We start from the raw sequence: 135,436 nt of genomic DNA on the forward strand, positions 1-135,436 counted from the left end.
AATTTAAATTATTTTTATTGCTTTAAATGACTTTAAATCTCATTTGAGTGTTACTGAAAAGTGTTACTTTTTAAAAAATTAAAAATAGTCTAAAAAAAACCTTAAAATGTCTAAAAATAGTAACTTTATAATAAGAATGAGACTAAATGAGATCAAATGAAATGACTTTCTCATTTTTTTCAAGTCATGGTTTCATTTTAAGATCTGGTATATAGTCACTTTACATGTTTTTTTGATAGCTAGTTCCAGCGGGATTCACGCCAAGAAATGTATGAGACCAGATTAAATGAGATTAAATGTGAAATTCATGATTTCAGCGGCCAGTCTATAAGTGAGTATAAAGTATATTATTTTAATAAAGTAATCTATTATCACTATTACACTATTAAAACAGGTATTATATATATTCTTACTTTTAAAGAGACTTATAAAAGTATTTATTTCTAGCTATTCTTAAAGTTTCTATAAAATGAGTAGAAAAGTAAGTTCTTTATATAGTCTGAACTATACTATCTATAAATTCTAGTAATTAGTATAAGAATTCACTATTTTCTTTATAGTTCTTAAATCTTTGATTAGAAGTATTTTTTTATAACTAACTTATAAATTCTAGTATTTATAAAATAATCTGTTAGAGAAGAGTTATAATATCTTTTAATAAGTTTTATATATAGAAACTTATTCATAGATATATAAATTCAGCTCTCTTTTTATAAGACATTATTTAAGTCTTTTTAACTCTTTATTTCTGCAGAATTGATCTCTGCTATAAGCAGTTTTTAAATATACTGAGTATATTCATTTTTCAGTTACAGTTCTGATAATCTGAATAGAAAATCTTATAAAGACTTACACTCTGTTTTCTCTTATATTAGATCTTTTACAGTACTTCTTAAAGTCTGTAAATTCTTCAGATTATAGATACTCTCTTTAAGAATTCTTACAGAGATTCTCAGAGTGTTAACTCTTAGTATTATAGAGAGAAATTATATAGACTTCTTCTCTCTCTTCTCTCTCTTCTCTTACAGAGAATTGAGAGACTCTTCAGTGAATCTCTTTATAATACTCAGTCTAAGTATTCTGTAAAGTTTTTCTGTTTTCTCTAATCTCTCTGTATTTATCACTCTAATTTTCTTGATATAGTCAGATCTGTGAGAGAGTCTATCTACTAAGTTCTTAATTCTCTTAATATACTCTATTTTGAATCAGATCTTACTTAGTTTCTAAGCTCAGTGAATCTGCTACTGTAAGAGTTTCTTAATTAAAGTAAATTATTATAAGCTATTATAATCAGTTCTAATAGTAATTATTATTATAAAACTCTTAATATAGTAATATCAGTGATAAAAGAATTTTACTATTATAAGAAGCTTTTAATTATAAATATTATAATTAATCTCTACAGATTGCATCTTTTATAAGTAAAAAATTACTAAAACTCAGTTCTTATTTAACTATAGTTATAATACTATTTCTGAAATTATAAAGAAGAAGATATTTATCTTTAATCTAATTAAAAGTAAGAGATTAAAGTAAAATAGTATTACTATATTTATAAATATTTATTTCAATCTTATAAAGATCTTATAAGCTTTTAAAATAAGAAAGTTTTCACAGCTCTCTCTTCTTAATAATCTTTTTATTCTTTATTTATAGAATAACTTTTTCTTATTTTCACTCTTTAATATATCTGTAAGAGTTAAGAAGATTCTTATAAATATAAAGATAAATTATCTGTAGAAATTTATAACACTCAGAAAGATTTGAATTTTATAAATATTAATTAACTTCAGTTATAATAGAATAGTCTTAATCTATGAAGATTTTATCTGAATATTATTCACAGTGATTATATATTCTAGAAAATTAATTCAGTAGATATTAAAGTTATACTTTATAAACTTAATATACAGTTCTGTTTCATTCAAGACTTTTAATATAGTTTATATATACTTAGTATATTCTTTCTTCTTTACAGAGTATATTATTACATTATTCAGATATATTATTATAAAGATATTCAGATATATATAAAGTATTTTATTAATAAAAGACTGAAATACTGCAGAGATATTAATTAAATTAAAAGATATTACTAGATATTTAAATAATCTCAGCACAGTTCTAAAGATAGTTTTTTATTCATTTTCAGACTGTATTCACAGCTGTGTATATATATTAATTGTATTTAGTTATGTAAATATAATAGCTTCTATAAGATGATTGATTATATTCTTAATCAGAGATAGAAAGTAGTGACTCTTTATAGTTTTAAAGTTCAGATTATAGTAGTTTATATATAATCTAAGATCTTTATTCTTCTTTTTTATAAATATTATAGAAGCTCTTACAGAGATCTGTAATAATTAGATAAAGTTATTCTTTAAATTCTTCTTTATATAAGTCTGCAGAACTTCTGTCTTATAATAAAAGAGCTTATAAATTAAGTTTTAAAAGTGTTTCTACTCTTCTATTAAATCTATTATCAGATTCTTCTTATAGTAAGATAAAAGCTTAGCTCTTTTAACTGAACTGAATATCTTTATAAAATTTTAGTATTTCTCTGATATCTGAAACTCAGTTTTCATAATTATAAAGTTTTTAAATATTTATAAAGTTATTATATAAATAAGCTTATCTTCTTTAATTAACTCTACAGTATTAACTGATTCTATCTCTATAAATAAGTCTGTCAATACTGATTAGAAGTATAAACCTGACTTATAAATAGTTATATACAGATTGTATCTTTGAAGTTATATAAGTTTTTTTAAGTATATATTATCTATAATATCTGTAATAATTACAGTTTCTGTAAATCTTCTTTAAGTTTTAAAGAGATCTTATAATTTAAAGATAACTTTTATAAGTCTCTTAATTCTCAGATCTGAGTTCTCATACTCTGCTTATTATAAGAGTAGATTCTCAGTTTTTATTACTTAGTTTATTTACTCTATAAGCTTTAAAAACACTATAGTAATCTAAGATCTTAAGTTTATTAATACTTTTTATACTTATGAGATAGTAGTACTGCAGTGCAGTCTCTTCTTATAGATATATATTTTTATTAAGAAAGTAACAGATTCAGATATTAGCTTTAAAACTTTTAAGAAGATAGTTACTTACTCTGTCTGTAACTCTTCAAATTTCTATTTTAATTTATTAGAATAGTTTATATAAAGATATTCTAATTTAAAATAGATAAAGTAAAGACTTTTTTTCTTAGTCTCTTTATTATATACTTTATTTATAAGAGCTTATAAAGCTCTCTCTTTTTATTTAGTAGTTAGATATAAATCTCTCTATATCTTATTATCTTTCTACAGTAAATCTATTCTCTATTATTTTAAATTTTATAAGACTGATTAATAATATACTTTTTACAGATCTATGACTCTTATAGTGATTTATAAATAATAAATAAAAGTTATCAGTTTCTTTAGAGTTAAGAGCTTAGAGTCTTACTTAATAAACTTATTCTATATATCTTTATTCAGTCTCTTTATAAATATTATTATTCAGATTTTATTTCAGAGCTCTGTTTTCACAGATCTTAATTTATATTATAATTTTATAAAATACTGTAAGTAATCTTTATCAGATTTCTTATCTCTTTTTCTAATATTAATAATTATAGTTTAGATATTCTCTATTCAGTTTATAGAGTTTTTTAACTTATTTTTTAAATAGATCTTAAGAACTGATTAGTAGAATCTCTTATAATTATTCTTTAAATAATTCAGTTAATTATTAACTTTAGTATAATAAAGATCTGTTATTATATAAATAACAGCTTCTTTATCTTTTATATTACACAGTCTGACTTATGAGTTAATTTTAAAGATAAACTTGTAAAAGCTTTTATAAATTATAATTCAGTAGATAATCTTAAGTAATTATAACTTAAGAAAGTTTTTTTTTTTAATTCATAGATATCTCTGAAGATTATATTTAAAAACTCAGTTTAAAAGTATTTATGAATAGTAAGTATTTCTTATAGAAAAATAGCATAATTTTATAAGAGATACTTAAGAATAATCTTTATTAAAATTAATTTATTTATAAGTTCAGAGAGTTTCTCTGTTATAGATATAAAAAATAATATTTTATAAGTAATTAATAAGTTCTCTAAGACTTCTTTTATAAGAGTTATTTATAATTTAGATAGCTACTTCTGAGTATCTATAGTAGAGTTTACAGAAATTAAAGTATATAAGTTTTTAATTCTTTCAGTTATAATAGATAATTACTAACTGATAGAGCTTGAAATATAAGAATAAGTACTTATAGATAATTATTTAAATATTTACAGCTTGATATAATATATACTAATAACTACTAGAAGTATTTATAGTAGAAAGATAAAATATAGAGATTAATATATAATAGTATTTAAGCTGAGTTATAAATAGTAGTCATGAACTTCAGTCTATATAGTTATGTGTAGTTAAGAGCTGTTCACTTTATTAATTATATAAGAGATAGAAATAGAGATAAAGAATCTGTGAAAAGTGAGATTTCTTATATTTTTCTATAACTATTATTATTATTATTATTAATATTGATTTTATAAATATAAATATAAGCTCTGAGAAATCAAAGATATTAAAAACTCTATTAAATTAGTATTATAATTTTAATTATATTTATATTAATACTATAATTACTATAGTCAAGAATTTTTATATCAGAGTTATAATTAAAAGTTTTAAGACTCAGTTTTTTTATAAAGAGTGTGTTAAAGCAGATATAATATAAAATTATTCAAAAACATTTATACTCTTTAAATATCTTCATAATCACAGGTAGACTGGCCGCCGGGACTATGAATTTCACATTTGGTCTTATTTGGTCTGGTCCCATACATTTCTTGGCGTGAATCCCGCTGGGACTGGCTATCAAAAAAACATGCAAAGTGACTATATATCAGATTTTAAAATGAAATCATAACTTGAAAAAAATAAGAAAGTAGTTTTATTTAGTCTTATTTAATTTCATTCTTGATATAAAGTTACTATTTTTAGACATTTTAAGGTTTTTTTTAAACTATTTTTAATTTTTTAAAAAGTAACACTTTTTAATAATACTTAAATGAGATTTAAAGTCATTTAAAGTAATAAAAATAATTTAAATTGAGAAGTGAAAATCATGATCTCATTTGAAAAATGTGATAAGAGTAGATAGTAAGTCTCACTGAAACAGTATAAGACTACTATCTAATGTTAAAATCATGTAATGAGATCAGTTGAATTGGTAATGAGACTATCAAAAAATCTGGTCCTGGTCTCAGACACGGTCACACAGTCAGTCTAGTCATACAGCCAGTCTAATAACAGCACACATAAGACAAGAGAATTATGAGAAAAGAAAGAGAAAACAAAGATCTTGAGGAGAAGATATTCAAGCAGTAAAGATTTATATAGTTCAGAAAGCAGTGATGTTTGATGTTGGACTAAACCCAATTGAGTGGGAGCTAAACCATGGAAGGCAAGTATACCTTAGGTACTGTTTGTTTATTCGCTCTCCACTTCATCTCCTCTTGATATTGACTCTCAGAGAACAATCCGTTATTCCAAGGGTTATTAAATATCTCTGATCCTCTATTTGCCGAGAGGTAACTCACCCATATATATGTATTGCCAGCAGCTCATTGACTGAGAATTGGCACCACATTTGGCCAATTAAAACAGCGGTTTTGGTGTTTGGCTGGCCCTGTCCTGGGCATCGCGGGGATATTTACATCCACCTTCTCTTCAATTTAGATATATCCACTTCAGCTTCAACTAGCTTGCTGTGCATTACATACGAACATCAATTCCCCCTCTCATACACAACAAAAACTCCACCCAAGAAAATCATTTCCTCTACAGTTAAAAGAACAAGGCCTATCTTCCTCCCTCGCCATCAACATGGCGCTGCGGGACCACGACCTGCCCTCCGATGACGACGAGAACGGCGCCCTCTTCGCCGCCCTCGAAAGAGAAGAAGATAACCCCTCCTACAAAGCCCAGCGCATCGAGCAACTACAATCAGAACTAGCCGCCCGAGCCCAGCAGCAGCAACAACAACAGCAACAACAAAAGGACAGCAACAGCAGCAACAACGCCGCAACCCTCCAAAACACCCTCGTCCCCACCCTCCCCTCTGACCAGTCGCTCCTCGACTTCACAACCCGCCACCCGCGCTGCGTCATCCACTTCTCCCACCCCGACTTCGCCCGCTGCGCCGTGATGGACAAACACATCCACGCCCTCGCCTCGCTGCACCACGAGGCCCGCTTCGCGACCGCGGATGTGCGCACGATCCCGTTCGTCGTGGAGAAGCTGAAGGTTAAGGTGCTGCCGTGCGTCATTGGGTTTGTGGACGGGGTGGGCGTGGAGAGGATTGTGGGGTTCGAAGGGCTGGGGTATGGGGGCAGGCTGGATGCTGATGAGGAGTTCCGGACTGGGGAGTTGGAGAGGAGGTTGCTGGGGCGGGGGTGTTTGATTAAGCGGAGGATTGGGGAGGGCGATGAGGTTGGGAGTGATGTTGATGGGGAGGGGGAGGAGGAGGTTAGGAGGAAGAAGGGGGGAAGGGGGATTAGGGGTGGACTGAGGAGGGGGACGGTGGTGAATGATGATGACGAGGAGGAGGAGGATTGGGATTGAGGGCGGTTGTTGGGTTCTTTTGTGGGATTTGGGCATATTTTATGTGGATTTATGCGTGATTGCGCCAGATGGGATATCTGGTCAGGCGGGGGCGTTTATTCTACTTCCTTGCTATCAGCTCAAGATACTGATGCACAGGGTGGTCGAATATATGCAGCCCCTAGGTAACCCTCATTTTTCTTTAATCGAGAGGAAGGAAAACAGGCTATGGCACTTTGATGATATATCGCCCACTGTTTACGATTTGCTATTCCTAACGAGCCAGCCATCTCACCGTCCCTACCGACGATGGGAGATTGACTACGCACACCCCCGTTGGGCATCTCGCCATCGCCTTATCCTCTCTACCTCCGGGTATTCTTCCCATATCCTGAAAGAAGAGACAGGCTTTTTATTTCTGGGTAGAACAGACCCAAAGATACGCAGAGCAGGCGCCAAAGACCGGAAGAAAAAGACAATAATGCAGGAGAAGCATGGTTTATAAAGACAGCCATTGTTTATACTACCTACCCTTCATCTCAACTGTTAAGTCTAGATGAAGCTAGAGTGGGACGCAAAACCCCTGTTTAATAAACTATTACTAATATCTCCATTATATATGCCTCAGAAAATATGTATTTCCATCTCTCAAGTAAAACAGTAGCAGTCCATAGCTCTCATAAAGTATATGGCTTGAATATACATGTACATGCACCCCTCGGGCGAATGGCAAATAGAACAACACCCCCCAACAAAAAAGGGGAAACCAAAGGCGGGGGGGAAAGCTTTTAGTGAAAAAAGAAGAACAGTACGGAGCGTCTATATTATTATAATACACTTCAGGAGAAAACGCAATATGAAAAAGAAAGAAAGAAAACGAGAATGAAGAGAGAACTGTAACATGTAACTAACTAACAGGAAAGGCAATAAAACGAAAAAATTTGAATGGAAACATGAAAGAAGAGACAAGAGGGGACGAAAAACAAAACAAAATAAAAATATAAAATAAAAATATAAAAATAAAAATAAAATAAAAATAAAATAAAAAAGAATATTCAGTTTTATTCATATATATTATTATATAATAAGAAACGACAGGGCGAGGAATGGCAGCGATGTATTATGTACACTCTATTACCGTCTAGGGTCATGGGAGGTGTAAGAACAGGGGATGTGTGTAAGTCCGTCTCGAGAAAAAGAAGCGGGGGGCGCGTATGTATTGGAAGAAGAGACAAATACACGATAATGCGTAATGATTAAATTGGAGCTAGTTATGAAAAACAAAAGAGAAGACAAGAAAGAGGATAAAGAGTTTGCAAGAAAGTTAAGTAGAGGAACGAGATAGAGGGGGGAAAAAATAATATGCAGGAAAGGCGTCGGTTTGTGGCGAACGTGGAAGCTTTGGGGATATACGGTTGCTGAGGGGAGAAGAGAATAATAGTTTAACAAGAATACGAGAGGAGAAGAGAATGGGGAGAAGACGGTTGAAGAAGTAGAAGAAAAGATAAGAAAAGGAACAACGGACGTAAAAAGAAGTAATTTATGAGTATAAAACAGGTAGGGTAGAAGAGCAAGTTTTGTTCTATACAGGTATACATGCAGGTTAGGACACAGGGCGTTCGTTAATCGAGCTGTGCGATGAGTGGTTTAACACGCGTATCATAAAGCAAAGGAGCAGAAATGAAACGCAAAGCGGAGCAAAGCAAGATGGAAACGAAAAGGGGAAACATGAATAATAAGGAACAAGTAGTAGCCAGCGGCCACACAGAAAGGTAAGAAAAAAGTGAAAAAAAAAAAAAAAAAAAAAAAAAAAAAAAAAAAAAAAAAAAAAAAAAAAAAAAATGAAACCATACAGGGGCGCGGCAATGCATGATTAGTAGTTAAAGAGGTGGTCCCTAAAGAAATGCAAACAATGGTTACAGTCTGGCCCCGTTCAACAGAAATGATATAGACACGACAACAACCGCCAACTAACCGGCAACCTGTCAAGGAAGCAAAACATCAAAAAAGTAACTCCCCCCTCCCCGCCTCTCGATCACTTTTATTATCTAATGTGAGTTGACGGTGAGGGTTGGAGGGCAACGAAGCAGATGAACATATAAGGATATCAACATGGAGAAAAAAACTTGGGGGAAAAAAGAAAAACTACCAGCGACCTATAATTGCTGTCGCGTTCGTTTTTTATTAGATGGCAATACTCTTCATCCCTTCCAAAGCATTAGCGTCCGGGCTCGTCAGGTTACTTCGGCGCTTGCTCTTTTCCTTCTCTTTCTCTTTCGATGGAGCAGGAGAAGGGTCAGTATCTGCGGGTTCGGTGGGGATAAGGTCGCTCTTCGACGTGTCTGTCATCGATGTTGCTGCTGTCGTTGTTGTTGTAGTAAAAGAGGCCGCATCGACAAGACTATCCGCCTTCTTGGCCGCATCTGCATTCACCGAGGCGGAACCATCGATTTTGTTGTTGTTGTGGTTCTTATTACTGTCACCCGGGCTCACTGGCGAGGTCGTTTCTTCCGTGACTCGGGCAAGAGGGCTCGAGACCCCAAATGCGTTTTTCGGACTTGCGTTTGGTCCTCGGGAGGGGAATCGATGGGGAGAACGTCCGCGTTCGTCGCCGCTGGCAGCTGCTGTTGGGCTTCCGTAAGGAGAATCTCTGTTTCCATTCACACCGGTATTCACCCCGAGCCCGTTCGGGGTCTTTCTCCGCGGAGGTCTCCGGCCGTACTTTTGATCTGTGCGCCATCGTAGAATTTCGAGGTAAGGGGGTTCAACACCCGGTTGCTTAAATTGTTTCAGCTTGAGCTCGCCAGAGTCGTCGTCCACGAAGGATTTTGGGGAACATAGATCGTCAGCAACAATGGCCAGAAATCCAGCCCATGATCTTGCAACCACGTATTTGCAGTCATAGTCACGGCCAAAGATAATAACCTGGCCCCATTTGCCCGCAGGCCCTGGGGCTAAGTCGACGGCAATGTTGTTTCCACCCCAGTCACGAGCCAGAGGGATCCAGCTGGGATGGGCATATGCTTTCTGTATGGCCTTTGGTGGCTGTGAGTCCTGTTTGTCCAGCAATTCCTGTCTCCATAACGGGTTGGGGCCCGTTTGCGCCGGTGGTGGCGGAGGTGCTGATGAGGAGGAAGGGGCGGAGCTTCCGCCAAAAGCTTTCGTGGGTTGCTGGAGAGGGGGGAAAGACGAGGTACTGAGAAATTCTTCATTCACGGTCCTCCAATTTCTCCATTCCTGAACGATTTCCTCGCAGTCGAGTAACATGCAGCCGAAAATGATACCCGTTGGCCTTCCGCCACGTTCTTGTCCGTCGTGAATTTGTAGAGATTCCCGAACCTCGAGTGGCAGAGTGCAGTCCAATTCATGTTCCAGTTCATTTACATCATTCTGCGTACACCCTTCACCCAATTGATCGTAAAGTTCTTCGTAGTGTGTTTCCGCCCATCGATCGATCTTTCTCCAAGAATGCGAAACAGGCGGAGGGGGCGGGGCGCCGTCATGGAAACTTTGCATTTGTATTTCTGTAGCAACACCATCTGGGCTATTGAGTTCGTTTGACCTTCTGTGTTGGGAGGATAACGACCTCATGCCTGGCGAGTACGGTCTAACGGGAGAGGTAACTCCTCCTTGTGAACCTGACCATCCTGGGCTGGAGGACCGCTTAGCGGGATCGTCTTCGAAGAAGGTCAGATCCGGACGAGATTCGAGAGCGCTTGTAGCTATGGAGGTGAGGGGAGCATTGCGGTTTTGGCTAAGAGGAACGTGTTGGCCGGTTCGATAGGGAGAATCGTGGGAGGCGTGTCTGTCATTGGAGGTCATTGTATGCCAGAAGGAGCGAAAAGCCGACCCCAAACTGAGAAAACAAACTATTAATTAGCATGTGGTCTGCCATTCTCACTGCTAACGGGGGAAGACGAAACGAAAAGAATCCAATAAAGCAATCCGTAGGCAATACGTACGAGGACGCCATGGCGGGCGAGAAGAGAGAGACAAGAGTTAGGTGAAACTTGGGCGGGTGAGTTGCGGTTCTCAGAGGCTCAAAAGGGGATCAAAAGGGTATCAAAAGGGTATCAAAAGGGTATATCGACCAGAGGGAGGAGTAAGTTTGACTCTCGTCAACAATCAGGGTCTAACAGCGATTCCTAGCCAGACGAAGATCGCAACCATGGAGATAAGAGATAAAACGGGTATCCGGCAAGCTGATCGGCAATGACACGACACGGGGAGTGTTCTTTTTCCAAGGGAGGGGAGGGAGAGCAAAACGATGGGGGATTTCGCAGGGACAAAAGAAAAGGGCCTAGAGATGCAGGATCCCGATTAGGAGAAGGGGGTCTAGGCCACGGCACGACAAGGAGAGGTTGGCAGGTCGGGTGGAGGGAAAAAGAAGAATCCCAAATGTCTTGGAAGCTCTTAGAGTAGCCGGTAGAGAGACGATGGATGGAGAAGAAAGTCGGAGTTGGCGTGGGAGCGGGAGTTGACGTCGAAGTTGGAGTTGGAATTGGAATTGGCGCTGGGAAAGGGAAAAAAAAAAAAAAAAGAAACTCCAGACTGGGGCGGGTATGGTATGGTATGGTAGTTATTACGCCTGGTATTTGCTGGGTTATCGCTGGTATTGCGGGTACTGGGTTACCCGAAACCGCGCTTGGGGATGGCTATGGGCAAACAAACAGTATCTGGTACGGTATAACTAACACCTATGCGTAAGGCCCTTCCAACTCCTCCCAGAAGAGAGAGAACAAGAATTGTTTCTTGTATTTGTATTTGTATTTGTTGGACATCTACTAATTTTCAATCTTGATAGAAAAAAATACATCTACACATTCTTGGGTTTATTGCCTTTTCTTGTTAAAAATCCACTGTGTTAGTTAGGCATGGATGGAGCTGTGTTTCCAGTTTCATCATTGCAGCTATGATGATGAATGAGCCCTTCATTAATTTCTTCCCCCAATCGAACCGAAAGCCCCTTTTTTTTTGTTTTTTGTTGCCTCTGCAAAGCATCTTTTTCTCTCCCTCTCTCTATCTAGATATTTTTCTCTGGCAGTATTTCAAGGTTTGTACCTGAACCTCAAACCACAAAAAAAAGAAAAGGCCATTAGAGAATTAACTTCCATGGAGAAACTCTCTTCAATTTCGAGGGCAATAACTAATAAAATTTCTAATAAATAAATAAATTAAAACCAAAATTCAACCATTATTTCCACCCAGGGTTTGGGTCCCTTCAAGCCCCCTTCCCTTCCCTCCTCCCCATTGGGTATTTCGAAAATCCTAAATATATCATTCCGGCTGGCCTCTCCTCTCCTCTCTCTCCCTGACGCCGTTGTTACGCTGGACGCTGAGCCTTCCTTATCGCCCTTCTCTCCTCTTTTGCCCCCTTCCCCCGTTGTTGTGCACGATAAAGGCCGCCGTGGGGCGAAGAAACAAAAATCCCCCTTGCAATTTCCGAAACACACTTGATTAACTAATAATAATAAAGTTAATATAACTACTCCGTACACCCTTCCTTCCTTCCTTCCTTCCTCCCTTCCTTTTCCTCTCTCCCGCCCGCAAAACTTCGGCTCAAGATTGCCAACTGGCAACAAACAAGTCATCCATTCCAGCTATCTCTCTCTCTCTCTCTCTCTCTCTTTTCTTCTTTTGGACATTCCTGTGACGTCAACTGGCACCTCTAACCGCCACCGAACGCCCCTCTGTGGACGATCTGCCAATGGGGACCGGGGGGGGGGGGGTACTATGTATGCGTAGTTCTTAAAACGGAGTTGCCAACGCTGGCTTCTAGTTATCTGTCGACTGTGGCGGATGTGGTATTTTAGTTACATACGTATTTATTATTATTATGCAGGCTTGCTGGCCCTTGCAGGGTGTGTGTGGTCCCTCTCGTAACTTATTAGTGGCGCGCCGGACGGGCGCTTGGGGGGAAACGGCTTAGTTTGGGATCTGGGGCGTCGCCAGGATGATGATGGATGGAATGGATGGTGGGGGGGGGTGTGGATGAGATGAGATGATCATTATTTGGGGGGGAGTGAAGAGTGGAAAACTATTAACTAACTATCATACAGAGTACAATGAATGTGCCAGTGTGATGGGACAATATGCTGCTGTCCTTCAAACAAGAAGAAGAGTTCAAGAAATTGAACAACTTACCTGATATCAAAAGAGGATATATCACATTTTATTGTGACTTGAAACATCTGACTATCTCGAAAGTAGTACTCTGTACTCCGTATTCAGGGACAAAGTTGATTTTTAACAACAGTCTCAAGTTTATTTATATGAACTTTTTACTCTTACAAGCTACGAGATGTATATTTCCCTCTCACCTATTTCAAAAGAGTTCAAAGTTACCTACAGTCTGTAGAGCTGTATATTTTTCAATAAGCTTCAGTGTTAAAAGATCAATCATACAAAGTATGAGATACAAAATCAATACAGAGAGTATGTAAAAAATGAGTGTAGGTTTAATTCATTTGTCTAGCTAAGATGCTATTTGCTACTTATAAAATAAACAAAACCACGGCATGGGGAGACATGCATGCATTGCAGATGCCAGATAGAATTGCAGAAAGAAAAGAAATGAAGGAATGAAAGAGTGTGGTTGTCTGGCAGTATGATAGTTGAACAAAGAAATGAGGGAAGGGACAGAAAAGTAAATAAGCAAAGAAACAGTAAAGAAACAAGAGCAATACCTGAAATAAGAAATGACAAATGAATGACTAGGGTGAGAAGCAAAATCAAAAGAAAACAAATAACAGAATTGGAAGGAGGAAAACAATACACAGGAAATGTGTGTGAATCAAGCCATCAAGGCAAGTGAAAGATAAGAGGCATTCCCAGTAGTATGTATTTTGCAGCCATACACTGGAACCGTGAATATGAAAGGCGGAAGGGGAAAAAAAAAAAAAAAATAAGAAAAACCATCCCAAGCACTTGGAAATATGGTGTTGGGGATGAGAGAAACCAAGCAAGGAAGCTTTAAACGATAATGGTATAGGTAGGCGAGAGGAAGCGGGGGCCGTTCGATCAGACGAGTCTGTCTGGCCAATAATACCTTGAAACCAGTCATCAACTCCCTTCCACCCTCGCGGTGTCGCTAATTCCCAACATCCCGTTTTTTCCTTATATGAAAAAAAACCCTTCCATGCATTCCTCCATATGATATGCCCCTCTAGACGCCGTGCTAATGGAAGCGAAAATAGATAAAGAAGAAAGAAAAAGAACTGACACCAAACGGGACACCTTGAAAATATGCTCCAAGCTAACCGGTCATATAATCATATCGAATCATCTCACCCGTGCCATGAAACCAAAAAAGCCGAGCACCCCGGAATAACGGGATAACACGAGAAGAAACCGAACTCAGTAAAGATATAGAGAAGAGAAGTGTAAAAATGAACTCCTAACAGAAAAACTAACGGGGGGTGGCTTCAACCATTATCTGAATTATCAATGCCCGGCGTAGTAAGGAAGTGAAAATAGAAAATAGAGGGAGCGGTACGAGCCAAATGCGAGTTGACATTATCGGAAAAAAATACTCCATGGATAAGCCCCCACCTTAAACCCTTTTCCCCCTAAAATAAGCTTGATTAATGGTTGGAATCGAGCTTCAGAATGCGGCGCAAGTCAGCCTCCATCTGCTTTGCGTCAATGGGGTTAGTCCTGGTAGAGCCGGACCGAGGAGAAGGCACATCTGGATTCGCATGTGGATGGACCCTGTTTGGAGTGGGAGACGTGAGATTCACGTATGTCTGAGAGCGCTTTAGGTGCGATTGGTTACCCTCGGTCGAGAAAGGCGGGCGGTCGGTAGGGCTTGTAGAGGAGAGCTCCCGGCGAAGATTGGACGACGGAGTTCGAGACGCTTGAGTGCCGTTACAGACGGACGACAGGTATTGATGTGCAATGCTACCACTGCCTGGACTGCGGCCTTTGGGGGAAATTTTTGGTTCTTCCGACGGAACTAGGGTTGGCGGACCGGAGGCGTGTCGAGCGAACGGCATGGCATTACCAGCAGTCCAACTTCTCGAGCCACCGAGGAGGTTCGAGTCGTTAAGCACCTTAGGCGACGCAGATGACGGGCGTTGAGGTCGTGGATTTAGTAGTAAATCCTTCAACGCCTCGGTTTTGGCTTTCCTCTGGTCTTCGTCGAGCGGCACGGCGTCGTTCGATTTTGAAGGAGAGCTGGCCGAACGAAGAGCATTAATTCTGTCCTTGTAGGGAGTAGCGAATGACGGTCCAATTGCCATTCTGCGATTGTCCGGCGATTCCAGCTCAAGTGGGAAAATAGCCCCGGGGGTCACTTCTTGTGCTTGCGACCTTGGCTGGCTCTGGAGATTTGGCTGCGATGGTGAGGGTTTCATAGATTTGGTCACGCTTTTGGTTGGTCTGTTCGTAACCTTTGCCCCCTTTGCAGATTTGAAAAGAAATTCCAAAGGCGATGGGATCTCCTCTGTGCTTTGTGGAGGAGCAACGGCGGTCTTGGGCTTTGTAGGCGTGTGGTCAAGAGGCCCTATGACTTGCGACCCACCTTCGGGTGACCCCAAGGCTGCTCCCCCATCCGGTACAGATTTTGAGAAGAAGGTTGGGATAGGCAGAGCGGAGGGAGCAGGAGATGCATGGAAAGTTGGGCCAGCATAATGGGTGCCGTCTTTGAGGGTAGATAATATGTTAGGTTGCGATGCTGAGTGACCGTGGCCAATGGTTGTGCCGTTGGTCATTGGTGAAGGGTTGGAAGATTGGGTGATGTTCTTCTTCACTGGTTTCCCTTTCTTCTTTTGCGACGCGCCCTCAGAAACAGTATTAATCAAAGCTTCTCCAGGACTGGGACTCGGCGGACTCAAACGAGCGGGTGGAGGAGTGGAGTGGTTTTGGTTTTGGTTTTGGGTGGAGGATCCGTCGCGAAATGTAGTGTTGGCGGGGGGGCCCGCCTTGGAGTTTTTTCGAGTACGGCGAGGGTTGCGAGGGCCCTTTGGGGTAGTAGGGGTCGGAGTCGACATTATGACTCAAAAATATGGCTTAATAAATAGGCAGCCTGTATGTAGAGATAATAGAAGGAAATATAAACGCGACAGAAGAAGCCAAAAAGATCCACGCGAAAAACCGATGGGCTAAATGACGCCAGATAAAAAAGCGAAACACCCAAGACGAAGGAATCAAAAAGCAGATCTATTGCTGCGAATCAAGCGTTCGATCGAAACGAGTACCAGAGCCGAAAACAATCACGAATGTGAGGGATCAAAGCTAGGTTCTCGAGGGCGTTTCTTTGGAGGCGATGAAGGTGCTGTGTATCTGCGTGGTTGGGTAGCTGAAAGGAATGACTGAGTGAAGGAGAGGGAAACAGATGCCTGAAGCATATTCATAATTTAAGAAGCACACGCATAAGTGGTGGAAATATATGAAGAATAGAATAGTAACTGATATCTAGGAAGCGCGGAAGATGGTGGAAGATATGGATGCGATAGATGAAGGTGAGGAGGATGAAGTCAAGAGACAGAGAGAGGTTGTTGTTTGTTGGTGAGGTTGACGCAGAGCCGCGCCCGCCATCCATGACGAGACCAGGAACCAGCCACAGATAACACCAGCCACAGGCATTTTGCCTATTTGGGAGGTGAGGCTCAGTGAACTCCTCGGAGATATAGATCTTCCGAGCTAGCTCACGCTCTGCTTATGTCATAGCGCCGGTTGTCCCTCGCTCGATCAACGAGAGCAGTGATACTATCATACTAGACGCCTGAATTCTTGGGGAGTGAGAGCAACCTGTGGATTTTGTGAAGCTATCTAGCTGTGGGATGATCCTTATTTTGTTTAAGTCCCCGAAATACGCCTTTGATGCTAAATAATCTAACCAGTAGCTAGTTATCTACTTCAATCAGGGCGCGCCGCCGAAGGCATCAGCAACCACCACCACCCACCACCCCAGAGCTCTCTATTGTCTACCTAGGTACGGAGTACTCAACAACACTTCCCGGTCTTGAAACACTAGCAACCTTCCGCGATATCCCTCCTTGTTACTTCCTCATTACACCTTTACGTACACATCATATTCGTTTTGAGGAAAACGGAATCTTCTCTCACACCCCCCCCTCCAACCATGGCCGACGTCGAAATGAAAGATGCTGCCCCCAGTGCTTCTGGGAAGTCAAAAGCTGTTGCTAGAGGAGGAAAATCAGCTCTCAGTGAGGCTAAAGGAGATGCAAAGAAACGCTTTGAGGTGAAGAAGGTTCGTTTTTTATAATTTAATTTTGCGGTGTAGCAGAGGCTTCTCTCTCTTTCCCGATTAGAATAGCTAACAGTTTGGGTTGTTAACCTCCCCCCGTGATAGTGGAATGCCGTTGCACTGTGGGCGTGGGATATCGTCGTGGATAACTGTGCCATTTGCAGAAACCATATTATGGATCTATGTGAGTTTTCAGTAAGATTGAAAGGGCGTGGATAGTGTAATTTTGGGGCGATGCTTGAGGGACAGAGAATTGAATATCATAACTGACTGCTTTTGCTCTATGCCTGCAGGTATCGAATGCCAGGCAAACCAAGGCTCATCCACGACAGAGGAATGCACTGTTGCTTGGGGGATTTGTAACGTGGGTTATCTCTCCCTTTCTCATTTCATATATGTTGTTGATTCGTTGTCATTCAAAATGGCTAATCAAAATATCCCGTCGATAACGTATATGTTTATAGCATGCGTTCCACTTCCACTGCATTTCGAGATGGTTGAGAACCCGACAAGTGTGCCCGCTAGATAACAGAGATTGGGAGTTCCAGAAATACGGACGATAGAGCTAAAATTATACAACCATCCATACAACCAAAACGGAACGGGACCGGAGTTCCAATAATTTTCTTAACGTTTTTCTTGGGAGAATATATTTCCTTTCAACCCCACCCCCGGAATTTAACACCCAACATCGCAGTGTTGACTAGGGAATGGCATGTGGAGGAGCGAACTCATGAGGCGAGTTATTTAGACCGGCCAGGTGGTAAGCTTGAGGGAAGACGGAGGGTTTGGAATAGAGGCTATGCGATGACGTTACGAAACATATTAATGAAACAAGGCCTTTTTTTTTTTTTTTTTTTTTTTGTCATATCTATTGAAAGTTCATGGGGATTACTACACTTAAATTCCGAAGAACGAAAGTGAAAGTAGAGCGTTATTTCATTTCTACGCGCCCTATCACTTCCGCTTTACCCCCCTTCCTTCCACCTTGATGCCATGTATACGATCGCTATGTCCCTCAAGAAAACCAGAACCAAAAAAAGAAGTCCAAGGAAACAGAAACCCAACCCATTCCATTCCATTTCTAGAGTATCACTATTAGAAACACAAAATAAGAAATAATCCAAATACACGCATTCTAACTCCCATTGTTCCTCCCCCTACGTTAAAGCAAACCCATCCGTCACCGCTTCCCCCCATCCACCACAATCCCTGCCCTTCCCACACCCCCAGATCCAGCAATCAACCATGGTTCCGGATGTTTATTATACATCGGCCAGGGCGGCACAACGACCAGCGCTGTGATGAGCGTCCCCGCCAGCCCGATCCAGAGGGTCAAGTGTACATCTTCGTAGGTGTACCCGACGATGAAAGCGATCGCCTGTGTGTCCAGGTGGAGTTATTATCGCGTGTTTGAATTTTCTTTTATAGAGTTCAACGGAAAGGGGGAAGAGACGGGGGGGAGACGGAGGAGAGAGGGAGGAGAGAGGGAGGGCTTACAGCAAAGATGCTGAGGAGGCCGGTACAGAGGTATTCAGCGATGCGCTGGCCGTGGAAATCCTGCAGTCGATTAGTTAAAGGGCATTAGCTCTCTGTTTTTCCGGTTCATCAAGACTTCATATTGCCAAAAGCCATCATCGAGACTCTGTGCGTAGTGCGCGCGTTGTTTGGGCAATTGTCTTTATTTCTAGACTTGCGAGAATTGCATGACGGTTTCCCGCAAAAGCGTCCACTGTAGGGCGGTATTTGGTGACGGAGATTGGGAAGGGAGATTGCAAGATCTTGTGGATATAAATTGTACGTACAATTTGGGCCTCCAAGAGATCTTGGAGGGGAGCGAGTATATCATCCATAGTGGGAGCTTGTGGTGTCTAGGACAGGTGTGCTCTGTAGATGGTAGATTTGGTTGATGTCGGGTTTTGATGCGGTTTGGCTTCTGGCCAGGTTATGGGGAACTGGAAGCTTCCCTGACCTAGCCGGATTAGGCCTAGCCGTTTTATGTACTGTACTATGCCTCAACCTCAGGAGGGGAACTAGTGATCCCAATAGCTAATTCACTTGACTGAGATAGCTATACCCAGTTTGACCCTGATTCCAAGTTAAAGTTTACCGTCTGTCCGTTTCATCGAACTCTGTTTACTTAACAGAGTTGAAAATCCGCTCTGGGCGGATCTAGATATGCTCGGCCGACGAATATCGGGCGTGCGACAGCATTAAGCCCTTAGCTCTTGAACCATACTCATAGATTATCAACTATGATCTTGAGCCACGGGCCCCAACTCCAGGATGGTTGCCGAAAAGTCGATCAATTCAACCAATACCTCGGAATCTGGCTCTATCCAAGGATAAAACAGAACGGCAATAGCAGACTTACAACACTACAGGAATTCTTTGGATATTTGTATGTTATTGTACTCCTACGCAGTATCACTTTGAAAGATGAGCGCCGTTATCCTTGTTGCAACAGAGGGATGTGGGAGAGATGTCAACTACTGGTATCACCCTATCAAGAGTAAGTATTAATACAAAAAAAAAGGCTGTCTCAGCATCTTCCCCGTCAGATATAGATAAAAGTCCAACTGGAACCAAATCGCCTACCAAATCGAGGCAATTGAGAATCAACGCCCTCAACATTCCATGAACAATGAAGATGTTACACTTAGAGAAACGGAGGGCGCTATGGATGACAAGGTACGCAAATTCACCGGCTTTCACCGGTTTCTAATATGCGCTGCTTGTTACTTGTCGGCTCTATGTATGGACTCGACGCTACTATGGCAGCAGACTTTCAAGAAGGAGTTATCTAGACCTTCCACAATTACCAACAATTCGCCTGGACTGGCGCTGGTTTCCCTCTCGGATCGGCAGTAATCATTCCTTCCTACGTTTTTTTTTCTCTTCACACGCTTCAACACGAAATGGTTCTATATCTCAGGGATTGCGCTGTTTCGGTGATTTCCGGCCTTTGCGGTGGCGCTCCGAGTATGAACGTCTTGATTGTCAGGCGTGAGATGGCCAGAGCTGGAGGGACACGTGTCTATCTGGGAGACCTGAACTACTTCTTGCCATGAACCCGGCCAGAGCATGGAGCAAGCGCATCTCCTCGGGATAGATCTTGTTTGGGCATGTGGAGCGATTCTAGAACTATTCGTTGGAATTGGGTTCTGGGACTCGTCTGCAACATGGCAATGGGGATACTATATCAACTCTATCATCGATGCAATCACAAGTCCTGTCTATTTGTTTTCCCTCCTATCAATCCATCCGGCTCGTTCGGAGCCGCTGGAAGGTCGACTGGCTAGTTTGGACTGTGTTGCAACATTTGTCCTGAGTGCAGGAATGTGGACCACTTTCGCTATGGGGTTGATTTTTACCAGAGGCATGTGGCAGAGGAACGACGGTCGTGCTTTTACAGTTGGGTTGCTCTCCTTACTCTTTATACCCTGCAACAACCCTTCTACAGTTTCACAACACCCGAGTCAGATCATTCCCCTGCCACCTACTCAGGTCCTGCACTCACATACTGTTCTATATAATGGCTACTGGTGCCAATACATGTGGGTCTTCTTCACCATGTTTTATTAACCCATCTACTTCCAATTCACACGGAACGATACTTTCGCCAAGGGCCGCGGTGCAGCTACTCCCCTGCCTCTCGTTCACCATTACCGCTAACATAGTCGCTAACATGGTCAGCTGGTGGGGCCTCTCTAAGATCAAATATTATATGAGATTCTCGCCACAGTCATGTACACTGTTTGCCAGACTTAATAATAGTGAGCTGCAGACTGCAGCAATTCGAGCCATCACTGAGGTGATGATACGGGGTTCGTCATTCCACGTGTGGCTAAAGGTCTAAGCATTACTGCCTCCTTGCTGACAAGATCGGGAAATGCTGTTTGGGTAGATGCTGTCGGAAATATATTCCGGGGCAAATTCAATTGGGAGAGCACGAGATAAAGCGATTGGCAGAAGCAAAATAAATTCTAGTCGCTTCCAATACTTCGTTCCGATAATGATAATAGCCCTCCGCCAATGAACCTAGTCATAGATATTGGGGCGTACAATATCGCCTATTCCCAAGTTGTTTGTACGGGTGTACAAATTCGACCAAATGAACCCAAGTCAGAAGTCGGAGTAGGTTTGCCTGCGTGTTGTTAGCGCAACTATCCTAACACGGCCAAGACATCACATTTAGCCCATTTTATGAATTAGCATGCAGGGATAGTCCTTACTCCGGCGAATGCGGCCGTCCCCTATTCTGTAATCTTCTGCACTGATTCAAAGGAGCTTCATCGCTTTCAACCTCATCATATTTTGCTTACCATGAGCTGCTCCACTGTTACACCCTCTCACCATGGCCATGCAACAGGAACGAAAGCGCCGCATTCAAGCGTGTTACCCCTGCTACACGCGCAAGCAGAGAGTGTGTAAAGTTTTCCCCCATGGGCAACTTGCAGAGCGCAGAAGAACGCAGAAAAAACGGGTGCCGATTAGTTTCCCAGTGTAACCGTCAGTATCCATGCAATCACTACAGCCGCCGTCGACGGGCCGAAGAGTGTATATATAGCTCTCCTTCGGTAGATGGTTCCGCCCGTCGTCCGGCAGCACCTGTCCCGGACGCTCGGAGCCGGCTACCACCCCAGGATGCGCAGCAGTCGAGAAGTGGATCAACCGAACATGAACCTGAAGGTTACCAGCCTAGCAAGAACTGTGCCATAGCCAAGACTTTTGGATACTTTGAGGATAGCAACACTAACACGATGACTCTGCTGCGGAATGTGTGTTGCCTAATAATTCTAGTCGGGACAGTTGCTTAGAGCTTATTCGACCTTTTTAGGTTGACTTGATCTATGAGGACTACAAAGATCTACTCGAACCCCCCATGCAATCTATGAGGGATACAGTCCAACTTCAGCTTAGGCGTATACCAGACCGCCAAACAAGTTATCCACGCTCCCAGCTTCTTAGCCCACTATCAGAGATGGTGGCCCAAAAAAGAGAACCCAATGGCTGTGTCTGATATCGAGTTTGCAACTCTTATTGCTCTCATTGGTTCTTATGCAACGCTGTTTCTACCTTCGCCCTCCCACAACGTCGAAAACATCTGTGGCCGGTCACTCTGTGATATTCGCGACACATGCAGTGATATTGGAGAGAAACTTGCCAAAGTCTGTGAAACCTTCAAGGGAAGGGTTCTCTCTTTCGTGTGCAACATGTCTTGTTCGCCGCATTGAAGCAGTCATGTGAAGGGGGTACAGCTCAGTTTTGGGAGGGCATAGCTTCTGCGTGCCGAGCCGCTCAGAAGGCTGGTATTTACACAGTGCCTACCGATACGCTAGATTCCTCCCTTTCCACTGGAGATAGTGCCCAAGAGCTAGAAAGAGAGGTCCGGGATGACTTTCTTCACTCTTTATGTTTTGGACAGGTATGCCTCCAGATTATTACAACTAGGACGGGTTTACTGACACCATTTTGATAATAGCCATTTAGCCAGACAGCTAGATCGGGTCCCTTTATTACCCGATTATTTGGTCGCAGAGACATTGCCCCGGTTGGCCTGATCTCGGACCATGGCAATTTACCGCCAGGCGCCCATGTTAATGCTCCAGATGTATTTGGCTGATGGAAGCTCAGCTAAGCCGATTCTGGCAGAGTTTCAAATTAAAGAAGAACTCCCCGTATGACCCAACGGAGCGGGAGCACAGATATGAGAGACTCTGCGCCGAGTATCTGCCTACCCTAGACCCAGCATTCGCTATAGATCACCCGGACATGACATGGGATATATCTCTTCCAAATTTACCTATGCAAAGGCAGCTCTTGTACATCGCTATTTACGACTCACTCTATTGGAATTTCCGGACAGTTCTGCTGCTCAAACCAGGCTATATCGACAGCCTCCACCCTTATAAGCGAGTACTTGTCCAGTCCCAAAAGCAGAGACTTGGTCTGGCTGCAATGAAAACGCTCGAGGCTGTTACCACCCTCCATTCAATGTTTGGTGTCTCTTGTACCCGCTTTGCCGTCATTATCTTCAACACCTTCGAGGCTACCGTTTTGTTGCTGTACCTTTGCGCCCATGCGGATTTTCCATTTGAGCAGGGAGACAGAAACACTGATATACTGGGCGTGAAGCTTAAACTGACCTATCAAAGGGCGATTCAAGTGAGTAGGCAGGCTGTTAATCGTCTGCAAATGCTGGCCGAGATGAGCGAGATGGCTGCGTCCGGCGCTGAGGTGACGGCTCAGCTTTTCATCAAAGGTGTCAGGGCCAGGCAGCTTCAAAGCCCAGGTACCGCCGCTCCGGCTAGTCCTGATACTTCATGGAAACCTCCAGATCAGCCTACTATGGAGGCCATCAATGATATCCAGGACCAGTGGGGGTTCTTAGAACAAGAAAATCCCGTTTTGACGACGGACATGTTCTCCTCAATATTACAAGACGATTCCTTTTCAAATCTGCAGCAGTCATCACTGGAGATCCCGATGGCATGGAGAGGTACGGGGATCTAGTACTGTTTAATTATGCTTCAGAGCCTCGCGGACAGGCCCTGCGGTCAGCCATGATTTCTTGACAGCAAACAATGTATATGTCCGTTTTGCAATGGCTTGAAAAATAAAACCTTATGGAACAAGAAGACAATGGCAAGGCGATGATTATGATTATGATTAAAGGATGTGTTTGGGAATAGAATATTACGACAACTAGATAAGTAATTATTATGAAAACTTGATAAGATTATTTATTTATACTTTATTCTACTCCATAGAGAAACTGATACCCCCTCGTTCGAAGGGAAGCGTGTGTCATGATGGCCGAACAATCTCTGTGACACCGATCACCGTCTTCCACGGTGCAATGTGTTTTCTTTCTCCAACAACAAATGGCAGATCTCCACCACTGTATACTGACCAAATATAGGCGCTGGGTGTCATTGTGCCATAGCTCGAAAGATTGCAACCGGACTAAAAAGAGATGCTACGCTCGCACAAGGTTGGCTGGGTAGTTGATCAAATCTTTCAACCCAGAGAATAAATCCACCACTAACCCTTCCTGTATGCTGGAATTCCGACACTTCCTTCCTACAGATGCTCTATCTATATCCATGCCTATATAAGTGTGGATATGTAGACATACAACCGGATCTTGGTCCCTCTATCGGGCCGGCATGGCATGAGGCGGACACAATGATTCAAAGACAGCATCTCCAGCTGGCAGATGGCGAAGGAGATCCAGAGTGGATAGGCAGAAATGAAAGTTCAAGGGGAGGATGCAAAACATGGCTCAGAGAGCCTGCTAGCGTGTATATATAGATGTATCAATGAAGGAAGGATAGAGAGATTCTATCCCCCTTCCCCCTCCGGTAACAACGAAGCGTACGAGGCAAACCTATCTAAATCCACCAGTGAAAAAAAAGGCCGGGGAACTGGACAACACGCCGCATTCCATCCAGCATCAGATACCGGGGACGGACGGGAAACCAGTCACTAAAGCAGGTGCTTGATGCGCTACGGTACCCCCCCACCTCCAATCCTACCTCGTTAAATCAGGCCTCGCGGAGTTCTACCACTAACCACTATTTCATCTCCAGTGTCATGGTCGTGGTTACCAACCCCTGCTCCTGATCCTGACCCAACGCCCACCCGTTTACGTGTGCTACCGCAATTATGGACAAGAGAAGAAAGACCGCAAACAGGGTTTCACGACTAACGAGGCATAAATCTAGTCAAATAGGCCCCTTTCTCAAAGGAGCCGGGAGTTCTGCGGGCGGACAGGCGGGCCGGATAAGATCAAGCGGAATAATCGGAAAGAGGAGGGAAGGAGGATTGAAGGAGGGGGTTCATATTGAGCAGATATGATGAGATTTTTGCATTTTGTGCGATGGCTGAAGCCGTTCCCCAACTCATCCGTGGGACTCTTAAACCAATTTCATTTTCAAAAAAGATCCTGCAACTTATATAAATGCATGATTATAATAACCACCTAGATTTATGATATAGACGGTAAGGCAGTAGTAGTAAATTACAGATATTTGTCGGAAATTCCAATATTCTATTGAATGTCTGTTTCCCACAAAAGAAGATCGACGGAACACAAATTAAACGAACAATTTAACTTCTTAATGATGTTCTCCTCCCATACACCTCCCAAAGGTAGCTAATTCAAAGGCGTAGAATGGATGTGCATTGGCTTGGCTCTGATTGGCTCATTCCTACATTGAACTTGCAGGTGGCTGGCCGGAGGGGCTAACTTTATCTGCTGCAATTCTGCACCGAGTGCTCCGTAGCTGAAGAAGAGAATAAAGAAGGGACGAATGGAGCGAACCAAGGGCATGCATGCATGCATGCTTCATGTCATTAGTTTTTGGGCTGATGTTTGGCGGGGTAAATAAGTCCGAGCTATCTGAGCACGAAGGCGACTGACCCAGAGGTTCTGTGGAGGTGGGCGGAGAGAGATCGCCGTAGAACTGAGACACTGCCTGCCTTCTGCACGCAATCCCGGACGAGCCGTGATATGTGATGATGTATGATGATGATGATGATGATGCTATGTTGGCGCTGTTGTTGATGTTGAAGTTGACAGTCCCGTGACAGGGCCCAGACTTGCCCGAGCCCTAACGCGAGCCCTAACTTAATTCTAGGCCTGGCTGACTAACCCACTTGGGCTTGGAGCCGATGGCAGCCGCCAAGCCGCTAAAAAAAAGTTTGTTTAGCCCACCAACAACTAACCCAGCCGCAGACATTCGCCGCCCGCCAGTCGTCGACATTCAACCTCATCCCATCTGATATCTTCGTCCTTGTGCTGTTTCTCTTGGTTCCACCACTTATACACCCTTTCAATCAGCCCATTCTGTGGCCCTATACTGCCTGATATCTGAACCTATCTGTTTTCTGCCCTTCTAATCTTTGTGTGTGTATTATACCTCCCCCATTGCTTGAATCACAGCTGGGTATCGCATCTGCGCACTCATCTCGATCATCTGTGAGACGGCCAGCCAAACAGCAAAGCCCGTCTCTTCCTCTCCCGCATCCTTCAATCCAGCGACCCTGGAGTCACTGAACTCCTCTTCTTCACCTACAGTCAAGTTGGCGGGGCTCAACTACTCCAAGTTCTCCTTCATCCACCCACTGCTGGGCCCAAAGTTCCGGGTCTTCTCTGGGGGCGACATTCGGCCTCCATAACTAGCCTTTCACCATAGCAAGAACCTTTCATTCTAAATATATATATATATATATATCCCTATATACATATATATATCTATCAAGGGCTGTAGAAGCCTAACACGGAGCAAGCAAGCCCTATCGCCCGTGGGCTGGGCTGGAGGAAAATTGGGACACCCATACCTTCGTGTGTCCACACCCGCGGCATCCTTTCAGTTGTGGCCTAGTCAACGCGCAGTGGGTCGCTTCCGGGCGTCTCACCTCTATAACGAATTCCGCACATCGCGCGAGCGTCTTTTCCGGGAAGGGAAGAGGATTTTACAAAAAAACAAAAAAAAGGAGGATAATCAACAAATCTGGCTTGTTCAATAATCAAAAGGGTCGATCCACTCATTCGCCATGAGTGAATCACCAAGATCGGAGAAGTGCCAGACCCGGTTCAGCACTCCTGCCCCAGAGCTTGATGATCATCGTTTCCAGCCCGAGTCTCTCCCTAGGGCGGATACGGTGGGCGAAAATGTGCTGAGCTGGCAGGAAAAGTTATTGCAGGCGCGCCAGGCACAGGAAGCGGGAAGCCCAGCTTCCCGCCGTGCGAATGATACTTTGCATCCCGAAGTGGGGATGATATCGAGAGATTTTGAGAACGCTATTATCGATGATGAGCTTGGTGGCCCGGGTGACATGCGTTCCCCTGCAAGCCCGCTCACAGCGATGCGACCGAGTCTCCACAGTCGTAGCTTCACTGTGCATGACCGCCCGACTCGTTCTCGAGCCTCGTCAGCATCAAGTCAGTCGACCTCCCCACCAAATTCTGTCGAGGCGTTTGCCGAGCCGCGTCGCCGTGAACGCGCCAACACGATGGAGAGCCATGCGCCGTTGGACTTGGACATCGCTCTCCAGAGGACCATGTCCTCCGGTACCAATAAGCGCCGCGGTACCTTCAGCAATGCGAGCGCCATTGGTGTGGACGCCGTGGACCCCAGAGCAGGACTCAGCGAAGAGGCGGATGTGTGCTTCCCTGCGTACGATGAGCCCGGAAAGACATCAATCATCGACTTCGAGGAGTTGGAGGAATTTGTTGCTCTGAGCAAAAAGGCTGGCCCTGTCCTGGCCCGCAAAGTTAGCGTCACTTCGCAGAGGAAGCCTCGCGTCTTCCACGATCTGAGGCCCGGGTCGGAGGCGAGGGATATCCCCAAGATTGTCATGCGACCTTCGACCCCTGAAAACGATTCTTCTGTATCCACAGACACTGCCGCTGGTCTCACAAAGCATATTAGCCACGCTGCGGATGAAAAGGAAGTTAAGAATCTCCATAATGAGAACGAGCGCAATCGTTTCAGCTTCTTTTCGTCCGAGTACCAGAACACCGTCCACGCCTGTGAACTGGGCGGCCTGGTGCTTGAAGGGGAGACTTTCCGTGACCTGTTCCATCTAGGCCCTGAAGGGGGTGTATGGTGGCTCGATGTCCTCGACCCGACCAATGACGAAGTAGGAGCTATTTCGCGAGCCTTCTCCATCCACCCTTTGACTGCAGAGGATATCATGATGCAGGAAGCTCGCGAGAAAGTAGAATTGTTCAAGCAGTATTACTTCGTTTGTTTCCGAAGCTTCTACCAGCTCGATAAACTCAGTGAAGACTTCCTGGAGCCAATCAACGTTTACATGGTCGTTTTCCGCGAGGGAATCATCTCCTTCACATACACGGAGAATCCGCATGCGGCCAATGTCCGGAAGAGAATTTCGAAGTTGCGCGACTACGTGTCTCTCAGCAGTGACTGGGTTTGCTACGCAATGATGTAAGTTCAGAATATTCTTCATCAGCAACCTTCCAATTTCTTTATCGAAAAGAAAAAACCCACAAAACTAACAAAACCTCCCACCATAACAGTGACGACATCGTGGACAGCTTCGGCCCCGTCATCCGCGACGTCGAGATTGAATCAGAAGCAATAGAAGACCAAGTCTTCATCGCCCGCGTCGAGGACTTCAACGCCTTCCTCCCCCAAATCGGCGGCCTGCGCAAGAAAGTCATGAGTCTCATGCGCCTCCTCGGCGGCAAGGCCGACGTCATCAAGGGCTTCTCCAAGCGCTGCAACGAACAGTACTCCGTGACACCCCGGGGAGACATCGGCCTCTATCTCGGCGATATCCAAGACCACGTGGTAACCATGATGTCCAACCTGGGCCACTTTGAGAAAATGCTCAGCCGCTCGCACACCAATTACCTCGCGCAGCTGAGCGTGACGAATCTCATGCTAGGAAACCGGGTGAATAAGGTGCTGAGCAAGATTACGTTCCTGGCGACGATCCTGGTGCCGCTCAATTTGATTTGTGGGTTGTTTGGGATGAACGTTACTGTTCCTGGACAGACGAGTGAAGGGTTGGAGTGGTTCTTTGGAATTTTGGGAGTCATTGGGGCGATTGTTGTCTTCAGCTTGGTGATTGCGCGTCGCTATAAGCTTCTATAAGCTAGTCTATTCTCGGTTTTTTTTTTTTTTTTTTTTTTCTTATTCTTATACTTTTTTATTGTCTGTTGTATTCGTAGTTGTGGGTGGAATTTAGATGAAAGCACAAGTTTTTCTGGTTTTTATTTTTCATTTTCTTTGTTGCTTACCTTGAGCTATCCTTTTGCTGTCTATTTATGTTCTAGAGTTCATTAACAAAAAATAAATATTGTACATAGTATTGATTCTTGCTGCTCTTTTCTCGTTGTATATATCATACATAATGCCTGTAGCAATACATTTTGCATTCATATCTATATTAATGTAAGAGTCCTTACATCCTAAGATGAATTAAAAAGAATTTCCCCCTGTCTATATCCTTATTTAGATGCCGGTGATAATGGCAAAAAAAATCCCCCCAAAACGCCAAAAATGCCAGCTCCCGCGCCGAACTCAGTGCTTCATCTGCAAGAAACAAAAACAGAAGAAAAAGAGCCAGAGAAACCCTTTTCAATCCAGGACTTTGTTAATGAAAAAGATTCTAGAAAAAGCAGAAGAATCATGCAATCTTCTGCTTCTTAAAATTGAACCCACCATTACCAAACTCCTTCAACCTCTCTTCCCTAGCGCGCTTACGCTCCATATCTTCCTTCATGATGCGCTCTGTGGCGGTGAGCGGTCTAGGTGGAGCTTCTACCTTTTTCTTCTTTGCAGCGCCTGTGAGGGCATTCTTCTTAGACGCGGCGGCGAAGACGTTTTTGGGTTTTGAGGTGGTTGCGCTGAGTTTTAGTGATGTTGATGGTTTGTCGGATTGAGTGGTTGTTGCTGTTGCTGTTGTTGCTGGTAGGGTCGGTTGTGCGGGTGTTGTAGCTGTTGAATCTAATGGAGATAAGCTTTTCGTCGTGGGTTGTTGGCTATTTCTAACCCGTGATGTCGTATTTGGCGGAGCTGGAGATGCAGACGCAGACGCAGACGCAGACGCGGATATAGGAGTAGCAGTTCCCTTCGAAGGTGCAAAGTTCAATTTAATCTTCTCCCCTTCAGTCCGCTGCAACTCCTTTGGGGCGGCCGCTTCGGCATCATCTTTCTCAGCCGATCCCCTCCCCGCGAGTTCTCGATCCCTCTGCGCCCTCCGCACCTGCTCCTCAATCATCTTCCGCTCCCTCTCCTCGTCGCCGCGATCCTGCATCTCCCTCTTCCTCAACGCATCCTGCCTCCTAAGCGCCTCAGGGCTATTATCAATCCACGAAATAAATATCCCCTTCTCCCCCTCCTCAACCCGACAAATCCCCTCCCGCCCCAGATATTTCGCAAACTCCGTCAGACTCGGCCAGCGCGTGGCATTCATGTGTATGTGTTCTTTGTTGGCGATGTATTCTTGGTAGAAGTGGTTGATGTTGATGGACTTCTCTCCATGGCTGGTGCGGAGCTGCTTGAGGAAATCGGAGAGGAAGTCGTTGGAATATTGCTGGATGTATTTGCGCGGGTCTTCGCCGACCAGCAGCATCTGGCGCACATGTGATTCTGACTGCGTGTGGCATTTGAAGCCGTTCTCGTCGCGCATTTGTCGCTCACAGACCTGGCAGTACCATCGTAGGCGCTGGAGGCCTTTGGATTTCAGCTTGTTGCTGAGGTATTTCGTGCTGCCTACTTCGGCGCGAGGCATGGTGGGCTAGTTAATTTCTGCTTCTTCTACCTCTTTATTATTCTCTATCCTTGGCTCTCTTTATATGAGTAGATAAGAAGGAATGTTTCGGTATATCAAAATAAATACAAAACCGATGTGAATATCTCGAGATAACAACCAGCTGGGGTGGCGAGCGTTTAGTCATCAGTGACAACGGATATATGTTTATCCGACAAGCTGACTATCCAACTTCCCTTGATTATTGAAGGGGATGATGTTTGATGCTCCACTTGCTAAAAACAGGACTGCCTGTTGAAAGCTATACATATTCATTTTGCGTCGGTTTCTGCGTTGTATTGCGTTGTCGGACGAATCAATGGGACCTTCCCCAAACCGCAAGCTTTTAGCTCCTAAACCGCATGTTATACAACTCTCCTTGCAGGTTTGAAGTGCATAATACCCAGTACGCACAAGGCGGACGACGCAGCGTGAATGGGCCAACAGAGGCCCATGTTTCTCATACGGGCCCTTTGGAACCCAGCTCAATAGCACTCTCTGAGCAGAAAGTTTCTTTTCAGGATGTCTTGCCTGAAACTCTCCCCCTTGCAAGCCCGCTTCGCGGCATCTCTAGCAGCGACTCTTTTCATCATCATCGTCCTCTACTTCGCCCTCTCGAACCCAAGTCTCGCATATGCTATTGACGTTGACTCGATAATAAGCAAAGATCATAACCATCCAATATTGCGGGATATCGGCTTTCCTCCCGGCCTTGATGACTTAGCTCTCCAAACCATCCCGAGTCTGGACCTGGATGCTGATGCCGCGGATACAGTGGCTTATATCTTGCGAAGAGCTCCAGGAACTGCCATGGCTTTAACGAATAATGTTCCTGAGGAAGGAGAGTTGGATATGGGCGCGACACTTTATTTTTGGATATCTAAGGAAACTTTGGCTGGCCCAAAGTCTAACCCTTCCGCGGGACTCCCTGGGGATAATGAGAATGGATTTCTAGATAATGTTTTAATAGTGGACGAGACGGAGTTGAAGCGGCCGAATGATACGCTGGCTAAACGAGCCACAAAAGTGTATATATCTGCGACCACTTGCTTGCAACCTACGTTCAATGCGACGAGAGAATCGCAGGATGTGGGACCGCCACAATTACAGCTCAAAATTTCCACATCTGGGAATATTGAACAGCCAGCTCCTGGAGAAGAAGACCCGGATTTGCGGGTCATAAACTTTGATGGTGGCTATGCGGGCACCGTCGTTGAAGCTGAAGGGGATATCCACATGGCGGTATCCGCGCCAAGAGACAATAAATATTTCGGCTCATACAAATTCGAGATCGCAGCGTCGATTGATCAATGGTTTCATGAAGCGGAATCTAATATCCCTTATCTATTCTTCGTCGATGGCGATAGCGAGTCAGCTTTGCTTCAGACAAGGGAAACAACTAACGCCAACCCTGACGATGAAATTTACAAAAAATGGATGAACCTTGATCCGCCACCGTTTACAATGTTTGCCCACGATATGAAGGATAAGTCGATTTTGGGTGTACAAAAATCGTACTGCGGGCTTAAAGCCAATGCGCAAATTCGCAAGGACGGGGATAATGTACAGGTCAGCATGACCAACAGGGGCCCCAAGCACAAACCAAAAGAACAGTTCTATATCCGAGGCCTAAATAGTAGTTCATCCTATTACGGGTTTCTAGCAATAGAGGGCAACTCCACTGATTCTGGCAGTGGAGTAGTTGGCGGCGGCGGCAAGGTTTGGAAACCCACGAACTTTACCACCAAGGCAGGTACGCATGATTTTTAACCCCTATAAAGATGGGATGGATCCGTGTGGAGTATTGCTCCCTGACATATATGGTCACGATATACTAACGCCCATATATCCACCAAACAGAAAACAACTGCGCCATCCTACACGACCTCGAATTCTGCTCAGAAGTAGCATACGCCGTCCCCTCCAACCCATCCATAAGCCGCACGGACCTCGCCAAAATCTATGACACCCACGCCCGCAACCTCTACAAAAACTTCTCCCGCTCCCTCGCCCAAATCCCCTGCAACACCTCCGACACATCCCTCTACTCCCTCGCCCGCAACTGCACTGACTGCGCCGCCGCTTACAAACAGTGGCTCTGCGCCGTCACCATCCCCCGCTGCGCCGACTACTCCAGCACCCTCCCCTTCCTCCGCCCGCGCAACACCGCCCAGGCCTTCCCCAACAACACCGCCATCGCCCTGGACAGCCCCCTGCGCCAAATGGTGCTCTCAAACTCGTCGCGCAACGCGCTCATCGACAAGGAGATTAAACCGGGCCCGTATAAAGAGGTCTTGCCCTGCCAGGACCTCTGCTATGAGCTCGTGCAAAGCTGTCCTGCCGCGCTAAGGTTTTCGTGTCCGACGGGCCGGTGGTTGAATGACTCTTACGGGATGAAAAGTCCCAATGGCGATGTTACGTGTAGTTATTTTGGGGCGGTGTATTTCTTGAACGGGGCCGGTGGGGTTGCTGGGGGTGGGTTCATGCTTGTACTCGGCGGAGTTGCGGGCTTTTGGATGGCGTTTTGGATGTTATAGATTCTACATTTTGCGTTTTCTTGCTCACTCTTTCTTTCTCTCTCGCGTTAGCTTTAGCGATTCTATTTCTTATCTCTTTTGGCCGAAACTGGTAGGCATGGAGGTGTGTTATTATCGATCACAGATAGGAGGGGGGGTATGTAAGTCATTGAGGGAACGGGGCAATGGGTTGCCTGATAGTATAATTACTGGCTTGTCTAAGATCGCCGGGCTTTCCACAAAGCTCATCGTCCCACCATTTTTTCGGCACTTTGTTTGAAAACCGGTGTGGTATTGCGAAATATTCATACCCCGGCAATGCTGTTTACCTTGATCCCCTTCTATCATCTACATCCATTTAAAATCATTCTATGGTTGCAGAAGGCTCCGGGGGTTCGCTCTTTTCCATATCTCGGTTCTCTGTTTTCCCTCTCATGAACAGGATAGTAGCACCTTGGTTACACCAACAATACACTTCTGTAATAGACCAATTACTTACTTCACTGAAAGTAGCTAGCTAGCTACCACATATTTTTACTCAACAACGTTCGTTATAATCAATATTTCATGGTCCTTATTAAACTCCAGCCTACTACCCCAAGCAGGAACAGTTCAAACATATAAAGTTCCACCTGCGAATAATTTCTAATATCAATACGCTGTAGAGATGTATATAGAGCAAAACATCGGGATACCAAAAGCATAGAAATGTAGAATGATGTTGATTAACAACAACCTCATATCCCCCAACCTATTCGAACCCAGACCTACTTCCAACGCCTCCACTCCCCCCCCCTCGAGCCCGCGCCCCAAAAAAAATCTACCCTACTTCTTCCTCGGCGTCACCCTAGGCGTCCACATCTCCCTCGATGCTTCCTCAACCCCCACCCCCCGCCGCCGCCCCGGCGTACTCCCCACAGACGCCCACAGCCTCTGCGCCGCCGGCGTCAGCGACGCTTTACTCAACCCCTTCCCCCCACCAGGCGTTCTCCCACCAGCACCAGCACCAGCACCAGCACCAATGCCACCACCCCCAGGCGTCCTCCCAAACGCAATCATAGGACTGCTCGGAAACTTCGGCACAGGCGTGCGGCCATCCCTCCCCGCGCGCTCCGCGCGCTTGTTCGTCGCGACGCGCTCGACCATGCGGTGGTGCAGGCGTTCGCGGCGACGGTTCTCGCGGATGGTGAAGGGGTTCGGGGTTGCGGAGGGGGAGGTGTCGATGTTCATTTTGAGGAGGGAGAGGTGGTAGGCTTCGTCGTGGCCGTCTTCGCCGGGCTGTGCGGGCGCTGGCTCGTCTTCGTCGACGAAGGCGTAGCCGTTGACGCGGGGCGTTTCGCCGCCTGTGTATCCTGGTTCGGAGCCGGCGGGGCGCGGGCGGCCGGCGATGGCGTCGCGGATGGCGGAGAGGGAGGGGGACGGGGGTATGCTGCTGTCGTCCTTCCTGGTGTTGGGGTCCGGGTGTGGTGGTGGGATGGGTTGGACGCGGGTGTTGCTGTATATGACGCGTTTGGGAGCGGCGCGGGATGTGGCTTCCGCCTTCTGCGCGACGGTTTCGTGCGTGTCTTCGATGGAGGATGGGACGAACATGAGGGAGTTTTCGGGCTTGTAGGCCCATGCGTCCGGTTGGGCGGGGCGGGCATCTTGATCGGTTGTGATGGGTTGGAGTTGTTTGTTATCATTATTATTGTTATTATTATTATTCGTAGTAGTAGTCGTCGGACCTTCACCTTCCGAAACCGCAACCGACGCCGAAGCCGAAATCGACAGCGCTATAGAAGAACTGGAAGAAGAAGAGGAGGAGGAGGAGGAGGAGGAGGAGGAAGGAAGAGCAAGCCTCCCCATCCTCTCCGCCTCCCGCTTCCGAAACGCAATCTGCCTCGGCGCCAAAATCTTATTCCCATTCCACATCCACGCATACTTCTGCCGCTTCTTCACATTCTGCCGATCGAGCAACTTATAGAACGACTCGTTGTCTTCACTGGTATACTTCGTCTGGAACGTCGACAGGCTCATATTCCGCACATCCACCACCCCATCCTCACTCCTCGTCGAAGTAGCCATCGAAACCGTCGATCCCGCCACAGACAACGGCGTATCACCACCAGCCCACCTATCAGAACCCCTAGGCGTCTCGGCTCCAGCCGTCCCCGGCGTCCGCGTCCCCGTCCCCGGCGTGGCGCTCCCAGACCTCCCAAACCGCGTAGCAGCAGCCCTCCCACCACCCCGCCGCGGCGTCATAACAGCCTCCAAATTCCTCCCCGCGCGGCGGATCCACTCCCTGTCGCGCGACTCAAGGGCATCCAGATACTCGCGCTGCGTCTGCGTCTCCAGCAGGCCCGGGAAGAAGTCGCGGGCGATGATGTGGGAGAGGGCGTCTGTGTATTCGTCCTCGTCGAGGACGGTGGCGGGGCGTTTTATGCGTTTGGGGAGCGGGGGTGGGGGCATGGTGAGGGCGTCTGAGGCGGAGGAGGGGCGTTTTGTGAGGGTGGAGGTGGGGGAGGGGGAGGAAGGAGAAGGGGAGGAGGTGGTTATTGGTATGGGGGACTTTGATAGAGACATGGTTGTATTTGCGGTTGATGGTTGCTGTTACTTGGAAAAATGGTGCATCGCAGTCTTTTATCGGTATGGGTTGGAGTGTTAAATGAGTGGATAGTTATGGTTGTACTGGCTGGGTTGCTCCCCGCAGCGTACTGAAATGGTGAAAGTTGAATTGTTGAGGAAGTCAAGCGATGGTGATGTGATGATCATAGGAATGTGGCGGGAGTTACTTCACGTGAGATTCGAGGCTGAAAATAAGCTTCTGTTCCCGGAAGTTTATTTCCAGCCTCAAGTATTTAATCTATTTTATTCTTCCATCTTTCAACAGACTTGCTTGTTCAACTAATCAATTTCTTAAAGATGAGATAACTAGTTACATACAAAGAATTTCCTTTTATTAAAAACACAAATTACAAAATTGAGCAGATGTCAGATATATAAACGAAAATATCTTGCCACACGAAATAAACAAAAACCAATTCAACCATTCTTTTCACAATAGCTACAAAAAAACCAGACAAATCAGCATGTAATACCTCTCCAACCATTTGTAAATGTGCAAATAATAGGCAAAACAACAGACAGTGGAACAAAGATAAAAACAAAGCTGATGAAAAAAGCAAGCAAGGCAGAAAGTACTGAAACATCTGATTTCTTTTTTATATATCTCTCATTTCCTTCTTCTTCTCCTGCATTTTAATAGTAATAAACTGATAAACCAATATGACCTCCCCCTCTCAAGCTCATACACCACAATTGAGGTAAAGTAGCTTTGCCCCGCCTGCCCGCCCTTTGCCAAAACGAGAGTAAAAATGAAGATATGAAAAAGCCGAACGAAAAGGAAGAAAAAAAAAAAAAAAAAAAAAAAAGAACGGAGCCAACTAATCCACCCGACAAATTCAACCGACAAGAACCCCCTTCCTTCCCACGCATGCACCAAGCCAAACCTAAGGCGAAGGGGAAAAAAATATGAGAACATGAGATGGCGAAGTGAGAAGAAAAAGAGAAATAAGGAAAAACAAAAATTTTCAGAGTGAATGTGAAATATGTAGTGAATAGCAATTTATTAAAAGAATGAATATGAAATATAAAAAATGGAAAAGGAAATATAGATCGCATGAATAACAAATGACAGTAGGTAGAATGATGAAAGAAAAATCGATAAAATATATATGCAAATGATTATGCGATGTATATGTATGTAACAACATGAAGTTATGATGTAGTAGGTAGATAGGTAGGTAGGTAGGTAGGTAATATAAATGCTGCGGCAAAGAAAAACAATGAAATGAAATGAAAATAAAAGAAGGTCGTGGCTCATGAGATCAAAAAAGGCTGACTGAGTGTGTGTGTGTGGGGTATAAAAACGAATGTCTTTGCCATATATGTATATGGACTTTTACGAAAAATAAAATGAAAAGGCAGGGTAGGCAGAGTGGGCGGGGAAGCAAAGAGGGAAGTAGACGATGTGTGAGTGATTGATGAATAAAACAAATAAAAAACGAGGTCATAAATGCCAGCAGTATGTAAGGGGATGAGGGACGGTAAAAAACGATCGAGCTTTTCCTTTTTTGATGTTACATCAAAACTTTTCCGGGCGCGACAAGATCAGGAAACAGGAAAGGAGGGGAAATGAGAGAAGCAAGAAAGAATGAGGGGGAAAACAAACCAACTGCCGTCTATCTATATAGGGGTACAAGTTTTTGTTTTTTAGGCAAGAATGGAGAAATGAAAAAATGGGATGTTTATAAAAAAGGGGAATAAGAGAAAAAATACTATGCGAGGTAATGTACCGGTAGTGAAGTTATACAGGCCAAGAGGGGGAGTCCTTTCACCCCTCCCTCCAGAGTACCACAAGAAACGAAATTAGCGGTCAGAGTGCGAACCCACATCCCCAACAACGGTGAAACTGTGTTGCTCTTTCCCTTTCTGCTCTGCATTTATACTTTTTCTTCACCGCGATGCAGGGGCGACGGGCGCGGGAGCTGCCGCAGCTGCAGTAGGGAAAAGCGAGTATGACTTCCGAGCCCTCCGACCGCTGGACCCACGGGTGATGGTGGCAGATCGCTTTCGGGGCTCGGGGGCTTTAGACTTTACAGGGGACGTAGGCTGGCGCAGGTCCAGGGCGGATACAGACTTGGCACGATCGTGGTACGGCATTGTTGGGGCAGACGAGATGCCGGAGGTATAGCTATCGATGGAATTTGGAGAGATGCTGGGGTTTGATCGCTGGGTCAGCTCGCGCGCTAGACTCTTGCTTCGTTGATGTGTGGTGATTGGGCGTGGGCGGGGGACGGGGGAAAGCGTGGGTGCGGGCAGGGTTTCCTTTGTCTGCTGCTGTGGGTGTTGTTCGCCGGCAGAGCACACGGAGTCGCGGTCCAAGGCCGAGTGGCTGCAGTTGGAGCTATGCACTAATTCGGGAACACTCGTTGTGGATAGCGAAGAGCGATGCTTTCGTGCGACCGATGCTGCGCGGGACAGGATAATGCTTTCCTCTGAGTTGCACTTGCTAATTTCGGAGCAACTGCCGCGAGGAGAATCGAAGGGCTCGTCCACCTGGACATGGGCATACAATGGATAATTTTCGTCGACTTTTTGGTCGATAGGAATCAATCCATGGTAGGCTTGACTTGAGACAATGTCATCTCCAAATGGCGAAGACAAGATGGGAACATGCTCGTCTCTGAAGTAATCAGCCTGTGACAACGTATCAATTTGAACACACGGGAGAGGACTTGTCGAAGTCATTGGGGTAACATCATAATTTGGGGTTGTGAACGATGGTGCTGAAAAGGAGCTGGCATTGATGGTGTTCTGGTCGCTGTGTTCTGATCCCTCACGGCTGCCTTGATTCTGGATTGCAATTGGCGTGTCAGGGTCAGCCGCGGGGCTTGCATGAATAGTCAGCCTCTCGAGTTTCGACTTCATTTCCACCTCTTCAAACGAGGTGCGTCGCCAATCGAAATTCGAATTGGACTCCGCAGCATGCTCATAGCAATAATCGATGTCGTCCTCCCAAGACAAGTCATCCAGAGGGCGTTGGAATATCGATCGCCGCTTGTTCGATTTCCACCTCTTCTGTGCAAAAGCTTCATTAGAGTCACCATGAAGTGTTGGGATCGTGGGTGATCCGAGCGGCTCTGGTATAAGTTGTTTAGGCGAAGGTACTGCCGGTAGGGGTTTATCGAAGTCGACTCTAGGAGTGGACTGGCCAAAGCGGAATGGCTCCGAAGAAGTTGCGATAGTAGAGTTTCGGGCGTCATTATTGCGGGACATAGCAGTCTCGTCCTCCTCTGGAACATCTGCGAGATCAAAGGCGAGGATGTTTGATGGCGACCGAGTCATTACTGGCATATCATCATCGGGAATGAGAGTATGTCCGACATCGGGGAAAACGCTGGGGAGATCTAGCTTTGGCAAGTGTTGTTCTTGCGTATCATCGTACAGTGTCTCTGGGACCGCGAAGGTCGAGTGAAGGCCAAGCAGGGCATCAATGGTTTGAGGTGATGGCTCGGGGATGTCAGGTGTTGCTAGCTTTGAAGATGATCGAGGAGGCGCAATCATCGAGGGTGACGATTGTTGCCTCGACAGTCGGGACACTGGGCGAGAAAAGTTCTCGACTGATCGAGAATTGAGGTGTGATTGAAGCCTAGAAGGAGATGTAGGTGAGGTGCGTACATCAGACGATGTAGGGCGGCTATGGGCGTGCTGGGACCTTGAGTCTGAAGTGCACGGGCTGGCATCATTTTTGATGGAGATATTGTCAGAGGAAAAGTTTTGGAAATGTAAGCTTTCAGCCCTGATTCCCTTCAGCTCGTGGCCAGGACGCTGGGAGGCTCTAATGACGGAGAATTCCGTAACTATATCATCAAGCTGGCAACTATCCATAGGCGGGAGCTGACTAGGGCTTGTGTGTGTAACGTGTTGGAAATCGAAGGGGTCAGAGATATTCTGTTTTAGGGAATCTATTATCGTGAACAAAAGGAACAAACCCAGCCAATGTCAGCTAAGATTCCAACGTTATACTGTTATGCATACGCATATGCCAAAAAAACCAAAAAGAAAAAAAGAAGAAAAAAAAAAGAAAAAAGAAAAAAAAAAAAAGAAAAAAGGAAAGGAAAGGACAAACACGTACGGGTGCCGCTGTGTCGCGACCTGTGGCTGCGATGGAATATTCCAACGCCATCCATCCTCTGGGATGCAGAGTGAGATCCTCTGGCCATTTCGTCTTCCTCGTCTAGGGTTAGGGTGGAAGAAATGCTAAATTTGCTTCCCTTGCGCCGAAGAATGCGACTGCCGCGCGACAGGAAGGACTTTGCGGTGCTTGCTTCTTTCTCAGAAACGAGGGAGGTGGCACTGGAAAGGGTTCGACCGTCTTGAGAAGATCTGCGCGACGCGGAGTCGCCGCTGGTCAGAGACGAGGCCGGGGACTTGTAGGAGGAGGAGCTGGAGGTGGCAGTATTGGATCGAGAGCGAGCACCGAAGACAGAGAGGCGGATAGGACTACGGGTGGAGGATCGCGAGCGGCCTACAGCAGGGGATTCAGGGACGGTGGAGGTAGATGACATTGGCGGCGGCAAATGGTCACAGCTTTGGTTGTAATACCATTGCGAGCCGGGGGAAGAAAAGGAGGAAGTTGACGCAGATGCAGACGCAGACGCAGACGGATACGGAGTATTATTATTTTTATCAATGCTCTTCTTGCCGTGGTTTTTGTTGTCCTTGCTATTCCTGGTGTTAATGCCAATCGCACTGGGAACAGAGTCAAACATGACAGGAGGGAGTCAATGGGGCAACCACTATTCCGCATTCGACGAGGATGGAGGAGGAGAAGGAGGAGGAGGAGGAGGGGCGGGCGGGCGAGCAGTGCGACGGAGGGATATGAAAGGACCCCCGTTGTCATTTAGTTTAATCCTGTCCTTGTCCAAAGGAAGACGCGAAGCCCGGGGGGAGGGAGAATTAAGGAACCAGGGCACCCTTGAAGGGGAAAAAATGGGATGGGGGCTAATATCCCTGGGGGAGGACGAGCAGATACCAGTTAAAAAAGGAGCGGAGAATTGTGGCTAGCTAGCAGCAATCCCAATTGGGGGATTTATGGAGCTGGGGATATTTATTCAAGCAAGGAAGCGAGTGTGTAAGGACGAGGAAAAGGAAAGGAAAAGAAAATTAAAAGAATGAGTGGATAAGTTGGGGAGAGCGAGAGGGAGAGAGAGAGAGAGAGAGAATGAGAGAGAGAGAATGAGATCTGAGAGCCGACAGGAAGAGAGGAGGAGAAGGAGAGAGCACGTGCAAAAAGCGAGATGGACGGGGGGGGGGCAGAGAGAGCGATGATCTTTGTGGCAGTACTCCGTAGTGTAATAACAATAAATGTAAGGAATGGAATAGTAAGCAAGGAGAATGGGTAATAATAGCAGCAGCAGTAGCAGTAGTAGCAGTAGTAGCAGTAGCAGTAGTAGTATTTGGAGATGATATGATAAAAGGAGAGGAGGACAAGGTCTATTTTCTCATCTCCATTCTTCGACTGGACTGGTCATATATATATTGGATGGATATATTGGAGCATAGTCCTGGGGGGGGCCTATAGCTAGGTAGTTATATTAGAGAGTATCTTCTTCTCATATCATATAACAAGTCCTGTTATAATGACCAGGGGAAGAGAAAGCTTGGGCTTGGGTGGATCAGAGACCAGACAATTGGGCAGTAGAAGTAGGAAAAGAAGAAGAATGCATTGAGTAAAATGAAGCCAGAAGAAGAAGAAGAAGAAGGAGAAGGAGAGAAAGAGGGAGAGAGAGTTATGTTGTGTGTGTGTGTTGTATGTATGTGTGTATGTGTGTGTGTACTCCGTATGGAAGCAAGGAAGAAGCAGAAGCAAGATTGATCCCGTCCCGTCGTTCGGGAAGAGCATTATTATTACAGGTTGCAAGGTATGTATGTATGTATGTATGTATGTATGTACGTGTGTACTGTACTACTCTGTACTGTAACAGGTACAAGTACAAGTAACCAGCTTATTTTTACAGTTTTGCAGTTTCCAGCTTTCCCTCCCAGGCCCCCCCCCCCCCCCCGGGCTGGGGTGGGCTGGGCTGGAACCTCCCTTCGCTGCGGGCCCGGGGGTCGAGCTGATGTCATCCCATGTCAATCAATCAATGTCAATCAACCCCATCACAAATAACCAAATACTCAGTGTAGACAGAACACACTATTATCACTTATCTCAAATACTCAATGCTCAGTGCTCAACACATGCAGTAGTATCAAAAGTAGTTACTCTCTAGAATGATTAACTAAAAAATATAGTTAGTACTATGTTGTGTGAAGAAAGTAGTCTGTGTGTGTTGTATGTTGTATCTCAGATAGAGTTGCTCTTGGATGGAACCTTGATTCTAGCCATGATCTTGGGTTGATTTTCTAACCAACCATGTTCATCTACTACTACTACTAGATGCTTCTGCGGCTGCTGCTGAATGTTCCTTCTGGCTCTTTCCTTGTGTTGCAAAAATGGGGTATATATACAGTATAATACACACCCCCATACATACATGCACATGTACACTCTCAAGCTGCTTGTTAACCTGCCAGTGAGTAAGAGAAAAGAAAAGAGAAAAAGAGAAAAAGAAGGAGATGGAAGGTGAGAGAGAGAGAGAGAATGAGAGAGAATGAGAGAGAATGAGAGAGAATGAGAGGGCTGGGGAAAGAGTTAAAAAGAAAGAGGTTAAAAAAGAAAAGGAAAGAAAAAAGAAAGGAAAAAATCTCTCTCTCTTTTTTCTCTTCTTCTGCACTTTAACTTGCAAGATGCTCTCATTCATTCAGTCTATCTGAAGAATGGAGTTTTTTAGCTTTTTCTTGTTCATCAATCATCATCATCCTTCTTCTCCTTCTCCTTCTCATGTTCTTATTACAAATGAGAATTAACTCAGCCAGCCAGTCAATTGAATAATAATAACCCCTCTCACTTCTACTCTTTTATTATGTTACAATTGCCTCTCTTCTCACAGCGCGTACAATCAAATATATACATCGACAGATAAGCGCAGCAGTGCTTACTGCTGTGCAATCCTGGGCATGACAGGTAGGTAGGTAGGTACATTTACATGTACTGCGTACCTGTACATACTGTATAGCACGCCCGTAATTATCCTTCGCTGATCCCCGCCCCGGGCCATATGGGCCGCCGCCGTATGAGGGGGACGACGACGATAAGCGACCTCCGCCGACCGACCTGTCGTGGCTGATGGAGCATTTCTTTAGTAGTAGTAGTAGTAGTAGTACTACGCAGTACGTACAAGAGTGCGCGCTCTGCAGTGCTATTATTATTATTATGAGTGGATGGATTGGCTGCTTCAAGCTTCAAGCAAGCGGTTGGTTCCTAGTTCCTGGGTTCGGGTTTCGGGTTGCAAGGTTTAGTTTAGTTTAGTTTAGTTTAAGTTACTGGGGAGGTATACCTTTTTTAAGAATTCTGTGAAGAAGTAGTTTGTACTTACACTCCGTACGGAAGTACAGAGTAATAATACAATGGATATCTTAAATTGGGGTATGATGATGACAATTCATTGTGATTGAGACTGTCGGGGATATATATAGCATTCAAATTTAAAATAGATGATATTCTCCTGGAGAAGCGAAAATCCCGGATGAAGGAGAAATGGAAAGTGAGGAGGAGAAATTGCTCGTGTTACCTGAGGCTTTTTTTTTTTTTTTTTTTTTTTTTCTTACGCATATTTCTTTTTTTACTTCTTTCTCTCTTTTTGTCTGTTCTTCCCTCTCTCCAAAAAAATAAAAAATAAAAAATAAAAAATAAAAAATAAAAATAAAAAATAAAGAAGAACCTCTTCCTACAAACTGCTGAACTCCACGCACACAGCTCGCAGCTCCTCAAATCAAACAACCAACCTCACACATAAACCTATGAACTGAGTGAAGTGCGTATGTTACTCTGTAAGACATGTAGCTTTTTTTTTTTTTTTTTTTTTTTTTTTTTTTTTTTTTTTTTTTGATCATGAAAAAATAAAATAAAATAAAAAATAAAGGGGGTTGATCTGGTTTTCGGATTTTCCCCCCCCCTTTGATTATTTGATTACTGATTAACATGAATACTCTGGTTCTTCTTTTCTTACTTACAGATTATAAGTCATTGATTGATTGATGATTATCATCATCATTTTTATTATTTCTAGACTCTTGAAGAGCTGTCTGACAGATACTGAACAATACCTAGAGCCTAGAAAGAGTGAATGGTTTCAAGTTTAACGATTCAACTAGCTCTTGTGCTGATTGATAGTGAAACGAACCATTTCACATCACTACATACTTATTAATACTCCATACTCTTACATACATAGGTAAAAGCCTCCAGGCGCGTCTCTGTTTTAAACTTTATCATAATATGTTTCGCTTTTGAAGAGCAAGATAACTAACTATCAGTTTCTCTTTTTTTCGTCCGATTGGAGGAGAGGCCCTCAACTCATTATTATTATTATTACTGATTGCAGCGATGGGTAGTCCTGGTTCCCGGATGGCGATGGCCCCCAACAACACTTGTAGAATAATAAGAATAATGTAGAACAGAGACGCAGGATGAAGCAACTCCATTCCAACCTGCAGCAGAGATATAGTTATATAGTTATACCTTATGTACGGAGAAGTATTATGCGGCCTTTCCTGCTTCCTTCTTCCTTCTTCCCTCTTCCTGCTTGTTGCTGCTTGCTGCTTTGAGATGCCAGCTTTGGACCTACTTTGCTTGACATATTCAACTTTAGCACTCTCTCCGAAATACATACACACACACACACACACACACAATACTAATACAGTCTGACATTCCCCATCCTCTTCTCACCGCTGTAGATTAGGATGTAAAAACTGAAATTAGTATTAGAAAGAGCTAGAATGAGTTACAATCTCAAGAAATATGAAAGAAGAAGAAAAAAACAATATTATGAGTAAGTATGTTGGCACCATGTTCAACTATAACCCGAAGACTACGTAGGATACGATACTATAACTACTCCGTAGGGTGTAATAATTGAGAAGAGATGGTGGTTGGATGCCATCGCACAGGGTTTTCAAAAAAAGCTTCAAATAATGATATCTTTGAAGCCCCGTTCGTTCTCAAACCCCCGCAGAATTCAAGGCTTGGTTAGTTAAAAGTTATTGGTTTTTGTTTCATGGTCCAACGTACGTTCCACGTTCCACGTTCCATGTTCCAATGTTCCATGTTTCCATGTTTGAGGCGAAGATAAAACTATTATTCCTAACTATTCCAATCCAGCGTAAATGTAATGGTATGCAGAAAAAGGAATTTCCCAGGCTAAAATAAATGGTTTATTAGCAGGCAGACCAATCTAACTTGGGAACTGGCCATTGAAGGGAAGGGAAGGCAAGGAAAACTCTCGCCTGAATATCCTGATCGGATCTGATCTGGTCAGATTAGTTACAGATTTACTTTCTTGAACTTTCTTGAACCATTGAACGATTTGAAACGAATTCAAACGATTTTCGCCTCCAGATCCTAGCGCTAGCATCCGAAGCAGAAACCAAGCCAACAGAACAGGCTAGAAAACTAAAACAAAAAAGGGATGGATCCCAACAAGTAATCAAACGGTTATTAGAAGAAACCCAGCCGGAAACGGGTTTCGTCGTCCTTAGTTCGCCCCAGGTTTCCAACGGCCGTCGCGAAAACTTGCAAGGTGTCTTGTCTGTCTGTCTGTCTCCCTCTCTCTCTTGTCTCTCTCTCTCCCCCCCCCCCCCACCTCATTCTCCCCCTTCATTCCCAGCAGCCCATGCAGGCACGGAAAGATAAACTCCAATCGAATCGCTAGATACAATCTGCGATTCCTGTCTGATTCTTTCGAAACAACCCTTGGGAAACTTCCCCTTCCCCTTCCCCAAACCCCACACCATCGTGAAATCGTGATCCCAGCACTCTCTTGTATCCCCGTCCATATTGATATTACTCCGAGGTCCCACCTCCCCGGGGCCTGTAACGATCCAGTACGACTCCAGCGATCGCGCGCGGGCGTTGGCGAATATTTATTTATATTTATTTATTTTTATTGGATTGGACAGGGGGTTGGGTTGGGGCTGGGAAGTTGAGATTTGCTTGACAAAAAAGAGAGAGAGAGAGAAAAAATAAGGGATGGATGGATCCGTCGCTTACGGGGCGTGAGTTGACTTGAGCTTTTTTCTGTTCTTTTTTCTTTTTTTTTTTCTTACTCCGTTACTCCGTTCTCCGTAACTACTTATAACCTCCACTTTTTATTCCTGATCGACATCCGTCGATCATTCTGGCGAGCTCAGAACGGGTGCGGGTGGAGGTGGAGGAAGCAATAATAATAATAATAATAATAATGTTCAGAAGTACACCGTAGGTAGTGAGAGGGAAATAAAGACCCGCGATGAGAGACGGAGGAGGAAAAAATGGAGATAGTTAAATCGCCAGTTTCTGCGTCTTTTTTTTTTTTAAAAAAAAAAAAAAAAACAAAAAAAATATTCAGGCCGTGCGATACAGACCGAACCATGGATGGTGGTACGTTACATTACACATAACTTACCATACAGTGACTACATTATTCCGTAATAGATGGCTATATAGCTAACTCTCCCCTCAACAACCTCACCTCGCACACCTCGCCGCTACACCAAACCTCGAGGGCGGCACGACACGGTAACTATATACTATTTATTATTATATACCTAGGCAAGGCAGGTCGAGGCACGACATGCGGGAACTGTAGTGTGCAGTTGTATAGTGCCCATTCTTCTTAGGCCTACGTATTGTATGTTCATTCATTAATATCTATCCTATGCTGCTCTATATTCTTCTTTTTTGAAAAAAAAAATAAAAGTAAAATAAATTAAAAGCCACCATTCACTTGACAGAAGTATGGCGCACATGATGAACAGGGCCATGCCATGCAATTCATCACATCATGTCGCCCGGAGTGGAGCGCGGAGGGAGGGGGAGGGAGGAGGGAGGAAAAAGGGGGAGCGGGTGCAAATCATCGTAGATTGCTTGCTTATTTATGGTCAAGGAAGGTGGAGGGAGGGAGAGTTGAAGAGTTGAGCACAGGACAGATTTTCCCCAAGTTATGTCCTTCTTCTATCCTGTACATGTACATGTACATGTACTACTGTACACTGTACTGTACATGTAGCATCGACCAGTCAAGTCAGTCCCCACCCGTCCGCCGTCCATCATGATTAATATTACGGAGTATTATTCATGCCCAGCCATGGTCCATGTACTCCGTCCGTAGTGTAAAGTTTCCGCCTAGGACGAGTCTGTGCGCTCGCTGGGTTCGTCTCTCCCCGCTGCTGCCCACAAATCTATGTAATAATGTACAATGTACAATGTACATGTACATGTACATGTGCATTATTATTGCACGATCTCCCCAGATGGTTTTTATGTTTATTTTTATTGGTATCGCGAGGTGAGGTTGGATGATACATATCGCGATATATTTCCTGGAATAACATAGAAGTCTCCCCCTCCTCCTCCTCCTCCTCTTCTACTTCCTCCTTGCACCCAGGCATGTATGTATCCAAGGTGTGAGCAGGCTCGTGCCTTGGATTCACTCTTTGCCAATGCCCATGTTCAAGTCTATGCTGGTTTGCTCATGGCCGGGCCATCCCATCCATGTTCCTGTACATACCTTGCTTAGGCATAGTATGTGGTGTACATACATCCATATCCTTGCCAAATAAATCCCCTCCTCTCCTCCTTACCCCTCCCTTGTACAGCACAAGCCCTGCAACCGCCCGTCCCTGTTGCATAACTACTAGGTTTAACGTTGCATGGGGAAAAGGGTGCTCTACCCTTTTTTCAACACACACACAGACAAACCATCTATTATTATGTAGTTATGTGTCATACTGCGCTTGGGGTTTTGTTTGTGGGAATATATATATTTTTTATCTTGTCAAGAAATTCTTGATTTGGTACAAGAAGTCCCACTAATCTCTGCAATGCTAGTTAGTTTGCAGTAACATACAATGCGTACATTTCTGAGAGGAGTACTCCGTACAGGACATACACATAAACTAATTGATGAGGGGGGGGGGGGGGGGGGGGGGAAAAAAATTTTCATCCTCTCTTTTTTTTTTTAAAACCCCCCCCCAAAGAAATAGGGGACCCTGGGGAGAGACTTTGGGGTGGGGAAAAAAAAAAAAAAAAAATTTTTTTTTGGGTTTCAAATTTCCATTGGGGTGGTTGGGTTTCCTTTTCCTTTCCCCCCCCCCCCCCCCCGGGCCCCCCGCAGCCAGCCGATCGGGATTCTGTTTTAGTTAATCGTAACATAAGAGCCTTTCGTCCATGGGCCGTTTCTTGACCCTGTTTTCCCTTCCCACGGGGAAATAATAAGTTAATAATAATCATTTCTTAACTAGTTAATAAAAAAAAAAATCCCCGCAAAACTCTCTTCTACCCACGAAGATTGGAATTGGAGGCTAGCGTTAGTACCTAGGTTAGAAAGAGAGGACATCATCAGGGTTACGTTACATATAGAGCCAAGAACATGGGAACATTCCGCTTTGCACTGCCATTTTTTGTTATTTATTTTAATGTGCTTGGATTAAGTTAGGTGATTTCCTTAGATGTAGTTATCATCTGCTATGATATGCTTCTATAATGATCATGTAGAGAACATGTATTCCATAAGTCAGAGAAAGATCTCCGAAGTCATTCAAACCAGCTAGCTATCTCTTCTTGAAACCTCTCATCTTGAATTCATTCAGCGAATCAAGCTTCCTGTCTCAAGATCTTGATATTATCTCATCAACAAACACAGGCTACTAAGAATGTGACAACAGAGAATCACATCTGTTGATATGAAGTTTAATAATCTTTAGAATTCAGATTTGAAGGGGGTAAAAATAAAATGTCAAGCTGAGAATACATAACAAAGAGCACAGATAGCAATAATTTATCATTTAAAACAACTCTACTATGTAGGTTGTATGGAATGGTTCAGCCCCCTAACTACCAGTTAGCCAGGTGGTGATCGAGCTCTTCTGCCCCCAGTGTCCTATAGGTGCTTCATTGTTGATATTGTGGAAAGCAGCTTGCGCTGATGAATCAAGAATAATGATACCAGCTATCAGCCCTGAAACTCGTCCGGTGGCCATGAAGGTTTTGCAAAAATGCTAAGCTTTCTAGCTCGTCGGAGTCTAGTAAGGAAGCACATGAATAGCGAAATCCGTGCAACCATGAGCCTACTATAGGTTGCCTGTAGCTCTGTCACGAGGAACATTTTCGACCGTATTTCGGCTGGGTAACGGCGCTCCGAAGAATGTAATTGGGTAGCGATACTTGAAGCATGCTACCCAGTAGAGGCTGCACTGATCGTTTTCCAGACGTGTTGAATTTGAATTCTGATTCAAGAATCAGGAGAACAAATAAAGAACAAGGGAAGCATATTATTGTGTTATATAGAAAGTCATGTCAGAAACCGCATTGCGGAGGGAAACACAACTGGAAGTGAAGAGGAAATGAAAAAGAAAGCATAACCTCTACCAGAGCTACGCCTCATACTCAATATCTTCACCATTATCACATGGGATGCATTGATCCGACACTGGCATCATTCAGTCAACGACGGATGAGAAAATGAGAGGGACGTGGCCAAATAGCCGATATATTTTTCTTCGCAAGATTGCTTATGAGTTCTTCGCGGCTCATTTTATTACATTCGTCGATGAGATTTTTCATTCAAAGTCCTGTTCAGGGGCGGACTGAGAACGGTTGGAAGGAGGGTTTTGGGAAGCTTGGGGAGGGCGGCGGTAGCTTGCCAGACAGACGGCATCGTAGCCGTCTTAGGTATCTTTGACGAAGAGGTCATTTCAGCAGTCGGGGGATGGGATATATCTTAAGAAGGTAGGGCTAGACAGATATTATCATTCACAAGGAGGTGAAGCTGCTTGCATTGGGAGGATAGTTTTGAGATGGCATAACACAGGGCCAAAAGTTGAGCTCAAGAAGTGGAGAGAACGGAGAGCTTCCCAAAGAGGTAATTAGCTATCGAGTCACCTGACCTTTCAGCCCTACCTAGGCTAGGCCTTCTAGAAGGTTATAACGGTTCTTGGATTGAAGTATACTCAGAGTGATCTGCTTTATAAGATATCAGATTTGATTGTTATTAAACCTTCAAAAGAGTTAGTTATGAAAATCCACATTGTACTGTAATTGGCAACTAGGATTTTAGTATTTTGTGTGTGCAGTCGTTGATACAAAAGTCCGTCTAATGTCCGTCTAATATGAGAAAGCGGTGAGGAGGAATCCACAACTCCAGTCCCTAATTGAAGGCAATAAAAAACAACAGCACGTTCAGTCAGTTGAGTAATAATGATATGATGTTCCATGATTTTCTCCTCGCCATATCTCCTTAGTTTCTTGCTGAGCGAATAGATGAATCAAAGACAAGGTAGTTACGAAGTACCGCTGGAGGCAAGCTGGCATCATCTTTTCTCATCTTTTTTCTCTTCCTGTCACGGGGGGGGTTCAAGAGCAGAAATAGCACCAAATAAAATCGAGTGTTAAAAAAATAAAATTAAATAAATAAAAGAAAGGAAAGAAAGAAAATGAGACAAAAACAACCAACCAGCACAGCACAGCACATACCATCATTCTCCAATGCTGATCATGTCAGACTCAGCAAACCTTGGAACCAACAACGTGATAACGTGATGTGATTTCCATGTGTGACATGACAGAGTTTTTGCTTCTTTTTCTCTCTCCTCTCACCATGTCTTTTTTTCGCGCGTTCGAAGGAAACTGCCCTTCCAGCTTGCCGAGTCAGGATTCCAAGAAGATAACGATCTGCACGTACGTACGTTCGGGCTAGTTCAGCCCTGGCCCAGGCTGGCTGGAGCCTGGGTGGGCTGGGCGGGTGTTGATGGCACCTTGCCAGGATGAGGATGATGAGGATGGCCAGAGGCGGCCATTTGGGCGGCCACTTTTACACAGGTTTTTGTTATACATACACGTTTTTTTATTTTTTTTTATTTTTATTTTTTTTGTTTGAACATTTTTTCGAGACGTGAAAATTCCTGTTTCGAACATTCTTCTCACTCAATATCGGGACTTCTTTTTCTATTCGTTGGACATCAAGCACCCTTTTGTTTGGTACTCGACTTTTGGCGGAGGATAAATTGAAATAACAACTTTACCCCTCCAATTCTACTCGGGTAAGCACTTTTTTTTCACCGGGGGTTCAATGTAATAATATTTTTGATTGCATTTCATGTTTTGTAAAAAGGGGTCCTTCTTTTTTGCATAACCTGAATACAGAGTACATACGGAGTACTTAGCTTAGCGTACGGCACACAATGCATCGCGGATGAAGCCAGATACAGGAAAAAAAGAAAATATATATATAGTTATATATTATCCCCCGATCGAAACCAAAGGGAAACCTGGCCTGACCTTGGGTCTTACCATTTCCCATTCCTTCCCCAGCGATTTCCAATTTCCAGCCAATAATCTATCTTTTCACATAACTTTACCAATTCGTCCCCCCTGTCTGGCTTTGGCACCCGCCGCCGTGAACAGGGATTTTTATTCAGGAACAAGGGCAACAAGCGACGGACTCTCGGGATCAAAGGCTAGGGAATCGTGGATCAAGCCAAGGCAGGGATCGCTGGTCTTGGAACGGCAACGGGGGCGTTCTTCGTCCCTTTTGTTTCGTCCTTTTTTTTCGACCTTTTTTTTCGCCCTTTTTTTTTATTTTTTTAATTTTAATTTTATTTTATTATTTTTTGATCCCGAAGATGAAGATGATCACGATGGGGATTTGCCGTTTTGTTGTCTCTCATCCATAGAGAGAAAGAGAGCGACGGTATGGATCCGTACTGAAATTCATTCAGCTGGATCTATCCCTGGATCTATGGATCTATGGATCTATGCAAGGGAAAGTGTTGGGCTGGCAGAGATATCGCCAACGAATCCCGGCGTGGAAGCTGTGGACAACGTGGGAAGTTGGCGATGTAAACGCTGAATATTCGTTAAGCTATGGACAGATTGACTGGGGGGGGGGTTAGACGGTGGCTGATAGATTGTGAACATTGTTTGAGCAAGATCTTTGGTGGGAAACTCTCTATCTTTGCCTCTTTCTTTGGCGCCTTTTTATTTCTTGTCTCCTCCGCTCTTCCATTGTATCTTGACCATGATACATACCTGCCTGGGTGCAGCGGCTAGGCGGTTGCCGATGGTGTTTTCTTGGGCTTTCATGTTTTAAGCATAGGAAAAAAATGCATCAATCCGCTCGTTTCATGGAATTCTTTCAACTGGGCGCTCGTGATGCCGACGAAGTGACGAAAACAATGCCCGAGCGCTGGGAGCGTTTTTTTCGACAATTCCATTCAAATCAGCCTAACAAAATGAAATAGTTACGGGAGGGAGGAATCCAGATATTATTCACAGGGACAGGTTGAAGTGCGAACAAACGAGATAGGTACGTATTCGGGGAATCGCCGCCCGCCATTTGCTGATCTTTAGGCGGTGCTCGTACAGCGCTCCACATGCTTTGTATATGGAAATCTCACGGGCTCGGGCTTCGCAAAAAAGAATGGAGCCCGAATGAAGAAATATTCTTATTGTCGTCGCCATTTTCGTTTGATTCGAAAGGCTTTGCAATTCCTTCTATTATTGTCTTTCTGGCGGAGGGAAGAATTAGAGGATAGTTGACCTGGCTGATATTGAAAGACGCAACGCAAACAGAATAAACAATCCCATTGATGGCGAATACTAATTATTGACTTGACTCGAGGATCTAGCGATCTTGACTTGTCGGGCAACTCATCCTAGGACATTTCCTTTGCCATTGTTCCATGTTGAAGCCGTGATTGAAGCATCTCGCTTGCAGGAGTGATCGAAACTGCAATACTTCTCTCTTACGAAATACTTCTATCGTTCCAAGCTTATGTGTATATTACATTACATGTAGCTGTGGTAACTACAGGTACATGTACATGTACATACATGTACATGCCTACAATGCCATGCTTCCAATATTGCAAAATAAGACGATTCATGGGCTTGCCTCTAACATGCTCAAGATTGTATTCAGAGAGATATGAGAAATTATTACAGAGACCACTTTTCTGCAAAAATCCATATCTACCTTCTTGAAGCTCAGTCATATTCAAGGCGGAATTCCATTCCCAACTGGTAGAATAACCTCTACCATCGGGACCATTGCAATGAAACATATGCTTGCTCCCAAGCAGATTCTATATCTAGTGCCTTCTCTAGAATAGAAATACGACCCTGATTCTGACACACCATGATGCCGACTATGCATCTTGATAGCTTCATTCCGTGTCTGCCTTTGCCCCTTGAAACCTGAGAAACTGAGCTTTGCACCATCGCTTCACGGGGACCTATCTTTCCTTATAATCTCGTTCAGCTGTGAATGAGGGATTTGTTTATTTAAAGTAATCGAAGCATATTCCATTTACTTTATTCGATCAGCAAGTTTTCATTCACAACGTGATACAAGAAATTCCCTACATGAGATTAGGTTTTAGGAGGTCTTCAATTAAGTCTCTAAGAAGATAATTGATACACCAAGCCTTGAAAGCTGTTGAACAAGAGTTTTTCAGCAAGGAGATTGTGGTAAGGTCCATTCCAAGTCATATAAATCTTTAGCTTGGTCTCACGCATAGACAAAAGGCAAGGTGTGACAAAATTCCCCAGTTTGATTGTGCGCAGATTTGAAATGGCTTGACTCTCGCTATTAATCATTGAACTGAGCCTGAATATCTTTTTCATATATACACATCTATAATGACTAACAAACTCAGGGTCACAAGTGAACCATGCTATCAATGAAACCTGGGTCTTAGCTCGTGTTAGTGACTTATTCTATGAAATCTTGAGACGTCACCAGCGTGAACAAGGGTAGATACTCCTCTTTATCCAACCTTCTCCGTCATTCGTCCTCAATTAACCCCTGGAATAGGGACCGCTCCTGAGCCCCTGGTTGAGTAACATAAGGCCACCGATGGAATATTGAACAGAATGTTTCGCCCATCTGAACTAAGACTTTATGACAAGACGTGAAGGGGAACAGAAGAGTCGGTTGTTCATATTCCTTACCTGGGCATCATAAAGGATGATAACGAAACATGCTACGGACCCATATTCTCATACGAACGAGTGGGATTTGGTGCATACTCCATCCACTCTAGGTATATCAAATATCAGATGTCCTCTAGGTGCCACACCACCCCTATTCATGGATTGCGCAAGCCGTTGGTTTCATTTAAACGCAGCTCCAGAAATGAACAACAGCTTAAAAGGGACTTGTCTGTGACTACCACAATATTCAACCTTGAGACATCCAGGGCTTTTCGTGGCTAACGGCCTGCCAAATAGCCGTATGGAGCTTCTTCCCGAGTGGCCCCAAATACATCATGTCATCGTATCATGTTTCCTACAGCAATTTTATCTCGAGGTCCAGATTAAAACTTCTGTGAAACCTTCCACTAAAAGACCTACCGATGGGAAAGCAGGTATATAATTCTCATCACTCACTACATTCCGCCTTTTCTTTTCTTCAAAACAGCCAGATTTCAAACGTCGGCCTTTGCTTTCTCCGTTTTCATCACGGTCTTTCGTTCTGGTCCGTGTACTTGAAACAGGAGACTTTCGGGTGTTAGACATATTGGTATGGGCTGAACGTTTTCTTTTGCAAGAAGTGAGGTCGCAGTACGATATCTCATCACCCGATAACCAGAAATAAATGACTGGGAGATTGCAAAATGTGGTTTTGTGATTAACAGCGCGATACAGGTCGCAATCCCGAAATATTTGAGTTTCAATATGAATTTTGCAAATACACAGGAGCCAAAAAATAAATTCGCCTGAATACCCGTTGTATCGGATCTTATGTTGACTGCTGCATGTCCTTCATACCTTGTCCATTCAACAAGGAGGCATCCACATGAGGATCCGACAACTCCGTGTCGAACGATCCGGATGTGATTTTTTGCGTCGACGCGATCTAGAGCGATGGATGATAATAATGCGGCAAAAGAAGTTGATGTTCCTACTTGTTCCGCCACCAAAGATAATAATCGGGAGAGCGATGATGCAACAAGAGTGCTCAGAATACTTCATCAACTTCATATCTACATCGGTAGATGCAGTACCTGTTCTCATGATTATGGTCGGTCCAGTAGTCAAGGCTTCTCGTCCGCTCAAACTGTCCTAGTTTTACATTAGTCATGTGTCTCGATCCGCTTTGACCGCGAACAACCATGCATGGCCTCAAACTGCGCAGACCTCTATGATCCTCGTACCTTACAAAAAGAGGCCCCTTTTCCCAGGATTCTCCCTCCCCACGACGCTGTTACGAAATTCACACACGCCGAGAGCTCCGAAGCACAAAATGAGCGTGGAAACAAACCCCCTGCACCGCTTTCGACATCCCCTCCATGGCCGTTCCGGAAGCTGAGGCGGCGGAGCTGGTTTCTCTATATCCGCTGCTATCTATAGAAAGCGGCATAGGTGGGGGGGCCCCGCTTGCATTTACGCAGTATGTCCGAACTTCTTCCGCTCGGTTTCTCACCAGGTTTTGATATGGATAAGTGACGCGGGCTTCCCTATGTTCTCGTTAGCTGATACCGAGGCATATAAGGTAGGGGATAGCTATATCTATGTAAAAAGATGACAGTTAAAGAATTCATAAGAAAGGACGCTCAGATGGACATCTCAGACTAGATAAGTGGAACGAGCAGAAATATGATGCAGTTGGGAGGCGCACAGTTAGTTATCTGAAGTTTTGATACCAGAGAGCAAATTTTAACAACGTGCAAGGGAGCTAACTTTTTTAATATATAATTCAATGATTTGAATGAGGGGGTTATCATCAGGGTTTTCTTGTTTAAAAAAAAAAAAAAAAAATTCAACTTGCAGTTTTTCACAACTCTTTATAAGCATTTTTTTGCTAAGCAATTCATTAATCTCTGCGCTGTTGTATTATCATTTATTATTATTAAATATACTATTATTATCACCAATGCTCATTTACTAATAAGAGGTAGGGATCAAACATAAAGGAACAGGGGCTTCAACAGCTTATCATATAAAGAAATATATCTCCACTTAGTCAAGCATAAGCTTACACCACATCATAGTTGAGCATAAAAACTTGAGAACAGCAGGTTACTGATATAAAATTGGTCGACCTTCTATGTAAAATCACTTAGAAAGTGTTTTTTAACATCGCGGCTTGTTTTTTTTTAGTTTGTCTGTTTATTTATATCTAAACCAATTTTCTTTCCGAGTTCTTTTTTTTTTGTTCAACACAAATTGATCCTGTAGAGTATTTATTTTGATAATCCTTTACCATTTTTTGAACTACATCTTGTAAAAGGGAAAAAGGGAAAAGGGGACCAAGCAGGCAGTATTATCAGTATCATGAAGATGTACGAGGAATGCTGCGAAGTAACTTCATACATTAGAGCCATACTAGAATTCAGAAGAGAAGATGTGATCAACACTAGCTGGATGTGCAAACACTATTCTAGCCAATAATGAGAAAATTACCTATCATATTGGATAAATTTTCAGATCACATAACTATGTATGTATGTATGCAGAGAGGATGCTCTAGATATGCAGTCTGAATACAGGAGCTGAGGAATTTGCCTCGCTGAGCCATTAACAATTGACCCTGGCTCATCATATAGTTAGTTTATCTTGAGATGAATGTGCTAATTACATTTTGCATAATACTGTGTGTCATGTACTCTGTACTCCGTATGCACATTGCATTCAGGTGAAATCAGCCAGAACCGGAATCTTGAATGTTATGAAGTTCTTCCCTGGCGGATATACAGAGAGAGAGAAGGAGGGAAAGACAAGGCGAGCCATTGCCCGACAAAAGTAGACACTAGACCACTGGGGAGAACTCCCTCTCTCACGTTTGTTGAAGTTACATTCAACGCGGAACATAGCATCCATTGGCAGCGCCGCAGGCTCCAGAGGTATAAGTTGGAGCTGGCCGAGATGGATATGGATGCTACTTTACCCCGTATAAAAACACAGTCAAGACAACACCTCAAGCCACGAACGGCTCCACAACCGTTTGTCCCGGCTGTGGCGGGATATAGTGCCATGCTGCGGAAGGCTATCAGACAGTTATGCCTTGAGTCGAAATCCGCGTTGCTCTATGCTACATGCAATCGCTCTGTATGTATGCACCTTGTGTCTTGCCGCACTACACTACAGAACCCTGTAACGTTGACAAAGGAGAGGCCCGGATTTAATATTCCACGCTTGCTTTTGGGATCAGCATGCAATAAGAGCTCGTTACCTGGCGCTATATATATGAGACAGCCCGTCCGGGAACTGAAAGCAAGTTCTTTTTTTTTTTCATCTCATCGGCCTCCTGTCACTTCAGCACCTTCCAGAATCCATCACTCTGGTTACATATATCCACTCAGCTACAATAATGCTCCTCAACTCCCTCCTCCTCTGCGCCCTAGGGGCGGCAATGACCGTTTCTGTAGACGCAGAAGTCCTGAGCGATCACGGTCGCGATCAAAAACTTCCATCTGTCACGGTTCCCGAATGTCCGAGGAAAGGCAAGGTCGTCTTCGACAAGTCAGTCCCCGAGGGATTGAAATTCCCGAAGACTCAAGTCGACCTCTGCTATAGCAGTGAAACCTCCAAAATCTCCCCCATGCTCCATCTGACCTTCACGGCATACGATGAGAAGGATTTCCATTTCGACCCCAAACAGGGCACCAACGACGACATCTGGAAGTATTCAGTGATGGAGGCGTTCATACAGCGCGGCGACGACGCACCGCAGACATACCTCGAATTCGAAGTAAACCCGAATAACGTCACCTACCAGTCGTTCATTTACAATCCCTCGCGTGTGCGCGCACCAAACACCCCCCTGGATCATGCCTTCATTTCTGATCCCTTCGGGAACGAGATGTTTGCCGAAACCACACTCAATCGCAGAGCGAAGACCTGGAAGTCTGAAGTCCAGATCCCGCTTGCGCTCTTTAACGTGCCCGAGAGAGGTCTTCAAGGCACGTGCTGGCGGATGAATTTCTTCCGCACCATCACCTCCCCGGAGACATTCCCGGATCAAAAACTGGGTGCTTGGAGCCCGCCTGATCAGCCAAACTTCCATATGACTCCCTTCTTTGGCCATGTGATTTTCGTCTAGAGCATAACGCTTTCTTTCTAGTGGGAGCAGTGGGGTTTTTTTTATATTCAGCGGCGAATATGCTGCACGCTCACTTTTCATAGTTTGCCCGTTCGACTCTGGCATGGATCCTGTGCCCCGGTTTGATGTATTTATCTGTCCCACTTTGTTGCTTCATTATTGCCGGTTGATGAATCAATGAGCAGCCATTTGATGTGCCTAAGAATCCAATTTAACGTAAAATTTCCTCATTTCCATTCCTTTTAAGTCGCGCATAGGTAGCCCCAATGGAATGCATTATAGTTGCAAATCATCGGGTGTCACCGCTTCCATGCATCTTTTCATATGAACGGAAATGCAGGGTGTTGTTGTGCATGAGCATGTCGCTGAAACAAAGAGTCTCGAGGGGTATTCGCCCTTACCTTTAATTAATCCGCAGAAAGAAAAGCCCAACAAAAAGGAGAAGCGTGGCATTTGTCCCAATAATTAAATCACAGCCAGTGCATTTTTCCTTTTCGCTTCATGCTATTTTTTTTCATTTTTTTCCCCATGTATTTTCCATTTTGAGGAGGGGTATTGCACCGCGACCCATGGAGCTTTTAGTGCCTTTGTTCCCCCGAGCACGACCTGGAACCGCCTGAAGAATTGGTAGCGGGGGTTGAATGTAGAGGATGAGCTAATGAGACATGGGCCACTATTAATTGCACCCTGCAAATGTAATCCTCGTGGGTTTTTGGCATTCGGCTGGCAACCTCGTAATTAGAGTTTGACAGTGATTTTTCCGCTCTGATCCTGTTGGTCCTTTCCTTTTTCTCAGGATTCTGGCGCACTGTTTCACTGACGGCTGTGGATGCGGGTGGTTCGGATGGCGAAGAGCTCGAAGGGTTTGGCGGATGTGTGTGCTCAAGAGAATTGGGATGATGAAATGATGCTACCGTTCCCATTGTGCGTTCCATGGGAGTGAGTCTTCACACGAGCTGTGTGGCCTTCGTCACGTTAGAACTCTTCAAGCCTTGAAGCCTGGAATTAATCAAGGCGAACCTGAGCATCCCCCGCATTTCCACAACGCAGGCCTCGGTGAAGCATCTAGAAAGCGAGGAAAGACGCACCTCGTAAAAGCCTAATGTCTCTTCGCATACCAACCTCATGTTCAATCCTATCGTCTCTATCCGCTCGCTTCCCTCCCCCGGTATTACTTCAAGTAACGTAGCATATCATCCTGGTAGAGGGGACCGCTACGAGCAGATACATCCTGCAGGACCCGTATTCAGACTCGAAACGCATTTGGTCCAACTACACCACCCTTTGTGGGTGCGCACAATGGTGCTCCATTTCCTAGGTTCCGGAGCGCTTCCAAGATCACGATGCAATGGCGATAGACGGAGGTATAAGCGTCCCGGCGAGAGACAATGGCCTGCCTACGCAAGACCCGCCAACCTTGCCTATGGTGCTAGAAGCTCTCATGCAGCCGCATTTTACAGACATGGAACGGAGTAGAAGAGCGCTTCCCGATAATGCTGCCCAGGTGTTATGGGTACAATTTTTGTATATCAATTCCGTGGAGGTAGTGAGATGATGTTTTTTCATGTCTGGCAGACAAAGTCGCTAGGTATGGAGCAATGAATGGGTTAGAATTAAGATTTGTTGAAAAGTCTGAAGAAGGCTAGCCACTAAACAGCTAATTTCTTTCCCCAGCCCCCTTTATGAAGACACTGACTGATGGATCTATCAGAGCTTGACAGGGTCACAATACTTTGATAACCTGGGGGAATTCATGATTTGTAGATATGCCATTCTCTGATAAATGCCTCAAATGTCAATACTCATCCTTGATACCTCATATTGGACAAATAAATGTTCAGGAAACGGGCTGGGCTCAGCGCAAACTAAATTAAAAATATTGACAAAATACTGAGATCCGTATTGGACCTTGGTAAATAAAAGAAAAAGAATAAACCTGAGTCCGTCCGTAATATCTAATATACGGAGTACTTAGTTATCTTTTATATATTTCATATATAAATAGAAAAATAGGTGTAAAAATTTTCATTCTTCAAAAGATTCATTATGATATAAATGGGGTAATCATTTGGTGGACAAACACATACGACCATAGGGAGTGGAAAGCAGGGCTTCCCGTCCGCTCAGCCGTACTTAAGCCACTCGCCGGCCGGTTAGTAGTTGGGTGGGTGACCACCAGCGAATCCCGGCTGTTGTATGTTTTTTTTTTTTGATGCTCTTCTAGAATTTTAATTAAAATTTCAAAACAATATAATTTCAAATAAGAATTGAAATTGTAAAATTCTATTATATTATTAATAATTGAAGACTATTTATTTAACTTTAATTTTTAATTTTTACTGTTTTCTTCTAAGCTTTGTTCAATATCTGATTAATTGACTGTTTCTTCCTTCATCTTTGATTTGATTCTAGCAATATAGTAGTAGAGATGAAAGTAGGTTCAGAGTCAACAAGGAAAACACTCATGCAGAAAAAAAAAAAGAATCGACACAGGCAGGATTCGAACCTACGCGCCCGAAGGCATGAGATGGTCTAAAGCTTACCAAATGCGAACTAGCCACATTTGGAGAATTCGAGTCTCACGTATTAACCACTCTACCACTGTGCCGTGTTTGCAGTACTCTGGGCATACCTTGAGACACAAAATAATAACTAAGAAAGTGTCATGGTTCGCGCCACCCCCTTTTTCGACCACCAACTCCCCCCCTTTTTTTTTGGGTGAATGTCGCTCACTCGAATGTCGACGGAAATGATATGATAATATAGAAATTAACGCTATAATTAGCATTCAATATCATTGTTGTCTCGGTCTGTCTTCGGTAATATTCGCCACTCGTAATTTCATGCACACGAGGCAGATACAGCTCCACCGTCTCACGCTCCACTCTCAAAGTCTAGAGGCAGTATCTATCAATGTTTCATTGATTCCATGAGCATTCCACGAGTCGCGGGTAAGTTCCAATGCTTCCGCCTTCACGATTATAATATCAGCCGCTTGTCGGGAGGCCAGCCAGACGAGCCCAGATATATAGGTAATTCAGCACCAGTTCCAGTAACGAATCTCCGAATGTACGATTGGAATTGAAGGGCGACGTCCTCATCTTTAGTCGGTGTGGTTCTTTGGTTTACATGCAGGAGGCCTGCTCATACTGCAATTAGCAAATTTGCCAGCGCAGATGTGACCCGGTCCCGCGCTAGAGTCTCCACCGGTTGGTTCAATGGCACGGGGAATAGATCGTGAATTCGCTTGAATGTGGCGTCACTTGCATCCGGAAACATCACTCCGGCACGTGCAGGAAACCTCTCTGGGAACCCAGAGTCCGAAGATATCCCATGGGCTTCCTTGGGGTGTGTTTGAAGATTCCACCGCGATAGCTTGGTGAAAACGGGCCCTGCGTATATAAGATCTAGGATGTATCGGGAATATAGGCGCCGTCAATAATTAGCCCAAAGCCTCTATCTGGGACTGACCTGACTAACCTGCCACGGCAGATATTATGCCCTTAAGCGATAAGTTCATGGTTGACAGCTGAAACGATCTTGTCCGCAGGAAAATCCTTAAGAAGAGAAATCGAATTCGCAATTTGTAACTTCAAGTATATCTTCATAGATTTGCTTGCAGCAGACAATCACCCCGCGATGTGGTATGATATTGGGAGAAGATAAAATCGCCCTAGAAGTTCGCATTAACGTAATATGCTTCTATTAGAAGTGATAAGGGTGGACATGAAGGAGGGGAAGATTTACCTTCGAAAATGGCAGCTTGCCACGTCCGCCATTACTCGTAAGCATCGTGGTGATAATGCTAGCTCCTGCGTCATATCCAACCGCAGTAATAAGCGTTGGGTCACCTCCATATAAGCCAATGTATATCGTAGTCACTAGAGAGAAGCAAGATAATCATTAATGCGAATGTTTGCGTTCGTGAAGCCCTGCCGCACATCCCCAGCCTAATGGTCCAGATTAGCCGCACAGTTGACAGTGACAATAAAAATAGAGGGAGCATACGTAGTATGATAAAAATCATACTGGTAGTTATGGGATACGAGGATTAGGCATTCATTTGCATTAGTTGTGCCACCATTAAATAATCCAATGAAGTCCAGCTCTGTATGGCGCAAGCCTTTACTTCCAAACATATAGCAAAACCCCATGTATAAAATGAAGTACCAGAAATTTATCTCGCCGCTTCGTGCCATAAAGGACACGTACGTTCAGATAGAAATAAGCAATCTTCACTTCCCTAGGCCTGTTCCCTGATTCCGGGGAGAATGTCGTGTGCACGTTTACTGCTAACACAATCTGGCGGGGCATACATGGCGAGACCATTGTCTCCGATGGTTAGCTATCATCCAACCCGCGACTGTAAGAAGTTCATTTCAGTTGGGCGGACTTCCACTTAGAAGCCGTGCCTTGCCGGCGGAAATCGTCGCCGGGGTACCTTAAGCTAGTCCCAGGTGCTTGCGCCTTGCAGGGCCCTCCATGCTAAAATATATATATATATATAACAGCAATTAGATAGGTAGAAAATAGCTCTGGATGAGGCTGAGTGCAACGTAACCTTTTTAAACCATGTATACGAATTGTTTTCTATCTGGTATGAACTACAATCCCGCCTGAGGGGCAGATTTGCAACAAACGTCAATTTAAACTATTTTGCCCAGTCTGCCCAAAAGTGAGCCCTTTCCCTTTTCGTATTAGTACAAAATTACAGTTAAAGGCTCAGCCTCCCTGTGTTGTTGTTATTTTTCAAGCCTTGCAAAAGCTGGACAAGAAACACAACTGAATACGAGTTTAGTGGCCGTGTGGCCGAGATATGTGAGAGTGATTGCATCTAGAAGCTCATCGGGTCAGTTACAATGGCGAGGCTGCCGGCTTCCACTCAGGCTCATGATTCGGCCCAGTTTCTCGCAAGGCAGATTATACTACAGAGGGCTATGACAGATATCAACAGCTTTTTGGTGACATTTGGACAGGAAGACGAGAAGAGTATCAGTGGCGCACAGCATAGCCCCTTTCTGAACATTGAAAAGGTACTTGACCCATTTTGCAGGAGTCAGAACACTACTTCTTAGCTGCCTATATTGGAAGTTGATATGAGCGCTTCATCTGGTGCCTTGATTGCTCCCATCCTTTGTAATCGCTTCTCGTTTGCCAGAACTCCCTTTTGAGGACTTGAAGTGACCAACATCATCCTATAATGGAGAGTCGCCTCGTCAAAAACCAGCTAATTTTCCGCTTTAAAGAACCATATAGACCTTCTCGACAACCTAAGGAAACCGTCTATCATGCCCGTCGGCCTCATCGCAAGTCTCGAACTGGATGTTTGAATTGCAAGAAAAGGAGAGTCAAGGTATGTTCAATGTCTCGTTGGCATCATTAGCTCAGGAGTAGCCCAATGCATCCGTTCCACTGAGCTCTTTTGCACATGGAAAAGATGCTGATACTAGCTTCAAGTGTGATGAGACGAAACCGAATTGTCAAAGATGTGTGATGTATGGGGTAAGCTGTGATTACTCCGCATTAGCAGTCCAGCGGCATCAACCGATAACGCACGGGGAATCTTATCAAATGGCCGCTGGCACCTATATTCCGCCTTCATCGGTGCAGTTCTCGATGTCTGTGGACGACTTAGCTGATAAAATCAATCGGGTCCTGCAACTGGATACGTCCACTGATAAGGCCTTTCTCCCGGTGATGAAGTCAATAAGCCATAGAACCGTGGAGTTTTTTCATCATTTTATAACTATGGCCGCGCATGCATCTTCCTTGTCAGATGCTCATCGGGTAGTCATGAGCGGTAAAATGATGCAATTGGCTTTTCAGGTACTTTGCGATCGATCTCCTGTTTCGTCCGTTTCCCGTGCAGGCTACTAAAACTTGTTTTATATTAGAACCCATACCTCATGCACGCCGTTTTTGGTGTCGCAGTAACACACCTCCGCCATTTGCTGCCTCATGACAAATCATTTGATATAGCCGCAGCAATCCATTGGGAGAATGCGTTAAAATTGTACCGCAAGGAAATTTCAAAGCCGATCGACGAGCACAATATGGACCCTCTTATGTCAACTTGCATGTTATTGGGTACCATTATTTTCAGCTCAGAGGAGTGTAAACCTGCTAATTCTTGGATATTTTCATCGGACCCTACGAGACTCTCCTGGCTGTTAGGCCAATCTGGGCTTCGATATATCCTCGAAGCCGTCTCCATACAGCAATTGCAACAAAGTATTTGGTTCGAAGCCTTCATGGAATCCGATGATGAGAATCACAGCTTTAACAATAACTCTCCCGGCCGGGAGGGATTGCATCCAGAACTTGCAGATCTATGTGAGATCGACGAAACGACCACGGAAGAATCCAACCCCTATCACTGGCCCCTTCGAATGCTCAGCCCCATGTTGCCTCTCAAAGCCGACAGAAACAATTTTGGGAAGCTGATAACCTTCATTGGAAGACTCGAACCCGTCTACACCAAGCTCCTACAGGAGAAGGACCCCAGAGCACTCCTAATACTAAGCCATTGGCTTGGGAAAATGTGCGAGGAGGATCAATGGTGGATATATCACAGGGTTTCTTCAGAATGTTTCGCAATTTGCATGTTCCTCGAACACAACGAAGACCCTCGAATTGTGAACTTGCTCCAATATCCTGCGGAGAAATGCGGATATGTTTTGGATCATGTTCTCAAAGAGATGATCGTGCAAGATAGTGACAACCTCGTTTATCTCCCCTGAAACAGCGTCAGGTACTGGCAGTGATGGGAATTACTTTAGGGGCAAGTTAAGAAGATCCTTTCGCGCATCCAGGTAGTCTAATGTACCCTAGTCCGCAGTAATTTAGTTCGATACCCGGGCATATATTACAATCATATACTTTCATAGAAACCTACAATGATTGACCCTGAAATTTCTAGAAAGTAATTGTCTAGTTCTAGCTTCTGAATTCGGTTTAACTCTGTGGCATCGGAATGGGCTGGGCTAGTAATAGTTTCAAGAGGACGATTCTAGGCCATGGAATGTGCCTACAATCTGTAAGCGATGGGTGGTTAAAAACCGTCTTGTCTGAGCTGAAAATGTCCGTAATACGGGGGTTGTTCAAACTAAATAGCTAATGACCATAAAAGCCCACTTCCCTTCTCTCTTCTCTTTGAGTATTTCACTCACCCATTCCAATTTACCCCCAGCAACGCCCCTCGAGCTTTCAGCTTACAAAACCACAGCTCCTCCTCTGCAAACATCCAGATCCCTTCCTCATCAAAGCAAAAATTCGCCGTAGTTGCCCCAACAACGATCTTCCCCACCAAACTCCCCTCAGTGTCCCACACATGCACACCATCGCCACACCCGGAATATACATACCCCTTTTCATCACACTTAATCCCATCCGGCACCCCATTATCACAAAAGGCAAACAGCCGCCGATTCGCCAATCGCGTCCCCGCCTCAACCACATCATAAACGTAAATGGAAGCCGGCAATGTCCCCCGGACTGAGAAATTATGTCCATCCCGTATATCTCCATGACTCTGTATCGAGCCTGTATCCGTAATATACATGAGGGTGTAGTCTGGGCTGAAACAGAGGCCATTACACATATCGAACCCATCCGCGACGGCCCAGCATTGGCCCGTTGAGGGACGGAAGCGGTAGACCTGTTTGGGCAGTACGGGTGGCGGGCGGAATGCCTGCTCATACCCGTATGTCGGGTCCGTGAACCAGATGTCGCCCGTGCCGTGGTGGACGACCACGTCGTTTAGCGAGGAGAACTCGCGGCCGTAGAAGTTGTTCAGGAGCGTCTCTGCGGTGCCGGAGACGGGGTCGACGAGGGTGAGGGCGGATGGTTGGCTGCTGCCACCCCCATTCTTTCCCCTATGAATATCGCCCTGCGCGCAGTAGAGGACTTTGTCCTGGTAATTGCAGGCGCCATTGGGCTGGCTTACGATGTCAAAGCCTGGTTTAGAGGTGAGTTTCTCAATTTGCCAGGTATCGGCGGTTATGGCGTAGAGGTCGATTCTGGGGTCGCTGGTCTGGTAGTTTGAGGTGAAGTAGATGCTGTTTGTGCTGCGGATGTATACGCCGGCTTCGTGAGCGAATTGGTCCTTTGTATCCTTGCGGGACGAGACGAGAGATAGTAGCGGATTGTCGCCGATAACGTCTTGAATGAATTTTTCCGAATAAACGACAAAGGAGGGGGAGGAACTGAATGACCGCGCGTACGGGATGTCGGTGGCAGCCCGCTTGGTGTCGAAATAGGCGACCTTGGTGATGGTGGTGATGGGCGCAGGGCGCCTGTCTGCCATTGTTACGGTTTATATAGCCTTCAAAGAGTAGTAGTCAATTAGAGAGTACGTCAGCAATAGTTCTATATCCTTAGCAATCAAAGATCCATGGATGTCATGTAACAAGGAGAGTTGGATCCGAACGAAAGCTACCAGCAATGTCAACCCGCTTCCCCGCCTCTAACAGAGATCTTCATGCACTTCTTTCTTCCTGTGACGGTTGATAGACAAGGCATCCAATCTAGTGATTGTTGCTTTAAGCTGGCGGCCCGAAGATCCCGGCCATAGGAATGGAGCAAGCAGGGTTAGTGTTGATATTGGCATTGGGCCATGCATACGGGAGCGACAGCCGCTAGAGAGAGCTTTTAGGATTTGATGGGCACAAGTGTTTTTGAATTCAGTGTGATAGGGGGCAATAATAAAATGAATTGAATCAATCTCCATTCATTGCTAACTACCTAGAAATAGTGATAATGTAGAGTAAATAAAGCGAGATGCTGGGCAGAGTATACCTTGAAAATCCGGAAAAAAGAGAGGAAGCATGAAGGAGGGATAATATAATACTAAAGACAAAAAGTATGAATGGAAATGGGAATGGGAATTCAAACCAACTGATAACTAGCAAATTTAACCGCACCGACAGCACCACTAAAATACGCCGGGCCATGTTTATAATGAAGAAATAGATAAATCCAGCGGAGGATGGGCATGGAAACAACGTAAAGAGCGATTATGAGATGGGAAAAAAGGGGCGATGGAGGAGAATGAGAAGCTCTAGGTATATATAGTGATCCGGGTGGGAGGTCGCGAGAAGCATTGTGAATAATTTCACATTTTCAGATTCAGAGCGCTCATATTGAGGCCCAGTGAGATAGGGTGTAAGAATGTATAATCCTTCCGCTTCGCTACTCATACCGCCCAGGGATGGAAATGAGACTGGTTCAAACAGATAACCTACTCTTCATCATCATCCTCATAGGCGCGATCCTTCATCTCCGTATCTTTACCTCCATCCCCTTCCTTATCACTACCAGCCCTGTCCACAGCCTCATCTCCGCTCCTATCTCCAAAAAGATCATCCTCGTCATTAGCCTCCTCAGCGGGTGAGGCAGAGCTCGCCCTATTCGCCCCACTCTCCTCCTCACTTCCCTCCTCTTCATCCTCATCATCCTCAATGCGAAGAGTTACCTTCTTCCGCCGCCGTTGAACAACGGCATCCTCATCCTCATCCTCGGAATCTCGTCTAGCAGCGGCAGAACCACGCATATCCTCATCCTCATCGCGATCCGAGACGGGGGACCCAACGTCATGACTAGCCCCATTCGCTCCCCCGGCCTCGACCTCTGCACCTTCTTCACCCTCCTCACTCTCCGACTCAACCACGATCTCACTGCTCTTGTACTTACTAGACCTAGCAGTAGACCGTCTCTCAAGGCGTCTACGCTTCCGTGGCGCAGGTTGATCCTCCGCGTCAGAATCCACCCCACTCTCCGGGCCCGTGCTCCGATCCTTCGACTTCCTCCCGGCGCCACTATCCTCCCCATCCTTCTTCTTCCGCTTACTAGCAGCCGCCTTCTTCTTCCTCTTCACCTTATCCCCCGTCTCAGAGTCGGTGGTATACTCTGCCTCTTCCCTAGCCCTCTCTTCTTCCGCACGTATCGCAGCAACGCGCTGCGCCTCCTCAATCAACCGCTGCCTGTCTTCAGCAATCTGCCTCTTCCGCTCCAACTCAGCCTCCTCCTTCTTCCGCTTCTCCTCTTCGCGTCTCCGCAACTCAGCCTCCCGCGCCTCTCGCGCCTGCTGTAATTTCGTCGCGTTCTTCTCCTCGTACTCCTTCTGGCTCTGTAGCGTCCGCTCGAGTTTTTTGCGGATGGTATTCTTGCCCATGTTCGCGCGCTGCTCCAAGGAACTACGGGGATAAGGTGGATGCTTGGCTTTAGCGATTTGGATGAAGGTATTGATCGCCTCGTCGAGACCGTCGGAGGCGGCTTGGACGTCTTGGAGTGTCCGCTGGGATTCCGGGAGAGAAATGACAAGTAGGGCGATCTGGTTTTGGACGAAAGCGACGTTGAATTCTAAGTGGATTTGCTCGGGAGCAATGGCGCGAGCGCGTTGTGTACAATCCAAGGCGGTATTCATTGCCGCCAGGTTGTTTTCTTGCATCCCTTTCAACAGCCAGACACGGCCGAGACATGCGAGGATCTGGGTATCGCGTTGTCTATCCTTAGATAGAGCGGCCTCATACTAGTATTATGTTAGTTAAATCATCAAATCACGGCAACCTTTTCCTTCAAAGGAAGTCAAATCACTTACGTTCTCAATGGATCTAGAAAATTGCCGAAGCTCGGCATATACATGCCCAAGATTAAGGTAGACGCTAGCGTCACGCAAAGTGTCTCGAATGCGCGAGAATATCTGTACCGCAGTCGTGTAATCCTTTCTATCATCCACTAGCGCAACAGCAATTCCCTGCGCCGCATAAGCATTCTTCGGATCAAGCTGTAGCGCCTTGTCGAAAAACTCCACAGCCTTCTCGTACACCTTCCTTCGTTTCTCTTTATCCTGCTCCGTATCACGTCTCATGTCTCGAGCGGCAAGGAGGTAGATGTTGCCCATTCCTGTAAGCGAGTACCTATCATGTTTATCGTAGCCCTGAAGGGTATGCTTGTAGTGACGTTGTTCATGGTCTTCGGCGATATTTGCCACCTTTCTTTTCGATTTGCTCAGGTACCAGCCGAACAGAGCGCGGACTTCCAGATTTGTAGATTCCAGCTCATATAATTTGGCCATTTTCTTCGGCCCTTCATCTGTTGGGCTTTGGCGGAGAGCAATATACGTCAATCGGGCATTGGCTTCCGTGTAATCACTATGCCTTTCGAGTAGACCTTCGTAGACCTTTTTCGCTTCCTCCGGCATAGCTGCGGCTTCATAAGTTCTGGCGAGGTTATAACTAATCGTAGTCACAAGTGCATCTGTATCGGTAGAATCATCTCTATCACGAGACTTTACGCAAGCATTGAGGGCGGTTTGAAACATGTTCCGTGCAAGTTCAATCTTCTCAGAATGATACAAAAAGCAGCCCATATTGTTCAGCAGCTGAGGAGCCAAATTTTCCCGGAGCATGTTCTTTACGGTCTCTTCGTCATCGATATCCTCAGGCCGCTCAGTGTCTGGGATCTGAGCCAGTTGCATCTGCTCGACTTGCTGCAGGCATTGCATGCTCTTATCCGGTGAACCGCTCTCGTACAGCCGCGCAAGATAAAGTAGAACAGACTCATCAGGGGAAAGCTTTTTCTTCTCATCTTTCCACGACGCACGTACTGACTCGAGGAGGCTGGTAGCTTTCTTCACTTCAGCCGACTTATCCTCCTTAAGCTGGCTAGACTGTGCTGCAAACACTTCCTCGGCAAAGAGCGCGCCTAACAGCGTCATTGACTCTGGATTCTTCGTCTGCTGAATGATCTTTTCTAGACGAAATTTGGCGCCGTCATAGTCACCGGTCTTCACCTGCATTTGTACAGCGCCAAATTTCGCGGGCAGATATCCCTTATCGCTACCCCCTCTCGCCTGGTCTGACCTGTTGTAATACTCGTTGGCTCTTGCTGCGTTGTCCTCAAAATGCTCCTTTCGTGCAAGTAAATACCATCCGTCACTAGCAATCGCGTTAACATCAGTAAGTTCGATCGCTTTGCGGGCTAGCGCTTCGACGGTTGGGAAATGTTTGCGGAGCAGGAAGTAGCCGCCAAACATGGCGCAGGTCATGGGGTCTTCCTTGTCCAGCTTAAATGCTTTCTGTGTATACTGCGTCATTGCGATTTTGTACAACGAGCCGAAAGCGGGGTCGTTGGTTGCGTGTCGAGAACTGTCATAGAGATAGTAAGCTCCCAGAAGGATATTGGCAACTTTTGATTCCGGATTCTGCGTTATCGGACACGTTTGTTAGCAGAATTCCCATGACATAGCTTCATTGGATAAAATTAAATGGAAAAGGTAACGCACCAGAGCTAAAGCACGACTCCAAGCCGTCTTGGCCTGCTCCTTGAAGTCTAGTTGCCATAGACAACACCCAATCCCGATCCGCGGATCCGGATCTCTCATATTCGGCATTTTTATCAGAACTTCCTGATAACCTTCTAGTGCCTCCGCATATCTACCTAGCATATATTGCGCCCTCGCCCGCCCAAGAATGGCCATGATATTCCGGTTACCGAACGATTTTGCCGACTCATCGAAGCATTTAAGGGCCTGGCGCAAGGACTCTACTCGTTCCGAAGTATCGACTGTCCCGGGTCTTAGAGTTTTTGCGGGAGGTTGTAACGAAGCGCGCAATATCGACAAAACGCCCCGTGCGAGGAAAAGAGGAGGGAATGCGGGATTTAACCGCGATGCCTCGTTTAGAGTAGATGTAGCAGCCTGGAGATAATAATCTTTGGTTTTCGCCTCAGACACCAGTTGACCTTCCGGAGCGACACGGGGAGCCTCTCTGCTCTTTAGCATGTATAGCCAACATATCCATCCCAGGAGGCCCAGCTTCTCCTTCGTCACGCCCTGCGCGAGGGACGAGAGGCCGCGATTGAGAATGTCGATGGCATGATCGATTTGGTTTTGTTTCGCGTATGCGAGCGCGATAATGACCCAGAAGTTCTTTGCGGCCTTTTCGTTGTCGAGGAGGGTGCAGAGCTCGGTGGGATCGTCGGGAAGCTCTTCAAGACTGATTTCGACTTCACTATCGAAGGTGGAGGCGGGGATGTCGATGGCGGAGGGAATATCAGAGAAGCGGTAGTTTGTTAGCATGCTCTGCTCCGTGAGTGCACCGTTGGTGTACCCATTTTGGAGAGGCGCCATGGTTGAAGACGTAGGTCCCGCTCGGGGACGGGAGGTATGAGGTATCGAAAGAGGGCGACAGAGGCGCGATGTCAAAGGGCCGGCTTCGGAAAGGTCTATATCATTATCAATGGCAAACGGCTCTTAGAAAGAGTTGCAATGCAGGCAAATGAAATAGTCCCACCGGGATACCCTGCATGCCACAAACAATAGGAGTATGTCTGCGGTGGTGAATGTGTCGAATGCGGAGAGCTTCATGTCTCTTTGGACACTGAATTTGTTAGAAGTTAGATCTGTGGCTGGGCTCGTTATGGCACCAGCCACGCATATCCTGCGCCACATTTTCAGATCCCGTGACCTGACACATGGGGAGGAATACCAATGTCGATATTAGCAGCCAAATTAACATAGATAGTAACATCGTTGGGTTGTATTGATTGCTTCTTATTAAATAGACAATTATTTAAACCAACGACTACCAAAACTGGTTCGCTGTTCCGCTGCCCATGGCTTCTTAAAAAAATCCGAGTGGAGAGTGCTCAAATGTGAGGTATGAAGCGTCATTTGGTATAAATCATAAGACGAGAGTGTCCCAAAATATGCTTCAAGTTAACCCGCTTAAATCATTACCGCTCTATTAGAGAGGGTAAAAAACGAGAGAGAGCCCAAAAACCGGAAGAAAAGTAGATATCCTTTCCAAAAAGAAACAGCTCCGTTCAACAAGGGTATATATTCCACCAGCACACCACGTCATGAGAAAATTCAAAAGAATAAAGAAATGAGAGAGACAAACAGATCAAGTCCCAACTCTCCAAAACCTAGGGAATAGACAAAAGAAAGCGCCAAGACCAACTAGAACAGCAAAAATCTGGAGCGACTCCCCCCACCACGTTAGCTTGACTGCAGACTCATAATAGCTTGGGTTGTTGGGCTTTACACTAGCGCCATCTTCGTTTTGTTTCTGTAAATCACCGTTTGAGGAAGGTTCCCACTCGCAGGGCGGGAACCGGCCCGTTTCGTAAAACCGTTCAAGGAGGTCGTCTTTCTCGAGCCAGCGCTCGTGTATCCATGCCTCGAACTCCTTTTGGTCATCCAAGGGAATCTCGGCAACGGCAAAACGTCTCCAGTAGAAGTTTACAACTTTAGGAGGGCGGCCTTTTAGATAAGTCGAGCGAATGGTGAAGTAGGCGTCTGGATAGCTGCCCTTTCTAGGATCATACGAATTTATATTAGCTGCGTACCATTTTTTGACTATCAATATGTTAATGAGTCTTACGGTGGTCCCTCATAGCCAACTGTACAATCATACACCCAATCAATAGTCCCCTTGAGCTGTTGCAAACAGAAAAACAAGCCTGTTGAACGTGGCAGAATCTGGTGACGCAACGGCGGGATCCCTTGCTTCGCACCGTATGCGTCACTGATCCGTTTCGTATTCCGTGACAGATTCGTACCCTCAGGAAATATCAGGAGCCACATCGGGTCCAGAACCCGTGAACCAGATCTACCCTCCTCATGGACCGTTTTCAGTTTCTCGAGGCGATGCTGCAACCGAGGTTTATCCGAAATCCACTTTCTCGCCATGAAAATGAAGCCGTAGAACATCATCCCTTGGCCAATCAGGGGAATATATTTCAGCGACTCTTTGAGTATGATGTATATATGGCCGTGCATCTGAGAGGTGTAGGAGAACCACCACAGGTACAGCCAATCGGTGTAGACCTGATGGTTGGCAATCAGAACCATTCGTTCGGGAAACGAGGTTTCCACATTACCATCCTTTGTCAGGGAGAACTGGCCTTGCACACTCTTGTCCCCACTGACCCGGATAGGCGTCGGGCAACCCCATTCCGTCAGAGCGGTGATGGCGATGCCAAAGGAGCGTTTCGTCATGGCCATGTAGGAGTTGAAGTACTGGCGGTTGATAAAATAGAGAGGGGCACCCACGAGCTGGGTAGCGACAATGCAGACGCAGCAGCAGTTGAACCAGGTCAGGAGAGCTAGGCTGCGGAGAATTTGAATGGTCAGGCCATAATTTGCCGCTGGGCGTTGGTGGACGTGGCCCAGCACCTTCCCAGAGACGCCATCCATGCTGTCTGCTAGGCGCCGGAAACTAAGAGCTAGGAGCAAGTCGTTCTTTGCAAACTCTTGAGTATTTTTCTGGGAGGAAGTTTGTTAAAAGCGTATTATTGTTAATGTTAAATATAGATCTGCTGTTGCTATGGTTGGGGTAAAACGGGTCGGTAGCGAGAAGAAATAGCCTGGGCCACCACGAGCTTGCCTTAAGAAAGAGCTGAGGGGTTAGATGCCTTGGAAAACGAGGCTTGCCAGCTCAAGATTGTCGGTGAGAGCTGCTTGATATAGCTCGATATAGGTGGGGGAGGACCAACTTTCTGATCTCGAGGCCCGACGAAAGCAAGGTCACAACTTGGAGAGCCCAAAGGCGGAGGAGCAGCGAACAAGACACGGTGGAACATGAGACTGCAAAACCATGATTTTTGAAGAATAATAAAGAGTATTATTATGCTACATGCTGGGGACAGTTGGATGGATGTACCCGGATGTACAGCCTGAGCTAGCTCCAACAGCTCGGTTGAGGCATGAGTTACATAAGGACTGACTAAGGATCCGGCCGGTGGACTGAACCTTGGGGAAAAATTGTCTTTTTTCACACATGGATGGGATGGGTACTGGAAGACAGGCTGTATAAAGGATAAAGGATACTAAGGATAGCTACCTCTTGTCTTCTGCTTACAAGTTACTGGATATACTATACTGTCCTTTGCTGCACTAATCTCACTGTGGGTCCCTCGCAAATCATATTAAATACTACCAAGTAACGAACGATACGATACTCCTTGACACCCCCGCCGCTGGCCCAATCACTAGCTAACGCTTCAGTAGCTCCTATGGATTCCATGAACTCTTGCCTGCCTCTTTGATGTATCCAATAATGATGTTAATGATACCTCCGCACTTGGCTCCTTGAAGCAACAGGATTGTCATAACCTATTTATTCATACTCTTTCCTTGGGTGTTTGCACGCTGGTGGGAGGGAGTAAACAAAGGGTCAAGGCAAAGTTGAAAAAAGGAACAGAGCGGGGGAAAAGGGAGAAGAGACTGCCTGATTTCCTAATGACTATGGCCCTATTTCACTGTAAGTTAGAAGGCTCTTCCACATTCGGGCCAGAGAGGAACCTATCTCATAACCTTTTTTACTTACTTTTGTCTGTGGCTATTTAGACCCTTGATTTCCCGCGCGTTGTGTTACCAAACCCGCTTTCGACTCTGACGGAATACAAGATATAATGGAACTGGCTGTGAGAAGAAGAGGCCTTGGGCGGGTTCTTGTTTCTGTTTCTTTTCCTGCTTGGGGACGAAAATCTGTGGCCAGGGATGGATGGCGGCGTGCCTTTTCCGCAGCTGCGCATCTCCGCAAGGTCGAAGATATTGGCCGTCTGCCGGATTCCGTTTTCCCACGGTATGAAGGTGTGCGTCGATTTTTCGCTTTATTTTGTTCTTGACTTGCGGCTCAGTCTAGTCAGTTCGTTAGGCCGTGCGCATACTTACGTGTGAACATCTGTTAAACAGAATCGCGGGGTAGTGATCTCCTAGCTCTCCGGTGGCCAAAACCACCACAGAATGTCCTCCTCGTTAGAAAGAAAGGGGCACCACATGTGACCCAGTCACTCATTGAATTCGCAAAGTACGTCTCCATGTGCCCTCATACCTTTTTGATTTACTAACACGGCTTTTCTTCCTTTTCTACCAGTCACATAAAGTCGACCTATTCCCCTATTTCTGTTATATTGGAGCGCGAAACCGCTGCGGAAGTTCACGATGTGCTGCCATTCCCTGTATATACTAACCTGGACTCGGAAAAACTACCGCCAGAGAAAATCGATCTCACAGTCACAATGGGCGGTGACGGAACCATCCTACGCGCATCTTCCTTCTTTGCAACATCCACAATAGTCCCGCCAATTCTAGCTTTCAGCATGGGAACGCTAGGGTTTCTCGGAGAATGGAAGTTTTCAGAATACAAAGGTGCCTTTAGGGAAGTATATATGTCCGGAGCCGGACCAGGGAACCACGCATCTCTATTAGAGCGGTGTGTGGAAAGTGCGAGTCCAGACGACACCCTATCGGCGTCGACGACGCCACCCTCATCAGCACAGGGCTGGGATTTAGTTCGCGGAAAGTCCATGGGAGCATCAAGACCCGCAAAGATCCTCGTTCGCAGCCGCCTACGGGTGGGAGTATACACTCCAGACGGGCGCCCGGTGCACCGCGACGGTGCAACGATGGCCTCCCCCTCGGACGACGACGGCGGCGTTCACGCCATGAACGAAGTGGTCATCCACCGCGGCAAACAACCACACCTTGCCATCGTCGAGGTCTACGTGGGCGGGCGCTTCCTCACCGAAGCAGTCGCGGATGGCATGATCATCTCCACACCCACGGGCAGCACAGCATACAGCCTCAGCAGCGGCGGGAGCATCATCCACCCGCTCGTGCCGTCCTTGCTGGTCACGCCCATCTGTCCACGTAGTCTTAGCTTCCGCCCTCTTGTCATCCCTTCTAGCACGCCTGTGACGCTAAGACTTAGCGAGAAGAATCGCGGGCGTGAGGTTGAAGTTAGTATTGACGGGGTGATGATGGCGCAGGGGTTGAGGGTTGGGATGGAGGTGAGGGTGTGGGGAGAGGAGATTCAGAAGAGTAACGGGGAGTGGAAAGGGGGGATTCCGTGTGTGATGAGGAAGACGCTGGGAGATGGGAATGGTGGGAATGGTGGTGGAGGTGATGCGGCAGATGGGTGGGTGGGGGGTTTGAATGGGTTGTTGAAGTTTAATTATCCGTTTGGGTCGGAGGTATGAGATGAACAGGCCAGGAGAGATTGCTCCTCTCTATTTTTTATTTCGTGGTATAAGGTGGTTCGACAGTTTGTGATGTGATGAACGCCCCGTGAAGTCCTCATTTATTATCTTTCTCCTTTTTAACGACTGATTGATTTAGTTCACTGTACTGCCCTGTCACGCATTCGGTAACTTCGTCATTCTACATCCTCCCTTCCCATCTCGCGTGTCTATTATACCTACATGGACTGAATCTGTTTACCCTTTTCCTACTCTTAAGACTCACTACACACTCCCACCCCTTTTTCCCACAGCCCAATCCGTCTCCCCGCTTATTTATTCTACGAATATCGTATATATGTTTATATGTATATACCTGCGGGCTAATTTACATAGCTCTGCCTACCTACCTACCTACCTACCTACCTACCTACCTACCTACCTACCTACATACATACATACATACATACCCCAGCAAATTGCAATTACATCAATGGCATAAACCTCCGCTTCATCATAACGTTGGGGAGGGTTCTATGAGAAGCAAGCCCACTCGTATCTTTTGAATAGAGAATAGGTATATGGAAAATGTGGAACCGTAAGGCGAGTTCGGTTCTTTGGGTATTGCTTGATCTGTCTAATATTTAGTTGATTTTGATATGTTTTATATATTGAACGTCAAGACAACTGACTGTAGGCTGGCGGTGCGGGGGTGGATGGCGCCTGTGCCGGAAGGAAACTGAGCTATGGAACAAAAAAAAAAAAAAAAAAAAAAAAAAAAACACCCCATGCTAGGAGTGTAGTAGGAATGTTTATTTTTCCGTCTTCCTGCATGCGATTTTGGATACGATGGTTATGATCACTAATAAATGCCGTGGGCCAGCGCTTATCTGTTTTATTTAGATCTTAAGCGAGGAGGGATCTAAGTTAAGTAGATATGTAGATGGAGATTATAGCGACGGATGGCATGGAGAATAGTGAGAATAGTGAGGTGTAAGAGGAAAACCCTATCCTTACAAGTTGAAGTTGAATTATTTGAGACTAGATAGATAGATATAGGGAGGCTGAATGCACATACATTTTAGTTATTCACCATAGTTACCTATTACTTAGTACTAGTTTTCTTTTGCTGGATATGGTTTGAGTTAGACAAGTCTGGGGTTTGACGGCAAACCAGGGAAAGAGAATATTTAAAATTTCTCCCCCTTTTTTCGAACTATTTAATTGATGAGTAAATAAATAAATAAATAAATAAATATGGATGTTAAAGGGGAATTTGAGGGGGTATTTGTTGGACTCCTTTCATTATTAATTCCTTGTCAGAGAACTCGAGAGACACGGGGATATTTATTAGTTATGGAAAGGTATTTAAGTTAAAATAACCTGCAAGTAACCAGAGCCACGACATATTTAAATGACATATTTAAATAATTGGTGGGGATGAAGGATATAGATAGCATCATAGCTGCAAGATGCTTAGAGAGCAAGGAGATTCATTTGATCATTTGATGATTCCTGATCAGATCTTTCGAGCTGGTGTTTGGCCTGTATTTATTTTATTTAACTAGCCAGCCTGTTCTACGCTGTATTAAATAACTATTTTATCACTAAATGGTGGTTGTCTTGTCCAAGTTGTCTTTCTTTCTTTTTGCCTCTCACCAACCTCCTCCTCTTTCCTCCGCTTCCTCCTCCTCCTCCTCCTCCAAACTTCATCCAACTTCATCCAACAACCACTGCACACACGACACACGACACACGACACACGACACACGACACACGACACACCGCACCCCCCGCCTCTTCATTTCTCCTCCACCCCACCCCGCTGGCAGATAAAGGCTGTCAGCGAGACACCTCTGCCTGGTTCCCTCTTTCTCGCCTCCTTTTTCCACCAACCCCTCCTCTGTCGACCCGGTTACATGTCAGTAAGTGACTCTCTCCCTGCCTACTAAGAGGACTCACCCCTCTTTGGCTTCACTCTTCCCACAACCCAACCCACGCGAGCATTTGACATCGTTCCCTCCACCTTATTTACTCTGCTCGTCTATGCCCCAACGCAGACTATCCCCCCTTTGGAATATCTTCTGCTGCGGCATTTTTATACGTTTTTGTTTGTCTCTCTGTGTGGTGATGGTTTCGTTGGCTGACCCCTCAACTCTGCGCTTGGAATCATATTTAAATAGCTATTTAAGTTAAATAGCGGTTATTTACTGAAGTGTGGAACGCCCCTCCATCTCCATCAATAAATAAGCCTATTCGCTCTCTCTGTCTGCCGTCAATAATACTTGTGTGAATTCCCCTATGTGTGCCTTTCTGCCGTGATCCAGAAATGGCGTCTCAATCCAAGTAAGTCCCCCCCCGTATCTGTCCTGTTGTTCGATCGTCATCGCTGCAAGTGGCTGGCTGTTGTGATGGACAATCCTACCACGAGTGAATCAGCCCAACAATGCCACCTCGACACAATAACCAGCAATAATAAGAAAGTGAAATCGACACTCCAGCCTTCACCACTGCCAGGAATTGATGTCAACACCGTGTTCACTGCTAACACAATAGGTCAGTGTTTATGGCCGGGACCAGTTCATGAATCCAGGGCCTGCCCCGCGCCCACCAGTCGATCGCCCCCGCGTCAACACAGGCGGATCTACCAATTCCTCTGTTGCTACGAGTTTTGCCCAAATGTCTCTAAACTCCCCGTCCACCACTACGCCCACCCTCTCCGTCTTCCCAAACTCCAGCCAGCTTTCATTGAGCCAGACCAAAACACATCTGAGCAGCATGGGCGGCGTCAGTGTCATCAAGGAAGGCTATGTCCGCTGCAAGGAGGACAAATTCCTGGCGAGCTGGAACCAGCGCTACCTTATCCTTCGCGAATTCAGACTGGACTTTCTGAAGAATGAAACAGGGAAGGTGGTGTTATCTATCCAGCTGAGCCATGTCATTAGGGTTTCACGATCGGAAGACTGCAAAATGGCCTTCGAAATCATCCGGATAGCGAACCCCAAGGATGCAAACAATCGCAACCCTTCTGTTAACCGAGAACTGGCTACTAAATCCATAACCTGTGAGGTCAAGAACGACGATGAAATCTACGAATGGATCGACAAAATTTACGAGCGATGTCCTGGAATGGGCGGCGTGTCCAACCCAACCAACTTCAACCATCGCGTGCATGTCGGTTTTGACCCGCGGACAGGTGCCTTTACAGGACTTCCGGCAGAGTGGGAGAAACTCTTATCTACATCAGCAATCACTAAGGAGGACTACAAGAATAACCCACAGGCTGTGATTGAAGCCCTGGAATTTTACGACAGCAAAATGCGTGAGAACCAGGACTATTACGATGTCACGCATGGTATTAAGGGTGCTAATACGATGGCAATCGGAAATTCTATCACTGGGCCCAGGCCAAACCAGCAGGGAGGACTGCAACGCCTCGATAGCCAACAAAGTGCTGGAGATCTCTCCCAGAGCTCTTCACCTGCACAGTCCCAACGCAAGGCGTCAGATCCAGAGCGCCCATACGACGACCGGTCGAAAGAAATGCCCGATACAGAGCAGCGACGTCGTATGGACGAAGAGGCTCGTCGCATCCGAGAAGTTCAACGTCAGCGTGAAGAGGAGCAAAATCGCCGCGAACAAGAAGCATATAATGCTTCGCTTCCCAAGAATCGCGTCCCAATTGCGCAACAGGAACTGGGTGGCTATTCAGATCCAGATCGATATAACCCTTCGAGGGCACCACCCAAGGTTCCTGGTGCTGATCGCACTCGACAACAGACCCCCGGTTCATTGAGACAGATGACTGCGCAGCGTCCTGCTCCTCCACCACCTACTGCTCAACAAAATGGCTCTCAACCATCTTCACAGAGGCCAGACGAAACCGGCCAGCAAGGGTCTCTACGTGCTGCTCCACGCCAAGATGGATCTCGACCACAACAGTCTTCGAACACCAGTCGTTACAATGGTGGAGAGGCGCGTCACCAGACTTCAGTTAAACGGCCAACGCAAAACAATGGCGCTAGTCCTCAAGGTCCTGCTCCGAGTCGCCTCCCGGCTCCTGTCCAGACAGTGAAACCTCTTAACATTGCTAATAAACAAACAGCTACCAGTACGAACAAAGCTGCCGTTCCCGATGGGGTCCGCCAGGCCGAAGCTGCTTTGACGAAGAAACCCGCGGAGTCTCGGCATAAGGATGTGCGAATGTCGACCATGACCGAAAGTGAAGTGATGGAGAGACTCAAGCAGATCGTATCTAGAACTAACCCTAAAGAATCATATCACAAGTATCGCAAAATTGGACAGGGAGCGTCTGGATCTGTGTATGTGGCTCGCGTTAATGACAAGGCGCCATCCTACGTTGCCCAAGAGGTCTACCAGAAAAATGGCCCGCGTAGCCAGGTTGCCATTAAACAGATGGACCTGAGAAGTCAACCTCGAAAAGAACTTATTGTGAACGAGATCATCGTGATGAAAGGCAGCTCACATCCGAACATTGTCAACTACCTGGAGTCTTTCCTTCAGGAACAGGACAACGAGTTATGGGTTGTCATGGAGTTTATGGAAGGTGGAGCTCTTACGGATGTCATTGACCATAATCCGTCTATACAGGAAGACCAGATCGCTACTATTTGTTACGAGGTGAGCTCATCATCCGTTTCAACCATTCTTCGCCGCGGAAAAGGTTCTAATATTTATTTCCCCCTTCTCTAGACATGCAAAGGCTTGGCACATCTCCATAGTCAGTCGATCATACATCGTGATATCAAAAGTGACAACGTGCTGTTGGATCGTGCTGGGAACGTGAAGATTAGTACGTATTTCTTCCTATCAGCACACCATACATGAATACAACCGAAACTAACAGTGAATCTAGCTGATTTTGGCTTCTGCGCTAAACTTACCGAATCAAAGAGTAAGCGAGCTACCATGGTCGGCACGCCGTATTGGATGGCACCAGAAGTTGTGAAGCAAAAGGCATACGGCCCACAGGTTGACATTTGGTCACTGGGCATCATGGCAATCGAGATGATTGAATCAGAGCCTCCATACCTCAACGAAGAGCCACTGAAAGCTCTATACCTCATTGCCACGAACGGAACCCCATCCTTGAAAAAGCCCGAGAAGCTTAGCAAGGAGCTGAAATCCTTCCTCAGCGTGTGTCTCTGCGTCAATGTACAGAGCCGTGCCACCTCCGAGGAGCTCTTGTCTCATGAATTCCTGCGGTCTGGCTGTAGCCTAGCTAGCCTTGCCGAGCTGCTTCGATTCAAGAAGAATCCGGGCCAGTAAGATAATTCAAGTGGAAGGGAAAAGGAAATGCTGCACTGTTGTGTGTTTTTTGTTTCATTCTTTTTGTCTTTCTATTCTCCTTTTCTTTCTTTTCTCTCCTTGCTCTTCCGGTTTCTTAGACCCTTCTAAATTCAAGAAGGAAGAACACTCGCGCAATTGGGATAACCTCTCTCCCTACCCCCTCTCACAACGAGATTCTACGAACAAAAGAAGACAATATATGTTTCTTTTGAAAAACGCAGGGCAACCAAGCAATAACAATATACCCCAACCCATCGCACGAACACGCCCTCGGAAAAATATTTGCCATAAATCTACCACAATCAAAACACGATCTGCCACGACCTCTTTTGCCAGGGATATCTTCTTTCTTGCTCTCTGTGTTCCTTTTTTCCTTTCTTACCCTTTTCCTTTTTAAACGGAGCATGTGGGCGGAATTTCTTTCTACAGGGCCAGTTGAAATAAAATTCAGAAATTGATGGATAGTTTCGGATGGAAATTTTACAACCCTGCATAGCAACTTTTCCATTGTTTTTTTTATTTTTTTTCTATTTTATTTTTTTATATCTTCTATTTTATATTTTATTTTGCCTCGCATATTCTATTTGTCCGTTTTTTGTTGCTTCTTTCCTCTCTTCTTTCGCCTGCCCTAATATTCTCATCCTTTTTCCTCCAGTGTGTCCTGATTTACGTACAGATACTTGACTGATTGCGTTTAATTCGGAGTTATATCCCATTTTTCTTCCGCGCCTTTTTATCGCCCTTTCTCAATCCCCTCCCCACCGCCCCTAGCTTATCAGGATCGCGTTTGTTCAATTCATAAAGGTTAACGTGACGTGCTCCCTCCCCTCTCTCACCTTCCACCTCTTCTTCTCTACAAAAGCCCGACGACGACCCATCAGTATCAGAATAATAAGCAAGGCAAAAATATACCCTCAATAGATAAATCGTTTGATCTCGCCCGTATTCTCTTGCCGCAATTTCTTTCCTCTTTCTTTCTCTTCCCACTCCCACTCCAGCGCTTCACCCTTTTCTCATACCCGCGCAGACTCCCCGCTGTTCACCTATTCTATGGCATACAGCCTCTCTTCTCTCTCTTCCTCCCCCCCAACCTCCATCCCCATCTGCCTCTCTAATTCAGGCCAATTTTCCTCTAGTTAGCAGAAGCTTGGGATGAGAAAGATGAGAAAGATTCTTTTTTTTCCCATTTCTTGTTTCTTTATATATACTTTTTCTTTTTCTTTTCTTTTTCTTTTCTTTTTTGAATTTTCCCCTCTCATATTCTATGTGTCCTCTGATCCTGCCTTGTCTAGTAGTTAGCCAGGTTATCTTTCTCATTAGGTATTCTCGGCCCAACGTCATCCCATTCTATCCCATGATTGATAATTGCTGTGCTCTTTGCTTCATTTCTGTTTGTTTTCATCGTCATCTGAGTTACAGTTACACTCTTGTCCCGTTGTGTTTTTTTCATGTATGAGCTGAATTGACGGGGTTGATTTTAAAATGAATAACAGTCATTTTCCCTTTTCTTCCGTCTTTTTGCTTCTAGTAGGTAGTTAACTAATAAGAATCTTGTGTGTATAGCTTGTGTGTCTTGTGTCTTCCCCCCCCCCCTCCTCTGTGCTACATGTTTCGAACATCAAGTTTATATTTCCACAGTAATTGTATTCAGGAAATGATATCTTGGTTGGATTCGTAGGCTCGCTTTTCATGTTTGTACATACATATCTTCACATTCCGAATCATCGATTTCGGAGACGGCGAGAGGTGTGAGTCAAATTTATTTTGCCGGCATAGAGTAGTAATGTAGGGGAGAAGAGTGGTGGCCAGTTAATAGTTACTAATTAACGTAAGATCAATCAATTGAGTCCATTATGTAGGTAGTGTACATTGCGTAGAATAAGGGACGGCAGTGTCTGGATATGCTACAGCAGAAAGACGGTGAGTGCTTTTTGGCAAAGGAGATAATAATAACTTGAGACATGTGAGAGGCTAAGTAGTTATTAACATGATAAGATAGGTTGGAGGTATATCAGACGAAGAACGTAGGTACATGTACATGTACAATGATCAAGCTCCAAGAAACATAAACGGGGAAGGAAGCAGAGGAGGAAAAAAGGGCATTTTCCCTCAGGCTCTTCTTCCAAGAGCCTACTTGTGTCAGTTTGGCCATGGAGCAGTGTATGTTGTTGTGTATGTCCCGCCCAAAACGCGACCATCCCGATCAATTTTCCGCCCCGAACAAATCCATATCAACAAAACTAGTTCATAGACTCATAACCCAAAAAGGAAAAGGAAAAGGAAAAGGAAAAAAAAAAAGAAAAAACTTTAACGCCTCACACGACCAAACCCCAGTCAAACCCTATCCCCCACAACCGCACCCGCCATGCCTCCTGCGACCTGCCCAAAAAACAAACCTCTCAAAATCGCCTCCCCTTCCTCCACAGCCCAATGACCTGCGGCTCTAAGTTTCTCCTTCCACGCCTCACGCTCGTGCTCATGTAGATCCTCCCATTTGCGTGTTTGGTGTGCCTTTTCTCCGTCCCTGTCGCTGTCTCCGTCGCCAGATGCGTGGGGGACGGCTATAACGGTGACTAGTGATGGGTCATCTGGGTGTTCATGGACAACGATCTTGATAGATCCCGGCGCGGATTCTTCGGGAGTCTCTGGGGTCGGGGTGGCTTCTGGCACCGCGCGGGAAAGAGAGGAAAGTAAATCGCGGAGGTTCGGTGTTGGGTTTGTTTGCACGACTGGGATGTTGGTTGTGCTTGTTACCGTCATCGTCGTTACGGAGATCGATACCGATGGGGATGTTGTAGCTGTAGCCGTATCTGTCGCTGCGGGTGATCGCCATTTCTGATATTGTGACGACAGACCGTTTTCAAAAAGATACGGACGCGCAATCATTGAGCTGATCTTGGGACTCAGCCATTCTTGAGCTCCAAGCGTTGGCGGTACACCACCTCGTATCTCCGTGAAGGCTTGTAGGAAGAATGCGCCTAGTGCCACGACTATCAACGCCATGAATCCGCTGAACAGTGGCTGTAGAAGCTCTGAGGCCACCGGTTGGGCGAGAACGTGGCGTGGATTTCGGGATTTGGGGGGAGAAGGGGTCACGGGGAGAGTATGCACGACGACTGTATTGCCGACACTTATTGAGGCGAGTTTGACATCCTGCGGCCGTACGTCGGCGGACACAGGTTGAGTGGGTGGGGTAAACGTTGAGAAGACAAGGCGCGTCATAGAGAAAGGGTGCACATTGCGCAGGGTGGCATAGGGGCGGAATTTGCCGAAGGGGTTTTTGCTTTTGCGTGTGTATTCGAGAGTGAGGATCTGGATTGAATTGTCGTTGCCGGATACTGCAATTATGAATTGTCTGGTGCCCATGGCCGATTCGGAGAGCGGGCACACGTCCAGGCCTAGGCCAATTTTCATAGCGCGTGGGAGCCTGGTTCGTCGGACGACGGTGCCTTCTTGTGCGAGGCCGAGGGAGATTATTGCTAGTTCGCAGCCCGCTCGGTCTGGGTGATTAAGTAGGACGAGAAAGGATGTTGGGGAAAGGAACCTGAGAGCACGGATTTTGCTTCTCTTCTTAGTCCCTGCAAAATAATCGGGAAATGGCAGGGTGTAGGCTGCCTTAGTTTTCGGACTCGCATTCGACTTCGTCGAAGCAGAAACTATAAATGTGTAAATAGACGTCCCGTCCGTAAATGCCACCTTGAACTTCCCATCCCCGCCTTCACTGCCTGGTAGCATGTCCACATCCTCAACTTCATCTTTGCCCTCCAGCCGGATCCGACCTAGGATATCGGACTCCCCAGGCGTTGAAGACGTCGCATTGAACACGACCATTTCCCCCTCCGGAGCCAAACCGGTAGCTACCGCGCCAATACGAGGGGCCTCCTCTCCCTTCCATGGCGAAAGCCGCAGTAATCTCTGGTATGTTTCCCGCTTCTCCTTAGGTTTATACTTCGGCTCAAACAGCGACGCGCGCGACAAAGGGGTTGATGTCGGCCGGGCAGGCTGAGCATCGTGCTTCTTCCCTCCCTTTTCAGATTTTGCCGGTGAGGTGTTGGAGTCGATTGGCACCTGTCTGGGCGGGTAATCTAGCCGAAAAGATCTGAGATGCTCATTATTGTCCTGTTGCTGCTCCGCAAGGGAGCTGTTGATGCCGGCCAAAGCTATGATTGACCTGTCATTCGACTTCGATACGGCCAGTGAGGTCACAGAATCTTCATCTCGAGATAATTCAATATCGACGATTTCAGATATCTCTTTGCGTCGGGAGGTATTTAGCAAGGTCTATATAGGATAGAGTCAAGGTCGACGGCAGATAGTATTAGCCAGATATTCAGTTCTTGCGCGGAGATTGCGGTGATCGTTCGGAGGTTACTTGCAATTTTATTTCCAACTCCGCTGCGCCCCTCACCTCCGCCGCCGCCTACAAGAAGGAAATTATTATTCCGAGGGTCAAAATCCGCGCCGAAGAGTGGACATGAAAGGGTGATTTTGGCGGATGGGATATCTGGAGCCATGTTCTGTTTACTGGAGCTCGGGAGGCTAAGAATCCAGCTGGTTTATTGTGTCTTGATGGTATGCACAAAAGGGCAAGTCAAAAGTTATGGCTGGAAAAAGGAAATTGGTCCATAATATGTGCAAAAAATAATGTATATAGTCCGGTCAAGCAGCAGAGATGAATATGACCAGTTGTTCGTTGTTGATTCCTTGCTTTTGCTTTTGGGTTGAACCTTCTGACGTCGTCAGATCACGGGACTGGGATGTTATCACGTGAAGTTGAGTCTTCCGGAGAGAGAATTTTGGAAGAGATAAAGGGAGAGAATTGTAGCTCATTTAAAAGATTATTTTGATTGTCTTTAGAAGAGTAGCATGTCCCATCATATAGCCCTTCCATATATCAGGTATTTTTTATTTATTTATTGTTTTAAAAAGAGCAATTCTAGGTTGTATTGTATTCCCTTTCCTTACTCCACATCCTGCGAAACAAACTCAGGGAGTCGATTTTTGATATCCTCCCACGTCTCCTCTCCTTCTACCAATGACTTGACAGCTTTGCAAATCTCTTCCTCGCTGGCACGAACTTGTTTCGTGGTATCGCGTTCTCGCAGTGTGAAGGTGTTGTCTTTCACCGACTGGAAGTCAACTGTGATACCAAAGGGGGTTCCAAGCTCGTCATTGCGAGCATATCGCTTGCCGATACTCGCGGACGAATCATCGACTCGGTTAGACACTCCAAGGCGACGGAGTTTCAGCGTGAGGCGATGGACAAGGGGTTGGAATGACGGGTGGTTGGAGAGTGGGACTAGGAGGACTTTCGTTGGAGCGACGATTGGTGGGAACGAGAGCACCTATTAATTATGTTAGATTTATGTTATATATAACTTGAGCTCGAGTTACTTCTTGAATGAACAAAGAAAGGGGGGACTTACACCACGAGCCTCGTCGTCCGGCCTTGACCAATATACGTGCTCCATCAAACACGCAAGAATTCTGCCAATTCCAAAAGATGGTTCAATCACATTGGGGGTATATTCCCGGATATTCTCAACTCGCGTCCGCTTCTCAATATTGATTATGTCTTTCTCGAGTTCGACCTTGCCAGAGCCAACGCCTTCTACATCTATCTCAATCTTACCATTTTGTTTAAGGTCTAGCGATAGTTTCTCCCGGAGATCTTGAGTCAGAGCGTTGACGGCAGCCTCGACAAGCTTGCCATCCTTCTTAAAGCGAGGGCCAAACTTCTTCTTGTCCAAGTCAATCTGCCACTCTTCAATCCGAAGTGGTTCAGCGCGAGTTTCCCGTACGAAGAGAGGAGCGCCGGTCTTGTTTTTGTGTACTGTCAAATCATAAGCACTGCGATCCGCGCAGCCAACGCACTCGATCCAGCCATAGGAGGTAAACAGCTCTGCATCCCAGCAGTCTTGGGCATAGTGAGCCATTTCATTCATCATATGTTGGCGCATCCGGATTTTGGACTCATCGATGCCGATTTTCAAGAGGAATAGTTGAATGCGAGCTAGGAAGTAGCCCAAGGTCTCATTATCAACAATCTTGTCGGCAACAGCTTTGCCAATGGTCATTCTCTCCAATTTGGTGCTGCCAGAGAGCTGGACCTCCCGGTTCAGGAATGACAACTCCATATCTTGCACCTCATGGAAACGGGGATGTTTCTTGCCGCCCTCTGGATCTACAAAATGCTCGATCTCGGCCATCAAAAATTCTCGTACTCGTAGAAGTCCAGAGCGCGGTGAAATCTCATTCCGGAATGATTTTCCAATCGAGGCAGACGCAAACGGCATTGACTGCTGGTTGAACTCCAAAAGCTTTTGGAACGTAAGGAATTGTCCCTGGGCAGTTTCGGGTCTGAGGTATCCACGCATGCCGCCGCTCGGGCCAATTGAAGTCTGGAACATAAGGTTGAACGAGACTGGGGGCAAGACATCTCCTCCAGTAGTGGGATTCTTGATATCATATCTGACGATAAGCTGCCCGAGCTCCTCGCCATCGTAGTTATCAATCTTGGCCAGGATTTCCTCGTATTCGGCGACCAGAGCGTCATCAAGCTTGACAGCCTTGGTCTCCTTGGCCTTCTTCTTCCGTTTGGCGTCCTTCTCTTCCTCAACCTCTACCTTTTGGCCACGCGCCTCCTTGTCGCCTTTCAGTCGCGCCTCAAGCACCTCCTCTACCAAATGGTCTGCCCGAAAGATCTCACCGGTCTTGGGGTCTTTGCACATCCAGTCGGCGAATTTGTCCACGTGCCCAGATGTTTTAAGCACTTCATGCGGAGTTAACATTGTGCAGTCGACTTCCAGCATATCTTCTTCCAAGACGAAGTGTTTTCGCCAAATGTCGACAACATTGGCTTGGAGGGCGCAACCAGGGGGGCCATAGTCATAAAGGCCAGATACCCCGCCATAGATTTCAAAGGAGGGCGTGTAAAACAGCCGTCGACGGAGGAGGGAATCTAAGGTAGGGCGGTCAAGGGGTTGCCCAGTTTTAGTAGTACTGGTAGCCATTTTGGCCTTATTTGGGTTGGCTACGACGTGGAACCTCAGCGGCGGTGGTGTGCAGGAGAATTGTCTTGCTTGGGTAGTGAGGGGTCGTAACGCTCGTGAAAAGAGTTGAACAAGGGATTGACGCATACACAATTGCGCTTATAGAAGAGTAACAGAGGGCAAAGGGGAAAAAACGAAAGGCGATCAGGACGAGAGAACGAAAGGGAGAAGAAGCAAATAGTAGAGGGTGGAGAAGAAGGACAACGATGCGCTGGTACTTCGCTGAATGACGCTTGAATGTTTGTTGTATTTTTGAGGTTGAGTTTCGACTCATAATAATTTTAGCCCGGCGAAATATTTCTCCGGTATGGAAATTTATTGAACAAAAAAAGCTGAGAAACAACATCGCAAACTTATATCTAGAAGCAATTGGGAGAATCAGAATCAGCCCCGGAGTTCGCAAAATGCCTTCGAAAAGGTCGAAGCTTCTCCCCTCCGGCGGGATGGAATATAAGCCGGGCAACAAGCAGAAAAGACAAATTCTACACATCAAACGGAAGAAGGCCAAAGATTCGCAGTCCCGTGCGGAACGATTCGCAAGGAAGAAGGAAGAGGCTAAGAACCCAAAGCTCAAGGCTGAGCGGCTACGACGGAATATACCTCTTACGCTTGAAAGGAAACGAGTGTGGGATGATGTTGGGAGCGATGTTGAGGACGGACTGGGAGTGAGCTTTGATGTGGAGCGGGTTAAAAGACAAAAAATGGAGGAGGAGGCACGGCAAGAGAACATTGACAAAATGAATGCCGCAAGTGGCACTAAAGAGCAGGATAACGAAGACGAAGACGGAAATGAAGACGATGAGATAGACAGCATGATCGCCTCCGATAGCGACGAGGACGAGGACGCAGATGAGAAGGACCAAGGCTATAAGTCCTCGCGCACACGGAAATCAAAACTACCATCTGCAACAGAGCGCGCAACAAGTCCTACACAATCCACCAGAAGCACGAATCTTGATCTCGCACCTGACGCCCTCGCAGCCAAATTTCCCACCCTATTTACCAAAGAACCCCCTCCGACGCCGAAAATTTTGATCACCACCTCTATCAACTCTACCTTGCACGAGCAAGCACATCTCCTCACCGACCTATTTCCTAATAGCGTTTATATCCGCCGCTCCGCCCATAAATATGCCCACAAGTACTCCGTGAGAGAAATATCTAAATTTGCCTCAAACCGAAACTTCACAGCGGTGGTGGTTGTGGAAGAAGACCAAAAGCGCGTCTCGGGGATGACGATTGTTCACCTGCCCGTAGGCCCAACGTTCCACTTCAGCGTCAGCAACTGGATCGAGGGTAAGAAACTGCCAGGACACGGAAACTCCACAGGCCACTGGCCCGAGTTGATCTTGAATAATTTCCGTACCCCGCTTGGAATGCTCTCCGCACATTTGTTTCGGACGCTTTTCCCTCCACAGCCCGAGCTAGAAGGGAGGCAAGTGGTGACTCTACATAATCAACGGGATTACATTTTTGTAAGAAGGCACAGATACGTGTTTCGCGAGAAGCGCGAGACGGAGAAGAGTGTAGTCGGGGCTGATGGGAAGGAGATAAAGGGGGTGGAAGGAATCAGAACTGGCTTACAAGAGTTAGGGCCGCGGTTTACACTCAAGCTAAGGAGGGTTGATAAGGGTATACAACGGGCCAGTGGACAGGAGTGGGAGTGGAAGGGTGGAATGGAGAAGCAGCGGACGAAATTCCAGCTGTAGTCTATCCTGCCAGTATATGCGCCCTTTCTTTTTTTCCCCCATTCTTTTCTTTCTTTTCTAATTTTTTGTCGTCCTCTGGCTTCCCTTTATATTCAGCGTTTTCTTTCTAATTTCCTAGTGCATTTCTTGACGATTCTAATGAATATAGAAATATATCCCGAGTTTCTTTTTGGCTTTGCGCTATCTCTCATTTCCCATTGTCGTCTCTTCCATCCTAAGTACTCACTCTTAGCTACTTGTGCCAGAAATTAGAAAGGAGTTATTCATACATCTTGTCTTGACATATCTATCACCTTACGCTCGCAATATTTCTAAATTTTAAAATTATCTGCGGCCCTTCCCCAGCTTTCATCGCTACTACACTTGCAAGGCCCGAATATCAACGCCTTTTCTCCACATTCCTCAGAAGCAATGAAATCCTTCGACCACGTCATTTCCATTCGGATTCGGCGGCCTATGTGCCATTTTGCCTGCTTGGGAGCATACCTGGCTGTCTATGTTATGTGGCGAATGCTGCCTTGTTGCCCGCTGGTGTGTCTGCCGGAATTCTAAGTTGCGTATTAACTGTTCCGACGCTATTCACCTCGATTTGATATTTGTTGCTTGTTTACTCCAATCCCTGATAATAATACCCCTATCCGCGCATCCACGCACTCTACAGACATCAGTCTGCCGGCCTGAGCGCAGCAACCTACATCCCAGTTGACAAAAGGAATGTCCCATTCCCCAACCTTGGACGCCTCTTATTTCGCACGCTGCTGGTTTATAAAAAAGGAACAAGATATGGACCACGACCGAGATCTACGATAGCCATGGAGAGACGTATTTGACGAGCTCAGCAGTGGTGGACGGAAATGCGATTCGAGTATGCAAGGTCGTTTGAACGGCTACCTCGGTTTGCCCGTATATTCTGGTAAGAAACGACGTTGAAGTGCGACATTGTTCCAAATTGCGACACAATGGGATGATTCCAGAATAAGAGCTGAGGAAGAGAATATAATAAATATATGGCATCCCTTGAGCCGGGAGCGGTCCTTAGTTTTATTCCTTGTGATATTGACTTCAGAACAATACAGATAGATGTCTGAGAGGATATTCTTCCACTTCATTTTTATACCAAAAACTGCCTTCCCCGCTCCAGAATCCTCTTTGAATTGTAACATCATACACTAAATCCATTGAATTAAGAAAGTTAGATTTGCAACTATCACAGCCCAGTGAAACGTAACATGGGCTTCCGGAAAAATGCGGACCCAGAATCGCAGCCTGGATACAACCCTAGCATCGCTTGTGCTGCACATGAGATTATCTCTTGGGCCGAACTTGTTAAGATAACCGGCTGCCAGTGGAATGGGTTCGGGAGCTTGAGAATGTGGGGTGTTATATATAGGGGGCAAGCTAGCCGTGTGCATTGCGGGGCGGCAGCGCTGCGCTTGGGAAGTTGGGATGCCGAATACCAAACGACCAAAAGTTACATCCCCGCGACCCTTCTGAAGTCAAGGAACTGCATACAAACACCTCTATATCCCCTGCATGGATCCCCAGCGTCTGAGACCAGACCCTATTCTTGATATACTTACTATATATGCCCCGATTATATGAATTTTTTTTTAAGGCAACGCACGCCCTTTCAATACCACCAGAACAGCTATATATAAAACCAGGTTAAAATGATCTCACCACCAAATCCCACTCCTCATCTCACAGCCCTCCAACGCGATGGCTACGTCGTGATCCCAAACCTTCTCTCACCCTCCCAACTAACCGCCCTACGCGCCGCCGCCTCACACGCCTCCGACCTCGGCCGTACGGGCAAATGGCCACACATCCGTACAGTCCCGAAGCAATTCCCCCCATGGCCCTCCACCCCGCCGCCGGCCTCAGAGGGCGGAATCTGGGGCGTGCAGCACCTCATGCACCCCGAAATGCCGGGCCGCGACGAATTCGCCAAGCTCTACTTCTCCCCGCGCGTGCTCGCGATCGTCGAGGAACTCGTCGGCGTTCCCCCGCCGTCGTCAGCGAACAGCAGAGGCAGCGATGAGAAGGAGCCGCTAACGATGGAGCTCCTCAACCTGCTCGTGGCGCCCACGCACGTCCCCTTCGCCCTGCGCTGGCACCGCGACGACATCCCCACCCCGCCGTCGCTGGGCCCGGAAGACGAGCTGGCGGCCCTGAAGCTGAAGTCCCCGCCCGGCCGCCCGCAGTCCCATGCCCAGTACAATATCCCCCTGTACGACGATGCGTCGCTGATTGTTGTACCGGGTTCACATCGGCGGGCGCGCACGCAGACAGAGCGCGAAGCGGATCCGTACGAGGATAATCTTCCTGGCCAGTTGGTTGTGAAGCTGGCGGCGGGCGATGCGGTGTTCTATGATAGCAATATTTGGCACAGAGGGGTATATGGGGCGATGGATCCGGAGGTTAAGGGCGAGGATGGCCTGCCAAAGGGGTTGAGGTTGACGGTGCATGGGAGTGTGGGGTTGGCGGTTGATAATGATGGGGATGTTGGAGGGGAAGCGGCGGATATGAAGACGCCCAAGGAAAATGTTAGGGCTCAGGTTGTGTTGCAGCATGGGGTTGGGTTTTGGATTAATAGGGAGGATGCGGCTTTTAGCGGGCTAGAAGGGGAGGTGAAGGAGAGAGCGGAGAGGATGCGGAAGAGGCTTATTGAAATGGGGAGTGGGGAGGGGGTTGGGTATGCTCTTGAAGGGTAGGTCAGGGGGTGATTGGAGTTGAGATTGTTATGATTATGATTATTATAGGGGCAAATGCCTTGACCGATGGATGCTTCGCTTCTTCCCTATGAAAGGATGATCCATCGATGATTGCAATGACAATGTACCAATGAAGGAATAAGCTTGTAAATATTATCCATATGATCGATGGTGGTGGGTCATAAAGTATTTAAACTATCGCTGAGCACACACGCTGAGTATAGCATATATTCTTCTATATCAAGAAGAGGTAAAGGGGGTACACCAGGGCCTAGAAATATAATTAACCCCCCCCTCTTTGTCTCCAGAATGAATAACAGAAAAACCTGTAAAAGTAATTGGAAGCATCCGCGTCTTCTTCAGCCCTCCGCCCCGGCTGAAGGCCATGCAGGAAATGAAATACAAGAAAGAAAGCATAGTCACGAAGTGCTGCCCCGCCAAATGTTCAGGGAAAGTAGATATATGCGCGGGCGAAAAAGCTAAGATGGATGAAGAGAAAATCGTAGTGTTTAATCATGAAATCATTCTCATTAGTCAAGCGCCGAGTCGATACCCGGTTTTCTCCCCGTAACCACCTTCACAACCCCCACCGCCCCCTCCGCCGCTCCCATAACAATCTCCATCTTCACCTTATCACATAAATCTCTCACCTGCTCTGGCGTCCATCCAACATATTTGGTCAATGAGCGCATACTCGCTGCCTCCAGCCCTTCCAACAACACAATCAACACCATTTTCCCCAGCGTATTCCCCCTCGCATCATCATTGCACCATGTCCCAATCGGTACCCGAATATCATATGTCCGGACCTGCTCAAACCCCGCAGCCACCAACGCAGTCATACGCAAATGTGACAGGTCGCGCGGGTACCCCGCCACATCAGCCGCTGAGCGGATGGCGGATAAAAATATGCTCAGATACGAGTTGGCCGGCGCGTTGCGCGCGTTCAGCAGGCCGGAGGTGTAATCTACATCGGCGACTTCGATGTGGCCATCTGGTTCCAGGTTCTTGAAGGCCTGGCTATACAGGGATGGCCAGTCTGCGATGGCGCCCGAGAGGCCGCGGATGTGGATGAAATCGAAGGGGTGGTGGTAGTTCCATTCGCCGCACTCGGCGTCGTCGATTTGGAAGAAGACATTGGGCGGCGCGATGGAGATGGGGTCTGAGTCGAAGACGGAGATGTCGATGGCGAGGATCTCGGCGTCTGGGTACATTTCGCCCATGCCGAGTGCCCAGTCACCGGTCCCGGTGCCGACGTCTAGGATACGGGAGACTGTCGGGGGTAGCTTGGTTTTGGCGAGTCGGCCGTCATAGATTATTAGGAAGATTTGGTGCTCGATTGATAAACGGGTTTGTTCGGCTTCGTCGTTTGGCATGAAGTAGGTTTCGTTGCAGTAGCGGCGTTCATTCTCGAGTATGTCTTCGATTATGTGTTCGGAAAGGGATTTGGAGGATCTATACAAGTGTTTGCTGTGTGAGTGGGGATGGCGCTGTGACGCGATTTGTTTTGTGGATTGTAAACCGGAGAGAAAAGTAAGACGTAAGATAGGACGAATGTGTTCCTGAGAAGAGGAATATATAGGGAGGCAGGACGAACGATAATGAATGTGAGTGACCCGTATCCGACCCTATTGCTATAGCATTCGTGGTGCCATTTTGCGGTTCCGGTTCGGGAACGTAGTTTTGTGACGTTGGCTCGTTCTCTGCCAAATATGTCTCTGTATTTCCTATATCCACCTCCATATTGGCCTCCAAGGATGGTTTAATTTTTAAATATGAGCCTGCTTCAACCATCACATGACTCTCTAGACACGCGCCTAGAAGGAAGTATGGAATGGGAAGAATCCTCCGGAATTATGCGGACGTATTGCGGAAGTCAGAGAAGGAGGGCATCTATAACTTTTGAAACCACTGATTAATATCATTACTACGTGCAGGCTGGCCGACAGATATGTTTTTATTAGTGGGAACTGATGCTGAGACAAGGAATATTGAGTAGAAAATAGGGGACAGGAAATAAACGAAATAATAGCCAATGTAGTTGTACTGCTTATTTTATTTCTGTTTCCACATGTTGTATGCGTATAGGAGCTTGCACTTTTAGGGACACGTAACCTGGGTCCCGAAATTTGGACGAAGTACGATAGAAGAATGAGGTTTGGAGCGGATGAGATGTATCTATTCTCTCACTCGTTCCCATTGCGTAGGAGATACAATAAGAACAGCGCAAGGAAAATAACGATACGAAAGGTTAAATTTAGAATAGAGTAGATAGTAGTTAAAACATACCTCTGTAAATTAAGTCAGAAATTGTTTATATGATGCACCCTCGCAACCCGCCCTTCTTTCTCAATTGTTGCAACAATCCAGCAATCCGGGTGCGGGGGCTTCCGAGGCGAAGAAGCAGGCCACCTGGGCAATATATATACAAATTAAGCTGGCACGGGAAGGGTCTCCCTTATCTAATCGCCGATGTTAGCTATGTAAGTTAGTCAATTGGGTATTTTTAGGCGTGCGACGGGAAAAGGTCGAGCGAGCGGGAAACCCTGGGATCTGATCAAGGTATCCGTGCATGAAGTTGCTTGGGGCCCAATGGCGAGTTCCCAATAGGGGCTTGAGGGATGATTCACCTGTGTTATTTAACCGGAGAGGAGTTTTATTTCCCAGTTTCTTAGTGGCACTGCGTCGCGTTGTGCCGTTGAGTCGGCTCCTTTGTATAGCTACTGCTCGCTACACTCGCTGCAGATTCGTGATGGATGTTAAAAGTTCGTTGCTTGTTTGGGTGCGTCCGCTTCACTGCGGGAAGATGGGACTGAGGGACTGAGGCAGTGGAGCTGAATCGATTATTAGCGCGGAACTCCCCTGCCAAATCTGTGAGCTTGGATACTACCGAGAATAGTTTTGTTTGGCGTGAAATTGGATAACAGTGGTTTTAGATTTTAAGGAAGCCAAAGAGAGAGGTGGTGAGGGAAAATGATACTGTGAGATCCCCCGAAAACTTGGGGCGAATACTTCTTGTTAAATGATTTCCCCTCACAAAAACGTTTTACTTCATATTTGTTTTTTCGTCTTGCCCTTCTTTGTTTTTTCCGCCTCTTTGGCTGATTTTTTTGCTTCCTCTCCGTTTCTCCACACACCCAAGACCATGGCCTGTCCGCGTCCACTGGCTCGGCCGTGCAAGTGGAGAGGGGGAATCCTTGACCATTCCAATCCCACCCCCGGTCCGGTCACTAGCAAGCAGTACATCAGTCCATGGAGAAACTCAAGTCCAGCCGACAGGAAAAACAAGCAACATTCAGACGCTGGAGAAGGCGTTTATCGGCAGTTGCATGAGACATTTTTCATCTAGCCAATTATCATGGGTGTGAATTGAGGGGGAAAATAACTATACTGAAAAGTCGAAACTGTCTGCGTAACCTTGGGAAAGAATCACTGCTCGAACCTGATACACACAACCCCCATTCCCACACACTCTATGATATCCATCCCATGGACCTGGTTCACTATTTTTCCCCCCAACGCGCGTCGGAGACTCAGTTTCGTCTGCAAATCTGCCTGGAGCGACTGTCTGGATAACTAATTGCTTATGACCTGGCCTGCACATTATCATTGGGCTATCCATCAACAGCTCGGTCCTGAGGGGCTTGGTTAACGAAGTTCACGCTCTTCCTTCCGTCATTATTCATTATTATTGGATTCTTGTAAGTTGTAGGGAACGGGCATGCAGGAACCTGTTCTAGGCTTGTTCGTGTCGTGGCATTCAATTTCATCTCGGACTGGCCTAAGAATGCAGCCCAGGGTGACCAACACGTCTAAGTCCCCACTAAACTGCCTCCCTGCAGCGCGGAAGCGGGAGCTGGGCACTTGGGAAGTAGAGAGTTTGGGAATGGTTCGCGCTTCATTTATTAAATCCACCAATGCAGACCCCGGTAATTTATGTTTTTTGTAACTGTCCTTCTTAGTAAGTGAGATGTAATCTTGCAACGAGGTTTGGTGTTTTATTTCTATGATATTAATCGGGCCTGCCACATGCTGTTTCTCGCTCCGGGAAGAGGGTCAGCACAGCTTGCTTGAGTAGATAATAATGTCGTTGTTCGACTATCACAACCATGGCACGCAGGCCCGGGTCGGTGGGACATGGAAGCCCCAAAAGAAGCACTGCATAGACGGGCCATTTTTGGACCGCTTCCGGAGGCGGACGGGAGGGAGGATCGGATCGTGAGGTTTCAAATTAGCTTCTTGACCAATTAATTACCTGAAGCGAAGAACCAGCTTGAAGATCTCACGCCCAGCTTCCTGGACAAAATCCGACCTGGGTCTTCTAGGGTCGCTCGGTGCCAGTCGGTGGCCCTTGTTTCGGCGAATGGCAGCTTGGCAAGTGGTGGTGGTGGACGAGTGGGATAACTCCGTAGTGGGATGCGGCGATGTCTGCACTGCGTTTCCTGAAAGGGTCGACCTTTGCCCTAACCCTGAGCCCTAACTGTCTGGTTATGGGCATGACCATCAACTGTTCACTTCTACACTTCTACTCTGTATAGCCATATAATATGCCTAACGACCAGGAGTGGAAATGCAAAACCCGACCAGATGGGCCCCCTTGCTGTGAATGAAACTAGCTCAACTGGAGCAGCGGAAGGTAACTAACCCAATTCGTTGATCTCGTATTTTCACGAAGGCTTATGAATTCCTAGCTAACCAGGCTGAATGTGGACTGGCTCTCACGCGACATTTGGACAGCGGCCTCTGGTGTGCATGTCTCGGTAGTTAATGTTTCTCTCACTACTGTTCATTAGCCGCGGGCATGTGGCGATTGGAGCCTTGTTTGAGCGGCAGGCTTGATCAGAGATGCCGAAGCTGAAACGCGCCCATGCGTCCATGAAGCCGGGCCTATGCAGACTGAGTCTAAGCGTCGATTAGTTAAGACGATCTTGATGGCCTTCTGGCTCCGGCTTATTATTCTTAGTATCACTAGGCTAGTATTGTTCTGACCCGTCTCAAGGTGAGAATAATAATAATGTCAACATGCATTCTCAAGCCCCCACCAATATCTTCCCGCCCTTCCCGTACTCGTTTCCAGACTGCCGGGATATTCTGCCACGTCAAGCAACACCACACTTTGTTAAGGTGTGGGAAAAAGAAAAAAGAAAAAAAAAATCTGGTCCTCGTCAGAGGATTTTTGATGCTGGCCTTGTTATATTATCTGATCAAATTGACTGGGTGAGTAGCTACCTGTGTAGTGCTACCCAGCAAGTAGCTTTGGTGTCCGAGCAGGATATATCTGTATTGTTCGTGCCTCTAATCCTCTTTTTTATTTTTATTTTTGACTATTTTACTCTGCCTTTTCGTTCCACGGTCAACTTGCGAACCAGTTCCAATTCCTGCGGCAACTGAAAATTATCCCGTCCGGACCACTCTATCGGTTCCATTTCCCAGGCGGTATTGAAATTTACGAATGAGGTGCCACGCTCGAAGACAATCGAAATCCTTAGGAGGGAGATTATTTCCGTTCTTGTCCGTTCACCAACGCCTTGGTGTGGGGTTTATGGGAGTCAACAATCGTTGGGGATTGGCTCTTGTAATGACTAGACGTCATGATGTACTGTACTGTACTACGCCTGCTTAACAACTGGATGCTGGAAAGCTGAGATGCATTACTCCGTAGTCCGTAATCTCCATGAGGTTCGGTCTGTCCCGGGACCAGGATTTATCAGCTTCAATCCGCCATGATTTTTGAGAGCTAAGTGAGAAGGAAGGGAAGAGCGGCAAACCTCCCATCTCAATTTATAATCATCTTCTTCCTTCATAAGCCACTCATCACACATCCAGCTAAGCGGAAACTCTATGGCATAACCGAGAGGGCGTGCTCATCTTTACCGTCTCGTCTATTACCAACAATCCTACCCGGAGTTCTGGAACAAAAAAAAGAAAAGAATGCATTATGTACGAAAAATACTGTGAAGAAATTTAGAATTTCTTGTTTACGAGATGAGTAACTAATATTAATGTGGCTCGATCCGTACTCATGCTCCTGCAGCAGTCTATTCTCACTTCCCACTTCAGTTTTCTACTCTCTCATCAAACCATTTCTGAGCAAATTCACCCTTACATTATGCATTAGACCAGCCCGTGTCAGGATTACGACATGGCCTTGAGGCGAAATATCGATTTCATATTCCGGGACACGTCTGCATCTAAATAATGCGGGTCGGACTCCTTCGGGGTGTATTCATGCAGCTTTCCAACTTTTCTTGCTGGAACGGGAATGCTCCGTGGTGCTGGAAGGGATTCGACAACGGACAAGAGCGGTATGGCCAAGACCGAAAAAGCAAGGGAAAAGGGGAAGAAAAGGGAAAGAAAAGGAAAAATATGTATCACCAATTGTGCAGCTATGGCTATGGTTATGAGAGAAATATTCTTCATGGCTCATTCACCCTATTGCTGAGATTCCAACCATCAGATATATCAACATCGATTGATGCCCGGCTCACAGCGGAATGAAGCTAGAGAATGTGTTGGGTCCCAAGTTCGCCAACCCGTCGATCAGGTCCTAGATTATTTTCCACCTGATATGGATTTTATTCATTCAAGCGCCCTTACTCCATACATACAGCCTTGTTTTCATAGCTTTCAGCCTTCCGCAGAACTCCCAACAACAAATCCCCACATTCTACGTACATATATTCCCAGCGACCAAGCAAGATATTCCAAGCGGAAGAAAGCATCTGCCTACCTGCCTCTCGCGTGCCTTGCTCTGCATGGTATTCATCACATCGATAATGATTTTATCTGATTGATCTCATTTCAGCATTCAATATCTGAGCTGGGAATAATATATATGCATCACAAGATATACGCAAGTTAAATGCACCTGCAATAAATAGTGCATATGTATGAGTAAATTTTAAAGCTACCAAGAGATGCGCATACTATGCACAGTACAACACACGTCTCTCAAGGCAACCAACCAACTCTGGAAATGCAGTTCTCAAAGATCCTTGAGAATGCCTTTCTAAGCATTGCTCCATCACCTTCAAGGCCAGCTGCACCACAGCCAATGCACCCAGGTACTGTGCAGGGGGAAAGGAAGCGGTACCCGCCTAAAAATTGAAATCCCGACGCTGTACATACATGCCATGCGACGTGTCGCTGGGAGTGAGAGAAATCCTCAATGAGATCATTGCATGTGTCTAGCCTCGACTTGCGTGCTGTCACCGCTTCGTAGGCTTCTTGCCCTTTCACGACCACAAAAGGGGCTAACACTGTTTGTGTACTGGGTAAAGCTCCAACCTGCACACGTTGGACAGGGTTCCAACAACAGGTATAAGTTGCTGGAAAGCTAAGGTATGGTGTTATCTCAAGCCATTGGTTGCTTGTAACCTGGTGTAGGGAATTTCTCATGTTTTCTTTACACCGCCTGAGTAATTGGTGGACAGTGTAGGCATATGCACCACCGCTCTACTGGTAGAGAGCCCGATACCCTGGGGATGTTGTCCTGAGTTCTATATCCTGACTTCACGCGGGGTGATGGATGATGGAAAAAAGGGGGTGCCTGACAAACATCTTACATAATCACCATATATGAACTCCGCAAAAACCTCCGATACAAAAAAGATTCCTAGAGAAGGTGCACAAAACAGAGAGCAGCCAACAGCAGAGCACACTCAATTGAGTATATATATATACCCGTCTCTTTATCTCCGCTGTTCCTTTCTGGTCAAAGAGCTGCCCTGCCCCCTCCCTGCTTTCCTGTCACCTCTGCCCAAACAGACCGATGTCTGGCCCGCCGCTCTTTCTCGCCTCAATCGGCAACCCCCCGCCCCGATGGCATAAAACCCTCCACTCAGCCGGCCACATCCTCCTCCGTGCGCTAGCTCAACATCTAGATGCTCCCTTGCAACCAATACCTCCCTACTCTCTAACCTCAAACCCACCCCCACGAGACCATCCGGGCCCATACACCTCCCGCACCCAGCTCCCCCGTACACGCACGCCACTGACGCTATGGCAGTCACCATCATTGATGAATGTATCCGGTCCAACGCTGATAAGGACGTATGAAAAGTGGCGTGCGGAACGGGGCGGTGGGATCGGTGGTGACGTCGGTCTCTCATTAAAGAGCAGCGCGGCAACGACAAATATAATCCACGAAGACGGCCTAGGCCAAACCCAAAGCCAAAGCCAAAGTGAAACAAAACGCACAGCAAAAGACACCAACAAACCCATCCCGCTAAACCTCATCCTCCTCCACGACGACCTAGAACTTTCCCCGGGGAAACTCTCTGTGCGCCGCGGCGGCGCATCCCTCTCCGCGCGCGGCCACAATGGTATCAAAAGCGTAGTGAGTAGCCTTGTCAAGGCTGGTATGCTGGCGCCGGCGCGCGGGGCGGCCAAGAAGATGAAAGGAGGCGGCGGTAGTGCTGTGAGCAGTGCGGGAGCACTTGACCCAACCCGCTTCCAGCTTACGCGCATTGGGGTAGGCATTGGGCGGCCGGCGAGCCGTGAGCCGGAGGAGGTGGCGGAGTATGTGCTGGGCCGAATGCCGGATCGGCAGGTAGAGGTGACGGAAGGGCTAGTAGAGGAGTTGGTGGGGATATTAGAGAGGGAGGTTGGGATGATGACGGGGGAGTGACGGTTTGATGTAGATGCTAGCTGGTGTGGAGGTTGGGTTGCATGCATGGTATATACTGTACGATATTGATGGGTGTGTATGTTTGTATAATTGGCTACTAGATTTCCTTTTGGTTTCATTCCAGATTGCATTCGGAGGATTGATTGCTTTCTTTTTTCTTTTTTTTCTTTTTTTTTTTTTTTTTTTTTTTTTTTTTTTTTTTTTTTTTTTTTTTTTTTTTTTTGCGGGATTGTATACTTTTGTTTTGTGCAGATACCTCCTCTTCTTCTAGAACTGTACTTTCTGTTTAGCCAGGGCTGTTTACTCGTTAAAGGCGTCAAATGGATAAAATCGGGAACATGCAGAAAAGACTATCATCCATATATTTTGAATACTGACTGGGCGGATTGCTGTATACATATCCCCCCATATATATATATGGAAGAAGACACCCAATCCCCTATTTAACCGTGGACGCATTTGAAAATCCTCCTACTAACCAATTCCCCGGCTCATCACCGCACAAAAAGCAGATAAATAGGAAAGTGGAGGGAAATACGGGACTAGAACATCTGAAGCTAACAACCTAAGTTACCGCAAGTCCGTCGTGGGAGAACTACATCCGACAGCGGGGAAAACCACAAACTAATCTACTAGCAGTAAGTTGTAAGATGAATATATATGTATATATCTGAAAGTATATGTGAAGCGAGAGCGAGGAAGGAGGTATCTAAGAGGATAGAGAAGCAAACGAGGGACGGAAAACATATACGTAAGGAGAAAATGAAATCAGAAATATCTCCGTTTATTATACCAAACCTTCCGTTTTCGACCATGAGGGAAAAAAAAAAAAAAGGCCGGGAAAGTGATAAAGAAGAGAGAAAACTTGGATTTCCTAGCAAGCCAAAAATCGGCGCTAGCACGTAATACAACACGACACAGCACGACACGACTGTATGCTACACGATAAAAACCATGTTCATTTGTTCCCAAACTATGCGCTCTCTCTTCTAACCCTCCCAAGCAGCGACCGCACACCGGTCCGCGACCGTTGAGTCGTGGATGTCGTCACTGTTTCGGCAGTAGCGTTAGTCATGTTTGTTACGGCGTCAGCGGCACCGAGCGCCTTATGGGGCGGTGGCTGGGTGCTAGATGTCGGTGCCAGGGTTGCTGCTGCTGCGGCTTGCGTAACTTGCTGTCCTGAGCCTTCGGTCGACTGTTCTATCTGGACGGTGGTGGTGGTGGTGGTAGACGGGGCCTTCTGATCCTCTGCTGGGCTGGTCGACGCCATGCCTATAGTAGCTTGCCGAAGCAGCTCGCCCAAGCTCGATTCTTTCCCCTCGACCCTTCGGGTGAGATACACCTTCGGCGCCGGCTTCTGGCGCGCAAGGCTTTGTTTCCGAATTCGCTCAACCTCCTCCATATACGCCGTTTCATAGATGTCGATACCCGAGGCGCCTGGTGATTCGCTCACGATTGGCACCAGACCCATTTCATCGATCGGGAAGCCATGGCCGCCAAGGCCACTAGTTACTTCAGAGTTACCCATGGGTTCCGAGGTTGCTGCACGGCTGAAATAGGTTAATGATGTCTTCTCGTCGTCCACTGTCAGGACACCCGTAAAAGTGGATGGGCCGATGAAAAGGAAGGAATTGTCTTCTTCTAGCGGATCGCGAGCATGGCCCCGTGTACCTTCTGAAAAACTTTGTTTGCTCGGGGTGCTGGTGCGGGAGGTTTGAAGAGGTGGAGACGGGGACTTGGATATTGAAGCAGCACTGTATCGGCATGATTCCCCGTGCGTGCATCCAAGACGCGAGGCGCTGCCACTTTTATGCACGGCGGGAGGCACGTAAATCCCCTTTTCGATGACTCGTCGCTTGGAGTCTGTGGAGCCGGACTTTGAATGGATACTCTTAGCACTAGACGGAGCATTTTGGTCTGTTGTATTTGCCGAAGAAACTTCGACGTAAGACGCTTCCATGGATAAAGGCGGTTGAACGAAATGGGCTTCGACATCTTGACCCAGAATACTTTGCATTGGGGCGTTTTCCGGCTCGATCAGCCTTTTGAACTTTTGCACCGCTCTGACCTAGAGGGAAGTGTTAGATCAAGTACATGGTATTTCATTCCAGAGCAACATACCACTGTAAGCACATTGCCTATTTTCTTGGTAATTGCAGTATTCAATTCTTCTTCTGTAGGTTCCCCAATGGGGTTGGCGGTGTTTTCCTCTGTAGATAGGAGTGGGTCGGTGCCACCTTTTGTGACCCAGGGATGGTTCTGGTTCCAATCAGCAAGGCGCTTACAGCGAGAATACGGAAGAAGAACTGGCACACTCACTCTGAGCTCAGGCATCTTGATCCGTTTTGCAGGATCTTTCTCTAGAATATTTGTCATCAAAGCTATGAAATCCTCATCTGTCTCATTTTCATATTTAACCTCATCATTCCTGATCGACTCGTAGAGCTCAAAGATGCTCTCTTTTTCGAATGGTATTCGCCCATAGCGGAGGCAGTACAGAGTCACACCCATCGACCAGATATCGGCTGCTGTCCCTGATATATCCCCATGCTTCGCAACACACAGCTCTGGGGGTAGAAAAGCAGGTGACCCTGCCGACTTCGCGGTATACATATCAGAGTCTTTCTGAAACATTTCCGATACACCGAAATCGACAACTTTGAGCACGTCATCGTTAGTCAGGAGGCAGTTGTCCGGCTTAATGTCTCGGTGAACGATATTCTGCGCATGTAGATACTCCACCCCAAGGATCAAGTCGCGAAACCAACAACGACAGCTTTCGTTTGGATATGGGTCTGAACATTCTCCCAGGCCCACCTTCATGATGACTCCCTTTTTACACATTTCCATGACCATATATAATGAGTCTTCTGTAGGGTCATCGAGAACTTCGTATAGAGCCACGAGGTTAGGGTGATTTAGCTTTTTCATGATTGCTATTTCCTCCTTAATAAGATACAGGGAGTTACTGCCCTCCTCGTCTTCGTGGCCGGACGGGTGGCGGTGGAGGGGAGAATTCAAACCCATACCAGCGGGGATTATGCCAGGGCGTCTCACCCCCCGCGGATTGCGCAAGACATGGGATTGAGCTCGTTTTCGCAATCGTGATTTCGAAAATTCTTTAACAGCCTTTAGAGTCGCTTTAGTTCCCATTTTCAATAAATCAAGACAAAAACGAAAGAAAGCGCTCACGTATTCCTGGCCATATTGATCAACTGCTAGATGGACAGCCCCGAACGAGCCTCTCCCAATCTCTTGTTTTATGAGATACTGGTTGATACGATGTTCCGCGGTGCCATCATCCTGGCTATTGGTGTATTCGGAACGAGCATTAAGAGTTTCCTTGTCCAATTGGTTCGCTGTCAGAACAAGAACAGCTGTATCAAAGTCAAGGGGGAGCAATAGAGCTAGGGTGGCGCACTTTTACTCGACGAGGAGCAGTACGACTTCTCGTCTGATGCCTCAGTGGGCTGTCATGAGAGGCTGTCGTAGATCTAGGGTTTAATCAAAAGATGATGTTAGTACATACTCCATTCTAGGAAAGATAAAGAACTTAAGTTGAGCTCAAATATCAATGGGAAGTGAGCATCACCGGTCGTAGCCACTGAAAACTGCCATAGCTAGACTGGAGCTAGCTACTATATATAACACGAGAAGAATAGCATAGGGAGGTCAAGCCGCTCTCTGCTTCAAGGATTACAAAATAAATAGGTATAATATATAGAAGTAGCAAAGGAACCATACCGGGTGGTGCATGTTTCAGCAACGGCTGTGGAGCAGTCGATTGTGATCTTTCCTGCCACCGTCCTTTGGTGCTCTAAAGAAGACGAGTCTTGGGCCATTTAATAGGGCCGCTGGGGAGGCGGGTAGCGGGTAGGGTTGTGCTGCGGGTGGGAATCGATTGGATATTTAAAATATTACCGATTTTTCTATGTCTGTATATAGACCTCTCTCTCACTCTGTGTGTGAGAGAGTGAGATGACAGCAGCTTCTGTATTTTTATCTATTTATTTGATTCTCGGCGACTGTGGCGAGGGCAACAAACCCAAGCGTAGTCCAACAGGGCTGAATGTGGGGAGCCCCAAATAGTCCCGATAATCGGCTCCTTTTGCTGCGGAATTAAGGACTGGAGACAAAGATGGAGGGGCCGAAATGGGAGATTAGCAAGCCGCGCCTTATTGAAGCGAGAGGCAACGGGCTTTTAAACAGAAGAGAAGAGAGGCAATCTGCCTGGTATGGAGGGGTTGTTCAGTCGAGCATTGGGGACTAGGAGCTGGACTAATAGCAGCTCGGGGATGCTGCAGCGGGCGCTGGGGGCGGGATCGTCGACTTGATTGCGACTTGGAAGCATCGAGACCGGATACGAGCCCTAGGGGAAAAAAAAAAGAACAATTCAGCAGCTATCGGTGACCCATTCTGGAATAACAGCAGCAGTTACAGCAGCAGAGCTCCATAAGTATCGATTGACCGATATGTTGACTGACATCTGTGAATTATTGATGCCGGGGAAGTCGAAGAAGAGCCGCATCTTGTTGAGCCGATGCTAAGTCAGCAAGTAATACTCTGTGGCAATAAGCGACCCCTTCTGCGCGACGGACGGATGGACCAGCAGTTTTAGCAGCGACGCCGCGGGGAGTGTTAGTTCCACGGAATATTGAAATAGTGCCCCTGTCCACTATCCTCACCTCCTCTCCGGCGCTCGATATAGCTGGGAACATGTCCACGATTATTCCCTAGACCATCACCAAAGCGCATGTTAATCTCCTGCATTCCTCGATCCGCATAGCGCACCCCCTCCTATCTTCTATCGGTCTTCTACCGTATACCAGCCACTTGACACATCCATCACGAATCATGGCCGTGTACTCCTTCTACATCTTCGACCGGCACGGTTCGTCATATATGCCCTTATCGTTTACTCTACTCAATAGCTTGCCAGAACTAACATCTCAATCGCTCTCTCCCAATGCAGCGGAATGCATCTATAAGCGCCGCTGGCTCCCTCGGCCCACCTCCACGACTTCAAAATCCCGACCAGCCTCAGAATCCACCACCCTTAGCAACGGCCTACCCACATCCATACCCCTCTCCCGTCAAAGCCTGACCGCCGAAGATGATGCAAAACTGATATTTGGCACCGTGTTCTCCCTGCGGAATATGGTGCGCAAACTGGGTGGTGACGATGACAAGTATGCAACAAATGACACCTGCGAATTCGGGAAAATCGATCCCCCATACTGATCATATACGTCTCCGCAGCTTCATTTGCTACCGAACAAGCCAGTACAAGCTACACTACTACGAAACACCCACAAACATTAAGTTTATCATGCTTACAGACGTCAAGTCTGGTAGCATGCGGCTGGCGTTGCAGCAGATATATGTCAATTTATATGTGGAATATGGTCCGTTCAGTCGTGATATCATATCTCTTCCGCCTCATAACATCATATATACTAAGATACAATATGCTTACTTGTTTCTCCAGTTGTTAAAAACCCCTTATCCCCTGTCGAACACCCGGGGGGATTAGGCGTGAATAACGAGCTATTCGAGGAGTCCCTACAACAGTTCGTGGTATGTTCACTTCATTTGTTCACCTCATTTGTTCACCTCATTTGTCTATTTTATTTGTTTATTTCCTTGTTTTTCGCAACCTTCTAACGCTGTGTAATCCTTTAGACTCAGGTATTAGCATAAATCGCCTAAAATCCCCGGGAACGTCCCTACATAGTGGCGGAGTATATATATATACATGTGACCTATTATATTCACTTCCTAATGTGGATATTTACCCACCAGCTTCAGCCTCGGCAACTTAATTCGCCTGACGAGCTTCCCATGCGTTCTTGGGTGAAAGTCCATATGTTATTGCCTGGTAAAACTATCTGCATATTTTCTCAAGCAGGCAAATGATGCTTTTCGAGCCCTGGCACATTTCCTGCAACCTGCCGTGCGGATGGACTTTGTGCGCTGGCATCAGCACACGAGACTTGGCCGAATCCCGAATTTTACAGTACCATTAACAAGGGCCGGCCACCCATCGCCAAACCATGCATTTACCTCCCCAGCCTGCGAGTTTTGGGCGTGTCCATTCACAGCTGCTCCAACCAATATAAGGTCGCCATGTATACGAGAACACAGTCCCGTATCCGCAATTCTCGTCAACCCTATCGCTAACGTGGTGGGGTACCAGCGAGGCATGGTGGGAGTAGTCCTAATACTCTCCTTTTCGTAAATGTTCCAGACAACCCGACTCGATTGCTTAACCTCGGGCTACAATTACATTTACCATCGAACTGGTTGTTTAATTTATTATCCTATTTTCTTAACTCACGTTGACTCACCAAGGTAGCTTCTAAGGCTCTTTGCAACGTTTGCTCTGGTTTCTTTTCCTTTATTATCTTTCCTTTCTCTTTCTTTAATCGCATTTTTGGCGTATATTTAGACTCTAGATAATGAATGCGTTACCAGCTTCTTATCCTCTACCACAACAACAAATATCGTAATCCCATTCTGAACAACTAACATATCACGATATACAATCCTAGAGAACGGCGAGAGAGAAGCAGAGGTTGAATAATTTCACTACATCGATGACCGGACGACTGGAGGTGACCAGCACTCCCGGCATCCCTTTCCCCTTCTCATTTTCCTTTCCCTCCGCATCCATCGTAAACTCCACGTCTAGATATGCGGCTGCGCCACTTTACTCACTCTATATAGCCTCAAAGTCATCCACACTCTCAAGGAGCTCCGCATCGCTGGCTTCCCACGGATACTGCCGTTCCAGCTCCCTAATCAGCTGCACATGCTCCTCACTCCTCGGCTCGATGTGGAAATCAAACTTGGTTGGATATGTCAAGATGCCCGGCTTCGGCTTGACATCCACCTCGATTTCCCTCCCATCTTCACCCACCGCGGGCCGGATATTGAAAGCAGCCAGCGACTGCGCGATGGTGAGGTAGAGGCTCGAGTCCGCGAAGAAGCGCCCAGGACATATCCTGCGGCCATAGCCGAAGGCGTCTGCCGTGGGATCGGGCTCGTTGCGCGGCGCGAGGAAACGGTCTGGATCGAATGATTCTGGATCGGCGTATACGTCTGGGTCGTGCAGGAACCACCAGACGGCCGGGAGGAGGAAGGCGCCCTTGGGGATATGCAGGCCGTTGTACTCGATATCCTCAGTGGCTGTGTGGGGGAAGCCCATAGGCGCGATAGGCCACCATCTCACGGCCTCTTTGACCAAGGCGTCAATGTATGGTAGCTGGTCACGGTCATCGAAGTTTGGCAGGCGGGTCGTGCCGACGACGCGATCGAGCTCCTCTTGCGCTTTGCGTTGTACGTGTGGGAATTTGATCATGGCTAGTGTGAAGATGGTGAGAGTAATTATCGTAGTATCTGCGGCAGCTCCATATAGACTAGCTGCGGTCCAAATGATCGCCTGCTCGTCTTCTTGTTCCAGCTTGGCGTTCTGATCATCTCCCCTGAGTTGTTGGACAAGCTTTGATACGTATGATAGCTGGTGGGCAGGGTCCGAGGCCATTTGGCGCTGGACAAATCGGTACGGAATGTATGCGCTCGCCTGGATGGACTTTCTCCACCTACGCGCTGTCTTCTTGAAAGTGGCACCAGGAAAATTCTCCGGAAGATGCCGGAGAGCTGGGATAATATCAACCGCCCAAGCCATGGGCACAGCCGCGAGGGAGAACTCCATCATCATTTTGTCAATCAAGTTAACCAAGGGATCAGGCTTATGCGGCTCGATGGTGTAGCCGTATGCCATTTTCAAGACAGTCGCTCCAGCGGAACTGCCCCTGGTTTTAGTATACAATACATCCAATGCCGCTGCACCCATCTCAAAGGCAGAAAAAAGAAAAAAAACCTATTGAGAACTCACGTCTTAAAATGCTCCAACCATTTGCCCGGCTCGTTCAGCGCCCGCACAAGCTGTCGATTTATCTCAGTTTCCTGGACACTGCGGAACTGCGCCGCAGACACCTTAGTCCCCAGCTCCCGGTGCAGGTACTTGCGGCAGCGGCGGAAGGTAGGCGTATAACTCTGGCAGAGGACGATGGACTCGTAGCCGCACAGTTTGTTCGCCATGACCATCGTGGGCCGTCCAGAGGTCTTGCTCGACGTCTGTTCCAGCAGCTCGTGCGTCGCCTGCTTGTCATGGATGATGACGAGCGTCATGCCCAGCACCGTCACGGAGCTGATGCCACCGTACAGGTCCTTGTGCTTGATCCAATGCTGGTATTCAGGCGTGCCATCGGGTGGGAAATCTTTCAGGTTTCCTAAAATTGGATGAGGTTTGGGGCCTGGAGGGAGTTTGCGCTGCTTCTTCCCTTGGGTCGACTGGTGATATACAAAGTAGCAGATAAGGGGGGCAAGTCCCCATACGATCAAGAACATAATCGCCATGCTGTCACATCACCCGTCAGATTCCTGTCAGGTTCGTCGAGGAGGTAGAGCGGGCAATGTGCGCTGAGCGCGTGTGTCAGCCCGCGGCGCGGCCATCGGGGATGCCTCAAACCTTCGACAGGGGTTGTATTACACAAGTCTACCGGAGCTTTAGTGCGGGGTTAGCATTCTCTCTCTTGATAATCTCGTGTCTAGCTAAAGTGTTGTTACTTCTGTGTCAGATTGGGTGTCACGGATGAATATGTTGAAGACATATGAATCTTATCTGTATCAAGATCTGCTTGTTATATTATCTGTACACTATCTAATATATCTATTTCATACAAAAGATGGAGCTATTTATAGTAAAATATATGTGTGAGCCAAGAGAGCTAGCATAAGTGAGTATTAGACAAGTGTTGTAGTAAGCTGATGATGATGAGAAATATTGTAGTAATATGATGTTAGTGATGTTCAGTAGTGTATAATCTCTTTTTTCCTGACACATCCTCTTCAGTGAATGTAACATGTAAATGAAAGTGTATAATAAAAGTGTAAATGAAGCTGCAACAAAAAGAGTATAGATGAATCTGTAGAGATTATATCAAGATAGATCATTTATATCATCATTCTGCTTGCACCTTGATGATATCTGATATATTAACTAGGCCTAGTATCTTGACAAATTCTGTATGTTTCTGGTGTGACAGAGTCTTAGTGAGGCCATTCACTGGCATCTGAGTCATAGGCACTCAATCAACTGTAATATCACCAGATTGAACATGTTCTCAGAGCCAGCTTTCATATATATCAATGTGATGAAGTTTCATGATTATAGAGAAATCTTTCTTCATAAGAATGCTAACAGTTTAACAATTATCACATTGAATATAAATCTTGTAATCAGATTCAAATTGAATATATTTAAAGAATCTATCTTATCAGATAGACTTCTTGTTAGCTTATAAGATAGCTACAAGCTCAGCTTCTGTGATAGATGTAGTTATAATTATCTATCTATTTAATTTTTAATCAACAGTCTCACTGAATAGTTTGAAGATATATTCTTATATAAAACAGTGATCTGAATTATCTATAAAAGAGACATCACTGACAGCTTCAATGATATCAGGTTTAAGATTAAGTTATAAAGATCTGTCAATGTTATTATTATATTGAATAGCAAGATTCTTCATATTATATAGATAAGATATCATTCTATTCATCTTTGATAAGTGATGTTCTGATGAATTTATCATGAATATAGCTAATTTACTCACTGTATATATAATATCAGAGTGAGTCATCACTACTGAGTAGATGTAGAAGTTAATATATTATTAATAATAATGAATTTTTACAGATCTAGCTGACTTATTAAAAGACTCTAACAGAGTATCAGTTAGTGAGATATATATCTTACAGATGTGTGTGAGATAATATATATTAACTATCTTATTAATATAGGTATTCTGACATAGCTAGAACTTCAAGTTGAAATAATCACATATTATTCATATGTTAAGAAATCATTTCAAATCTCTCATCTGTCAGATCTTATATGCAATTTTAAGATCTTTGATTAGTTAATCTCTTTCTTTTAAATCTTCTCATTGTGATAGAATGACTATATCATTTATATAGAAGAAGATGATTAATTAATTATTAAAGAAGAGATATTGATTCTCTGATATTAAGATAAAGTCTAATATTCTCAATATTGAAGATAGTTTATTTAATCAGAGAAGAGATAATCTGTGTAATTTATATAATACTTATAGAAGTTTTAGTATATAATTTATACACTTTAAATTTTATATTCTCTTCAACTTTCATCATTCATCAGATAGTTTCATATATACTAACTTATTAATATCACTATTAATGAAGATATTAATTTCATCTAACTATTCTGTATCTAGATCAAATACTGCTGTTAAAGTTAATAAGATTTAAAGATCTCTGACAGCTAGTGTGTGAGCTTTTATAGTGAAATCTATAATTGATTGAAGATCTTCATATACACAGATACAAGCTTTGTATTTTAAAAGAAAATCTTCATCATTAAATTTATAGATGAATACTTATTATAGAGAGATAACTGAGACATCTCTCTGTAATTTACTAGTAATTTCATATGTATTCTGCAGAGATATACTATCTTATTCTTACTTAACAGTATTCTCAAATTCTTTATAATATAAGTGTTTTTTAACATCTGCTCAGTGATTCAGTGAATCTGACAGTTAAGATCTATAAATTCTTGATATAGCTGTATTATTGATAACTGTGAAAACAGTATTAGAAAATAAATTTTGAGACTTGTAGAAGTCTGAGTGTGATTGAGAGAATATCTTATTAATCATTTAATAAGAATTGTCTTTGACAATTGAAACTGTTATAAGATAAGCAGCTCTGTATTTTCATATTCTGTAATCTTCAATGATATTAGCTTCATTAAAATCAGCACTGATATCATGAGCTCTAGATACAATGTTCTGTGTTTGATTATCTATCACAGCTGAATGAGTATTAATATTAACATTGAGACCTGTTGACTCTGGTGTTGAATCTGGTGTAGGAAGAATCAAAACATTAGAAAGAATCAAAATATTAGAAGAAATTGAAACATTATAATATTTATGCTCATTATTCTTCTCCTCTATTTTTTCAGAGCTTTGAGCATTTTCTTTAAGATGAAAAATATCAATATCTGCATCTATAATCTCTTTCAATTGATTGATAGTAGTTATTAATGATTCTCAAACTTTCATATATAGAAGCTTCATCTTCTTAGATACTCAATCTCTTAGTTATCTTTCAATGTAGAGATCTTCTGAGTTGAATTTCCTATTCTTATTAAATATCACATCTCTTGCTCTTATCACCTGTTCTAAGTGTGGAATTCAAATTCAATAGATGTTTATTGAATTATATTCAACTAGATATTTAATATGTACTTGAGAATCTAGCTTCTGAGAGCAGTTTCTATTGAGAACTTCATCTGATATCTTTGTATAGATGTGACATCTGTAGATTCAAAGATGAGTATAGAAGTAAGATTTGATTTTTAGAAATTCTTTCAATACTCATAGAGATAACTTTCAATCTAGAATTCTAGTAGAGATTCAATTCACTAGATAGATGACAGTAAGTGCAATCTCAGAGAATAGTAATTGTGACAGATGAGATTCTATCTGTAGAGTTCTTGTCTTTGTTATTAATATTGTTTCTGCTCACTCTGCTGTATCATTTTATTCATGAATATACTCTGAAGAATACTTCATCTCTAGACCTTCATCATTCACTCAATTTGTGAAATCATCTGCTTTCTTGATTGCAGTATCATTGTCAATATGAATAATCTTTGTAGTACAGTTGAATTGACATTTAATTCAATTGATAGCTTGCTTAAGAGCTTTTCAGATTTCTGATTTTCAGATAGCTGTTATAGCTATATGAAAATGTAGATAATCACATATGAAATGTATGAGATAACACTTATCATTATAGCACTGTGTAGAGTCATGTGTGATATCTGTGTGTAGGTGTTTGAATGATATTTGAGATCTAATGTGAAGATGTCTAGATATTTGATTTTTTGCATTAGATAGATGACAGGGTTCACAAAGCTCAGTGATAAGCTTGTTCACAGCATCTTCTAGATTGATGATTTGAACATCAGTTGCATCATTTGCAAGCTTTTGAATGACAATTTTTGATGAATATTCTAATCTCTTATGCCATGTAAACTGAGTAGCTATAGAGATCTTAGGTTTTTAAGAAGGTTTAGTGAAAGTACATTTTTACAGATTGAAAGAAGAATTTGTAGAAGTTGAAGAATTTGAAGATATTGTTTTTTCAGATATAGTGATGTTAAATGTGTGTGATGAGATAGCTGTATCAGCTTCAGTAGTGAATTTTTCTGATATAGTTGAGAAAACAGTTATATCACTATATTCTGTAACTAACAACTCCTCAAATACTTCAATGTGTGTAAAGATTGTATTATCTGCGCATTTTCACAATCTGAAGTCTTTTTCATCATAATAGATGCCTTCTATATGAAAACACGGTTTCCATACAATGATATTTGTATGGAAATTCAGAATGTAAGCTGCATTGATGAGTTTGACATTGAACTGCTTTTCTGCTTCATTTATCATGATAGTTCTAACAGTTTCATAATCTTCAACTTTAGTGCTGAAATCATCTGTATAGACTTTCACATTCTTGTTCGCAGATGTAAAGAATAGAAAATGTGTTCAATTATTACATATATGCTGTTCCGCGTCAGTATCAAAGATTCAGAAGTTTCAGAGATAGAAGTGAGAATGTGAAGAGTTCATTGATATTTTTCAGATTTACTGATTGATAGATTGATTATTGATAGATTAATAATTAATAGATTAATAATCAATAGATTAATGATTGATAGATTGAGAAACTGATTGCTTCAGAATCATTTCTTCTATGACTGCTTCATTGACATCTATTATATTCATATTCATGAATAAATCTCTAAATATCACACAATCAACATGTCTCTTCAATTCTTGATTTTTAAGAGCTTGATCAATCTGAGTTCTCTTCTTCTCATTTTTCTTTCATTCAGATGACTTTCTTGATAAATTGAGATAGTAGTACTGAGTGTATCAGTGACAGGCTCTGTAGATGCAGTTTCTGAATATTGCTGATAATAATTGCTGAGATCTTTCATTAAGAGTAGTGAAGTTCATAGGTTTATCTTCTTTGAGAATACTCATTTTTCTATATCATTTCTTAAAGTTCTTAACTAACTCTATCAAAGATATGATATCTTTATCATGTCAGACATTCTTTGTTCATGCTTGTACATATTCTGCATCAATAGCTAGATTCACATTCAAGAAGTCTTTCTTCAAGTTAAACTGTTCAGCTATATCTGTCTCTTTGATATCATCTTCAATGAGTGATCAGTCATTTAATCACTTCTCTATACCTCTGTTTTTCAGTGCTTTACAGAGATCATGATATCAGATTCTCACATTATCTTGATAGTCTGCAGTCATGAATAAGAGATAATCTCTTAATGAACAGATAATCTTCTTCACATCATCATTCTCACTGTGTACATATCATAGCTCTGTGACATTCACTGTTCTTCATATAACATCTTGTATCTTTATCATACCTTCATTCATTTTTTCATATTTCATATATTTGATTTTTCACACAGTGATCTTGATATCATATACTATCTTGATCTCTGTGATGACTTCTTCTGAACACTCAGGTTTCAGAGATTCTTCTAGTTCAGAGAAGATATTAGATTTGTCAAGATTGATGAAGTCTGATATCTTCTTGTTCTTTGCATATTCTTGCATATGCTTGTATCAAAGTTTTCAATCTTCAGAAATGCTAAGGTGTACAGTTGCACTAGACATTGTCTTATCTGTCATATCAGTCAAGTATTTCAGATAGATATGATCAGAATTCAGAGTGTATAACAGTCAAGTATATTAGAACATATACAAGTGAGAATCTATCATCTCAGTTCAAATGATAGTTATCAGTTCAAATGAGGATTGAAATCAGTGTATGGTATAACAGTCGAGTATCAGAATATATACAAATGTGTATCAATTGTCTCAGTTCAAATGATTGTTATCAGTTCAAATGAGAATTGAGATCAGTGTATTACACTTCTCTTCAGATGCTGCTTACTGAGCTCATAACTGTTGAATTAAGTGTTATAAATGAATATATTGAAGACATATAAATCTTATCTGTATCAAGATCTGCTTGTTATATTATTCATACACTATCTAATAACCGTGCCATGCTTACTCACTCTCTGTAGTGAGTGCGCCACAGTGTACAGAAAATCACACTGTAAAGAAAATATTTTCAATATCTTCATTCTTCATCTTCAAATAATCATCATTAATTATAATCATGTCTAAATCTTCTAATTACACTGAGAAGCAGTTGCAAAGAGCTGTTGATGCATACAAAAGCAATTTAAAATTAAAAATCACATCTCTGTCACAAGAATTCAAAGTCTCATATGTCATCTTGTATGAGAGAATTAACAGGAAGAAATCAAGAACTATAAGAGTTTCACTGAATTGAGCATTGAATAACAGTCAGAAAGAGGTAATTAAGATATGAATTCATCAATTAAACATTAATTTTTACTCATTTATCATTAAGTATATTAAAGCTGTCATGAACAATTTCTTACTAATCTGAAGAGTATCTGACTGTAAGTATTTAAATCTGACACTGTGAGAGCTGGCTTTGCTGACTGTGAAATGTATTCAGTTAATTATAATATAATTCTCAATTGATTGAGACCTCTTACCATTGATGATGTCTCAGATCTCAACATATACAATGATGATGATAATATATGTGATCACTTTATCTCATCATCTGCAGATTGACTGTCAACTGTCTTCTTACAATTAATCTTCTCAGAGATGATTATAAAACTACATCATCAAATTGATACAGCAGTCAAGACCTTAGAAGATGTGAAGAATATTCTTACACCTGGTTTGACAAGGTGATTGAATAAAATCTTCAAGAGTAGCATGATTCAGACAGAATTGAATACACATTATAAGAGTGAACTTACAGATCATTATTAAGCAAATAGATATCAGGTCATCAAATCCTCTCACAGACAGATGCAAGTAGATGAAGTTCTTACTATTAAGAATGCCAATTGCAAGATTGCAATCTGTAGAGCAGATGAGATGAAAAAGACATTTAATAAGACTCTTCAATTGATTGAAATCAAATCTACAAAATCTACAGCCACTCAATCATAACAAGATAATTCTATAGAATCTTAACTTACAGTGGATTCTACACCTTCTAATGAGTATATAGATAATCTTTATGTTATAAATAGATGTGATGATGATTATTAATTAATTTTTGAAGATTACTATATTCAAAATATTTTCTTTACAGTGTGGTTTTCCATACGCTGTGGCGCACTCACTACAGAGAGTGAGTAAGCATGGCACGGTTATATCTATTTCATACAAAAGACAACTATATAGCAGATCTTAAAATGAAATCCAGCAGACACAGAAGCTTCTACACAGCAACCGCTCCACCACGAACTCGCTCGATTTTTCGAATAAGAACCCGCCGATAGATCCATCGAAAAGCCCTCGATCATACGAGCATTCTGACCCCATCGCCGACCGCATACCCTGTGTGGTGGTGGAGTTATCCAGCCAAACGTGAACCGGACGTTGTTCGAAGCTCCTGTGTGGGAATATCCCCCGTTCTCCCCTACCACACCACAACCCCGGGCCAGAGTGCCATACAAATTGTAAGGTGAAGTGACCTAGCCATATGCACCAATCTTCTCGATTTTGGAAGATCCCCGACCTGTAGTTGTGAAGATATCCGAGGAGCGACCTCCGCGAAAACCCTGTCCATCTTTGATGTTCCAAAACACCAGCGCCAAGTCTCACCCTCGTACCGCCCTTCCCAATCTGGCCCATCCCCGGCAGAAAAATACAAAAAGATACCTCGGCGATAATATCAAGCACATAATCACTGGACTCTTCTGAAGTGCAACCTCCACAGTCCGTCGCCAGTGTATCTAGACTTCAACACCAAGTCTCACCCTTGTACTACCCCTCTCAATCTGGCCCATCCCCAGCAGAATGATACAAAAAGATACCTCGGCAACAGCATTCAATACATAATCAGTGGACAATGAGTCAACAGCACATCAACAACTATAAAATCAGTATATCTCAAGGTCTGACTGAGCCTTTGATCCCTGCACAGTGAGATATATTAAATCTAGTTTTAATACCTCAATATTCAATAGATTCTGCAAGGGATTGAGAACAGCAACACTAGGTTTCTATTGAATTTGAGAATTAACTCTATATTGATATAATCATTGACAAAGTCTTCTATTTTAAGATATAAATAACCAGTTTCTCTACATCCCGCTGGCAATATTTACATTATTATATAGAAACAGACTTATATTCTCTATAATATCAAGACCCTGAAGAGGGAAAGTCTTGATAGAGAGTATACAGTAGTGCATATCTTAGCAGTTTCTATCTCATTCTTCTGCAGCAGTTAATGCAAAAAAAAAAGATCTTAGAAATAGTTTTTTACTTCTCTTGAAAAAGTAAGGTGTTTTTCTCTGGGTTTTACACAATATTCTTTCAAAGAATTAAAAACAGAGTTGTTTTCTGTCATAATTTCATATTCTTTTAAGTAAGAATTACTTTTTCAGTGGCTGAAGAGCTTTCATTAATACTTAATTCTCTTTTACACTCTTTATTGACTGATTTGAGTTGCACACTTGTTGTATGAGGAGAATTGGATGATTTAGAATAAAATTGAATAGTTTTAATCAATTTCTCTGCAAAAAATTGACTTATTTTTTATTAGTTTTTCTCTCAAAAACTGTCATATCATCTGATTTATTATCAATTGATATCATACTTTTCCTCACTGTATCCCAAGAAAGAGTTTGTAAAGATTTTATTGATTTATCTTAAAAATCACTTTTAGTTTATTAGATTCTCTTCAAAAATCTAACCTAGTTACTGAACTAGTGTGAAAAAAAATCAGATGTTTTATACACAAAAGTCTTTCATTCTTCTTTTGAAACAGTCTGACCAACTTTTCAATTGAAAATAGACTAATAAATCTCTCAACTGAAACAGTCTGACCAACTTTTCATTTGAAAATAGATTAATAAATCTCTCAATTGAAACAGTCTGATCAACTTTTCATTTGAAAATATACTGATAAATCTCTCAATTGAAACAGTCTGACCAACTTTTCATTCAGTGAGTAAAATGAGTTCAAGAGTACACTCAGTTGATGTGAAAAAAGATGTTTTCCCAGATGTCATTCCTGAGATTGAAATTCTAAAGAGAAGAAAGAAGGAAGAAATAGAGAAACAACAAGTTCTTGAAATACAGAAACTGGAAAAAGCAAGCAAAATTCTTGAAAAACAGTGTCTGAGTGAGAAGAATGAAGAAGTTCTGTTAATTCTTCATACTCAGACTAGACAACTACAAGAAGTGATCAAGTTCAAACTTGGAATTTCAAACACAATTCAAAAAACATTGAAATCTTTCAGTACAGTCACTGACTCTTTTTCATCTTCTACTTCTTCATCTTCTTCTTCAAATCAGAAGAAAACATATGCTCAAGTAGCAGAATCTGCTGTCTTCAAACCTGCTAGTTCAAAATCTGCTCAAAATTCTGAGAAAACTGAGAAGAATATTTCTCAGATCTCTGTTCATAGAAAGAAAAAAAAAGAAATGCAAAAAGAGAAGAACTTTCAAATCTTCAGAAACAGAAGACTTATTCTCAAAGTCTTAAATCAGGAGAGCTTGCAAAAAAACAAGCTAAACTCAAATCTCATTTTCAGAATTAGAAATGAAATTAACCAGCAGTTCTTTTCTCAGTTAATAACTGATATTGAAGTTCAAAAACCAGTCATAGCTTCAATTGAGCCATCTTTCTTTGAAAACTCTATTATTTTGACTACAATGCCTGAATTCAGTGCAGAATTCCTCATTCAGAATGAAAATCTCTGGAAATCAGCAATAGAATCTCTACTAAATACAACAATTCTATCTGAAAGAGATGAAAAGTGAGACAAATTCATTCTTCATGATATTTCAGTTGAAATTTTTGACTGTGAGAAAGAAATGCTGCTTCTCAAAAATGAATTAGAAGAATACAATTCTATTCAACTGAGAAAAGAGCCTGTATGACTTAATTCAATTGAGTTCAGACAGAGCAGAAGAAATGCCTCTGTTCTAGTATATACAAAGACACTTAAACAATCAAGAATCTCTGAAGTAAGAGTAGCAGATTTGAAAATGAGAGTTCATGAATACAAAGATTCAAGAATGAATCTCAAAGCTCAAACACAGTGTTCAAACTGTCAAAGATATGAACACTTTGCAATCTCTTGTTTCAGAGACTCAAAATGCGCATTCTGTGCTAGAGATCACAAAACTAGTGAGCATAAATGTGAAACATGCTCAAAAAGAGATGAAATATGTCAATATACTCTGCTTAAGTGCTTCAATTGCAAAGAAAAACATGCATCTAGCTCAAAAGAATGTGTATTTACTCCAAGAACTCAGAAGAACTGAAGAAAAGATAAAGCTCAAAGTGAATCTAAAACTGAAGAGAAAAGTCAAGCTAGTAAATTCACAACTGCAAGTTTAAAAAGAAGAAACTCTCAACTATCTAGGTCTTCAAACTTCAATTCTTCAGCTAAATGTAAACAGAATTTGAATCCTCAAACACCTGTTAAGATTAGAGAATTGAGAAATAACTCTGATAATAAACTAGATAGAATGCAAGCAGTTGAGATTCCTGCTTTTCAAAATAGTTATAATCTACTATCTGATGATAGTGATTAGATTCTACTATATCTTCACTCTCTTTTAGTATGAATGTACAACAAAAACAACAAAAAAAGTTTAAAAACTCTTCAAAAATCACATTTATTCAAAATAATGTGAATAGAAACTCAAATTGCATTTATTCTTGTCTTCAGATTGCATTTGAACAAAAAGTTGACTTTGTACTTTTTCAAGAATCAAATTTTGATACTGAGTAAAAGTACATCATTTCTCATTCAAGCTATTACTGCTTTCTTCCTGAAAAATCTGAGATAAAATCAAGAGTAGCAATCTATGAGAGAAAAAGATCAAGATATCAATTTAATCTGAGATTTGATATCATATCTGACTCTGACATTCTAGTGAGTGACATTATAGATAAAGATAATGAGTTTGATACTATTCAACTTATAAATATCTATAATGAAAAATCATTGAAAGAAAACAACAATACCTGAACAATTGATAGAGGATTTTTGAATATAACTCTCTTAAAAAACTCTATAATTGCAGGAGACTTCAATGCACATCATCTCTGATGAAACTCAGAGTGCACAAGAGCAGTAAGAGCAGATAAACTGATTGAATGAACTTTTGAGCATTCAATAGATTTAGTTAACAAGTCTGATCAACAAACATTCTTTAGAAAAGGCATGAAACAGAAATCTATTATAGATTTAACTTTCATATCACAAAATCTAATTGAAAAAAGACTTATAAACTGATTTATTGATTCAAATGAAACCTCAGGATTGAATCATGAGATCATTCAATTTGATATTGAACTGAGTGAAAAACAAAGAAGTGAAAATCCTCTTCTCTCTAATCAGTATAACTTTGAAAAAGCTGATTGAAAAGCAGTTGAAGAAAGAGTAAAACAGCTGAAATCTGAAAGACAGAGTGAGCTCTATTGAAATCAAAGTCAAGATATATTAAATGAAATACTTGAGAATAGAGCAAAGCTGATTACATCTATTCTTCTAACATGTATTAGAGAAAATATTTCAAAGAAAAAGTCTTCTGAGTATTTCAAATCTTGATGAAATGAGAATATCACTTCTAAAAGAAAGCAATTAGTCACTGCTAAGAGAGATTGAAAGAATCACTTAATATCTGATAAAGAGTTCAAAGCTATTCAAAATGAATATTTTTCAGATATTAAAAAAGCCAAAACAGATTACTGGAACAAATTTCTTGAAGAAGTACAAGGAAAAGAAGTTTTCAAAGCCTTCAACTATACTAAAACAAGAAGTGTAGCAAAGCTTTCAACCTTAGAATATGAATTTCAGAATGAATTATATACAGTAAATTCTTTTGAGGAAAAATGTCAAGCTTTTATAAGAATTCTCTTTCAAAACTCATCATCACATTTAGAAGAGAAGAATATGTCATTTCATGAATATATTGATGAAAATAACTGGGAATAATCTGAGCTTACATATGATGAACTAGAGTCAGCAATATTCTCAAGTTCAATTAAAACTGCTGCAGAGCCTGATTCAATTAATCACTCAATTATTCAAAACACATATTTCTACTTGAAGAATGAATATTTTGAGCTCTTTTTCAATCTCTTAAAAAATGGTTATCATTCTGAATGCTGGAGAGAAGCTACTGAAGTAATCCTTGCAAAACCTAATAGAAAGACTTCAATTCCTAAGTCATATAGAGTAATATCTCTGTTGAACTGTTTAAGAAAAATTCTAGAAAAGATAATAGCTACTAGATTATCTTTTATAAGCTCTATTAGTGATTCTCTTCTATTTAATGAATAAATGAGAGATAGAAAATAATGTTCTGCAATTGATACTGTTCTCTCAGTTATTCATGATATTCAAGTAGCAAAGCATGAAGGCCTGGTCTCAACTGCAGTTTTTATTGATATAAAAGATGCATTTGATCATGTGTCAAAGTCTAAGATGATTCAAACTTTGAAGATGTTAAAACTGTCACTTTCTCTAATAAAATGAGTCAATTGTTTCATGTCTAAAAGAATTATACAACTATTCTTTGATGAAAGAAAACAAGATAAAACTGAGATAAAAATAGAAGTATCACAAGAATCTCCAATCTTATCTGTTTTATTTGCAATATACACTGCATATCTATTCAAGAATAGAGAGATGAAAATAGTGAGATCTTCAAGTTATGTAGATGATATTGATCTACTCTACAGTTCAAAGACAATCAAAGAGAACTTAGAAGTGATTGAGAAAGCAGTAAAGAAAATCTTTGTTAGAGTAGATATCAATCTAATTCAATTTGATATGAATAAAACTGAGTTAATTCACTTTTTTCCCAGGTTTAATGAGAAAGAACTAAGTCTAACTCTTTTGAATAAAGAGATTAAACCCGGTTTAAATGTCAAATGACTAGGAGTATGGTTAAACTCCAAGCTGAATTTTAAATATTATATTCAACAAAGAATCATCAAGACAGAGAGACTACTGAATAGTATAATCAGACTATCAAATACTGAGAGAGATCTATTCTTTCAGGCTATGAGACAGTTATACATAGCCTGTATTATCTCAGTAGCTGATTATGAAGTTTAAGTTTGATGAAATAATCAAGAAAACTTCACTGAACTCTTTCAAAGTCTATAAAACAGAGCTTTGAGAAGAATTCTGAGTGCATTCAAGTCATCTTCTATTAAAACAATGGAAATTGAAGCTTCAATTTCATCTCCTGCTATTCAATTTGAAAAGGCCTGTATAAACTATGCTCTGAGAGTCATGAAGATGAGCTCAAATCATATAATCAGAGAAAGAGTCTCTTCTTCATTTTCATCAGTTAACTCAGAAAATGAACTGAATTGAAATAGATTTCTTGATTGAAATGAGAATAATACTTTAAAGAAAATACTCTCTCAACTGTATAGACTATGTTCACTTATTAAGAATCAATTTTCTTCATTAAATGTTGAGAAAATTGATCATGAGAAGATATCTCTCTGAAGAGAAAAGCTGAAATCTCTCATAGACTTACAAATAAGTGAACTATCTAAAGAGAGAGAATATGAACAGCATTTAAAGAAGATCTCTACAATTAATATAAAAGACTCTATTATGATCTACTCAGATGGCTCAAAAAGTAAGAATTTGAATAGATTAAACACAGACATTGCTTATACTGAAGATAATATTAATTTTATCTCAGATTTCTGAAATTTAGACTGTGAATCTGAAGTCTTTGATGCTGAACTATTTACAATAGTGAAAGCTTTCAAACTCATTGAAATAAAATCTTATAAAAGAGGAAATGATTTGAAAGAGATATGAATATTCTCTGATAGTTAAGCAGCTTTAAAAAGACTTAGAAATAGTCAGATTTATAATGATCAAATAAATCTTGAACTGATTTTAAACTCTGTTTTAAAAATTCAAAAGAGAAGAATATCAAAACTGATAATTCATCTATATTGAGTTCCTGCTCATATAAATATTCATGACAATGAATTAGCTGATTCAGCTGCAAAAAAGAGTTCAGAATTAAGCAGATCTATTTAAAAAACAGTGTTCTGATCTTTCATAAAGAGAAAGATAAAAGAATCTTGTTTAAACAAGTGAAATAAAAGCTGACAGAAACAAAAGAAGAGTATACATTATTCAAGATTTGAGATAAAATCAAAATGAAAATCTTGTTCAATTAAATGTAAAAAGAAAATATTCTCATCTATAATTCAGCTGAAACTAGAACATGGTTATTTCAAATCTTATATACAAAGATTTGATGATAGATTTGATTCAACAGAGTACTTATTCTGCAATGTGAATGAAAATCCTGAGCATATTATAATGTATTATGCATTATATAATAGTCTCAGAGTCAGATTAAAGAAGAAGTATGATTTAAATCAATTAAATATAAGATTCTTATTCTCAACTGAGACAGGAACTAAATACTTAATAGACTTTCTATCAGAAACTAGAGCAGCTATAAGAAAATGACTGAATTCAGAAGTATCTGAATATGAAGAGGTGAAAATTGACTAGATATAGTCTGTTAAAACAGCTATATATCATCTTTTAATAATTTTATTTTATTATAGTCTCTCTTTACTGTACTTGTTTCCTTCTGTTATCTATTTAATGTGTCTATCTTTAAGACTATATTCTCTTTTCTTTTGTCATAATATTTTCAAATGATTTCAAACTATCAGAAGGTGTTGAAATACTGCAATTTGTAAACAGTTTTTATATTCTGAGCTGGAATTTTCTGATTTTGCATATTTGAAATTGATAAATATATAATAGTTGACTCTATAGATATAGGAAAAACCCTGAGAACTAAAGATTCTCAGGTAGATGTCATAGTCTCTGACTGCATACATCTATAATTGAAGAATAATAATAATAATCATACAAAAGATGGAGCTATTTATAGTAAAATATATGTGCGAGCCAAGAGAGCTAGCATAAGCGAGTATTAGACGAGCGTTGTAGTAAGCTGATGATGATGAGAAATATTGTAGTAATACGATGTTGGTGGCGTTCAGTAGTGTATAACCTCTTTTTTCCTGACATTCTGTCATTCTCCACATGTGGGCAGAGGATTCCTGAGGCCTCTGTACAAACAGAGCAACGACCTGTAAATTAAAAACAAAATCAATCTTGAAAAGTCCTCCGACAATACCGTTAACAAGGAGAGTAGTAGAACAAAATTGAAGTAAAAAAACCATAAAAAAACAACCCAGCCCAGGCTAAAGGTGAAAAGCGAAGGAAAATGTGGTATAGATCATCGGGGAACTGTAACTACTGCCTGCCTCCATCTGATGAACTGAGCAGAGTGTATCTCTCGGGGGTGTCAAATAAAACTGAGCACCAAAACGTACTAATCAATCAAACCTCAAAATTCCATTCAAAAGAGAAATAGAAAAGCAAAATAAAATAAAATAAATAATAAATAAAACAAATAAATTAGTTTCCCTCCTCCAAACACCCCTCCCTCCGCACCAGCCAAACATTCAATCCTCTCCTCCCCACCACCCGCTTCAGCGTCGGCCACACTCCATCGTCGCCAAAGTCCATATCATCCAGATTCAAATGGCGCGCGTATGACCAGAGTAGGTGCAGTTGCAGGGAAGGGTGCCCTATTTCCCCGTCCTTTGCCTCATCCTCATCTGACTTGTCTGCATGTGCACCTGCACCTGCCGCGGATGGAGAATCGCTGTTCACGACGACATAATTGTCCAGAAACGTATTCGAGTTCGGCGCGACGAGGAGAGTTGGGTTGTCGTGTTGGATTGTGACTTCATTGTTCATCGTCTTATTTTTATTATTATTGGTATCTAGTTGTTGGCGTCTATGCTTGGCAGCAGGCGTTCCACTCTTGTGTTCGCATTTCGGGACCGATTCTTCGAGTCTCTCCATCATCTCCGGACCTGGAATACCAATCAGGTCCACCGTGGAGATGCTCGAGAAAGTAAAATTCTGAACACTGGTGGTGCTCAGGTCGCCTAGCATCCACGTTGGTGGGGAATAGGTTTTCCACCAGAAAACGGTTACGGTGCCGCTGGGCATTGACATTGGCTCGTCATCTGTTTTTGACCACATCGCCCTTGACCCGGGGGAGGAAGAGATAGGAGCGGTTGAGTTGGCGAGGAGGGCGGGGAGGTGGAGTTGTGTTGGTATCACACCTCCCTGGTGATAGACACCCATGAGAATGCCTAGCGCGGCGTTGAAGAGGATCCAAGCTGCTAGGAAGAAACGGGAGCGTGGGGGGCGGAAACATGTTAGGAGGAGGGGTACGCAGGGGATTAGGAAGCGGGGTTCTTGGTGGGGGAAAATTGAGAGGAGGGCTGTTGCGGAAAGGGCTGAGATGGCGCGGAGGTTGCGGAAGGAGAAGTAAGAGCGGGCATTTGGGAATGTGAAGGAGTATAGCAAGAGGACGTAGATGGGGCCAAGGAGTTGGGGTAGGTTGACGAGGAAGTGATTGTAACGCGGATGGAGGCCATGATTGGCGAGGTTTGAGGTGTCGGAGTTGTAGAACAGGTTATTGAGGGGGGTAATTATCGGATTGCGGAAGACGTCGGAGAGGGATGTTGGGGAGGCACGGTAGAAGTCTGTGTCCGCGAAGATGGCAATAAAACAGGATATGATGCCGAAAATAATTATTGTTAGAAGAGAGAGAGGTCTGTACAAGTAAAGTTAGGGCACTTGGGTCGAAATTGGTATGTTTAAAAAGTGTACATACTTATGAAGGAAATGAGGGACCAATCGGAGGCCGGGTATCAAGATAAATGCTGGAAAAGTGATTCTATTAAAAACTCCTGCGACGAGCAGGAAGGATAAGACAACGGATGCGAAAATAGAGGAATCTTGCTATTGGAGAAATGCGTCAGCAGGAGTTATGTCTACTTGTGTGAATGAATTGGGAATATCTATATATATGAGTGTGTACCTTGTTTTCGAGAATGCGTTGCATCAGAACCAAGGTCCACGCGACGAGCAAAGTCTCCAACGAGTTCGAGAAGGTATGTGTCTGGAACGTCCAGGTAACATAGGAGGATGCCACCAGGACGACTGTCTGGCGGCGGAGGCGTGGAGACGACGACACCAGTTCATGGATTGCCCAGTCCTCCATGACAAAGCTCAGAACAAACATGCTCCCACGAAGCACGTAGTATACCAGCACTGGCGGAGCACTCCCGGTCCCATCCTCCGTCCATAGCCACTTCAGGAGCGTCATGGGTACGCCATAGAGAAGCCATAGTGGGAAGACGCTTCGGATAGGATGGTCGGAGGTGAATTCCCAGGTTTGTTTGGACGGATAGTTGAAGATTTGGCCTGGAAGGGTTCAATTATTAGCCGTACATTGTAAGCTTTGTTTTGATATTGTACGTGTACATAAAGTTCAGTCAGAAGGCGCGGGGACGAATCAGGTATCGGAGATGACAGCGGAGACAGTTTTGCACGTTCCCAGCCAGCATAGTTGCCAATCACACGAAGCTACCTGAAGCAAACATGCCTTGCACCAAACCGGAGACATATCAGGAAGATTGAGCAGGGAGGTTCTTACCGGCGAAAATCTCGGGGCCCTGGAAGTTCTCGTCTGGGTGTAGATAGCTGGGCGATAGGGCAAAGTAGACGCGAACCACGAGGAGGAGCAGGTACGTTCGTCTCCACATGGCGCAGGATAAATCAGGACATTGGGTTGCGAGACCATGGGAAATGACAGAGCATTGTATGGGCCTGGGGATGGGCGTACTTGGGTCGGTGCAGAGTTGATGTTGGTGATGTGTTGTTGTGAAGAGTTATGTTGGGTGGGATGGAAAAAAAAAAAAAAAGATGCTGATAGTCAGTCAGCAGCAAGTGTTATTTAGTGGCTTGCATTACAGATTGATGATCACAAGACATCTGCCGGGAACTACAGCGTACAGAGTACATTTCAACTCAACGAGTGTTAAGCTGAGGGATGTTTGAATTACTCATTACTTTTTTAACCCATGCAGGTTTAACCACTTGTTGCTTAAGTTTGACTGTCTGGATTGGATCTAGATGAGCATCAAATTGGAATAGCGCCAGAACTAGAGACCAACACCCAACAGGTATAACCATTAGGGGGGTAACCCAGGGGCCACTTAACTAAACCGTTTAACTAACAATAGGGGGCTCAGGCTTGGGTTCTAGAGTGTGTGGGGGTGGGTATATTTAGTGCTGTTGGGTGTCAACAAACCTTTTCAGCGGAGGATTCGTTGTTGCTAGCAAATGTTTGCTCTTTAGAAATGATGATGCACTAGAGCTTCAAAGGCCAAAGAGCCCAGCACAAAGAAAGTGTCTTGGGTGAAGTCAGTAAGATTCCAGATATCAAAGTTAATGATTTTGCTTTATTCAACTCCATCCAACAACGGACTTCACAGTTCGTGCTGTAATAACCTTGCAAGGATGCCCTATACGGCGCTACGTGACCCACCACACCTTCAACTACATGCTTCCATTAAAAACCTAGGGGTTGGTTCTGTGCGTCTCCTATGAGAGTGAACAATGATAAGGGCTTGACAGAATGGCTAGCAAATGACTAGAATTCATGTTCAAAGATCAACAAAAGTTATCATAGATGATAGAAGGCCATCAGAAGCCCTTCATAGAACACACTATCTATATTCATCTCAATCTCCTCATACAAATCAAATAAACTCTACTCTCAACTACAGCTGAACAATTCACTTTATCTCCTCATACAAATCAAATAAACTCTACTCTCAACTACAGCTGAACAATTCACTTTATCTCTATATGAATAAGAATCCAACCTATTCTTCAAGAGATAATCAACTAAGACTGCCCATCAAAGCCATGCCAGAACCAAGAGCCGGAGCTGAAGTCACAGCCAATGCTAGAGCTAGAGCCAGAGCTAGTGTCAGAGCCAGGACTATGAGATGGGAAAGAAACAGAAGATTTCTGTGTTTTTAGGTTATAATAGCAGGATATTGTGGAGAAATTCCAGGAAGGAAAGGAGCAAGAATAGAGGTAATGAAAGCTAGGAGCTAGAGGGTCAGAGGATGAGTCAATGACATAAATAGTAGGTGCTTGAGTGATGCTGTAAGAAATCCCGCTCCTCGCGGATCCTTTACCCCTATTCCTATCTCTCATGTAATCAATAGGGCTAGCGGCCCTTGGCTACACACAACTATATAGACTGGAGTTCATGAATACTATTCATAACTCAGCTTGAATGCTATTACATATTTAATCTCTACATTTTATCTTTCTACTGTGAATACTTCTAGTAGTTAACAGTATATATCACATCAAGCTGCAAACATCTGAATAATTATCTGTGAGCACTTATTCTTACATTTCAAGCTCAGTCAGTCAGCAATCACTCATTATAACTGAAAGAACTAGAAACTTATATACTCTTATTCTTACAAACTCTACTGTAGACACTCAGAAGCAGTCATCTGAATCATGAATAATTCTTATAAAAGAAGTTTCAGAGAACTTATTAATCACTTACAGAACTAGACTGACCGTGTGACTGTGTCTGGAACCAGGACCAGATTTTTTGATAGTCTCATTACCAATTCGACTGATCCCATTACATGCTTTTAACATTAGATAGTAGTTCCATACTGTCTCAGTGAGACTTACTGTCTACTCTTGTCACATTTTTCAAATGAGATCATGATTTTCACTTCTCATTTTAAATTATTTTTATTGCTTTAAATGACTTTAAATCTCATTTGAGTGTTATCAAAAAGTGTTACTTTTTAAAAAATTAAAAATAGTCTAAAAAAAACCTTAAAATGTCTAAAAATAGTAACTTTATGTCAAGAATGAGACTAAATGAGATCAAATGAGATCACTTTCTTATTTTTTTCAAGTCATGGTTTCATTTTAAGATCTGATATATAGTCACTTTACCTGTTTTTTTGATAGCCAGTCCCAGCGGGATTCACGCCAAGAAATGTATGAGATCAGATCAAATGAGATCAAACATGAAATTTATAATCTCAGCGGCCAGTCTATACAGAACATCATTCTCTATATCTGTAACAGAGAAATTCTCTGAACTTATGAATAAATCAATCTCAGTAAAGAACATTCTTGAGCATCTCTTATAAGACTAAACTATTTTTCTATAAGAAATACTTACTATCTATAAACACTTTTAAATCAAGTCTCTAGACATAATCTTCAGAGATATCTATGAATTGAAAAGAAACTTTCTCAAGCTATAACTACTTAAGATTATCTATTAAATTACAATCTATAAAAGCTTTTATAAGTTTGTATTTGAAATTGACTTATAAGTCTGACTAGACTGACCGTGTGACCGTGTCTGGAACCAGGATCAAACTTTACAGTTGTTATATTGCCTAAAAGCATTACTTCTGATCATGGTTTGTGTTCATCACATTGATTTCAAATCCTGTTATTTCAAATATTAAAGATCCCAGATTCACTTTTCAAATAAAAATCTAGTCTTAGATAAAGAATATGTTTGAATTCTTAGTCACATTTTCATTCTGATCTCATTATTGAAAATGATATTAAATGAGATCATGAAATCATTTCTCACTTACATAATATTATAACATAGTGCTCATTTGTTGAAAATTCAACAGAGAGTATTATCAAATATTATTACTTTTCTGAATACAGATTATAATCAATATTATTTTAATTAAAAAAAAAAATATACAATATAAAAAATAATAAAAAAACAAAAAATAAAACAATAAGAAAAAATCAAAATAAAAAAAAAAAAAAAAATAAAAAAAGAGAAAGAAAAAAAGAAGAGAAAGAAAAAAAGAGACAGAAAGAGAAAGAAAATTAAAAAAAAAAAAAGAAAAGAAAAAGAAAAAAACAAAAAATAAAAATAAAAAAAAATCAAGGTTGCAGGGCTGCAGCACTCTTAAAATACTCACTCTTCAGAGTCTTTGCAATGTTCATTATCAATCATGTATCTCTCACAGTGAGGATAACACAGCTGTGATGAGTCATTGCCTTAACATCATCTAATAAATAATCAGTATATATCTATATAAATGTGAATAATTAGAAAATATACACTCAAAAAGTGTGGCCAGGGTGAACTCTGCTGTCACTTGAATAACATCAAGAATAGAATGCTGGAATTAATGATTCTTCTCATCAATTTCACAGACAAGGTGTGTGAAGATAATCTTGAGAAATATAAAATTCCCAGACTTCTGATAGAAATGAATCTCATGAAGAGACTCTATTTTCATTATATCAGAAACTGAGTATTATTAAAAAGTGTTACTTCAATGCACATGCACTTACTGCAGTGATTCACTCTCTGTGCATGTGACTGAGAGTTGTGACTTTCTCACACTGCATGACTCTCTCTGAGATGCTGCTGCTGATTTGCAACTCACACAGTCTCTCAGTTCAGCATGTGCTGTGTATATACAGCTCTGTGTGCTGAGGCTGTGTTGATTATTATGATCTGATGTGGTACTCACTTTTTGCGGGCCATGTTTTGTTTAATTGAGAGAGGGAAGAGAGAATGCAACTGCTGTTTTATTTGAAGAGAGATGAATAATTGAATCTGTAGAAGATAGAAGATAATTTAGTTTCTTCTGCATTTGAAATTTGATTAGTCTATACTCTTCAATTTGAGGGTTTCTGAGAGTGTTTTAATAGTTTTTATATCAGCTTGAAATTAGTGATTGATTGAATAAGAGAAAAGAGAGAAGAAAGAAATGAGAATAACTTATCTTTATAATATGAAAACAGAGAATTGCTGCAATCATTTGTTCTAGTAACAAAGATCTGTTTTCTGCATGTATCTCTGATACAGATTATATGATAACTGCATACAAAGAATATCAACAGTGCATGTATTAAATGAAGATGATGTTACTATGCAACACTGTAGCTGTTTCTGTACATCACTGAAAGCTGTTAATATTTTCTTTGAGTCTCTTTATATTTGATAAGTCAGTAATATATTTCAATGCACTTTCTCTTTCATCATCATCATCATTATCATCACTATCACTATTATCATCATCATTATCATCACTATCATTATCATCATTACTATCATCATCATCATCATTATCATCATCATCATTATCACTATTATTATATCATTTCTGGCCATCTCTTCTGCCTTCACTCTTCTTCAACACTCACTGAAACCAATCATGTCATTCCTCTTCAAATATTCTGCAGTTCTGTGAATCATCAAGGCGCGTGAGTGCCATCACAGATTGGAGAAAGAGAAGAAGAAGGTGTTCAAGTGAGAGAAGACAGATTGCAAGGCATATTATAATGCCTTGAAGAGGCTCTGTAAGAGAGTAGAATGATAACAATTTTAAGTAATACTTCTGATAGATTTAGACTGAACTAAGTATAGAAATAATGCAGATGACATCATCTGTGAGAGATTGAAGAAGAAGACAGTGAAGAGTCTCATACAGCAGTGATAAGACCAGGAGAAGTTCTGAGAATGATTTGAGACCAAGATGAAGAGAGAAAGAGAGAAGAAGAGTGTTACTGTAAATAAGCAGTGACAGAAGAAGATTGAGAGAGTGTTAAAGTAGAAGATAAAGAAGTCAAAACTGATAAGTTTTTTATTTATTGAGAGATAACAATTTTTGATAATACTTCTATTCTCTAATTGATTAGCAGGAGCTGACAGAGAAGAAGGGAATTGAGGCCTTGTTCAGGTCTTGAATGCACTTCATGATTCAGAACATTGAGAAGACAGCCCTGCTCTCTGAGCATGTCAATCTGCTTACTGCTGAGGTGGAACCTGAGACAGCAGACCAGAAAATGCAGGATTTTGAGGTGCAGATTGACCTGGCTGAGAGAAAGCAGTGAAAACCCTTCTCTGAGAAGACAGTGAAGAGAGATTTTAAGATGATTATCACCTCAGATGAGAAGGAGAAGAAGAAGAAGAAGAATGAGAAGTGAATTATGAAGAATGATAAGAAGAATGAGAAAGAGAAGAAAGATGATGAGTAGAAAAAGTTTTTTTCTTTTTATATTAGTTAGTTGTAAGTTCATAATTATTAATAATTGAAATTAATTTTGAGTTTTTAAAAATTATTGTACAAGTTGTAATCAAGTCAGGAACAATATATATATATATATATATATTTAACTATCATGATTCACAAATCACTATAATGTATAAGTATCAACATTTTTTCAACATTGATATTCACAATATTAATATATTTTTAATGATATTATCTGATAATGCAATTTAGTAATGCTCTCTTTCACAATATTAATATATTTCAAGAAATATGATAGAGATTAATCAAGATTGTTTATTTACTTTTATACATTGATGATATTCAATCTGAGTTAGTACTAAAATTATAACTAAGCTAAGAAATAAGATTATTTTCTCTTATATTAATTCTTCTTACACACATCAGTGATCAGTTATTGAAAATAAATTATCATCTTTCTCAAATTATTATTATATCTTCTGAATTCACTTCTTTCACTTCTTTTACTTCTATTGAAGATTCACAAACTCTTTAAGAAATCACTGTGAATTACAAAGTCTATATTATTTACAATTCAACACAGAATGCTCTCTTTCAATTATGATGAATAATCACTTCATTCTTCACATCTGATTTCAGGTCATGAAATTTATGAAAAACTCAACACAAATATCAAGATGAACTATAGAATAATTATCAACAGATTGTATTGCAGATTACTGAAGAGTCATCTCTCTGCTGTAATCACTGCAACTTCATTCAGAAACATTCATCATGAACTGGTCATAGCTCTGAAGAAATTTCCCAATATCTGAAGTTATCAGAATGCAGACAACAAAAGAAAAATAATCAGAAAATTACTACTGAGCTGATAAGTTACTCTATCAGATAATGATTTTTAGTAATACTAACTTTCTAATTTGAAGAAAATCATGTGAAAATGACCCTGTATCAGTACTCTAATTCCACAACTCTCATCTGATAACTTCCATGAACAATTACTTTGCATGTGTATATCTCTGAATCTTTCTCTTCAATCAATTGAAAACCCTGAATTCCAAACACTTCTTCAAATGCTTAATTCAAATCTTCATATTTCACATTGATTCTGTCTTCAGTCCAATCTCAAGACACACTACAAAGTCAATATACAACATCTAGAATCAGAGTTGAAGAATCATTGAAGAGTGTCTCTCACAGTGAATGCATGAACTAGTACAAACAATCTTGCATTTATGAAAGTTACATGTTATTACATTGATGAGAACTGAACTTATTGAGAGACATTAATTGAATTTAAATCATTGATCAGTAGTCATACTGAGGATTATATGACAGAGATATTAATGACTGTGATTAAAAATGACTATTGAGATATTAGTCTCAGTCTTCTTACAATTACAACTGACAATGCTGCGAATAACTACACTATGATGAAGAGCTTGAAGCAAAAATTGGCTTTGCATTTCTGAAATAATAAACAAGGTTATATTCTCTGCATTGCTCATGTGGTTCAACTTGTGATGCAAACACTGGTAAAGAATCTTAACATCAAGACAAAGAATAATGAGATAACTGATTCTTGAGATGAGAATGAGATGAAAGTGATTACTCAAGTAACTTTTACATTTACTTTGTAAAAGATAATGTTTTTTGATAACACTTTTTAATATTGCTTTTTGATAACACTTTTTGATAACACTACTGTTAATTTTGAATAGATTGACTAATAATTTAAATATCATAGATTCAAAACATTGCTAATGCAATTTGTACCTCTTCTAAATAATAATAACAATTTCATAATATTCAATAAACAAACAAATCAGTCACATCACTGAATATGATACAGAATGTTAGAACACAGTGAAGTTCAACATATGAGATAGCTGTTCAGACTCTTCAATTGCATCAGATGATTGATTATTGAGTGTAACACTCTGATTGAAAAAAGATTCAGATATTAAAACTTTCTGATATGAAGTGAACTCAGTTGAAATATGTGATTGATTTACTGTTTCAGTTTTATAAGACAATAAAGACAGTCTCAATCACTCATACATCAATGCTGCAGTCAGTCTGATGAGTGTATAACAGTTTATTTACTCATCTTGAGAAGCAGTTGAATCACTTAAAAAGAAATTCAGTCTGAAATGATGCTATAGCACAGGCTATTGTTACTGTAAGAAATAAACTGGCATATTACTACAGCAAAACAGAACAATCTTTTACAGAGTACTATACTGTAGCAGCTCTACTAGATCCCTCTCATCAAGTTAACATCTACACTTCTCAAGATTGAACAGAGGAGGAATGAGACTCATATGTCAAATTAGCCTGAGACTACTACAATGCTAACTATCAGAGATTTGAATGAGCAGATGTTTGAGATGTGAAGACAGTGAAATACAATTCCCTAGTAAGTAACAATCTTTGATAACACTTCATATCACATAGAACTATAATACTAACTTTGAAACAGAACTTGCATACATTGATTGCAACTGAAAATCAGGCAAAACTACATACTTGTAAAACTGAATTTGATCACTATCTTCAAGATGATCCAACAAATTTACATGCCAAATCAATTCTAGAGTTATGAAAAATTATTGAGAGTATATATTCAACTGTTGCACTGATGATATGTGATATTCTGACAATTTCATTGACAGGAATGAGAATGAAGTGAAAGTTCAACTCAAGTTGAGATATTTGTCACTATCACTGAGGACAATTACAAGAAGAAACAATCAAGAAACTCATGATTGTAAAACATGAAATTATCAGACAGTTTAATACCTCTGATCACAGTATATCAGAGAAGTGTAGTTTTCATAAGAAAGTGAAGAATAAACTTGCACAAGAATGTATTTAGTTGTTTCATGAGCATTATCAATAATCATTACCAAATTCTGATTATATAAGCAATCACTGAATGAACTGAATGAGACTGATTTTAATCTTCAGTCTCAGTCTCATTCTGATTTTGAAAGAATGATCATCTTTCACAGTTTATTCTGAAAAATTACTCCCATTTCACTGTTCTTGAATTAAATCTGGTCATTTTTCACACCATTTCTCTCAGAAATGGTCCATTTTCAGATTTTTTTGAGGCTTGGTCCTGGTGGGACTCACGCCAAGAAATGTATGGAACCAGACCAAATGGGACCAAATGTGAAATTCATGATCCCAGCGGCCAGTCTAAGTCTGACTGTGTAATATAAAAGATGAAGAAGCTGTTATCTATATAATAACAGATCTCTATTACACTGAAGTTAAGAACTGACTGAATTATTTAGAGAATGATTATAAGAGATTCTGATAATCTATTCTCAAGATCTATCTAGAGAATAAGTTAGAAGACTTTATAAACTGAACAGAGAATATCTGAGTTATAATTACTAATATTAGAAAAAGAGATAAGAAATCTG

General features: G+C 43.6%; 32 protein-coding genes and 2 non-coding genes across 39 annotated transcripts; 15 read left to right on the forward strand and 19 right to left on the reverse strand.

Annotated features, from left to right (window-relative positions):
- The first annotated feature begins 5,302 nt into the window (after positions 1–5,302).
- On the forward strand, positions 5,303–7,610 carry BDCG_09187 (NTP binding protein). The gene has a single exon (XM_045424978.1). The coding sequence runs from the start codon at positions 5,910–5,912 to the stop codon at positions 6,645–6,647; it is 738 nt and encodes a 245-aa protein (XP_045273571.1). The 5' UTR covers positions 5,303–5,909; the 3' UTR covers positions 6,648–7,610.
- A 1,200-nt stretch (positions 7,611–8,810) lies between these two features.
- On the reverse strand, positions 8,811–10,599 carry BDCG_09188 (1,3-beta-glucan biosynthesis protein; the record flags this gene model as incomplete). The annotated part of the gene is made up of 2 exons (XM_045424979.1): positions 8,811–10,482; positions 10,589–10,599. 2 exons carry the CDS (start codon positions 10,597–10,599, stop codon positions 8,811–8,813), a joined length of 1,683 nt encoding a protein of 560 aa, XP_045273572.1.
- A 1,225-nt stretch (positions 10,600–11,824) lies between these two features.
- Positions 11,825–12,334, reverse strand: BDCG_17930 (uncharacterized protein; the record flags this gene model as incomplete). Its single annotated transcript, XM_045426972.1, has 1 exon — positions 11,825–12,334. A coding segment is annotated over exon 1 (393 nt), but the record flags the coding sequence as incomplete, so codon positions are not given.
- Positions 12,335–13,007: 673 nt separating this feature from the next.
- Positions 13,008–16,153, reverse strand: BDCG_09189 (uncharacterized protein). The gene has a single exon (XM_045424980.1). The coding sequence runs from the start codon at positions 15,614–15,616 to the stop codon at positions 14,210–14,212; it is 1,407 nt and encodes a 468-aa protein (XP_045273573.1). The 5' UTR covers positions 15,617–16,153; the 3' UTR covers positions 13,008–14,209.
- Positions 16,154–16,329: 176 nt separating this feature from the next.
- On the forward strand, positions 16,330–18,173 carry BDCG_09190 (RING-box protein 1). The gene is made up of 5 exons (XM_045424981.1): positions 16,330–16,403; positions 16,476–16,839; positions 16,942–17,020; positions 17,130–17,200; positions 17,301–18,173. The coding sequence occupies exons 2-5, from the start codon at positions 16,711–16,713 to the stop codon at positions 17,397–17,399; spliced, it is 378 nt and encodes a 125-aa protein (XP_045273574.1). The 5' UTR covers positions 16,330–16,403; positions 16,476–16,710; the 3' UTR covers positions 17,400–18,173.
- Positions 17,678–18,940, reverse strand: BDCG_09191 (microsomal signal peptidase Spc12). The gene is made up of 3 exons (XM_045424982.1): positions 18,642–18,940; positions 18,337–18,396; positions 17,678–18,217 (listed from the first exon to the last, which is right to left on the reverse strand). The coding sequence occupies exons 1-3, from the start codon at positions 18,687–18,689 to the stop codon at positions 18,020–18,022; spliced, it is 306 nt and encodes a 101-aa protein (XP_045273575.1). The 5' UTR covers positions 18,690–18,940; the 3' UTR covers positions 17,678–18,019.
- A 378-nt stretch (positions 18,941–19,318) lies between these two features.
- BDCG_09192 (MFS drug efflux transporter) lies at positions 19,319–19,798 on the forward strand (the record flags this gene model as incomplete). Its single annotated transcript, XM_045424983.1, has 2 exons — positions 19,319–19,348; positions 19,411–19,798. 2 exons carry the CDS (start codon positions 19,319–19,321, stop codon positions 19,705–19,707), a joined length of 327 nt encoding a protein of 108 aa, XP_045282842.1. The 3' UTR covers positions 19,708–19,798.
- Positions 19,799–19,920: 122 nt separating this feature from the next.
- BDCG_09193 (uncharacterized protein) lies at positions 19,921–23,352 on the forward strand (the record flags this gene model as incomplete). Its single annotated transcript, XM_045424984.1, has 7 exons — positions 19,921–20,393; positions 20,533–20,663; positions 21,421–21,617; positions 21,744–22,007; positions 22,079–22,264; positions 22,322–22,450; positions 22,507–23,352. The coding sequence occupies 7 exons, from the start codon at positions 19,921–19,923 to the stop codon at positions 23,350–23,352; spliced, it is 2,226 nt and encodes a 741-aa protein (XP_045282843.1).
- A 2,052-nt stretch (positions 23,353–25,404) lies between these two features.
- On the forward strand, positions 25,405–28,879 carry BDCG_09195 (CorA family metal ion transporter). Its single transcript, XM_045424985.1, has 2 exons — positions 25,405–27,797; positions 27,890–28,879. Exons 1-2 carry the CDS (start codon positions 26,401–26,403, stop codon positions 28,467–28,469), a joined length of 1,977 nt encoding a protein of 658 aa, XP_045273576.1. The 5' UTR covers positions 25,405–26,400; the 3' UTR covers positions 28,470–28,879.
- On the reverse strand, positions 28,555–30,439 carry BDCG_09196 (C2H2 finger domain-containing protein). The gene has a single exon (XM_045424986.1). The coding sequence runs from the start codon at positions 30,109–30,111 to the stop codon at positions 29,005–29,007; it is 1,107 nt and encodes a 368-aa protein (XP_045273577.1). The 5' UTR covers positions 30,112–30,439; the 3' UTR covers positions 28,555–29,004.
- Positions 30,349–33,288, forward strand: BDCG_09197 (calcium channel subunit Mid1). The gene is made up of 2 exons (XM_045424987.1): positions 30,349–31,882; positions 31,990–33,288. The coding sequence occupies exons 1-2, from the start codon at positions 30,652–30,654 to the stop codon at positions 32,664–32,666; spliced, it is 1,908 nt and encodes a 635-aa protein (XP_045273578.1). The 5' UTR covers positions 30,349–30,651; the 3' UTR covers positions 32,667–33,288.
- On the reverse strand, positions 31,680–35,383 carry BDCG_09198 (uncharacterized protein). The gene has a single exon (XM_045424988.1). The coding sequence runs from the start codon at positions 35,205–35,207 to the stop codon at positions 33,471–33,473; it is 1,737 nt and encodes a 578-aa protein (XP_045273579.1). The 5' UTR covers positions 35,208–35,383; the 3' UTR covers positions 31,680–33,470.
- A 106-nt stretch (positions 35,384–35,489) lies between these two features.
- BDCG_09199 lies at positions 35,490–41,090 on the reverse strand. Of its 2 annotated transcripts, none has more exons than XM_045424990.1 (2): positions 39,322–41,090; positions 35,490–39,151 (listed from the first exon to the last, which is right to left on the reverse strand). In XM_045424990.1, exons 1-2 carry the CDS (start codon positions 39,956–39,958, stop codon positions 37,140–37,142), a joined length of 2,649 nt encoding a protein of 882 aa, XP_045282844.1. In that variant the 5' UTR covers positions 39,959–41,090; the 3' UTR covers positions 35,490–37,139. The 2 variants fall into 2 exon arrangements, with proteins under 2 accessions (XP_045282844.1, XP_045282845.1); XM_045424989.1 differs by having other exon boundaries at positions 35,501–39,151; positions 39,316–41,090.
- Positions 41,091–56,042: 14,952 nt separating this feature from the next.
- BDCG_09203 (uncharacterized protein) lies at positions 56,043–58,108 on the forward strand. Its single transcript, XM_045424991.1, has one exon. The coding sequence runs from the start codon at positions 56,642–56,644 to the stop codon at positions 57,371–57,373; it is 732 nt and encodes a 243-aa protein (XP_045273580.1). The 5' UTR covers positions 56,043–56,641; the 3' UTR covers positions 57,374–58,108.
- A 613-nt stretch (positions 58,109–58,721) lies between these two features.
- Positions 58,722–58,928, forward strand: BDCG_17931 (uncharacterized protein; the record flags this gene model as incomplete). The annotated part of the gene is made up of 1 exon (XM_045426973.1): positions 58,722–58,928. One exon carries the CDS (start codon positions 58,722–58,724, stop codon positions 58,926–58,928), a length of 207 nt encoding a protein of 68 aa, XP_045282846.1.
- A 530-nt stretch (positions 58,929–59,458) lies between these two features.
- BDCG_17932 lies at positions 59,459–59,574 on the forward strand. Its single transcript, XR_006700915.1, has one exon. It is a non-coding gene; the product is annotated as a 5S ribosomal RNA (ribosomal RNA).
- Positions 59,575–59,716: 142 nt separating this feature from the next.
- BDCG_09204 (carboxylesterase) lies at positions 59,717–62,032 on the reverse strand. The gene is made up of 3 exons (XM_045424992.1): positions 61,121–62,032; positions 60,854–61,046; positions 59,717–60,780 (listed from the first exon to the last, which is right to left on the reverse strand). The coding sequence occupies exons 2-3, from the start codon at positions 60,891–60,893 to the stop codon at positions 60,518–60,520; spliced, it is 303 nt and encodes a 100-aa protein (XP_045273581.1). The 5' UTR covers positions 60,894–61,046; positions 61,121–62,032; the 3' UTR covers positions 59,717–60,517.
- On the reverse strand, positions 59,859–59,981 carry BDCG_17933. The gene has a single exon. It is a non-coding gene; the product is annotated as a tRNA-Ser (tRNA).
- Positions 61,897–65,089, forward strand: BDCG_09205. Of its 2 annotated transcripts, XM_045424994.1 has the most exons (4): positions 61,897–62,406; positions 62,620–62,726; positions 62,831–63,199; positions 63,268–65,089. In XM_045424994.1, the coding sequence occupies exons 3-4, from the start codon at positions 62,867–62,869 to the stop codon at positions 64,111–64,113; spliced, it is 1,179 nt and encodes a 392-aa protein (XP_045282848.1). In that variant the 5' UTR covers positions 61,897–62,406; positions 62,620–62,726; positions 62,831–62,866; the 3' UTR covers positions 64,114–65,089. The 2 variants fall into 2 exon arrangements, with proteins under 2 accessions (XP_045282848.1, XP_045282847.1); XM_045424993.1 differs by having other exon boundaries at positions 61,897–62,726; positions 63,268–64,620.
- BDCG_09206 (AkeP protein) lies at positions 64,539–65,678 on the reverse strand (the record flags this gene model as incomplete). Its single annotated transcript, XM_045424995.1, has 1 exon — positions 64,539–65,678. The coding sequence occupies one exon, from the start codon at positions 65,676–65,678 to the stop codon at positions 64,539–64,541; it is 1,140 nt and encodes a 379-aa protein (XP_045273582.1).
- Positions 65,679–66,611: 933 nt separating this feature from the next.
- On the reverse strand, positions 66,612–70,502 carry BDCG_09207 (uncharacterized protein; the record flags this gene model as incomplete). Its single annotated transcript, XM_045424996.1, has 3 exons — positions 66,612–67,901; positions 67,971–69,575; positions 69,657–70,502. The coding sequence occupies 3 exons, from the start codon at positions 70,500–70,502 to the stop codon at positions 66,612–66,614; spliced, it is 3,741 nt and encodes a 1,246-aa protein (XP_045273583.1).
- A 329-nt stretch (positions 70,503–70,831) lies between these two features.
- Positions 70,832–74,090, reverse strand: BDCG_09208 (acetyltransferase). The gene is made up of 3 exons (XM_045424997.1): positions 73,705–74,090; positions 71,758–73,628; positions 70,832–71,689 (listed from the first exon to the last, which is right to left on the reverse strand). Exons 2-3 carry the CDS (start codon positions 72,570–72,572, stop codon positions 71,278–71,280), a joined length of 1,227 nt encoding a protein of 408 aa, XP_045273584.1. The 5' UTR covers positions 72,573–73,628; positions 73,705–74,090; the 3' UTR covers positions 70,832–71,277.
- On the forward strand, positions 73,144–75,762 carry BDCG_09209 (NAD+ kinase). Its single transcript, XM_045424998.1, has 4 exons — positions 73,144–73,638; positions 73,725–73,970; positions 74,073–74,187; positions 74,254–75,762. Exons 2-4 carry the CDS (start codon positions 73,790–73,792, stop codon positions 75,356–75,358), a joined length of 1,401 nt encoding a protein of 466 aa, XP_045273585.1. The 5' UTR covers positions 73,144–73,638; positions 73,725–73,789; the 3' UTR covers positions 75,359–75,762.
- Positions 75,763–76,707: 945 nt separating this feature from the next.
- BDCG_09210 (STE/STE20/PAKA protein kinase) lies at positions 76,708–82,263 on the forward strand. Its single transcript, XM_045424999.1, has 5 exons — positions 76,708–77,262; positions 77,521–77,683; positions 77,899–79,978; positions 80,051–80,150; positions 80,214–82,263. The coding sequence occupies exons 2-5, from the start codon at positions 77,667–77,669 to the stop codon at positions 80,624–80,626; spliced, it is 2,610 nt and encodes an 869-aa protein (XP_045273586.1). The 5' UTR covers positions 76,708–77,262; positions 77,521–77,666; the 3' UTR covers positions 80,627–82,263.
- Positions 82,264–82,395: 132 nt separating this feature from the next.
- BDCG_09211 (uncharacterized protein) lies at positions 82,396–85,362 on the reverse strand. Its single transcript, XM_045425000.1, has 2 exons — positions 85,024–85,362; positions 82,396–84,928 (listed from the first exon to the last, which is right to left on the reverse strand). The coding sequence occupies exons 1-2, from the start codon at positions 85,159–85,161 to the stop codon at positions 82,982–82,984; spliced, it is 2,085 nt and encodes a 694-aa protein (XP_045273587.1). The 5' UTR covers positions 85,162–85,362; the 3' UTR covers positions 82,396–82,981.
- A 31-nt stretch (positions 85,363–85,393) lies between these two features.
- On the reverse strand, positions 85,394–87,918 carry BDCG_09212 (glycyl-tRNA synthetase). The gene is made up of 2 exons (XM_045425001.1): positions 86,074–87,918; positions 85,394–85,992 (listed from the first exon to the last, which is right to left on the reverse strand). The coding sequence occupies exons 1-2, from the start codon at positions 87,784–87,786 to the stop codon at positions 85,609–85,611; spliced, it is 2,097 nt and encodes a 698-aa protein (XP_045273588.1). The 5' UTR covers positions 87,787–87,918; the 3' UTR covers positions 85,394–85,608.
- Positions 87,919–88,103: 185 nt separating this feature from the next.
- BDCG_09213 (RNA processing factor 1) lies at positions 88,104–89,408 on the forward strand (the record flags this gene model as incomplete). Its single annotated transcript, XM_045425002.1, has 1 exon — positions 88,104–89,408. The coding sequence occupies one exon, from the start codon at positions 88,104–88,106 to the stop codon at positions 89,406–89,408; it is 1,305 nt and encodes a 434-aa protein (XP_045273589.1).
- A 1,670-nt stretch (positions 89,409–91,078) lies between these two features.
- On the forward strand, positions 91,079–92,122 carry BDCG_09214 (phytanoyl-CoA dioxygenase; the record flags this gene model as incomplete). Its single annotated transcript, XM_045425003.1, has 1 exon — positions 91,079–92,122. The coding sequence occupies one exon, from the start codon at positions 91,079–91,081 to the stop codon at positions 92,120–92,122; it is 1,044 nt and encodes a 347-aa protein (XP_045273590.1).
- A 530-nt stretch (positions 92,123–92,652) lies between these two features.
- Positions 92,653–93,916, reverse strand: BDCG_09215 (TAM domain methyltransferase; the record flags this gene model as incomplete). Its single annotated transcript, XM_045425004.1, has 2 exons — positions 92,653–93,577; positions 93,720–93,916. The coding sequence occupies 2 exons, from the start codon at positions 93,914–93,916 to the stop codon at positions 92,653–92,655; spliced, it is 1,122 nt and encodes a 373-aa protein (XP_045273591.1).
- A 2,416-nt stretch (positions 93,917–96,332) lies between these two features.
- On the forward strand, positions 96,333–100,965 carry BDCG_09218. 3 transcript variants are annotated; one of them, XM_045425007.1, is made up of 3 exons: positions 96,333–96,758; positions 96,814–98,062; positions 98,157–100,965. In XM_045425007.1, exon 3 carries the CDS (start codon positions 99,894–99,896, stop codon positions 100,749–100,751), a length of 858 nt encoding a protein of 285 aa, XP_045282850.1. In that variant the 5' UTR covers positions 96,333–96,758; positions 96,814–98,062; positions 98,157–99,893; the 3' UTR covers positions 100,752–100,965. The 3 variants fall into 3 exon arrangements, with proteins under 3 accessions (XP_045282850.1, XP_045282849.1, XP_045273592.1); XM_045425005.1 differs by having other exon boundaries at positions 96,814–100,965; XM_045425006.1 differs by having other exon boundaries at positions 96,860–100,965.
- BDCG_09219 lies at positions 100,952–105,256 on the reverse strand. 2 transcript variants are annotated; one of them, XM_045425009.1, is made up of 7 exons: positions 104,496–105,249; positions 104,344–104,435; positions 104,173–104,245; positions 103,944–104,093; positions 103,071–103,880; positions 102,873–103,010; positions 101,085–102,819 (listed from the first exon to the last, which is right to left on the reverse strand). In XM_045425009.1, exons 2-7 carry the CDS (start codon positions 104,367–104,369, stop codon positions 101,725–101,727), a joined length of 2,292 nt encoding a protein of 763 aa, XP_045282852.1. In that variant the 5' UTR covers positions 104,370–104,435; positions 104,496–105,249; the 3' UTR covers positions 101,085–101,724. The 2 variants fall into 2 exon arrangements, with proteins under 2 accessions (XP_045282851.1, XP_045282852.1); XM_045425008.1 differs by lacking the exon at positions 104,344–104,435 and having other exon boundaries at positions 100,952–102,819; positions 104,496–105,256.
- Positions 105,257–107,469: 2,213 nt separating this feature from the next.
- Positions 107,470–109,172, reverse strand: BDCG_09221 (OrdA protein; the record flags this gene model as incomplete). The annotated part of the gene is made up of 2 exons (XM_045425010.1): positions 107,470–108,565; positions 108,649–109,172. 2 exons carry the CDS (start codon positions 109,170–109,172, stop codon positions 107,470–107,472), a joined length of 1,620 nt encoding a protein of 539 aa, XP_045273593.1.
- Positions 109,173–116,212: 7,040 nt separating this feature from the next.
- On the reverse strand, positions 116,213–116,659 carry BDCG_17934 (uncharacterized protein; the record flags this gene model as incomplete). The annotated part of the gene is made up of 1 exon (XM_045426974.1): positions 116,213–116,659. One exon carries the CDS (start codon positions 116,657–116,659, stop codon positions 116,213–116,215), a length of 447 nt encoding a protein of 148 aa, XP_045282853.1.
- A 7,820-nt stretch (positions 116,660–124,479) lies between these two features.
- On the reverse strand, positions 124,480–126,689 carry BDCG_09222 (phosphatidylinositol glycan, class Z; the record flags this gene model as incomplete). Its single annotated transcript, XM_045425011.1, has 4 exons — positions 124,480–125,695; positions 125,756–125,883; positions 125,963–126,348; positions 126,581–126,689. The coding sequence occupies 4 exons, from the start codon at positions 126,687–126,689 to the stop codon at positions 124,480–124,482; spliced, it is 1,839 nt and encodes a 612-aa protein (XP_045273594.1).
- Between the last annotated feature and the right edge of the window lie 8,747 nt (positions 126,690–135,436).

This window comes from Blastomyces dermatitidis, assembly GCF_000003525.1.
Source record: "Blastomyces dermatitidis ER-3 genomic scaffold supercont1.14, whole genome shotgun sequence".
Classification (NCBI taxonomy): Eukaryota; Fungi; Ascomycota; class Eurotiomycetes; order Onygenales; family Ajellomycetaceae; genus Blastomyces; species Blastomyces dermatitidis.

Bases quoted from the DNA above. Each gene is read 5' to 3' on its own strand.
- BDCG_09187 (XM_045424978.1), top strand. From the start codon at position 5,910: ATGGCGCTGCGGGACCACGACCTGCCCTCCGATGACGACGAGAACGGC.
- BDCG_09189 (XM_045424980.1), bottom strand. From the start codon at position 15,616: ATGTCGACTCCGACCCCTACTACCCCAAAGGGCCCTCGCAACCCTCGC.
- BDCG_09190 (XM_045424981.1), top strand. From the start codon at position 16,711: ATGGCCGACGTCGAAATGAAAGATGCTGCCCCCAGTGCTTCTGGGAAG. The intron at 17,021-17,129 runs GTGAGTTTTCAG...CTATGCCTGCAG, and splicing joins AAACCATATTATGGATCTAT to GTATCGAATGCCAGGCAAAC. The intron at 17,201-17,300 runs GTGGGTTATCTC...ATATGTTTATAG, and splicing joins TTGCTTGGGGGATTTGTAAC to CATGCGTTCCACTTCCACTG.
- BDCG_09191 (XM_045424982.1), bottom strand. From the start codon at position 18,689: ATGGATGATATACTCGCTCCCCTCCAAGATCTCTTGGAGGCCCAAATT. The intron at 18,397-18,641 runs GTACGTACAATT...AATCGACTGCAG, and splicing joins ATCTCTTGGAGGCCCAAATT to GATTTCCACGGCCAGCGCAT. The intron at 18,218-18,336 runs GTAAGCCCTCCC...CTGGACACACAG, and splicing joins GCCTCCTCAGCATCTTTGCT to GCGATCGCTTTCATCGTCGG.
- BDCG_09195 (XM_045424985.1), top strand. From the start codon at position 26,401: ATGAGTGAATCACCAAGATCGGAGAAGTGCCAGACCCGGTTCAGCACT. The intron at 27,798-27,889 runs GTAAGTTCAGAA...CCACCATAACAG, and splicing joins TGGGTTTGCTACGCAATGAT to TGACGACATCGTGGACAGCT.
- BDCG_09196 (XM_045424986.1), bottom strand. From the start codon at position 30,111: ATGCCTCGCGCCGAAGTAGGCAGCACGAAATACCTCAGCAACAAGCTG.
- BDCG_09197 (XM_045424987.1), top strand. From the start codon at position 30,652: ATGTCTTGCCTGAAACTCTCCCCCTTGCAAGCCCGCTTCGCGGCATCT. The intron at 31,883-31,989 runs GTACGCATGATT...TCCACCAAACAG, and splicing joins GAACTTTACCACCAAGGCAG to AAAACAACTGCGCCATCCTA.
- BDCG_09198 (XM_045424988.1), bottom strand. From the start codon at position 35,207: ATGTCTCTATCAAAGTCCCCCATACCAATAACCACCTCCTCCCCTTCT.
- BDCG_09199 (XM_045424989.1), bottom strand. From the start codon at position 39,958: ATGTTTGACTCTGTTCCCAGTGCGATTGGCATTAACACCAGGAATAGC. The intron at 39,152-39,315 runs GTTTGTCCTTTC...TCACGATAATAG, and splicing joins ACACAGCGGCACCCGTACGT to ATTCCCTAAAACAGAATATC.
- BDCG_09203 (XM_045424991.1), top strand. From the start codon at position 56,642: ATGCTCCTCAACTCCCTCCTCCTCTGCGCCCTAGGGGCGGCAATGACC.
- BDCG_09204 (XM_045424992.1), bottom strand. From the start codon at position 60,893: ATGAACTTATCGCTTAAGGGCATAATATCTGCCGTGGCAG. The intron at 60,781-60,853 runs GTTAGTCAGGTC...GATACATCCTAG, and splicing joins CATAATATCTGCCGTGGCAG to ATCTTATATACGCAGGGCCC.
- BDCG_09205 (XM_045424993.1), top strand. From the start codon at position 62,574: ATGGAGAGTCGCCTCGTCAAAAACCAGCTAATTTTCCGCTTTAAAGAA. The intron at 62,727-62,830 runs GTATGTTCAATG...ACTAGCTTCAAG, and splicing joins GCAAGAAAAGGAGAGTCAAG to TGTGATGAGACGAAACCGAA. The intron at 63,200-63,267 runs GTACTTTGCGAT...GTTTTATATTAG, and splicing joins TGATGCAATTGGCTTTTCAG to AACCCATACCTCATGCACGC.
- BDCG_09208 (XM_045424997.1), bottom strand. From the start codon at position 72,572: ATGGATGGCGTCTCTGGGAAGGTGCTGGGCCACGTCCACCAACGCCCA. The intron at 71,690-71,757 runs GTAAGACTCATT...GTATGATCCTAG, and splicing joins GTTGGCTATGAGGGACCACC to AAAGGGCAGCTATCCAGACG.
- BDCG_09209 (XM_045424998.1), top strand. From the start codon at position 73,790: ATGGAACTGGCTGTGAGAAGAAGAGGCCTTGGGCGGGTTCTTGTTTCT. The intron at 73,971-74,072 runs GTGTGCGTCGAT...TCTGTTAAACAG, and splicing joins CGTTTTCCCACGGTATGAAG to AATCGCGGGGTAGTGATCTC. The intron at 74,188-74,253 runs GTACGTCTCCAT...CTTTTCTACCAG, and splicing joins TCACTCATTGAATTCGCAAA to TCACATAAAGTCGACCTATT.
- BDCG_09210 (XM_045424999.1), top strand. The intron at 79,979-80,050 runs GTGAGCTCATCA...CCCCTTCTCTAG, and splicing joins TCGCTACTATTTGTTACGAG to ACATGCAAAGGCTTGGCACA. The intron at 80,151-80,213 runs GTACGTATTTCT...CAGTGAATCTAG, and splicing joins TGCTGGGAACGTGAAGATTA to CTGATTTTGGCTTCTGCGCT.
- BDCG_09211 (XM_045425000.1), bottom strand. From the start codon at position 85,161: ATGGCTCCAGATATCCCATCCGCCAAAATCACCCTTTCATGTCCACTC. The intron at 84,929-85,023 runs GCAAGTAACCTC...TATCCTATATAG, and splicing joins GCGGAGTTGGAAATAAAATT to ACCTTGCTAAATACCTCCCG.
- BDCG_09212 (XM_045425001.1), bottom strand. From the start codon at position 87,786: ATGCGTCAATCCCTTGTTCAACTCTTTTCACGAGCGTTACGACCCCTC. The intron at 85,993-86,073 runs GTAAGTCCCCCC...CATAATTAATAG, and splicing joins CGGACGACGAGGCTCGTGGT to GTGCTCTCGTTCCCACCAAT.
- BDCG_09218 (XM_045425005.1), top strand. From the start codon at position 99,894: ATGTCTGGCCCGCCGCTCTTTCTCGCCTCAATCGGCAACCCCCCGCCC.
- BDCG_09219 (XM_045425008.1), bottom strand. From the start codon at position 104,593: ATGGCCCAAGACTCGTCTTCTTTAGAGCACCAAAGGACGGTGGCAGGA. The intron at 104,094-104,172 runs GTGCGCCACCCT...CAATTGGACAAG, and splicing joins CTGCTCCTCGTCGAGTAAAA to GAAACTCTTAATGCTCGTTC. The intron at 103,011-103,070 runs GTGAGTGTGCCA...GATTGGAACCAG, and splicing joins TCAAGATGCCTGAGCTCAGA to AACCATCCCTGGGTCACAAA.